Raw genomic sequence first — 129,902 nt, forward strand, 5'->3', positions numbered from 1 at the left:
CCATACAGTATCAACAATCTTGTAGCACCATTGTTATAATCTACTGAATCCTATAACACGGTGTAAAGGACGTCTTAAACAAGTAGTGTATGTATGAACCATAGCGGTGACTAGGGTTCTGAGATATTTCTTAGTTTGGAAGATAATGTGAGCTCAACTTGTCAGCTAGTTTCTGTAATGTCAAAAAATATTCATACAGCTTGTGTATAATAGCTTGTGGCAAAATGCAGACATCAATATTTTGTTTATGACCTGTTCTAAGACCTCATCGAGCTGTGGTTACAAGTCTGAAACTCTCACGTTACAACATACACACGGTGTTGGCGTCATAATTGGGAGCCATGAGTTTTTCAAATAATTTGTGTATTCTAACTTGCTGCTTGGAATGCAATTAACCATTGCCATTAAAATGTGTATGAAATGTTTTTTTCAATGCAAGTGTTACATTATGATAATTACCGGCAATAGTGGGATGGGTGTCAAAGGCTGTCCGTTGTCTGATGATAAGTATTGTCCAGCATACATCATGGAGACGCAATTGTCTTCGGTGTCCCGTGACGGGAGGGGTCGGGGAGATATGGCCCGGGGGCCCAGGGGATGTAACAGTTGTTCATCAGGGGAAATAATATCATATCAGTCAATCGCCCAGGGCTAGTTGCAGTACTGCTTGGACTAAAAGCTTTGGTCATAAATTAATAAAATAGCTCCACTGAAAAAGAGCGATGCAATTACAAAAGTATTGATGACGATGTTTAAGTCGATAATTGTAGGAGTTTATATAATTGGTATAGTTGAATCGGCCGGATCTGTGTTGGGAAGGGGGGGGGGGGGGGGGGGGGGGTGTATGGGGGGGGGGGGGGGGGGGGGTTAATACGCTGGTTGTGTGAGATCCGTCTCAACGACCATCATCAAGGCGCTTACATGGAAACAGTACGCAATATAGACTATTTCACCGCAAGTTTTAATATAGCCACAACAGTTTGGTCGCTGATGTTTACATAGTATTATGTACGCCCGACATACATACGTTTATGTAATTTAGTGAGTATGATATTACGCAACTTTTAGCAATATCCCAGCAATATCAGACCCGAGGACACACATTGTACCCATGTTGGGATTCGAACCCGGGTGCGACGAGCGAACGCTTTAGCCACTGGTCTATCCCACCTCCTCAGCATATGTAACAATTTCTGCACTATTGTACAGCATACAAGAGACACCATTACTATTCTGTCACCTGTTTAAGATGATTAATCTTAGGAAGTGATAAACGATTTTGTTCACATCAGTTAGAAAAAAATTGTCTTTGTGTATGGAAGTCGAAAGTGGTGGATGTCATTATAGATCATTTGAATGTGCACATCCTCATGATGTAACTGGTGTACTGTGATGCATGATTACATCGTCCCATGGCCTTCAGATGTGTCAACTAATGATCTTACTAACATATGCACGACTGCTAATTCACTTCCAGTGTATTTTACATGCGTTAGACCCCTTTAAAGAGGCACAGAAGCTGGTATATAGGGCAGTGAAACGGCAATGGTAGAAACACTTTTGTTGTGATAGGTTAGAGCCCCCGAATGGCTGATGGAGGAAGTTAGATGTGTTAAAGCGCCCCAAGAATGTCTCCGACCTTATCCCATGATCCCTAGCAAAGGTGCAGTCAGTGCCCTCCCACTAAAGATAGTCTTTAATAATGACTGCCAGTTACCGCGGAGTGATGCTAGAGAGAAGGACGGGATGAGGCAACAACACGGATCCCCCTCCCCTACACCCCACGTGCACATCTGCGCACACCCAGTTGACACATGCACATGCGATGTATGGTGCAGGCCCGTGCACACAACTCCACTGCTGTCAGAGCTATCAAAATACCGGAGTGTTCTTATGACTGGAATTAATGCTCGATCTGTTCTCAAGTCCCGTCCTGCCCCTCTGATGTCAGTTTAAAGCCGATGAGGGTCGAGGAACAGCAATGTCATTGGACATAAAGAAGGTGTAAATCATATACCCATGGTCGCCGTTCACGGGGATACTGCTTTCGATTGACGGTGTAAAGATGTTCTCAGCTAATGCAGCTGCTAGCATCATTTTCATATTGTAAATTTAATTTCAAACGTTAATTGGCATCGCAAAGTAACATAACTTCTGAATCGATGGTGTTACCACAGAAGTAATTATGATATTGGTGAAATATTAGTGGCTATTTGCCAAAATATTTAATTGATTGATGGCATGTGAAAATACTCCGAAATGCTTAGGGTTGAAATTCGACACAGGATATTATCTAATGAAGAATGTTATTTAAGACAATATTTTCGGATCATCAATCACCACGGTAGACAACTACACCCGCATATAGTGGCAACCTGGTAACATCTGGGATCTGGGATGCTATATTTAGAACTGAATTTTATTAAGCTGCAACAGCTAGAGTTGTAATTTTGCATGAAACTGCCAGTTGACAACCGGCATGAGGCTGTGCACAGCTGCCTGACCCTTCCGGACATGTTTGCCTACCTTCGCACTGCGCATGCCAATTTGGATGTCACTTGCCTGCAGTCCCGCTGTGCAACAGAAACCGCGAGATTTGTACTTCATAACATGGCTTCCGCGAGGTCGTACGAGATTTCAAGCCGACCAAAACTCTCAATGATGTTTGTGGTACGCAGATTTGTAGCGGCCTAAGTAGTTTATTAGCTGACAGTCGGGGCAGGGCCGTGCATGGTTGTCATGTGTTCGGAGCTTCCGGAGACGTGTACTGAACGAGAGGGTCGAACTTCCCATGGAAATAAAAGATTACTGTTCTGTTGGTGCTTGCTTATTTGGTGCAAGCTTAGGCTGACAACCTCAGTAATTTTGACAGTTCTTCCTTGTAAATGGTATGCAATCAGACAAGAATTTTGCATGGATTGTAACTCTAAATGTGGTTTTGTAACTCGATACCTGTGCTGGAGCACCGTACATACGCATATGCTTATTATATGGGCAATTTGCCACTCAATAAGTGTTAAAAAACCTGAGTTATTACGACGGATCGTAAACAGTTGTTTAAGGAAAGGGTTATCAAATAATCTTTCATTAATTTTACACGATATTAAAAGGTCATTTGGTAAGGCTAGTGTATGGCTCCCCTTTATTGGCCGTAATTCTAAACGATATCAGTTCGTACGAGGGTTATAAAGTTCACATGAAAAGCCCGTTATCCTGCGATATTGAATGCATAGCTCTTCGAGCACTGGGAAATTCCTGCAAATTATCATAGACTTGGTGCATAACCTTGCGCAGCAGGTTCAACTGATGATGTTTCACCTTAGGTAACTACCGACATCCAGTGCTTGCTATAGACTCGTGCAGGACTCGCACCACTAAACATCTAGGTATGCATAATTACATTAGCACCACCGTCAGCTACTTGAGGGTGTGAATATTTATAATTACTCGAGGGGTTTAGAGAGCACACAAGTAAATGACCTATAACTAGGGCATGAAGATTAATATTAGAAACAAAACGTATTGATGCCTTACCAAACATTTACAGTTTTGAATGGATATAAATCTTGACTATATCGTTAATTTAAATGGTTTTTTTGTTGGATTATGAACTATTATTGTTTGAAATCCACTCACTACAATGCAATCGATGCTTCATCTTCTTTGTTCTTGAGTTAAACTCTAACCACTGATATAATTGGCTCATATTGATAATGTTCTGAATTACCAGCCAATCAAACAGGTCGTAACAAAATGCTTGTGTCATTAAATGACATTTACTCCACGTGGTATTTGCCGCGCATCAGTCAGTGTCACGAACCCAGTCCATGTCATAAGTCAATTCCCTCCTTCCTATGTTAGCTAGCCTTTTCACCTCTATCTATATATAACTCGTTAGTTTACAATCGGCCGTTCAAAACACTTTCAATAGGGTTTTTCTCCGGATTGTTCAGCGACAGTGCTATGTGTCATATGAAAAGTGTCCACACAATGGCAAGGGCAATATTTTCGAACAACCCTTGACACATTTTGCTTTCATCCAGTGGCTTGTCAAAAGGATTTGAATTACTTTGAGCTGTATTATTTTCAGAAACTATGAAGATTAGTATATTGTATCAGTGACTGACATACCCGTGGGTGTATGATGCAGCAGAGATTGACGTACACGTGTCCGGACATTGTTGGTAGCTGAACACTTCAAACATTCCATACTTGTATCTACATATACTGCCTGAATAGGTGTGTACGCTCGTCCTTGTACAACAAGGACAGGCTGTGCAGATGATATTAAGAAACACGCCAACATTTACAATCACCGTACGTCACTGCCACCATTCTGTATGGATGGAAGGTTAATTAAGTTGGTCTTAAAGATGCTTGTACCATTTGAGGTTACCGAGTGTACTTGTGTGATTGTCTGAATATTCGCACTTGATTTATTCATTTAACTAGAACGAACATAGCGATCATTATAAGTAGCTTTTCTTAATTAAGACAAACCAATAATTCATAGGTCGTCGTTCGGCGCTATTTGATAAATTAAGATATAAAATGTGTTATTATAAGTAGCTTTTCTTAATTAGGATCTATTCAATAATTCATGGATCGTCGTTCGGCGGTATTTGGTGGATTAGGATACACGAAGCCGCTCTATTCTTTACTACAAATATTCTTGGTCTTCCTAATTTTATCAGTCAAGTTCACTGGGCTCCTTTTATAGAGGGTCCATTGAAAGAGGTGAATGAAATCGCCAGGTCGTGGTTCCGTCGGGTCATTCATCTGGGTAGGGGGGAGAGGGGTTAGTGGGGCAAGGCTTCCCCTAGAGCTCCTCAAAATATGTTTTATGTCTGTTGCTTCTATTACTGAGTATGTTCCCACATGTCCCCGACCTGGTAACGTACCCCAGTGGCAGCAGACACAGAAGATGCCGTCTCCTCCTCCTCACCCCCCTCCTCCGTCCTGCTTCGAGTACAGGGAGTGGTAGGAGATGAATCGGCAATTGTCGGAATCCATGATTACGCCATCGCCATTACTAATACTTAGTCATTCAATGTGGGGACACCACGCCGGGTAGAAGAAATAGGGGCCAAGTATCATATATACATGAACATATAATGTTCTTCAAACATATTGACATGCAATTATTAAGAATAGAAAAAGAATCGACGTGTCATTTTTACCCGAGGTTTTTTTTTACTATTTCCTGCTCAGATTTAGTTGAAAGACTTGTAGTCAGTGCACGACGAACCACCTCCCTGTGAAGTTGAGAAACCTTTACATTTCTACCCAAATGCTGTGTTCATCCAAGCGCCTCTACAGCCTTCGCCTACGTACTTTTCCCATATGCTTTTGAAAACTCCGTTTTATTCATTTGCAAAAGCTGAGGCTTTCCCCATTACCACTTGGCTATGGGATGTGTAGGGACGAGCGGACGGGTGCTACCCCGTGTGTACCGTCGGGCCGCCTGGCTTATATCTGGTAGATCTATCAAGTGTGGATAGGAAGGGGATAGCTTTCATTTGAGATAATTCATTGAACACGTGTGTGCAAGATCAACACCGCAACATATTAAGGCTCAGATTCAAACCGTGTTTCCCTTTTTTCAATGAAAATTTGACTGACGAGTCTATATCGTGACTATGAAAAGGACTATCCTGCTAGAGCCGATGAAACTGTTGATCGTGAGATATTCAGGCGGTAATGTCATTTTACTCTACCCATCTTGAAGCAAGTTTGCCGCGCCTGTACTCGTCAAGCGTTGCTGACGGGAGAGAGTGAAGCGCTTGTCGATATGAAAGCTTGTTCACTCTTGCGTGGCTTGTGTTAATATTTAGGTCATCGGTCTTAGATGCGAATCGTCCGACATATTGGCAGGCGAAGAGCTGATTCGCTCCGTCAGTCCGCCGGCCAGAGAGCATCAGGCAGCATGAGAGACCGCGCCAGAACACAGACGGATCTCGCCGAGACTGGACGTGCCCTGTCCACTTCTGGTCACCGTTAGGTACTGTACAGTCTTGGGATGGTGTTTAATTAACTTACCCGACAGAGCCTGCGCGTTTCGTCACCCGCTGGTATTGGATAGCATATCACGGCAGAAATAATTTGATCAAGCTGACTACGTATGGTAAGAGGCAGACGGCCGTCGATGTTGTATGCCGTGTTAGGGCCGTTGGTGTTGGTGCAGACGGAGGCGGGAGAAATAGGCTCTGTCTTGGTCAGTTCTATGTTTCAGACACAGGTGAGGCATTTTATTAACTCTCTTCATTATTATTTCAGGTGGATGCTGGCGGAGATGGGACTGAGATCGGACGAGAACGAGACATTGGTGATGTACGTCGGCAACATCGTCAAGGCATGAGGTGCAAATTGCCCGGACATACCGACTGTCCCCTAGTTACCAAGGCAACTAACTCAACAAGTCTAAATTTCTCGTAAACTGATGGGCCTTTTTTCTGTGCCGAGACTGCTAGAAGTGAGTCGAGGGTAGAACAGCGGGGGAGACGGTTTAGTCCCGAGTCCATTGTCTCCTCCCAACTGGACAACATCGGCTGTGGGCCAGGATATCTCACGACATTTGCACATATTGCTGGACGTATTTGGATTATCGCTCGCGGTGTTTTTGTCCTCATGTGAATTCTCCTGTGATGCGAAAACACACGCCTGGTAACACCCGGCATGACTGGAGTTTACCGTGCTGCCATCCCCGGGAACCTGCCCCACCCCACGGAGTCTGCTCCCACTCACGGGCACCTGCTTCATCTTTGCGAAGGAGGTCTAGTACCTGGAAACTGTGGTCAAGACGAAGGCTCTGTTTATGTCTTTGGTTATCTAGCTGTATGATTGTTGTTGAAATATCATAAAGCTAGGTTACCAAAGGCAAAAATGGTAGCCATATTCAGCAACAGATTACGGAGGAACAGGTGTGTTTATTTAAATCATTTTTTATTTCCATAGAATACTTAAAATACTATTTTTTAATTCTTTTTCTAAGTATTATGTCAATTGAAACACCTTGATCTCGTCAGAATTATTTATTTGGCTTTTACAAAATTGATTAAAATTAATTTCATGGAAATACTAAGATGTTTAGGTGATTTAAGTAATTTTTATACGGGAACTGTTGAATATAGATGTCGAGAAATTAAGTTTTAAATTTGCTTTTGTTTTATATAAAATTTCACAATTTTCTGTATTATCTATTTGATAAAAAATCAAAATGAATAAATTTCTCATTGACTATATGTACACTTTCTTTGTCTTTCTCCCGTCTCGGGAACGGATCTCACTGTGGGATATATATGTTGTAACGCAATGTATACCTATGAATCTTGTTCAAATGCAAATGAGTAAATTGCATTTTCAGTACTGTGGTATTACGTTGTATGAATTATTCATATCGAGCCAACATTTGCATGTCTAGTTTGAGAGTATTCTTTTGAAATAAATTCGAACCGTTGTTGCGATATGTATTGACATTGTATTTATTGAATACTCAACACACAACTACTTTTGTCAGATATTTTCTATGGGAGAGTTTAGTCTTGAATGCACGTACTATAAACGAACAGTTTGAACAGCTTTATCGCGGGTTCGAGACTTACTCCATCAATGTCACATTTTCAAACACATTCAATTGCTATAACAATTCAAAAATAAATTATATTTCTAAGCATGCATTTTCGACAGTCAATTTGTGTAAATATTGTTAATGTTCATCAAGTGTTTATCCTTAATTATTATTAATAATACTTCTGAATTAAGCAATTCGAATGTGTATGAAATGTAAGATAATGTAAATACATTGGCGGTTCACTCAACCAATGCATGGAAATTTTCCACAATCAGAAAATTGCAAAATGTATTCAGTGAAGATGCTTGTGCGTCTAAGTACGATCGAGTGGGGCTGTTTAGTGTTGAGGGTCTCTTCGCGTACAAAAAACGCATTCCCGCTGAGAGGAGGGCTTGCGTCCCCACCCCTTCCACAACAGTAACCCTCAACACTCTATCAAAACTTTGTCAATTTCATCTCATGCTGCTCCGGGCTGGTGGAACCGACAGAACATCTGTGATGTGTCAAGTTATTGATATGTGTCTTGAGCTATTCAGCAACGATGAAAAAAATATATAAATTCTTCAAAGAGTGACTACGGTCCCACACTTTATAACTTCCTGTTCTGCGCATCTGAACCGCGCAGGAGCGGCAACATCAAAGGGAATTTGGATCATAAGCCACATGTTATGTATGATATAGCCCGGCCGTTGGCGTTCTCTTATTGGCTGAGAGGACGTCACGTGGTCATGTCGATTGCATCAAGCCCTTTTCATCCATCATAAGTGTATCTATATATAACATTTTCGACTGGCAATTAACCTCGCCTCCTCAGTACATAGCTAGTCTACTTTGACATTCACTTAGAGAGCAGATGACTCCACTGTGAGATGGTGTATTATGCTAGCTAATTACTCGAGGGAATGTGCCACACTATTTCCCTGTATCTGTTACGCTATTTTGTATCCCTGATGATATGAGATAGTTTACATTTAGAACTTTTTGCACGCAGACAAAACGAAAAGAAACCAAAGAAATGTTTGTTAAAAAAAGTGAGCGTTTAAAGTGATGATTGGAGAAAAACGCTATTATAATGTTATCATAACTGATAAAAAGTGTAACAATAATAGATTAGTAATATGATTACTATGATGAAGTTGACTGAAAACTGATAATTTGACAGAAAGTTAAATTTTGGTTGTACCTTTCGGCAATGTAGACACTTAGGTCTGATCAATATCAATAATGTTATGCATAAGTCATTTTCCTTTATTAACATGATAGATTTGTTTAAAGTTCTCATTTGGATAATAACTCGCATTGCACACTTCTCCTGTTTGTTTAACGCATGAACGTTATTTATTTATTTGCAGCTCTTTAAGTTTGTATGGGGGTATTTTTCTAGACTATTTGTGTTGACATCAACGACATGTACGATTTGTGCAAGAACACAAAACACTTTTGAACATTCGTCTCATTACATAAGACTGTGCTGACAATACTTAACATATATACAATACGAAATACGTCAACGACACAACAAACCACTTCAAGGCAGTGTCATTGAGTGCATAAATATCCATTGATTTCCGTCTTTCATTCATCAATTTCAGCCTTAAAATACTTCATTGTTAAATTATTTCAAACCATTCACCATTAAATTTCTCCGTGTTTGAGAGACCTGCACGTGGCTCATCAGCCCGACCCCACCCCCCACCACCCCACCCCCCACCCCCACCTCACGGTTCACTCCCCCTTCTTCTATGTGATAATTCAATTTTACATCGAATTTAACATAATTGGGGCGGTTGAGGAGAAACTCATGCATTTAAATTGGGGGATATTTCTCCAGCTTTTGGGGGAGGTGGAGGACAGAGGGGTGATAGGGGCCTTCGTTGATATTTTACTGATTAAATTCGAGTCGACTTTGATGTCGTAATGGGTAGAAGTGAGTCAGTGAGAGAGCTGTTCACGGTTTCCGATCTTCGTGTGTGTCGCTGTAACGAGAGTACACACTCCGTCTTCACTCATAAAGAAACGTGTTGAAAGCGGCTGTTGCTTACAGTATTTTCCATTTGCAGAATTATCAATTGATGAAAAGGAAAATGGGTATTTAGGCGTGAATTACAGACATGAACAAACATAAACCTGGCAACAGATATAAAGCGACTCGCATAATATGATAATGTGTCTTCTCAAAGGACACTTAATGTATACACATACATTTCGTTTGGATGTAAAATGGATGACACAGTTTGAACCATCAGTACGTATTTGCATAGCTCGGTACTATATGAGGAAGGCATTGTGTGACAGCATGTTTTTTTTTAAACATATTAAAGTGAAAATTTACAATAGACTGTTTTTTTTCTTTCATGGTTACCAAAGAAAGAAGGAGACATTGATAAGAAGCCTGGAATTTGAAACATTTTCCTGGCAGCAAAATACTTGCTGATAATTAAGATAATGATGTAGAAACTAATGGAGCTAATGTGCAACAGTGAACTAACACGTGGGACACACTCACATGAAGAGGGCTCGGTGACAGCAGACACAGGTGCACTGAACAGACCAGGAACTTGCTATGCCAGAAACTCAAAATATAGATGTTAAAAATCTTACGAAGTAATAACACAGATTTATTCCATGATATGTTTGACCTCTCTGTGGCGTGTATTTGAGGTATTCATGGATCGTAGTCTTGTTGCCAATATATTCCTCCCTGGAGAATAACGGTATAAATGTCTCAATAATCCACCAACGGTAAATTAAGTATAACAGGAGTAAAGAAATATTACAACACACCTATATCGTCTTCAGCAAGGATATGCTTTTTTCACACCCGTATCCTTATAACAGGCCAATCTAATTCAGTGCAGGAAGCCACGAAAAATAAATTTACCAGATTGAGTTTCATAACATGTATTATCTATCTCCAATACGATATGTGTAATGGGCCGATGGCATCCCCACATTTCTTGAATAAATTCTTCTTCCAGTTTCTGGTCACCAGATTCAATACAGGGTTTGGTAAATCCAATGGGTTATTTCATGTTTAGCACGTACCATGCATATTTACGTATAGGTGCATAAGTAAACGTGACATTCAGTGATCCGTTCACATAATATTCACCACCATTTTGCCTTTTATGCATAATGGAATATGTTTCTGCAGATAATGGAGACTGATAATTATTTGTCGTTTACGTTTTATATTATATAAGATAATATCTCGATAACATACATTGTGAGAAAACAGTTGATTTTTCACGGTGATGAGATGGCGCAATTCATTTCCATTTCAACCTGGAGTATATAATTTAGAACATATGGAGGTAGGCAATGTAGTACACTATAGCGCGATATACACGGGTACAAGATAACACTGACAAGTAATGCGAGGCGTTTGCTTCAAACATACCTTTTCAATATAATCTGCTGCAGTAGTATGCAATGTATGTTATTTGAGGGATCGGATATTAGGGGGTCATTAACCAATATGTCCATGCTAGAAATATGTATGTGATTGGCCTAATCTAGAAAGTCAACCGAGCAATTACGATACATGTAAACCAACCTTGACATATACAACGGCATTCAAGTGACCAGTCACTGACACAACTACAGAATATGTAATACGTGTACAATGTGTTTTAGTTTTCATTATTACAACAAACACTACATTCATAGAAGCACTAACACTGAAATATTCTTGTGTCGGTAAGAAACTGGAAAATATGGTTTGACGGTACCGTATGACTTTCGCCCCCAGCTTATACGAAGGATAACGCTTCATACGCGCATCACTCATGTGATTTATGTCAGGAATATACTTGGTTTTTTTTATGTTCCTTTTTATGCTTATGCAAAGAATGTAATAAATAAGCAAATATCAATACAAATAATAAACTGAAAGCAATCTTACGTGTGTTATAATGATATACCTTGATGCTACATTGTATATAAACTGCCAGACACCATGTTTGATGGTGGCTAAAAATGAAACAAATGAGAAAAGGATATTCGATTGCAATGTATTTGATACGGGTATCATAGTGATGTTTTGGACATGAAGTGTGCACTGTTTCGGGGCGGCTTTCAGCCAAGGAATGTTTTCATAACGTATGCGATTTTTTGGTCCAATCCAATTTTCAGGTTAATACTTTCCTTTGCCAGGCAGTTTATTTTAGCTACTAAAATCACTTAATCTTAGCTTTTGTGTGTGGTATTGAAAAAATATTTTTGGAAAAAATATATGTTATATGGATGTCAAACTGTTCTCACAGTGAAAGATGTTCGCACGCTTCATATATAATATTTCATAAGATGTGTATTATGTAAAAATTAGAAGCTGACTTTGGACAGTGTCAATATAATCTTGACAATCGAAAGATGTACTTTTTTGGTTGGTCGTACACAATATCGGCTGTATATGAGATCTAATATTGGGAAAAACGTACAGTTGTCCAAAACTGTATCCCCTTCAAAGCCCGGTGTACATGAATGTGGCAAACACAACTACTTGAATTGTACACCATCCTTAATTACATTTTGAACATAGAATCGGTGACGTATCAAAATATTCACGCCTGTTTTGTGTGTGTAGGAACATGATTCAGGCCACCATGTCTAAGAGCATTTCACCGATAACATACATCACTAAAACGAAAGCCAAACATACTTCATGAAAAACATTTTGTATCTATGTAAATATGCTGATATAGAAGCAGTTCCGTATTTAAATCACCAAGTGTTAAATAACACCTGAAAAAAATAAATATAAATATTCTGTATTAGCTGTGCTTATATTGATTTGATATACTTCTTGCATGGATTAATGGCGTTGGAGATAATGTAATATTACGTTATGGTCCAAATAAGCAATTTAGCATATATATGTGTAAAAACATTAATTTCAGCGTTTATATCCACCTCTTTTGGGTACAGTGTAGCGGAGTATACAATCTATAACACATATTTTCGTAGAATTGTTTATATTTGTTCCAATCATTATTGTTTTCACAACATTGTATTAAAAGAAATTATTTATTCTTGGTACATACACTCTTAAAATAGGTACAGTTATTTGAAAATATGTTGAGCTTATGGCATTCGAATTCAAATATACGTGCACATTGCACCCCGGCACAGGGTAATTATTACATCATACTACCGTCGTTACGAGCAATACCCTTAACAAATGGAACAATGAATTGCCATGTTCATTAGTGGTCGACAGTTATTGAAATCGTCCATCCGTAAAATTAATGCTAAAATGATCATTCATTGTGAATTTTGAAAACTAATGTTTTTCAAGGCTGTCGTCGTTTTTATTGATTAGCTCATTGTGAATAAAGCATAAGAGACTGCGCATGCGCGACGGACTGAGGGAGGCGCAATATGATTAAATGATCAATAAATCAGTTTCTATGGCAACTGGTTGTTACTGAAGGCATTAAGTCGTAGCTAGTTTGTGGACAGGTTTTAGGACTGTCAATCTACGGCCATTTAGATGGAATTGGAATTGTTTAAGGATGCTACTTCGAATAAAGTAACAGTAAATAGATACTACACTTATTCAGAACACAGAGAGGACACTTTTAATATCAATTTGTTATGGTTTCGACATAGGTAAAGTTACGTGTTTGAAGTGTTAATCGTATTGTGCATATAATGCAAAAACTCTCACAGTCTGATATCTCATACATATATAAAAATTATATTTAAAAAAATTCAATAAATAAAAGCGACAAAACTGCGTCCACATTACCGTCAATTTATGTGTATTGAAAATATGTTTTTTCAGTCAGATAGTTTGTGTCTTTTACTTTATTATTATTTATTATTTAGTAATGATGAGTAAAGCAGTTATAACAAGTAAGATATAGTGTTAAATATTTATAACATGTACCTGACATGCTACAGAGTAAAGTAATTATAGCATGTACATGTATCTGGCACGATATAGAGTCAAACATTTATAACATGTAGCTGACATGCTATAGAGTAAATCATTTATAACATGTAGCATCATGATATAATGTAAAACTAGTTTTAACATGGAGCATAGTGATTTATAGTAAAACAGTTATAACATTTAATTAACTCACATGAAATAGCATAAAATAGTTATACCATAGAGCTGACATGGTATAGAGTATAACTAGGTATGAGATGTAGCTGACATGATAAAATATTTTTTTTATAACATGTAACTTGGATGGTATAATGTAAAAATAGTCATGAGATGTAGTTCTCATGAATGTTATGATTTTCATATTATCCTACTACATGTCATTTTTAATCATCTGATGCTTCAAGAATGAAAAAAGACTCATGAAAAATAAAGGTTGGTGATATTATAATAAAACAGAACGGCTGCTAAATATTACCAGTTGATATACTGCTATTTTCAACCCTTTTGAAATTTGCGTCTGTTGGCCAAAACACATGGACGTTCTCGGGGCTTAACATGGATGTTTAAGAGGTATGGTTGGTCTGCTTATAGTAGCATCATACCGAGGACGAGCTGTTAGTCTGCAAACCCCTCAATAAAGAACACGTACCGCTGCCGTGTATGGAGTAAGCAGCAGTGATGTATAACGTTAGTGGAGCGGAACAAGGAAATGCAAATGGTGCCAGGAGTTTATAAGCTGAACGATCTGTTCAATTGTAGCTATCATGTGATTAGGTGAGACAATGTCTGTGTAGCGGAAGCCTCGCATATCTGTGGCGACACTTGATGGCCTCAGTTGGAGACAATGGTTGATTCGCAGCCGATAGAGGATTATTCCATTTGCTTTGTGATTTAGAGGAAGGACAAGGCAACGAAGAACATATTTATACTAATTAAAAGTTCAATATACACTTAAACGAATGTGAAGTTATAACATTATGATAAGTAATGCTTTCAACAATGTTCAATTTCGGGTTTTGAGAAACGCCAAATATGTTATGATATCCAAACAATCCACAGGCACCTAAATTCGTGTTTAAAAAGCGTTTTCAACATACAGCGTATCTAATTGAGATCCAGGGCTTGGGAACATGTCGTCCTTGTATTTAATGTGTTAGTCATGCATACATATAAGTTATACAGTGTTCCACCTGAGCAGACGCACCCACTGTTGAAACGAGAAGCTTTACATTTTTTTATTTTTTAAATTTCAATACCTGCTACATAAAAAAGTTTTGAAATATAAATGCTTAAGTAAACAATATTATTCGTTTTTAAATGTTATTGCTTATCATGTCAAACTATAAAATATGAGCACAAACTATATGATATATATTTACATGTCTTACACTACTTCAGCTTTAGCAATCCTTTTATTATTTCAATGCTGATAATGAAATGTACATCGAATAATATTCATATTGACAACATCTGTAAATTTCAATAATGTTCCACACTACCTGTCCCACCCGCACACGTGGTAAAGACATCCAGACACTTTCATTTTCATCAATGTATTAACGAATATGTATTATTCCGTCACGGCATAATTTATATTAATATTAATAACAATGTGGACCTTTTCTTTTATATACATGGCTAGCTTTTAACAAACCTCAATGAAAAGCGAAAACAAAAGAAAAAAACAAAACGAAATACGCTGCATTCAAACACAACATTCAGACTGATATACATGCCCTGTTTCACTTGTTTATATTGTAAATAAAAATGAAAATGAAAACGTTGTGTAAAATGTATATTATATAATATAGAATAAATCGTATGCCTGTTGATGTATTTGTAAGTTGGTTGGCTGTTGAATTATGAACAGGGATGATGAAATGGTGTACAGTTAATACAGTAAATTGGACCTTGTGACAATTTACTAAAACTGATCTTGCAAATAGATATTTATATTTTTCAACTGCGTTACATATATAATAAAATCTATGGAATACCTTAAATTAATATCCCACTAAAACGTTTAAAATTACAACATGGGCCGTTTATACGTCACCATGGTTACACAAACATTGTTTCAAACATGTTATTTTCTATGATTAAGTTGATTGACGTTAAACTTTGATTTGATAGTGAGTCATAAACATATGCCAATGATCTAGTTGGAAATCCTTATGCTTATGGAAAGGGTTTTGTCGCTTTTGTTTTCCTGGTTCCTGAAATGAAACACTGAAAAAGCTCCAGAGTGTTTCTGTGCAAAGACTACCCTTTCAGACACCTGATTAGATACTTGTAGTTTTAAACCATATCCGGGATTTGTTTTAATGAATTGGGTTCGTTTTCAGGCATAGATATAAAGATATAATGTTTGTAATGCAATTAATCTGGTGTCAAACAAGAACAGTTGAGTGGCTTGATGGAGTCTAGTTGCGACTGAATATGAATCAACAACATGTCAAATTGTATTAAAGATTTGTAAATAAAAGCGACAAAACCCTTTCCACGTTCATAAGAAATCTTTGCTTAAAGCAGAGACGATTGTACGATTCATACTGTTTCATGAGCATGTGTTTATGAATCACCATCATATAGTGATGAAACCAGGCGTTCGCGAAAGCGTGAGTGTATCCTGCCCCTACCCATATAAGCTTAATTTTAGTTTAAGCATCTTATATATTTTGCATTTCATTTATTCATTATCTCCTCTATATTATTATGCATGTCGAAATACATAAATTCATCGATACCCAAATGCCTTTGTTACATATAGTTCATTAACACTCACATATCTTTGTTATATATAATTCATTAACACTGACATATCTTTGTTATATATAATTCATTAACACTCACATATCTTTGTTATATATAATTCATTAACACTCACATATCTTTGTTATATATAATTCATTAACACTCACATATCTTTGTTATATATAATTCATTAACACTCACATATCTTTGTTATATATAATTCATTAACACTCACATATCTTTGTTACATATAATTCACTTACACTCTCCTATCTTTGTTACATGTAATTCATTTTGACTATCATATCTTTGTTCCATATAATTCATCTAAACAATTTATAATTCATGGTACATGCATCGTTGCAAGGAACATGATAAGCATTCTGGCATGTTTTATATGGTTTGAGAAACAATGTTTTTTAGTTTATCATATAATTTCAAATAAATGATGACAGGGAGACCCAAACCGAAATACGTTGGTATAAGCAGGGACAAGATACAATATTGAACAATTCTCTTTTGAAATACAATTGTCATGTCAAAGTTGTCTGAGAGTTAACATGATTCTTATTCTTTCTTTATGAAATTCAAAACGCCAAACGCCAGAGAATAATCCGTCTAGATTATTAGTCTCGCAAAATAGTGATGAAAAATATATGAATGAATCCTTGAAAATTATCGACGACACCGGGTATATGTAAGGTGTCTTGCTGCAAACTCCAAGCCTCTACCGAAAAAGCTTTATTTTAGTTCCAGTTGTCAATTAATATAGTAATGTGTCTGCATATTCAGTAGGTGTATCATGCTTACCCTTTTCGCGAAAACCCGGGGTCATCACAGAAATTTAGTAATCAATTGATATAATGTTTATCATTATTTTGCCTTTTGTACTATATGGAAACTGTTTCAGCGAAATAATCGAGACTGATTATTTTCTGGCTTGGCGTTTTGAATTTTATAAAGAAAGAAAAAGAATCATGTAAACGTTTTATATCTACTGTGTGTTGGTCATGTGTTATCTATAGTGTATAGTGCCATATACTATGTCTGTCTACCAAATTCATGAAGTGTCGATACATATTAATATTACGTATGAGCCAGAATTGAATCAGTGACTTTCTTCACGTGAAAAACATGCATTAGCTCTGATTATTACACTGTATATGTTATGACTATTTTATTGATTTGTAAATATATTCCATATATATTTATTGACTTTGGTCATAAGAATTATTTTACCTGTAATGAATATGTTTTATTCATTTGAAGTTTGATGAAGTTGATATTGAAAATATTGTTTTTGTACATCGACTGACCACGTGAATTTTTATGTTTTCACATATGGGGATTTATTTCACTGCTAGCAATGGTAAAATTATATTAGGCAAGCATAGTCATCCCCCAAATAGCTCAACGTACAGAACCGACTTCATGCCTGTGAACTTGACCGCTTTGGATGACTTCAAAGCAAGCTGTTGTGATTATATTGTATGTATAATCATGCCCATGGGTGTGCTCCTGTGATTGATGGTGGAGGATAGATGAGGCATAACAATACCATTCTAATCTAAACCTCGCCCATGGATTGTTACTGTAGAAATAAAATAGATAAACCTTACCACAATGGTATAGTTCAATCGTGTTTCATAAACATCACGCATTATGAACTATTTCATACGTTGAAGTAAGTTGAAGCATAACTAAATATTACATATGTACTATAATAAAGTTTTATTTTTTTAAACATTAAATTTAAACTTTGGGATTTTGAGTCTCGAAGTTTAAAGAAAGTTTAAAGTATTGTAATTCATATATATTTCAAAACTACATATTATGACCGATATTAATATTTTTAAAACATTTTCTGTGTGATTTAAATCATTTATGATGAATAATTATTATCCCATCCATCATGTAGTAACAATGGCAGAATAGTGCTTTACCCTAGAGACTATTTATAATAAGCCAACGGGATTGTTAGCCATTTCAACCGTTTACGGTCTTCATAAATTTGAAACCCAATCCAACCGATGGATATATACTGTCTGAGTACCCAGCCCACTACTCTGTATATTCAGCCAACTGTGACTTTCAGTATCTACATTAAAATGTGCGATCAATGTTATAGTTATTGTTCCTCTCCTATCTACATTACTGAAGCATATTGGGTTTTTTGTAGTTTGCCTGGATGGTCTCTCTGATGAATACTCTGCCCTGCCTTAATGGATGTAGCAATGATGTTGTACTTAATGTTGTCGTCAATGAAGAAGTCCACGCACCTGCTGCAGTCTCTGGTCACATGACGCGGTTGAGCATGGTGCAACTCTGTGGCAAGAGGCAAAGCATCCAGACACGATGCATGATGTACAATTTTAAATTAAATAACTGTTAAAATTAGATCAGTGTTATTTTAAATTGTACAAATACGTTGAATTTTAAACTGATCATGATCGCTAAAATCGACCTACTGTTCAGATATCACTATATCCAGTGTTGGATACAATTGCTTTTCAGAATGAAATATGAGGTCAATGTTGGGTGGGAAGGCGTTTTAACAGATCTGTGTGGATTAAACTCCATCCTCACCTCTCAGGTCAGTGCACTCTATGTAACCTTGACGGCTATCTATGTATGTTAGATATATATACCTGAGATAAGTTGCCATGGTTACATTCACTGGCAGGATTAAAGAACAGGTGAATGCACCGACATTAACAAACCTTCATATTCAACAAATGAAAGGCTATCACTCAAGCACAAAATGCTATGCTTCAAGCTATCATGAAGACTAACGAACAGAAAGCTATACCCTTCCACCACATGTTTCTGTACTCCATTAAGTATGGCTCTTTGGCTAAACCACTGATGCACCAGTTTACCCATGTCGCCGTCATAAATAAAACATGTATCGCAGCGTGTTCTTGATGCCACCAAGTTTAGCTGTCAATGTTCCGGAATCTACACGCCGAAGTCACATAGCCCAGTCAACTACACAAATGGTAACGAGAAAACAATTAACACATGAAATTTTACCAGTCAACAGAAAGACGATATGTAGATGTAAAATAAAAAAGAAATGAAGCGATATTTGTACAGTGATCGTCACTTTATTGATGCTCGACCATCCATTATACACCGATACACTTCCGTTTACATAATTTGGATGCACATGTCAATTGAGCTGGCGTTTTGCCAACTCAGCACCTTGCAGCACACACGTGACACCGAGCGGAATCGGTGTGCTCCACTGAAGCTATATGTGACATTGTGTACTGCCATTACTACATCAACACAGGAAGGGGGATGGTTGGTTAAGGGGTCCGTGTATTGAAAGCCCGTGCATGGCTTTGTGGTGATCAGAATTAGCACAATGAAGAATGTGTACATACTTGTAGAATGTCGAATAGGGAATTATTGGAAGAATCTGCAGGAGAAGGGGAATCATACTTCAAAGTATTGTGAGATCTGTGTCGTATTTTGACATCACATATTCCGTATTACTTGTATCTATTTCTCATTTTATAATTGAAAGTGCAACTACGTGTAGAGCCAGTGGTAAATGTATCCGTGGTGTGATAGGATGATTGGGTCTTCGTCATTCGTGGCAAGGTGGAACTCGTCCAGTTTATCAACTGACGTATGGCTCAACTGACACGTAGTATTGTTATGTTTTTAAAATTTTATTATAATTCACAACGCATTTATCAGCACACTTGGATTTCGACACTACTCAGCCCAATTTCACTGTATGAAGGACCCTGCTCTGCTTCATGTCTCTGAAGAGGGCACTACTCTGTCACATTCCACTACAGAGGGCACTACTCTGTCATGTTCCACTATAGAGGGCACTACTCTGTCACATTCCACTACAGAGGGCACTACTCTGTCACATTCAACTACAGAAGGCACTACTCTGTCACATTCCACTACAGAGGGCACTACTCTGTCACATTACACTACAGAGGGCACTACTCTGTCACATTCCACCATAGAGGGCACTACTCTGTCACATTCCACAATAGAGGGCACTACTCTGTCACATACCACCATAGAGGGCACTACTCTGTCCCATTCCACTATAGAGGGCACTACTCTGTCACATTCCACTACAGAGGGCACTACTCTGTCACATTCCACTACAGAGGGCACTACTCTGTCACATTCCACTACAGAGGGCACTACTCTGTCACATTCCACTACAGAGGGCACTACTCTGTCACATTCCACTACAGAGGGCACTACCCTGTCACATTCCACTACAGAGGGCACTACCTGTCACATTTCACTGTATGCAGGGCACTACTCTGTCACATTCCACAATAGAGGGCACTGCTCTGCCTCATCTCACTATATAGGGGCTCTGCCCTGCCTTATCTCACTATACAGGGGCTCCACCCTGCCTTATCTCACTATACAGGGGCACTAACCTGCCTCATCTCACTATACAGGGGCTCTACCCTGTCTCATCTTGCTATACAGGGGCACTACCCTGCCTCATCTCACTATACAGGGGCTCTACCCTGCCTTATCCTGCTATACAGGGGCTCTACCCTGCCTCATCTCATTATACAGGGGCTCTACCCCACCTCATCTCACTATACAGGGTCACTACCCAACCTCATCTCACTATACAGGGGCACTACCCTGCCTCATCTCACTATACAGGGGCTCTACCCTGCCTTATCCTGCTATACAGGGGCTCTACCCTGCCTCATCTCATTATACAGGGGCTCTACCCTGCCTCGTCTGACTATACAGGGGCTCTACCCTGCCTCATCTGACTATATAGGGGCTCTACCCTGCCTCATCTGACTATACTGGGGCTCTTCTCCACCTCATCTCACTATACAGGGGCTCTACCCTGCCTCATCTGACTATATAGGGGCTCTACCCTGCCTCATCTCACTATACAGGGGCTCTACCCCACCTCATCTCACTATACAGGGTCACTACCCAACCTCATCTCACTATACAGGGGCTCTACCCCACCTCATCTCACTATACAGGGGCTCTACCCCACCTCATCTCACTATACAGGGTCACTACCCCACCTCATCTGACTATACTGGGGCTCTTCTCCACCTCATCTCACTATACAGGGGCTCTACCCTGCCTCATCTCACTATACAGGGGCACTACCCCACCTCATCTCACTATACAGTGGCACTACCCTGCCTCATCTCACTATACAGGGGCACTACCCCACCTCATCTCACTATACAGGGGCACTACTCTGCCTCATCTCACTATACAGGGGCTCTACCCTGCCTCATCTTGCTATACAGGGGCTCTACCCTGCCTCATCTTGCTATACAGGGGCTCTACCCTGCCTCATCTAACTATACAGGGGCTATACCCTGCCTCATCTGACTATACAGGGGCTCTTCCCCACCTCATCTGACTATACAGGGGCACTACCCCACCTCATCTCACTATACAGTGGCACTACTCCACCTCATCTCACTATACAGGGGCACTACCCTGCCTCATCTATCTATACAGGGGCTCTACCCTGCCTCATCTTGCTATACAGGGGCTCTACCCTGCCTCATCTTGCCATACAGGGGCTCTACCCTGCCCCATCTCACTATACAGGGGCTCTACCCCACCTCATCTCACTATACAGAGGCTCTACCCTGCCTCATTTTGCTATACAGGGGCTCTACCCTGCCTCATCTGACTATACTGGGGCTCTACCCTGCCTCATCTCACTATACAGGGGCTCTACCTTGCCTCATCTCACTATACAGGGGCACTACCCTGCCTCATCTCACTATACAGTGGCACTACCCTGCCTCATCTCACTATACAGGGGCACTACCCCACCTCATCTCACTATACAGGGGCACTACTCTGCCTCATCTCACTATACAGGGGCTCTATCCTGCCTCATCTCACTATACAGGTGCTCTACCCTGCCCCATCTCACTATACAGGGGCTCTACACTGCCTCATTTTGCTATACAGGGGCTCTACACTGCCCCATCTCACTATACAGGGGCTCTACGCCACCTCATCTGACTATACAGGGGCTCTACCCTGCCTCATTTTGCTATACAGGGGCTCTACCCTGCCTCATCTCACTATACAGGGGCTCTACCCTGCCTCATCTCACTATACAGAGGCTCTACCCTGCCTCATCTCACTATACATGGGCACTACTCTGCCTCATGTCACTGTACAGGGGTTCTACCCCACCTCATCTCACTATACATGGGCACTACTCTGCCTCATCTATCTATACAGTGGCACTACCCTGCCTCATCTCACTATACAGGGGCTCTACCCTGCGTCATGCCACTATACAGGGGCACTACTCTGCCTGATGTCACTGTACAGGGGCTGTACTATGCCTCATCTCACTATACAAGGGCTCTACCCTGCCTCATCCATCTTTACAGGGGCACTGCCCTGCCTCATCCAACTATACAGGGGAACCTTCCCCTCCCCATCTGACTATAAGGGGGACCTGCAGTCTTCGTCCGTGAGCGAGACCGGCATGGGTGAGTGCTGCGAGTGCTGGCTGATACGGTGACTGTTGTGAAATTCGAACCTACAGTTAGGGGCGTCTAGTCCGTACGTTAGATTATACAGCAATTTGTGCTCATTCGAGATTATCATTGACACTGTGACACTGAGTGCAGTGACGAAGGCCAGGGTGAATACGTGTGATGTACAGGGAAAGTATCTCTGATTGCTCTCGGGGTATACTGCACACGGGGAATCTCTCAAGCGGACACAGCTATAGGATAAAGATGGTCCTGGTTCACTCGAGTATACAGGCACAGTCGTAATTTCGATTCGACCAGCTACGACGAGTGTGGAGGAAATAACGTACACGTGAATTCATTCTAAATTGTTTCCCAAAAGATGCTAATTCTAGATTTAAATATTTAGTGCCGTCGAATCAGTCACAAACTAGGTGGGCATGTACATGTGGTGGGGCGCTGTGCCGACCTAATTTGTGTCAAATAGTGGTACATGATGCATGCCCAGAGCAAAGGAAACAGTGACATGTATAAGGACATGATACATGCCCAGGGCAAAGAAAACATGTTGATATATGTATGTGCATGATGCATACCAAGAGCAAAGGAAACATAATGACATGTCTTAGTGCATGATCCATACCTAGTGACAAGAAAACATTATGACATGTCTTAGCGCACGATCCATACCTAGTGACAAGGAAACATTATGACATGTCTAAGTGCACGATCCATACCTAGTGACAAGAAAACATTATGACATGTCTTAGCGCACGATCCATACCTAGTGACAAGGAAACATTATGACATGTCTTAGTGCATGATCCATACCTAGTGACAAGAAAACATTATGACATGTCTTAGCGCACGATCCATACCTAGTGACAAGGGAACATAATGACATGTCTTAGTGCATGATCCATACCTAGTGACAAGAAAACATTATGACATGTCTTAGCGCACGATCCATACCTAGTGACAAGGAAACATTATGACATGTCTAAGTGCACGATCCATACCTAGTGACAAGGAAACATTATGACATGTCTCAGTGCATGATCCATACCTAGTGACAAGGAAACATAATGACATGTCTAAGTGCACGATCCATACCTAGTGACAAGAAAAAAATAAAATGACATGTCTAAGTGCACGATCCATACCTAGTGACAAGGAAACATAGTCGCATATGTAAGTCCATACCTAGTGCCATGGTAACATAATGACATGTTTAAGTTCATGAAGCATATCAGAGCAAAGTGCATGTGTAACATAATGACACATGTAAGTGTAATTACCTAGAACAGCGGATACATTGTGCCAGACGTAAACGCCAGCTATAACCTGTTTCGTTATTTCGTTTGTTTGGAGCAGCGCACTTAACTGCATAGAACATACATGTATATATATAGCAGTTGTCACATACGACCACATGTAAATGCATGATACGTGTAGTGAAATCCCATTAATCTGGATCCCGTTTCGGACGATCTAGTAATTCGATAATCCGGACATTCGTTAATCCGGACAATTTCACTGGGAGTTTTACCGTTCGAATTAACAAGGTTACACTGTATTTAGAACAGTTGGGATACAGTGTCTCGTGTTAAATGGAGGGTGACTTTGGTTGAAAGCCGCTTTGAGCAGTTTCAGATATAACACGGTGTGTTAGCTGCAGTCGGGTGGAAATCCCAAAGTGATGCGTCTCTTGGACGTTCACCACTTTGGTGGAGCCCATGGGCATGGTTCTGTGAAACCTAGAAAAACATAATCGGGGCGATCCGAGATTTGAACTCACGATCATAAGATTCTTCTCAGTGAATTGCGGCGCCTTGGAATACTTGGCCTTCCAGGAGCCCACTTGTAAAAGAAGTGCATGGTACATAGTAATAACAGTTACGTATTTAGAACGACACACACACCTACATCTCATGTACTTTTAACAGTTGATACAAAGTGAGGTTCATGAATGTTGATTTTCGCCGCAGTTCACAATTTTAAAGTTGCATCACGGCGGCTTGTAAATACTCGAATCTCACAATGCAATACAGGTAGATACATATCATAAGGTTTATACCAAGAGCATTAGGTACACGGAGACACATACCATACTTGGTCAATACCAAGGGTAATAGGTACTCGGAGACACATACCATGCATGGTTCATCCCAAAGCATTTGGTACACGTTGGCACATGCCATGCTTAGTTCATACCAAGAGCATTAGGTACACGGAGACACATTCCATGTATGCTTTATACCTAGGTATGAGTGGACAAATACCATGCATGGTTCATACCAAGAGTATTAGGTACGGGTGGACACACACCATGCATGGTTGATACCAAGAGCATTACATACACGGAGACACATTCCATGCATAGTTCATACCTAGGTACGGGTGGACAAATACCATGCATGGTTGATACCAAGAGCATTACATACACGGAGACACATTCCATGCATAGTTCATACCTAGGTACGGGTGGACAAATACCATGCATGGTTCATACCAAGAGCATTACATACACGGAGACACATTCCATGCATAGTTCATACCTAGGTACGGGTGGACACACACCATGCATGGTTGATACCAAGAGCATTACATACACGGAGACACATTCCATGCAAAGTTCATACCTAAGTACGGGTGGACACACACCATGCATGGTTGATACCAAGAGCATTACATATACGGAGACACATTCCATGCATAGTTCATACCTAGGTACGGGTGGACACACACCATGCATGGTTCATACCAAGAGTATTAGGTACGGGTGGACACACACCATGCATGGTTGATACCAAGAGCATTACATACACGGAGACACATTCCATGCATAGTTCATACCTAGGTACGGGTGGACAAATACCATGCATGGTTCATACCAAGAGCATTAGGTACGGGTGGAGAAATACCATGCATGGTTCATACCAAGAGCATTAGGTACTTGAGAAATATACCACGCATAGTTCATACCTACGACATTAGGTACACGTTGACACACACCTTCATGGTCCATACAAAGAGCATTAGGTACTTGAGACACACATCATGCATGGTTCATACCAAGAGCATTAGATACAGGTGGACACATTCCAAGTATAGTTCATACCAAGAACATTAGGTACAGGTGGACACACACCTTGCATGGTTCATACCAAGAACATTAGGTAGACGTTGACACATGCCATGCATGGTTCATACGGATAACCCACAATGAAACCAATGCATATGGTTGTCACATTCGTGATTAGGTAATTAAATACGTTCAACCAGATTTTATAACAACGCATCAAATACCCTCAAAGTCTCCTCAATCATCTGCCAGACCTTGGCTAAGGTGTGAGTCAAACAATCTGTCCTCTCAAGCAATGGACAGGACAAAAACGCGAAAAAAGACAGTTGTACATTTTTTCTCTTTCCAAGCAAAGAGCATTTTAAATATAGAGTATGATGGTATATGTGAAGTATTTGTCTTCGGGCCACGTGACTTGAGAGAGCGTCTACCCCTGCCCGGGGCTCTCAGTATGGGGTGCAGTGGGGTGGAAGGGACATGGGCCCCTAGGGGCTCAGGTGCGGCTTATTGTAAAGGAGCGTCCTCGCCCGAAGACGTCACATTACCTTGATGGCTGCAATAAAGCACTTCAAAGGCGTCATCACAGTTAACACAGCTATCACATACGTATTGAACTGTTTATGAAGGCAAAGAAAACCACGAAATATGTGCATTGTCATTATCAAGGGAAATAAATACAAATTGGTTTACGAAATAATATTTTCGTCATCTACAATATATTAGTCCATCTATAATATGTAGTCTAAAGTCCATAACATGAGAATCAGGCTGTGATGTTGCATGTCAAGTAACACAGCAAAGCTTTTCACACAGCTACCTGTTTTACAACAATATGAAACAGCGTGAACTGGTGTTCAGGGTGTGACGCAACGGCTAACAGAATAAGCGATAACCCAGCTGGGCATTTATACCATAAATGACTATCAAACACGGCCGTACGTGTTGACGAATGGCTGCTCTGACCTACAGACATTCCACTGCCGGGTAGTAAGGGAAGAAAAGCAATAATTACCAGGAATATTTAATCCGATAATACTTAAGTTTTGTAAACTGCATATAATTAATTATATGTAGAGAAATGCGCACAAGTTTTAGAATCGGACATATATGGTCCTGGATAAGGGCGGTGTCTGTCCAGAAGGGCCAACATAAGCATGCCGACGGTTTGTCGGGATGAACAAAACACGTGTACCCATGTCCATACATATATGTATTGTGTCCATACACATTGGTATTTACAGCCACATAAATCATTCAGACAGGTAGAATTGTACAAGTGTTGTGAGACATACATTGCACGTAAAAGTACTTCAGAGACCTGGCGACGTCCCAGACCAGTCAATTGCCGCAGCGTCGGCATGTTTGATGCTTGTTACAACTCACCACCCCCTCACAGAGCCCTGACCCCCGGAGTGGCGCTGTGCGTCGCTGAGGGTGTGAATACTGCTACGTTAGCCTAGTTTATGACGATATTTATGCATAGTGGTTCATGCATGCGGAAACTACAGCACGAAGTATCAATGGGCGGGTGACAAAACCACACTTAAGTCTATTGCTCTACTGCTTTATCCATTTCTCTGCTCAGGGTTGTGAAAATGTGTCTTTGAAAAGAGATTTGTTAATTTGTCATTCAAACCTTTCAGTAGTGATTTTATTACCATTTTCACCCTTTACGTGTTGCAGTGTTCACACAGAAGACCATCCTTTACTTACACTACAGAGGCTGACGCCGTGATATAACTGGAATATTGTTGAAAGCGGCATTAAACACAACTCAATCACTCACAGAGGATGTAGGTAGTCCAAAGTGCTAGCTCCAACTCACGTCGAAAATCTGGACTCGATTCCCCACATGGGTAGAGTTTGTTTAGCCGTTCCTGATGCTTCTCCGACATTGGAAATATGCTAAAACAACTGACACTTACATGTTTAGACACAAAAACGCAAGTTTTATTTTAACAGATATTATGCTTTACACAAATGTGACAAAAAGTCAAACAGACCCAGGTGACGTTGTTATCAGAATGTAGAATGCAGTCTTGTTAAGACCATTAGCCAGCCTATGTTACATTTCTATTCACTATTCAGACAAATGTATTGTTCAGAGCATGTTGTTCAGTAATGTATCATCATATGATCTACATATCTTAACTGATGGGGTGGTGGGGTAGCCCAGCGGTTATAGCGCTCGTTCGTCAGGCAGAAGACCCGGTTCGATTCTCCACATTGGTACAATGTATGAAGCCCATTGCTGGTGTCCCCCGCCGTGACATTACTAGAATAATGCTAAAAGCGGCGTAAACCCATGCTCGCTCACTCACTAACTGATGGGGTGGTGGGGTAGCCCAGCGGTTATAGCGCTGGTTCGTCAGGAAGAAGACCCGGTTCGATTCCCCACATGGGTACAATGTATGAAGCCCATCGCTGGTGTCCCCCCGTGATATTCCTAGAATATTGCTAAAGCGGCGTAAAACCATGCTCACTCACTTACTAACTGATGGGGTGGTGGGATAGCCAACGGATTATATTGCTAGTTCGTCACGCTGAAGCCATTCTAGGTGTCCCGCCTCCATGGACTCTATTGCTAAAAGCGGCGTAAAACTCTACTCACTTACTCCTAGGTAATGAAGAAGAACAACTGCAACATGACGGGCAATGCAAAATATCAATGACTTCAATTAAAAGTTATTCTAAATGGCATGCGTGTCATACCTTAAGAACAAATACACGATACATAATTTTTTGTGTATTAAAGGGTAGACGGGGTAGCCTTGTGGTTAACGTGTTTGTTCGTTGTGGTGACCGTGGTTCGATTCCCAACATCCAATGAAGCCCACTCATTGTGTCCCTAGGCATGACGTAGCAGGAATATTGTAGCGTTCTCAAACAATACTCACACACTGTAAAAGAAGCGTAGGAAATCAAGCTTAAGCGTTTTTGCAGCCTTTAGTTATTTCTTTTCAGGTTACCCCATTAAACGTCAGAAGACACGACCCTGAATGCTCTAAATGAAACGATAATGTGAAAATCGCAGTGAGGTGTCACTTGCTTCTCCAGCCGAAGGAGTCAACAGTGGGATGTTTCATTTACCGACGATAAGCCGCTGAATATTTTGCTTAATCTACAGAAATGTTTTGTTTGTCAAGGTTTGGAGTTTGTTTTGTTATCTACAAACATCAACCTGCGCAGCACGGTCATACTAATGTTTGTTTGGATGGGTGTGCAATTCAGGTTCGTTGAAAAGAGATTCTTAACCCTGTTTAAAGTTTTGAATACCTGTCAAGGCAGAATTATTATTCATTATGTTTACTTAAACCTTCCAAGCACATTCAAAATGAAAAGAGTATCAAATGAGATTTTCAAATCTGAGCATGTGCACTTCAGTAAAAGCCATATACCTAAGTCATGTTTCAACCGATGTATGTTTGACATGAAAATACAGGAGAAATATTTTATACATGTATTTAAATACGTATGCAATAACTGGCTTGGTCCCATTCAGCCCGCCATAAAGCAGAGTTTCACCGCTCTATGTGTGAAAAGATCCTTCCAGTGCGCTAATGCATTGAGACGAAATACTTCAACATAATGGCTATGACAACGACGGCACTTAACATATAATTGATATACTAAAATGAATGCACTAACTTGATAGAGTTGCGTTTAGTGGAGGCTGTCTGTTTCTCCTCCACCTTAAAAAACATATTATATCAACGTATACACACAACACGTGCATGCATGTTTCCCCTTTATCTTAAAACACATATTATATCAACGTATGCATATATCACGTGCATGCATGTTTGTTCTTCACCTTAAAACACATATTGTATTCAACGTATACATACAACACGTGCATGTATGTTTATTCTTCACATTAAAACACAAATTATATTAACGTATACATACAAGACGTGCATGCATGTTACTCCTTTACCTTAAAACAAAAATTATATCAACGTATACATACGACACGTGCATGCATGTTTATTCTTCACCTTAAAACACATATCATATCAATGTATACATACAACACGTGCATGCATGTTTCTCCTTTACCTTAAAATACAAATCATATCAACGTATACATACAACACGTGCAAACATGGTTATTCTTCACCTTAAAACACATATCATATCAACGTATACATACAACACGTGCGTGCATGTTTCTCCTTTACCTCAAAACACAAATCATATCAACGTATACATACAACACGTGCAAGTATGTTTCCCCTTTATCTTAAAACACATATTATATCAACGTATGCATATATCACGTGCATGCATGTTTGTTCTTCACATTACAAGACATATTGTATTCAACGTATACATACAACACGTGCATGTATGTTTATTCTTCACATTAAAACACAAATTATATTAACGTATACATACAACACGTGCATGCATGTTACTCCTTTACCTTAAAACAAAAATTATATCATCGTATACATACAACACGTGCAAACATGGTTATTCTTCACCTTAAAACACATATTATATCAACGTATACATACAACACGTGCATGTATGTTTCTCCTTTACCTTAAAACACATATTATATCAACGTATACATGCAACACGTGGATGCATGTTTATTCTTCACCTTAAAACACATATCATATCAACGTATACATACAACACGTGCATGCATGTTTTATTCTCTACCTTAAAACACATATCATATCAACGTATACATACAACACGTGCATGTATGTTTATTCTTCACCTTATAACACATATGATATCAACGTATACATACAACACGTGCATGCATGTTTATTCTTCACCTTATAACACATATCATATCAACGTATACATACAACACGTGCATGCATGTTTCTCCTTTACCTTATAACACATATTATATCAACGTATACATACAACACGTGCATGCATGTTTATTCTCTACCTTAAAACACATATTATATCAACGTATACATACAACACGTGCATGTATGTTTATTCTTCACCTTATAACACATATCATATCAACGTATACATACAACACGTGCATGCATGTTTATTCTTCACCTTATAACACATATCATATCAACGTATACATACAACACGTGCATGCATGTTTATTCTTCACCTTATAACACATATCATATCAACGTATACATACAAGATATGCATGCATGTATCTCCTTTACCTTAAAACACATATTATATCAACGTATACATACAACACGTGCATGCATATTTTCTCCATTTTAAAACACATGTTATAAACAACCTATATATTTAACATTCTCCTTCACCTTTAAACACACTAAATACAACGTATACATTCAATACATGTATACATTTTACACGTGTATGCTACTTTAAACATATATTCAACACGTGGAAAGGTAGGGCGTACATGTAAGGTCAATATTCGCCATGTAACATCTCATAAAACCTATATCAACTAATTTTGGAAGTAAGATGCCCATGGGCCCAGGTGCTAAGGGACCCATACCGTTCACGACACAGGGACCATGGCCTCTCGTCAAACTGGTCGGTGGTATCCCGACTGATTGAATATAAAGGCTGCCTGTAAACGTGCCATCATTAAACGTCTTCTATTTTCTACTTTATCCGGGCAACATTTATTTCAGCAATTTGGCAGTTATAAAACCACCGACTGGAACATGGCCTCCTGTAAAAGAGGAGTTTGTTCGGCAGGGAAGAAACCAAACTGGACTTAATAGATGACCTTGTCTCACTCCAGTGCACTGCTGTACTTCTCTCGTCGTCGTTTGAAATGGAAGGATAATTGTTAATAATTTTCTGTATTCAAACCTTACTGTCATCTGGGTGCATTGTCAAACCCATATACTACCCTTTAAAATCAGGTTTTTCAGACGATTCATGCAGTTTGGGTATACATGTTTAAAATGCAGCCAAATCAGTGATTTATGAGACATGTATTATGTTCATTTACACGAACTATATATATCTATCTTGATATTAATGTGTATTTGTTTGCCCGATAAGTAATTTCCCGACATTCGACTTTTGACGGAAGTTATTGAGTCAGTTTGAAGTAATTCTGTTGTTTCTTGAGCATTTATCGACATATTAGTTGGTTTGATCTATCCACCAAAATGTGTTTGTATAATTTATGTATTTATAATTTTGTTTTACATGAAAAAGCAACGTTGTGCGGGTGTGACAAGAGCCACATATACTGTCGTTATGCTATATGCGATAAGATACGATACAATGCATATAACTGCATCTGTTTAGTGTAGTTCGTAGTTTAGTATGCTGCTAACTAATAATGTTACCACGTTTCTATAACCGCATGCAGTGAATAGCGAAACAAATATGAAAGACTTGGGGTTCTAAGCTATTATTGTAATATCGTATACAGTGTTGACTAGGATGTACTGAATGATCGAACTATTGATACAGAAGAAATGTCCATGATCTGATTAAAAACATCGATGACAAGCAAAAATACTTGGGTATTCATTAAGACAACTTGCGTTAATTATTTTATGTCAGTCAATGATCAGGGGCATCTCATTTACCTCTCAGTTGCATCAGCTGATTCTTGATCATGACAGACCATCTTATGAATAATAAAAGGAAATATAGGAAATTCTTGGAGCTGTACTATTCCTGAAAACGAGATGGCTTTTGTTATATTTGTTCGCGCGACGTGTATGTACGCGAGTATGGCTTCATTGTGAATTGTATGTACATGTCCTAGTATGCCTTCAGTGTGACGTGTATGTACATGCGTGAGTATGCCTTCAGTGTGACGTGTATGTACATGTCCCAGTATGCCTTCAGTGTGACGTGTATGTACATGTCCCAGTATGCCTTCAGTGTGACGTGTATGTACATGTCCCAGTATGCCTTCAGTGTGACGTGTATGTACATGCGTGAGTATGCCTTCAGTGTGACGTGTATGTACATGTCCCAGTATGCCTTCATTGTGACGTGTATGTACATGTCCCAGTATGCCATCAGTGTGACGTGTATGTACATGCGCGAGTATGGCTTCAGTGTGACGTGTATGTACATGTCCCAGTATGCCTTCAGTGTGACGTGTATGTACATGTCCCAGTATGCCTTCATTGTGACGTGTATGTACATGTCCCAGTATGCCTTCAGTGTGACGTGTATGTACATGTCCCAGTATGCCTTCAGTGTGACGTGTATGTACATGTCCCAGTATGCCTTCAGTGTGACGTGTATGTACATGTCCCAGTATGCCTTCATTGTGACGTGTATGTACATGTCCCAGTATGCCTTCATTGTGACGTGTATGTACATGTCCCAGTATGCCTTCATTGTGACGTGTATGTACATGTCCCAGTATGCCATCAGTGTGACGTGTATGTACATGCGCGAGTATGGCTTCAGTGTGACGTGTATGTACATGTCCCAGCATACCTTCATTGTGACGTGTATGTACATGTGCTAGTATGCCTTCAGTGTGACGTCTTAGTACAAGCAAGTGATCAACAACTGGGTAGGACATGGTTATACAGTTTTGTGAATAACATGATATTACCTATACACAGAGATTAACAAGACGAACAAACAGAGAAGTCTTCCTCTGTTAATATGGTAAATAAACCGTCCAAAGGCACCCCAAGTCACCCAAATACTCAGCTTCATCCAGTCGTTTGAAGAATGAACACGACGAAAACTGTGCATCAGCTTTGTATCCAATGTCATGTGATTAAATGTCAGCTATAAAACTATCAAAAGACACCTATAATCAAATAATCTTGCATACAAATTATCTAGGAGGTTTTTTCAACGCAAACAAAAAAATTGCTGTTGTATTTTATTGTGGCTATTACAGTTGCTTGAGAGAGGTAATGTCGTTCTGTTATATTTGTAAAGGAACGTTTTGGTATGATCAAAGCAGTATGTTCGCACTGTTGAATTAAACTGTCACCGACCTGCGCGAGTAACAAGTGACCATTATTTACAGCTCTCGTTAAGTGTATGCACAAACAAAAGTACCAAGGGACAATTCACTGCTGGCAAATTAATGACTGACCAACCAAAGATGGCCGAATCCACGTAAATTGCTTTTACCTTGCAAATTAAGGCTGCGTCAGCACACCTGGATTAATTATTTATCGATAGAGTTAATAACACACAGGTGGGAATCTTTGTATACTTGTCATTGTCTTCAACGTCTGTCAGTATTGCTTGTACGAGTCGATGGACAAGACAAATACGCACAAGTTTGTCACGACAAATATTTCTCTGTCCTTTGAATGCTGCGCTGTGATTGTTTGTAGTAAAGAAACAAATGAGCACTGCCAGCAAAATTTACTGAGAAATTTATTAATAATTTAACCCAAATGAAATTGATTTTCTTTGAAAAGCAATTCTTGGTATATTAGAGCTATAATACATGAACCTGAAATCTTACTATGTTGCCCTTGTTTGTAGAGCCGTCACAAGTTATTTATGTTCACTTGTAAGCAAATAAAATGTAACTTTACTTGTAAGCAGCAAAAGTAATTCAAAGTTAGAATTTCGTTTCTACTAAATCAGTAAATTGCTATGCTGCGCTGGATTGTCTGGTCCACTTTCACTGGACTGTAAGGTTAGGACTCCCTTGTCGCAGAAGCATTGCAAACCAGCAAACAAACATTTACTTCTTTATGCACATTTATGCACCTTGTGTCATTACAGAATTTCAGTGATCCATTCATATAATTGTCACCTCATTTTGCCTTTTACGCCCAATGGAAAACGTTTCGGCACATAATCGAGACTTATTATTATCTGGCGTTGATGTGTTATATTTATTACTATTCACTAAAGGATTTGAACAAAACAGTATTTATAGCTCTGATGTCAGTCAGCAAATATATTTCTTTTTCGCATGGATAGAGTCTACGCGGCTGCAAACTATCATATCTCAGTAATGAAAGTAGATTAGTACGAGTTGTGAAACCGCCCCATGCATTCTTTCCTAGCTTCCTTCCGACATTACAACACCTCGGGCTCTGCAACAATCACTCGGGGACCATTAACCGACGACTACCTTCAACTGACGCCCGCCTTGGGTTTATCTGCCTTGAAGGTGTTTGGGATTGATCCACACTAAGATTACCTGACCAGTGGCCACTTAACAGGCAACCCGTGTTCACCTGGGACTGACCGGGACGTAGGGTCAAGCCAGGTGCGCCCATTCACCTGGAACTTGTCATCAATTATCAAGTTGACCATTGAATGAGTCCGCTCATGGAAGGAAGGACACTCGGCGATTTGAACACAAGGTTAATGAAAAGTAATGGTTTTATTGTGGAGAAAATCTGGATTATGAACTCATTAGTTTGTAATCTATTTTTGTTATCTTTTATCAAAGAATGCTAATGGATTAACAATCAAGAATATGCATTTAATTCGGTATACATGTATTAATAAAACGCACTTATCTTCAACAGGAGGGCGGATTGTTCACAACATGTTAAAGATTTCAGAGATCTGTAGAAACTTGTATTGTATGTGATTAGGAGAGCCAGCGCGTATGTACGGGCTGGTTATTACGGAAAGAAAGGCGGCTTGAAGAGTGTGTCTGGAAATCCCTGATTTAATTTGTTCCCTTTGAAACTATAAATTTGCTAATTGGAAAGAACCCCTGTACCTGTGACTGCCTGTGACTGAGAAAACGTATTTGACCTTCGACAAAGTACATTGTCAAAGAAGGCCATTGTAAGTTCATGAATATATGTAGGAATGAGCGTGCAACAAACGATGGTTTTATTGTCAGCCTAACATTGAGGACTCTCGTTCACTTGAAGGTAAAGTAAATCGTTATTACGTGGCTTGTCATCTCGTGGAAATTATTGCTAGATATACCAAGATCTTTATTTCAACGGCTATAGAATAACGGATACAGTGTGATGAATTCCTAACTTCAATCCATTCTACCTAACACTCTATTGAACCGTACCTATGATTCGAATATTGACAATCGTGCAATTTGTTATTTTAGCTAAAAGGCTGTACTTGTTCTTCAGGGTACTCGACAGTACAACATTGCTGGCACAAGTTGATTGACAGTTAAACTAGTAACGCTTGAATTCCTTTGCAAGGGAAATGGTGTAGATTGTTCTGGGAGACTCCATCCACCTGGCCGCTACAGATTACTCTGGAACTCGCATCATCAGCAGTATTCGTGTAACGAACAACATCCACTTCCAGGAACCATTTCTAAGACACGTCTCCAGTTCCAGCAGCCTTACCGATGGTGGTTGCACGTGGACGTCTTTGACCGTCACGCGCAGATGCACGCCGAACCCGCTCAACGTTGCCAATGGTTACGCGTGTTGTTACCCAAGATAATTTAAGCACCGCATGCTATGTAAGCGACTGACCCTAGTACGATTTATTTTATTAATGGATACCGGTAGAAACGCAAGCCAATCAATAGATTTGGGCGTTCTACTCTCACGCCAGCCGATGTGGGTCTTGGTAGCAATGGGAGGCCGAGATGGTGCTTGCCAAATATAACCACCAGTCACATTCTAGCAGTATATGTGTTGAATTGGAACCAAACCCGTATTTTTTTCATCGTTATACGCTTCACCTTAATACTCTGATTTAATCCAGCTTTCCTTTAAAACATCTCCTGAATAAATAAAATGTAGTATGTATTATAGATGAGTCATCGTGTTTTCGGATGTGTCGGGTTTGTTAGTGAGTGCATGTTGTTTAATGGCCCAGTCAGTGGTATTCCAGACATGACAAGAGTGTATTTCAGACACACGAGTAGTTGATAGAGAGAGCAACGACCGAAGGCATTCGTGTTACGATGCCACACATTGTAACAACCAAATCCTGATTCGTGTCTGCCCCACCTACATCTATCCTATTCTTCGCGATTTCTCGGGTGATTTGTGATTAACCAATGACATATATGCACAATAGTGTTTGTATGTCTGTTTATAGTTTAACGCCGCACTCAGCAATAATTAAGCTATATAAAACGGTCTGGACCAGACAATTCAGTGATTAACATCATGAACATCGATCTACACAATTGGCATACGATGACATGCATCAACCAAGTCAGCGAGCCTGACCACCCGATCCGGTTAGTCGCCTCTTACGACAAGCATGGGTTGCTGAAGACCAATTCTAACCACGATCTTAACGGGGTATTTCTGAATTTTTTCCGAATGCCTAAATGCTAAATAACCGATCGGCTTTATGTAATTTAAAAGAAAAATAGTTGTTTCATAACTCTTAAAGTAGAAGCCGTCGTTAGATGGTACTAAATTCACATTCTGTGTGGTATATTACGCGGTATATATTTAACGAGTTGACTTTTAGCCTGTGATACACGGCTTCTTCGCTTCCTATGGGTGAGAGGCTGACTTAAACATGACGTTAAAGGACACTCGATACACAACAGTTCGAGCTGCGCAGTGAACACAAAGCCAACCAGCAGCCAACCTTGTCATGATACTCTAATTCCTTAGCATTCGCGCTGTATGTCCATTTGACCATATTCAGCTGTTGTTCCGTGATATATTATTTCCAATAAAGTCTACTTTCCCATTTGATAATATTCACGTGTCACGATCCCCGTGGGTGTTAAGGGCGATAAGTTTGCATGAGTTGGCATCCCTTGTGTATTATTGCTATATGAAATGAATGTCCTTGAAATTGGAACTCGAGACTTTGGTGAGGCTGTGCGTGCGACACAATTTAATCCCAAACATAATATGAATATTTTGCAGTTACCTTTCAGCGATGCTATGGTTGCCCTTATCGTTCAGAAAAAAATCAAATCTGGTTGCGGTATTTCGTGACCTTGTTTGGTGTAGATGGGCTTATTTTACAGTCGTTGTCCAAGATACCTTTCGCTTTTGGGACAAACTGAACATGAACGTATATTACAGAAGAGAATACCTGTGATATTGACCTTTGAACGAATACGCAAGATATAGATTTATGTGTGTGGGCCATGTGAGTTTATATTCCAAGCTGTTTGTATGTAACACAGGCCAGCAGCAATGCTTCATTACCTCAATGCCCTTCACGTCCTTAATGCCCTTCAAGACCACAAAACTTACACGTGTTTGCCAAAGCCGGACCTTCAGCTTACAAATACCAGATGCATTTTGAATGTAAATAATTTCAAAAGTGATACTCTAAATCGTATTTGTATGCAATAAATAAATGCAATACATGTAACCTGCATTGTGTTTCAATATCCTTTCAAACTTCATCGTCATATCAAAATTAAGGTGCATTTTTATCTGTCAAATACGACGTATGTTCTTAAAATGCTTTTCTATTAAATTATGAACAGGGTAGCTATGAAAGTTCTATAATGATTCCGTCCACGAAACTGACTTGCTCCAAAGTGGACCTAATTACCGACTATGAATGGAACACATTTTGGTACAGTCATGATTCTGGTAGGTGAAACTTTACTAGGTTATATAGGTCCGTGGTTAATGAAAAGCTGTAAATTGGTCGTCAAGGGTGCTATTTCAAGATGAACCTAAGAGTTTGAATATTCATGCTTTGTTGTTGTGAGAAACTTTGAACAAAACAAACATCCATACTCTAGTGATTCCTACACAGGGGATGTGAAATGCTGCTCTTGTCATTGCATTAATTTGCTGGAAGTTCAAGTCAGTGAGAACCAATCGATAAAGTGCACTGTGTAACCCTCTTCGGATCATCTCTCCCGTAGACAGATAGTTTGGTCACGCCTCGCTAGTACAGCCAATCCAATTCCCGTTTTCAGATCTGCTGTCATTAACGACCAATCAACTTAGAGCTAGTTTACCCATCCACTCCTCTTGTGTTGTTCCACAGCATGTGTCTGGAACCATCAGGGACATTTCGTGGTGCTATCAAATATAGATAAAAACTTTCTCAAGCAGCAAAACCGTTTGGTTCGTGTTTTGGTAAATCTCCATGGAAACGAGGCGGTGATTTTGGTGCAGGATTATCGACTGTCAATTAAAGTTGTCAATTATGTTTGTGATTTGTCCTTGCTGTCCCGGAGATAATGGGTGCACGGTCCAAACAGTCTCAGTAGGCGAGATGAGTTAACCACAAACATGGTGGAATACGAGTCCAAGACAGCCAATAATACAACCATAACACATCCATTTGAAAATAAAATTACAACTTATCTTTTACTGTTTTCCGAAAAAGTAAAAATGTTAAATAAATATATTTTAGCCATTTCTGAATAGATCTCTCCCGCTTGTTGCGGAGTCTTGAGTGATACCCCAATAGGGTTAACAGACCCCTCCGAAGCATGCATTGTATTCTTAACATGAAAATTAGTGTTCGGGAATGTATGATTATACAAATGAAATCTACAAATAGTGTTAATAGCAATTCTGCTGACGCAGGGGGATATTAAGGTTACACGCTCTGTTGCCGAAGACAATGTTGAGAGGAGCAGGTAGGTTCATGGAGTCTGTGTGAAAATCTTGACTTCCCAAGTGTTTGGCAATCAGAGTACAGTAGAGTTTATTTACGTTACTTCTCCCCTGTTACTTCTCACGTCTAAGTTTAGTAATGTTATAGTTAATATGCATTCGTTGTGTTAATATTAAAATCAAAATAGATAAATAAAGTGGACAATGTAATGTGTGTGGTTATTCTATAAAAGAACGGGACGGTCGGGTGGCCTAGTGGTTAAAGCGTTTGTTCGTCACGCCGATGACCAGGGTCCGATTCTCGACATGGGTACAATGTGTGAAGCCCATTTCAGGTGTACCCCGCTGTGATATTGCTGGAATATTGCTAAAAGCTGCGTAACACCTCACTCACTCACTCGTGGAACGTGGTGAAAATCACAGACTGTATCGCAAACATTTAATATAACTATCACGTGGAATTACGAACACTCAGTATCGCGAACACCTGGTATCACGAACACCTGGTCTCGCGAACATTTATCATGAACACCTTGTATCCCGACCACCAGGAATCGAAAAACTTAACATCGCGGACACCTGGTATAACGAATACCTGTTTAGCGAACACCTGTTATCAGGAACACATGTAACCGCGAACATTTAGCACCATCAAAACCTAGTGTTATGGTATCCAAAACACCTGATGTCGTCGCAATACTTTGTTTATTCGTAATTTTCCTTTTCTATGATTGGACATCAGTTAATTTTACACGTGACCCTCCCGTGGCTTAAACGTGTCTATTTTTAAACATGCCAAATGTTCTGCGATGTTCTCTTATGGTTGAGAATAAATTCGATCGTGAATCGATGCAGTTGAACATGCTTTAAAGTCTCAAAGTAACAGTAAATATATCATTAAAACGGAAAATCTTCATTGATACAAGGAAATAAACTTTTTTCATATTTCCCAAGCCAAATAAAGACGTGTTGGTTTATTGAAGGTCGTATGACATAATGGGTCCATCAAGTCTCAGTGGGAGAGGGGAGTTAACCACAAACACGGTGAAAAAAATCCAAGATAGCCAACAATACCATATCACACCCAATTGATAACCTATTATAACTAATTAGTTGTTGCTTTGCAATAACGTAAATTTAATGTTAAAAATTAAATATTCACATGCCGCCGTGATAAAGTTGGAATATTGCTGACTGCGGGGTCAATTACTTTCTCCACGATACAAACAACATGCCCTAAACACTACTGGTGCATGTTTACATCAATATTAGTTCACACATTTATGAAAATCAAAACACATGGTCATAACGATGTTGCTTGTGCACTGTGGCTACGTCCAAGACAGCTGGTGTATTCACAGCGATTTGGAATATTTTTGTGCATTGTTGTTTTGATTTATTTAATAAAGCAAACAATTATCTTTAATGTGATAGATATATTTATATTTCAGGAATAGATTCATTACAATAATGTTTTCGTATAATAGATATAACATGTTTGATTGTTTGTTGTTTTGGGCCGCAACATTCCAGCTATATGACGGCGATCTGTGAATAATCCAGTCTGGACCAGACAATCCAGTGATTGACATCATGCGCATCATATACGTAAATGGAATACGATGACATGCATCAACACCAAGTCAGCTAGTCTGACCACCCGATCCCGTTAGTCGCTTCTTACGACAAGCATAGTCGCCTTTTACGGCAAGCATGGGTTGCTGAAGACCTATTCTCTACCAGGATCTTCACGAGTCGATATAACATGTTTGAAATAAAGTTATTTTATATTTGCACGAACGAGAACGTATAATGGTTGAAGATGGGGAGGGGCCTAAGGTGCTAAAGGATTAATGTCGGCTAGAAAATATTTTCTGGATCTTGTGTGCTGTTCATTGATGCCATATATTAAATAAAACATGAAATGAATTATCCGTGTGGCGATCATAAAATATATTATCGCGCGAGTGCCCCTCATTACACTAAGAAACAGAGATACTAAAGTATTTTAACAGAAAAGTTAAAATATTTACAAACGTCCACACTAGAGAATATCCAGTCTCGAGTGTCCGGCGAAACAGTGAGTGAGTGAGTTTAATTTTTCGCGACTTTAAGCAATATTCCGGCAATATCACGGCGGGGGACACCAGAATGGGCTTTATTTATTGTACCAGTGTCCGGAATTGAACCCGGGTCTTCGGCGTTAGGAGTGAGTGAGTGAGTGAGTGAGTATGGTTTTACGCCGCTTTTAGCAATATTCCAGCAACATCACGGCGGGGGACACCAGAAATGGGCTTCACACATTGTACAAGTGTCCGGAATTGAACCCGGGTCTTCGGCGTTAGGAGCGAATGCTTTAAGCACTAGGCTACCCGACCGCCCCCCGGCGAAACAGATTCCACTGGGGGTAAAACGCAAAACAGCATTAAAAATAATATGAGTTAATCATCTGAAATAGGTGTGTCTGCTATGGATAAAAGCAGAGTACTCGGGAGACACATCTCTAAAACAGCAACTTTACACGCATAAAGTAGACTTGCTACATCTCTGTCGTTTCGTACAAAAGCGTTGATTCTGTATCATTGATCCGCGTTGAACAATCAACAAAAGAACAATTATTTTTTAGTTTTGAAAATATCTTATTATTTCCAATGAAGAATGGCCCTGGTAGGTGTTATAACGAGGGGTGGGGTGTGTGTGTGTGTGTGTGTGGGGGGGGGGGGGGGGGGGGGGGTACTCCCACGTCAGCCCTTCCATTGCAGCAGTGATGGAAGGTCCAATGAACGGCGATACAACGAGGGGAATCTTCCCTATTAGGTGAGTGAGTGAGTTGGGTTTAACGCTGCTTTTAACATTATTCCAGTTATATCATGGCGTGACGGCTTAATGTAGGAGGAAAGCCCGAAGTGATGCAGGTGTCAGATGTTTACCACTTCGGTGAAACCCACGAGCACGGGTATGGTGCTGACAAAGCTAGAAACATAATTGGGGCGAACCGTGATTCGAACCCACAATCATAGGTTTCTGGCGTGCCCTTGCCCCATATCAGACCTTCCACTGTAGAAGTGAGAGACGTGTATCCAGGGTAGGCGGTATAACGCAGCTAGATGTGCCCCAACTTCAAACTTACCGCTGTCGAAGGGATCGACATGTGTCCCGGGTAGGCGGTATAGCGAAGGGACTTGTCACCATCACTTTAGGCTTACCAATGGAGAAATCATAGGCAGGTGTCCAGGTTAGGCGTTATAACGAAGAAACATGTGCCCCCACTTTAGACTTATCACTGCCACCGGCATGGACATGTGTCCGGGGTAGGCGTTATAACGAAGAAACATGTGCCCCACTTTAGACTTATCACTGCCACAGACATGGACATGTGTCCGGGGTAGGCGGTATAACGAAGAAACATATGCCCTACTTAAGACTTACCACTGAAACAGACATGGACATGTGTCCGGGGTAGGCGGTATAACGAAGAAACATGCGCCCCACTTTAGATTTACCACTGAAACAGGAATTGACAGGTGTCCAGGTTACACGGTACAACGAAAGGACATGTGCCCCACTTCAGAATTACCATTTCAGCAGATCTGAACAGGTGTCCGGGAAGGCGGTATAAGGAGATATTACAAGCCAATACACAATTAAGCCATCATCAGACCATGGATCTATCTGATAAGAGCTTACAAGAAGACGGGGCCTTAATTACAGCTTGCATGCGGGATCAATGAGCCAACGAACCCTGCAACCTGAATTATCCAAGCGCTAATGCCACAAGGGCAGACAACTCAGCTTATCAGCGCGCAGCCTGTTTCAGTTATAATAAAAACAATGCTTTCTTTGTCACACGGTGGTGCACGGCCAGTAAATTGCACTATGACAAACAATACCACCACTTTAATATGACAACTGTATGCAATATTTATTTGGATATGTTGACATCACTCATGCATATATTTTTCGTGGTAACATGTTGCTGGGTAAATTATATCTATGTATTTGAATATATGTATATTTCGTATCTGTGTTTCTGAAACATACATAATTATATATTGTTTGCACCACATTTTGAAACATGAAACAAAGACACAAAGGGTCAGTCAAGTGCAAATTACTTTTTAAATATTCAAGATCAACACTGAGATTGATATTACGAAAACTGTGGAAGGCGTTGTGTTCATCATGAGTCTTGACATGCTTCACAAGAGGATCATCAGACAAATAAATGTGTGCAAAAGTGCACAAAACGATTCTATCATAAAGAGCCCCAACGTTAATCAACCCACGCCCTCCAATTATGATTGGTAAATATAAACGATTGAGGGAAGAGCGAGGGTGGTGGGATCTATTGTCTGGCATGATTCTTCGTGTGAGGGTGTCAGTACCCTGAATTTCTTGTTTCGTCCAATCAACAACACCAAAAGAATATGAAAGGATGGGCACAGCGTAAGTATTTGTGGCTTTGGTTATATTACGAGCGTTCAGCTCTAAACTCCCGATTTTCTTAAGTCTACATTGGTACTCTGCCCGAAGTTTTTCCTTGATATGGGCATTCTGGAGTTTGTCACTAATCTGCATCCCTAGGTACGTATAGGCCTGACCTTCCTCGAGATGGTCAAAAAATCGTCCTCCAAGTAAACTGACTTATCCTCCCTCTTCTACCTTGCCACGTTTCAAATGAAGAATGTTGCATTTGTCGAGTCCAAAGGACATGCCGATATCATTAGAAAAGGACTCGACAAGCAGAATCTCGTTTTTGAGTGTAGATCCTCCATTGGCAATAAGTTCAAGGTCATCCATGTAAAGAAGGCGAGTAAGGGGTGTTGGGGATCTGTACTTAGGAGATTCCGGGTGATATTTTTGCTGAGCAAAAAGCTTAAAGGATTGAGTGACAAACAGAAAAGCAAAGGGCTAAAAGAATCGCCCTGAACTATTCATATTCTGATAGAAATGGGTTCCGAAGTCACCACCTGCCCCTACGAATACATCTCAAGTTGAGTTGACCAGCAATTCATTGAAGACTTGAGTAAAGCAAGTAGTCGCTCGGTGAGGTCAATACATTCCAATGACCTCAAAATCCATTCGTGAGGTACAGAATCATAAGCTTTTCTGTAGTCTATCCAACACAATGAGAGGTTACGGTGGTACGTTTTAGACTCTTCAAGGATCAATTTCTGAACTAGTAGTTGATCCTTACAACCCCAACATCCCTTTCTGGCTCCTTTCTGCTCCATGTAAATAATGTCATTGGATGCGCAGTATGATGTCACAATATCTGTAAGACATCCTGTACATATTTTGTATTGTGTATTCAGACAAGTAATAGGGCGGACGTTTTGGGAATGAGTCAAATCACCTTTCTTTGGGAGGGGTATTGTTCGACCCTTGCACAACCAAGGCGGAACATCCCCTGTATCCACAAGAGAATTAAAACAGTGAAGTAATGGTGTTTGGACACAAGAAAACAGTTTTCAAAACCGATTTCGAATACCATCAGGTCCTGGCGCCGTATTAGATTTGGACTTTTTAATGACATTTTTCAGGCAATCAGGTGTAATGAAACACAACTATGGTGATTTTATTTTTTCGGGTACACAATCATTATATTCCTCTACCCATGATTCCTCGAGGTTACAGTTGCCGGGTATAGACCACAACTAGTTCCAAAACCTTTCACTGGAACCCATGGTGGGTCTTTTCTTATCACTGCCATTGGATGTACTTTGTTGCCTGTAAAATTGTTTTTCATTAGATTTAAACAATTTGTTTTGTCTGATGAAATTATTTTTCTTGTCCCACTTTCTTTTTCTTTCTGTCCAAACCTTTAAGTTTGCTTTCAGGGAATCAAGAATTTGATTAAGAATCTTCTCTTTTGTTGTCTTATATTTTGTTGTTAAAGTTTTCCAAATTGGGTTTGCCGTTTTGACATTGATTGCCCCGAGGAACGTAATTTTATGCAAAGTTCTATCCAGGATATGTGATTATTATTATCAATTACAGATTAAAATAAAAACTGCAGCAAAGAGAGTTTGGGTGATCCTGGTTAGGCTGGTTAGGCTCATCATCAGCTCAGGGCCTTTGCCCCCTCTACATGCAGCCCAGACAGCGAATGGGACTTCTCCCAGGAAGGGCTGCATAGTCAAACCCACCGAGAACTTTTCAGAGAATGTGAAGACTCCACAACAGTGCAGCCTTCTGCATTACCCAGATTGTTAGAAGGCGCTGTATTCCTGGTATCAAACCCGGGTACTCTCCCAATGTCAGTCAACAGATTTGGAAGTACCAAACCTAAGGCACCGAGAACTATGGGCAACTTGGTACTTGGGATGCAAACGTGACATTTTGAAAGCGAGGTCTGCATATTTGCCATGTTTTTCCTGAATCTTGTCAATCTCATCAGTGAAGGGACAGATAATTCAATGATATAAATGATTTCGTAGGATTTATCAAAAAGGACAAGATCAGGTTTGTTGGCCTGGATACGACAAAGGCTGTATACAGGCTTATTCCAAAGAATTTTGTGTTTATCATTTATCAAGCAAAGGACTCTGCATGATTGCTGATCTCAACACACTGCACATAAACTCAGTGGTCGTTCAGATAGCCTGTCCTTTAAAAACTTAGTCGATTTGATATGGCACAGTACAGAACCATCAACAAAATCAACACCGACAGTGAGATTGTGTCCCACATCCTTGGCTCGTTTTGCCTTGTTTTCATCATGAGTCTTGACATGCTTCACAAGAGGATCATCAGACCCACATTTTTTCGGAGAATGTAAAGACTATTATTATTAATATAATAACAATATAACCATATTTCGACTCTTATATATAACACACTAAACACATTATTTAACAGTAATGGTATATTGACTCAACCTAGACGTATAAGCAACACGAATTAATGTTCCCTTTTCGACCATGAAGATACAATATATTACGCAACTTCCCCCACTACAATCCACCCAAAACAACCCCCAAACAAAACAAAAACAAACAAACAAACAAAACAAACAACAACAACAACAACCAAACAACCAAAGAAAAACAAAAACATTTAACTATCTGCTCTTTGGAAGTTTAGGAAAAATGTAAAATAATTTCATGACAGGTTTAAGTGAAATTGTACTAAATTCCTTCTTTAACGTTTTCGACAGGGGCTAGCATTAGGGATTCCTTGATTGGAGTAAAATATAAAATGTCTCTTAGATTACCGTGTTGTTATACCCTAGTAGTTCAAGCTGCATTCAGAAAAGCAGTATCCAGGACCAAACATCAAAGTCTCCAGCGCGTGTCTATATAAATCAGTCGACAGATGGCAAAATGACGTTTAGAGCTTTGATAGACTGTATCACAAAATAATAGAAGCAGCTGGGTGACTATCTCAACAAGCACGCATAGAGACAAAATAATAGTGTGTAATTCATGTCCTAGGAGCCAGCTAGTTCCCAGCATTCCCACCCATGCCACCAGTCCGGACGGCACTGCTATGACACAGTCAGCCATAGCAGTGCCTGATCTCTGTACAAAGAACACGTTGTTTGAATGCACGACTGCCATGACATATAATCAGCCAGCTCTCATCTCCATGGTTCGCTAATCGCCTTTGACCTATATATCAATAATAGTCATCGGTCACCGAGTGTATTCATGTCAGAGCTAAAAAAAACTTGAAAGGAAATCTGCGTCCAGTTTAAATAATTTGATAAGAGAATAGGGCAAGGACAATATATAAAGAAGCCGGACATGCTTTAAGACTATTGGATACTATAGAATTATTATTCAAATTTGAAATGAAGTTTCCTCAGAGAAGACGACAGGAGTCCAAATTAAGTTAATTTTGATATCAGATTATGTACAGACTTTTTGCTGTGAGTGAAGGCCAGTGTCAACAATCATAAAGTCCTCTCCTTTTTAAACTTTATATGCAGTGTGTAGTGACTCATTCAGTCGTCATCATCAAACTTTTATGTTATGTACATATGTAGGTTGTTTCAAATTTTTTTTGATTCAATACTTTGTCTTGACTTTATATCAAACATGCGCTAACCTTTCTGAAAAACTTAAGACCTCACCAGCTTAGCAATTCAATGTGATCAATGAGAACAAATCACATATGCATCCCCCAGCCTGCTCTGGACATGACCATATTGAACCAAAGATGCCTCTCATATCTTATCGCTTGTGTTGAAATAATACGGTTTATGTCTATATATAAGACATCTACGCGATAAATCGCAAAGAACAATGATGAAAGAAGCGTGGTTATTTCACGATAAACCATTGTTCTATCATGAAGTCATTTCTGGAGATTTAAACATGCGCTCGCAACTTGATGACGTGGTTTATTCGACGACGTTATTTTTGTGAGGGAAGTGTCTAGTGAGTTGTCCGCAATAGATGTAGCTGGGCAACGTAGACAAACCCAACGGCCGAACGATCGCACCCAAGAGTGGGAGAGATATGACAATCGGCATTAGCAACAAAAGGACGGATAATCGACGTGAAAGTTGAAAATATTGCACCCCTCATATCGTCTTTCGGGTGGGCCTAGTCGCCATTAGTGGAATGCACAAACTGAAAAAGAGGACTCAGAATTGGACTAAACCTACTTTGTCCCAGACAGCTGTCATCGGAGGTGAGTCTGCTCTACAGGAAAAGTTTGTAGTTGTTCCTACTGACAAGGCCTCAGATGACATAACCATTTTGATCAAAGAACTTTTTAAGTTATACCGCATATACTGATGGAAACGAATAAGGGATCCATGAAAAGTATAGAGCAATAAGCTCTGCTGTCAGTACATTTGAAATAGCGCGTATACAAAATAAACACATGTCAGGATCAAATGTTGATATGCCTGTGTGCATTGTTTCCGCGTATTTGGTAGACAAGGCTGGGAAACCATGATAGCATGATCATTTTACTGTCTCTAAAACTAAGTGTTCCCAAATTCATTTCCATCAGTATGTAAGGCCAGTATGTCAACTGGGGACGAAATTTGCAAAACCATGTATCAGCAATATCATCTTTTGGTTGAATGTTCATTCTTTGTTTGTACTGCCGACAGGATTCCAAAGCTCAATAAATATCCATACAAAGAGTGACACAATGATTAACAATAATCTATTTGAAATTTGGGCACATAATTCTTGACTTCTCTGTGTTAACATCTATGTGTAATTTGGGTATAGGGCATTTAGGCACCAACTGTTCTCCCTTCCTTGCTGTTCTGCTGTTATGAAGCGGAATTTCTCCTCGGACTGGCAAGCGATGATTTGATATCATTTAATAATTGTCAAACAGCCCATTCCCTTCCACTGTTTACCCACCCTATCTAGAAATATCAGAGATCAATGAAACCACCTGATCTGTATCATATTTAGATCTAAGATTTCTAAGATTCCGGAGATTCAGAGTGACAATAAAGTATCGGCAACAGTGTATGGCAAGAGGAACGACTGCCGAGCAATATGCCTGCATCTCCAGCCTTTGGTGACTTCATTCCCAAACCTTTGAGATACAATCGAGTAATCTCTCTACGACGATTTCAAAGAGCGTCATACGACTCTTGTTCAAAAGTTGTTTGATCAGGGTTACAACATCGGAGCCTTACTGATGTTTTATAGTTTCGAAATGTGATGCATTAGTTTCAAGAATGATGTCTGATACAATTCTCTATTTTGACTTTTGTTCCTGTTTTTTTTCAGGTTCACAATTGACTAGCCTTTGCATTGTTTGTGACCTGTACAACCAGTGCCACCAGTGGGACCTGATACGATCACCGTTACGCGAACCCCTTGAACAATCCCTGAACGATAGTGATCCATAAACTCTTCCTTATTTGAATATGCTTTTAGCAACGATTTCTTAGGAATATGGAAATGTTTTCCTATCGCTTATAGTTGTTGTTTAACGCTGCACTCAGCAATATTCCGGCCATATGCCTGTGGCATGTAAATGCGCAAGTCTGGATGATACAAACCAGTGATTGATATTATGAGTACAATTAGATTTATTGTGAATGGTTCTGTGGTTGTTTGTGATGGAGGTATTCTCTACTTGGATAAATACATTCCTTACTTAGGTAGGGTATTCTAAACTTTGGCTGAGATAGTTCCTACTTGTATTAAGGCATTCCCCACTTACATTGATACATTCCCTGCTTCGGTGGAGGTATTACTAACGTTAATGGAAATTGTCGCCAGTTGGATGGGTGTATTCCTTACTTTGATTGATACATGTCTTACTTAGATTATATAAGTTTCAGAATCGATACAAAAGAGCTTAAGGTCCAGTGAAGCAAGCATAAAATGTAAGATAATACCGATAAACAATGCAATCGGTTGTGAAGAAATCACTGCACAACATCCCGTGTCCAGCGTCAGTGTATGGGAGTGAGGCGGTGCGTTGTCTTAAAATAACAACAGAGGCTGGGGATGTGATTAATTTTCCCTGCCTGTGTTAATAATTGATTATGATGATTCAGGTGAAATGCGACCTTAATGAGACACAGGCAACCTAAGCAAGAACCGACTAAAACAGTATCGGTTCTCTTGTACTCCAATGTTGTGTGGTGAAATGTAATATTGTAGGCGGCCATGGCAGAGAGTCATTTCATCGCGCCATCGGAATCTGTCAACTGTATTCTGCCATAGTTTCTGTCTACTGTATTCTGCCATAGTTTCTGTCTACTGTATTCTGCCATAGTTTCTGTCTACTGTATTGTTCCATCTAAATCTGTCAACTGTATTCTGCCATAGTTTCTGTCTACTGTATTCTGCCATAGTTTCTGTCTACTGTATTGTTCCATCTAGATCTGTCAACTGTATTCTGCCATAGTTTCTGTCTACTGTATTCTGCCATAGTTTCTGTCTACTGTATTCTGCCATAGTTTCTGTCTACTGTAGTGTACCATCTAGATCTGTCAACTGTATTCTGCCATAGTTTCTGTCTACTGTATTGTTCCATCTAAATCTGTCAACTGTATTCTGCCATAGTTTCTGTCTACTGTATTCTGCCATAGTTTCTGTCTACTGTATTCTGCCATAGTTTCTGTCTACTGTATTCTGCCATAGTTTCTGTCTACTGTATTCTACCATAGTTTCTGTCTACTGTATTCTGCCATAGTTTCTGTCTACTGTATTCTGCCATAGTTTCTGTCTACTGTATTCTGCCATAGTTTCTGTCTACTGTAGTGTACCATCTAGATCTGTCAACTGTATTCTGCCATAGTTTCTGTCTACTGTATTGTTCCATCTAAATCTGTCAACTGTATTCTGCCATAGTTTCTGTCTACTGTATTCTGCCATAGTTTCTGTCTACTGTAGTGTACCATCTAGATCTGTCAACTGTATTCTGCCATAGTTTCTGTCTACTGTATTGTTCCATCTAAATCTGTCAACTGTATTCTGCCATAGTTTCTGTCTACTGTATTGTTCCATCTAAATCTGTCAACTGTATTCTGCCATAGTTTCTGTCTACTGTATTGTTCCATCTAAATCTGTCAACTGTATTCTGCCATAGTTTCTGTCTACTGTATTGTTCCATCTAAATCTGTCAGCTGTATTCTGCCATAGTTTCTGTCTACTGTATTGTTCCATCTAAATCTGTCAACTGTATTCTGCCATAGTTTCTGTCTACTGTATTGTTCCATCTAAATCTGTCAACTGTATTCTGCCATAGTTTCTGTCTACTGTATTGTTCCATCTAAATCTGTCAACTGTATTCTGCCATAGTTTCTGTCTACTGTATTGTTCCATCTAAATCTGTCAACTGTATTCTGCCATAGTTTCTGTCTACTGTATTGTTCCATCTAAATCTGTCAACTGTATTCTGCCATAGTTTCTGTCTACTGTATTGTACCATCTAAATCTGTCAACTGTATTCTGCCATAGTTTCTGTCTACTGTATTGTTCCATCTAAATCTGTCAACTGTATTCTGCCATAGTTTCTGTCTACTGTATTGTTCCATCTAAATCTGTCAACTGTACTCTGCCATAGTTTCTGTCTACTGTATTGTTCCATCTAAATCTGTCAACTGTATTCTGCCATAGTTTCTGTCTACTGTATTGTTCCATCTAAATCTGTCAGCTGTATTCTGCCATAGTTTCTGTCTACTGTATTGTTCCATCTAAATCTGTCAACTGTATTCTGCCATAGTTTCTGTCTACTGTATTGTTCCATCTAAATCTGTCAACTGTATTCTGCCATAGTTTCTGTCTACTGTATTGTACCATCTAAATCTGTCAACTGTATTCTGCCATAGTTTCTGTCTACTGTATTGTACCATCTAAATCTGTCAACTGTATTCTGCCATAGTTTCTGTCTACTGTATTGTACCATCTAAATCTGTCAACTGTATTCTGCCATAGTTTCTGTCTACTGTATTGTACCATCTAAATCTGTCAACTGTATTCTGCCATAGTTTCTGTCTACTGTATTGTACCATCTAAATCTGTCAACTGTATTCTGCCATAGTTTCTGTCTACTGTATTCTATCGTGTGTTTCTGTCTACTGTATTGTTCCATCTAAATCTGTCAACTGTACTCTGCCATAGTTTCTGACTACTGTATTGTACCATCTAAATCTGTCAACTGTATTCTGCCATAGTTTCTGTCTACTGTATTCTATCGTGTGTTTCTGTCTACTGTATTGTTCCATCTAAATCTGTCAACTGTATTCTGCCATAGTTTCTGTCTACTGTATTGTTCCATCTAAATCTGTCAACTGTATTCTGCCATAGTTTCTGTCTACTGTATTGTTCCATCTAAATCTGTCAACTGTATTCTGCCATAGTTTCTGTCTACTGTATTGTTCCATCTAAATCTGTCAACTGTATTCTGCCATAGTTTCTGTCTACTGTATTGTTCCATCTAAATCTGTCAACTGTATTCTGCCATAGTTTCTGTCTACTGTATTGTTCCATCTAAATCTGTCAACTGTATTCTGCCATAGTTTCTGTCTACTGTAGTGTACCATCTAAATCTGTCAACTGTATTCTGCCATAGTTTCTGTCTACTGTATTGTTCCATCTAAATCTGTCAACTGTATTCTGCCATAGTTTCTGTCTACTGTATTGTTCCATCTAAATCTGTCAACTGTATTCTGCCATAGTTTCTGTCTACTGTATTGTTCCATCTAAATCTGTCAACTGTATTCTGCCATAGTTTCTGTCTACTGTAGTGTACCATCTAAATCTGTCAACTGTATTCTGCCATAGTTTCTGTCTACTGTATTGTTCCATCTAAATCTGTCAACTGTATTCTGCCATAGTTTCTGTCTACTGTATTGTTCCATCTAAATCTGTCAGCTGTATTCTGCCATAGTTTCTGTCTACTGTATTGTACCATCTAAATCTGTCAACTGTATTCTGCCATAGTTTCTGTCTACTGTATTGTTCCATCTAAATCTGTCAACTGTATTCTGCCATAGTTTCTGTCTACTGTATTGTACCATCTAAATCTGTCAACTGTATTCTGCCATAGTTTCTGTCAACTGTATTCAATCATATGATTCTGTCAACTGTATTCTGCCATAGTTTCTGTCAACTGTATTCAATCATATGATTCTGTCAACTGTATTCTGCCATAGTTTCTGTCTACTGTAGTGTACCATCTAAATCTGTCAACTGTATTCTGTCATGTGTTTCTGACTACTGTATTGTACCATCGGAATCTGTCAACTGTATTCTGCCATAGTTTCTGTCTACTGTATTGTTCCATCTAAATCTGTCAACTGTATTCTGCCATAGTTTCTGTCTACTGTATTGTACCATCTAAATCTGTCAACTGTATTCTGCCATAGTTTCTGTCTACTGTAGTGTACCATCTAAATCTGTCAACTGTATTCTGCCATAGTTTCTGTCTACTGTAGTGTACCATCGGAATCTGTCAACTGTATTCTGCCATAGTTTCTGTCTACTGTATTGTTCCATCTAAATCTGTCAACTGTATTCTGCCATAGTTTCTGTCTACTGTATTGTTCCATCTAAATCTGTCAACTGTATTCTGCCATAGTTTCTGTCTACTGTATTGTTCCATCTAAATCTGTCAACTGTATTTTGCCATAGTTTCTGTCTACTGTATTGTTCCATCTAAATCTGTCAACTGTATTCTGCCATAGTTTCTGTCTACTGTATTGTTCCATCTAAATCTGTCAACTGTATTCTGCCATAGTTTCTGTCTACTGTATTGTTCCATCTAAATCTGTCAACTGTATTCTGCCATAGTTTCTGTCTACTGTATTGTACCATCTAAATCTGTCAACTGTATTCTGCCATAGTTTCTGTCTACTGTATTGTTCCATCTAAATCTGTCAACTGTATTCTGCCATAGTTTCTGTCTACTGTATTGTTCCATCTAAATCTGTCAACTGTATTTTGCCATAGTTTCTGTCTACTGTATTGTTTCATCTAAATATGTAAACTGTATTCTATCGTGTGTTTCTGTCTACTGTATTGTACCATCTAAATCTGTCAACTGTATTCTATCGTGTGTTTCCGTTTACTGTATTGTACCATCTAAATCTGTCAACTGTATTCTATCGTGTGTTTCTGTCTACTGTATTGTACCATCAGATTCTGTCAACATTTATTCTACCATCTGATTCTGTCAACTGTACTCTATGATCTGATCCTGTCAACTGCATTTTACCATCTGATCCTGTCAACTGTATTTTACCATCTGATCCTGTCAGCTGTATTCTACCATCTGATCCTGTCAGCTGTATTCTACCATCTGATCCTGTCAGCTGTATTCTACCATCTGATCCTGTCAGCTGTATTCTACCATCTAATCCTGTCAACTGTATTTTACCATCTGATCCTGTCAGCTGTATTCTACCATCTGATCCTGTCAACTGTATTCTACCATCTGATCCTGCCAGCTGTATTCTACCATCAGATCCTGTCAGCTGTATTCTACCATCTGATCCTGTCAGTTGTATTCTACCATCTGATCCTGTCAGTTGTATTCTACCATCTGATTCTGTCAACTGTACTCTATGATCTGATCCTGTCAACTGCATTTTACCATCTGATCCTGTCAACTGTATTTTACCATCTGATCCTGTCAGCTGTATTCTACCATCTGATCCTGTCAGCTGTATTCTACCATCTGATCCTGTCAGCTGTATTCTACCATCTGATCCTGTCAGCTGTATTCTACCATCTAATCCTGTCAACTGTATTTTACCATCTGATCCTGTCAACTGTATTTTACCATCTGATCCTGTCAGCTGTATTCTACCATCTGATCCTGTCAACTGTATTCTACCATCTGATCCTGCCAGCTGTATTCTACCATCAGATCCTGTCAGCTGTATTCTACCATCTGATCCTGTCAGTTGTATTCTACCATCATATCCTGTCAGCTGCATTCTACCATCTGATCCTGTCAGCTGAATTCTACCATCTGATCCTGCCAGCTGTATTCTACCATCTGATCCTGTCAATTGTATTCTACCATCTGATCCTGTCAGCTGTATTCTACCATCTGATCCTGTCAGCTGTATTCTACCATCTGATCCTGCCAGCTGTATTCTTCCATCTGATCCTGTCAGCTGCATTCTACCATCTGATCCTGCCAGCTGTATTCTACCATCTGATCCTGTCAGCTGTATTCTACCATCTGATCCTGTCAGTTGTATTCTACCATCTGATCCTGTCAGCTGTATTCTACCATCTGATCCTGTCAGCTGCATTCTACCATCTGATCCTGTCAGCTGTATTCTACCATCTGATCCTGCCAGCTGTATTCTACCATCTGATCCTGTCAGCTGTATTCTACCATCTGATCCTGTCAGCTGTATTCTACCATCTGATCCTGTCAGCTGTATTCTTCCATCTGATCCTGCCAGCTGTATTCTACCATCTGATCCTGTCAGCTGTATTCTACCATCTGATCCTGTCAATTGTATTCTACCATCTGATCCTGTCAGCTGTATTCTACCATCTGATCCTGTCTATCCGCGTCTGCGTCAATGAGTAATATTAGCTGGGTACTTCATCGACGTCGTCTTACACACCTGCCCAGACAGTTTCTTCCGGGCTTAAGCAGGTGCCCCTCACACAGACACTTCACATCACTTCGTCGTCGACGTCTCACAGCATCGGGGAGAGAAATGCAAGCTGTCTACAAGACAATATGTCACAGTGCGAGTAACAGATACAACAGGCAGATAAACAGTCAACAGTGTTGCAGATTCAACACTCATTGGAACAGGCGACGAGCACCTTGACTGATAAACCAGGAATGCGAGATGTTGAACAAAAGAAATGCGATAAATATGTAGGACTGCTGCTTTCGACGGGCAGCGTCGCGATATCTTCATGGATTACAATTCAGCCACGTGACCTCCGTCAATCATGGCAAATGCAATAAGGGCGAAATACATCTGGTATTGGTTTCCACAGTTGCCCCTGGCTCTGTGTGCCTTCAGGTGTGTTCCAGCAGCGTGACGGATTGCTAGGGTGGATGTACAGATGTACAAATGACACGGCGAGTTGTACATATGATACACAGAGCTGTACACATGGAATGTCGACTTGTACATACATGACATCTTCACAAAGCACACGATACAATTTCAAGCACAGCATAAACCTCTACAAGCACGAACGTCAAGCATACGATACAACAACGCCATACACATGATACAATATCTTATCTTCATGCAGATGACACAATACGCCAAGATTAGGACATGAATATTCATACAAAAGCAGATGCCACCTTAATGGAAATGCAAGCCATGTTCCAAATACGTTTTAAAATGGAGACAGCGCTGTTCACTGTGAATGTATTAACTGATACACTTTTATTTTTATCAAATTGATACAATGGTATAATGCCTTAAGATTTACCCGTTGCTTTTGGCCACTCAGTTCCTCAATGTCTTTATGCTCAAGTGCGCAGGTGTACCTAGTATGCTTGGCCTCAGCGACTCCTGGCCCCAATTCCTCGAAACAAACTGAAGTCTTTACTCAAATCTCAAACTGAGTTTAAGATTTTGACTCAGCTTAGTTTCTAACACAGTCTCTCAAAGAAAAAGAGTCAGTTGTAGGCTCAGTTTATGTTCAAAATCGAACTCAGTTTATTTCAAGAAATGCATTTTGCTGAGTTTCTCAATCAGTTTTTTAATTGAAGTTTGTTTCGAGAAATCGGAGTCTGATAATTGTTCTATGATTTCAATCATTATGTGTGAATGCGTGTGTCCAACGGATCTGCAACTATTGGTTTAGGTGTCCCAGGTTCGAGTATGTGTAGGTCGCAGTGATATATAGCTGAAATATTGCTGACTGGCGTTAATGGACATTATCGATTCGTGTTGATATATTTGATATGAAACGACACGCGGGTGAGATTCTCTAATTGCCATCTCACAACTACATACCTTGATGGGGCGGTCGGGTAGCCTAGTGGTTAAAGCGTTCACTCGTCACACCGAAGACCCCGGTTCGATTCCCTACAAAGGTTCTAAGTGTGAAGCCCATTTCTGGTGTCCCCCGTCGTGATAATGCTGGAATATTGCTAACAGCGGCGTAAAACCATACTCACTCACTCACTCACTCACTCACATACCTTAATTCATTAACACCCCCATACATAATGCCTCGTTACTTGTTATACGATATATTTTATTGAGGGTTAAAAAAGCATGCCAATCAGGTTATAACTTGATGACGTTATACAAATTAATCATCTGTTTCTACAACTAAACGCCCCGTTATATGGACGTTACTTGAACTGCGCAAAATGTCCTAATAATATAATGGATTCGGCAGCCTAATGTCGTGACATGTTATTGCATTAGGACATCATAACATCATATGCACGTGCCAACCGTGTTTCCTGGCGTTGCTACTCGATATGAAGAAGGATCGCTCATGCATGCACAGTAACTCTATAATTACACAAGGTTCTTTGCCAATCATGGAGCACAAGTGCCTCTCATTCAGCTTTTCTGGTGCTTAATTTCTGCTTTCAAATCTGATTGTGCTGAAACCTTTGTCATTTCTGTTTTGGATCAGAGAAAATGATTCCATTTGAAACTATATAATGTGACGTGAGTTTCATTGTTTCCGAAACGTCATACACCGAATGTAATACAGTTGTGTTTTAAAATATCTTCCATACACAAATGGCTACAATTTTATTCTGTCAACTCAAGTTACAAACGAGGGCAGCCGGGTGGATGTATCTGACACGTGAAAGCTACCTGTGAGAGGGCGGGACACAGCGTACCTCCTTGCATGCTCCCTAGCTTGAGTCATCTTGTTCCTGACAGTTAGAAGAAGTCAATTACCGACGTCTCCACACACACACAACTCCTACTTTATGACTGGCGATCACTGTTCGCGTCGCTACTGTGATCAGCCAAACGAGACCATGGCTTCAAAGCTGGGGTCAAGTCAGGGTACAGCGTAAGCCAATATATCAAGATCGAGGCATGAATACACTGCACATTTAATAGTTTTGATGGGTATTACGAAAATAACTTTCACACTTTCCTTGTATGGGTGTGTGTTTGTCTTGTGAGAGGAGCACTCAAGTAGACGGAGAGTGTCAGAGCAAAAATATATTGGCTTTATATGTGTATTTTATCAAGGTTTTTTTTCCCAAATTACGAATCAACGAGTGAAACGGGTACTTTTATACTACGTCTGTACAATCCCATCTGACAAGAATGGATATACTAGTTCAGTACACGCATATGGAAAACGCCGTATGTCGATGACCGTCGTAACAGAAGACCTTTGGATGGTTCCCTAGATAAACCCTAGATCGCCATCTGATTGGTCAGTGATGTAGATTTAGAAACCTATCATTCTGTGCAATTAAATTTCGAATTCCCTTAAACTGTTTTAAATTGTTTAATTGGATACAATTGAAACAGTACTGCACCGTGATGTGTACATCGCGGGAGCATCCTCTCCCCCCGGGCAACAGCGAGTATGCATGCAGACGACCATGAGAGCATTGCCCACGGAGTATATGAAGCATAGGTTGTTGAACATACTCTACTGAACAGGATCAAAGATTGAATTGATTGAAGTCATCTATCCATCGTCATTAGCCCGGTATAATTCAGTACACGAGGAATAAAACCATGAATTAGAGCCTCTCGGCCTACTTGGCTATGTTGTTATGCTCCTGTTTAGTGTATGTTTATTGTCATCAATAATTACACCTTCCATTCAGCCCTGGCATTTCATAATCATATACTACACCAATTAATATATAAACTGCATCCGGAGGGCATAACATTTAAATTCAATGAATATAGTCATGGTTTTGTAATATGAGTATGTTTCACGTCATGGGACTCAAATGCATTCGTCGCAAACTGATACATATAAACTTGAACAAACGAGCGGCTTGAGTCACCGGGTGTGAACTCGGCAGAGAACCATGCGACGGGTAACGGATGGCTGGATTTCTATTGGGTGGAGGTTGTCGATGGAGCTCCCTGCCAGGCTGAATCACGAGGGCTGAACACATGGGAGAGGTGGGGACAGCTCCGTCTCATTCACCCGACCGTGCGAGACATCTCTATCGACATCGCTAATGTATCTTGACAGCTGCCATCATCCTCTCAAGTGCACGCAGTTCTACCCCGAGTCTGTCTTTATTACACAAAAGGGACATGTAGGTAATTGCAGCTTCCACTGCGTGGATAAAGGCGGTTCTTTGTAGCAATTTGTAGAAATATAGGTATTGCCAATGTACCATACAGGGGAATATAAACAGGTTTTCTGTGTGCATTGTATTTATATGAGATTATTGTGAATTTAAAATATTTTTACACAACTTCCTTTTGAACAACAGGATAATCTGAACTTTAACGTTGTTGATGTACATATTGCGGCAGAGGCGAAATTAAATGTAGTTATTGTTTATCCAAAGGGGAGTTGTACATATCCCTCCTTTTAAAGGGTGAATTTACATCCGAGGTATTCAGGAAAATAATATTTCTTCAAAAAGTTATGAAGTGACAGTTATGCAGCTAATTTATTTTGTTGTTATAAGATGATCTTATGCACAAAATACACATGGCCACATCAATTTCGTTTCCACAATAGGTCACATTAGGTCATATGTCCCTTAATACTGAACAGTAAGTATCAAGGTTTACTCCGTAATTAGATTGGGATATACAGGTTTTCTCTCTCCACCACAGTGGGGATATACAGTTTTTTTCTCACCACCACAGTGGGGATATGCAAGCTTTCTCTCTCCACCACAGTGAGGATATTCAGGTTTTCTCTCTCCACCAAAGTGGGGATATACAGGTTTTCTCTCTCCATCACAGTGGGGGTATACAGGTTTTCTCTCTCCACCACAGTGGGGATATTCAGGTTTTCTCTCTCCACCACAGTGGGGATATACAGGTTTTCTCTCTCCACCACAGTGGAGATATTCAGGTTTTCTCTCTCCACCACAGTGGGGGTATACAGTTTTTCTCTCTCCACCACAATGGGGGTATACAGGTTTTCTCTCTCCACCACAATGGGGATATTCAGGTTTTCTCTCTCCACCACAGTGGGGATATTCAGGTTTTCTCTCTCCACCACAGTGGGGGTATACAGGTTTTCTCTCTCCACCACAGTGGGGATATTCAGGTTTTCTCTCTCCACCACAGTGGGGGTATACAGGTTTTCTCTCTCCACCACAATGGGGGTATACAGGTTTTCTCTCTCCACCACAGTGGGGATATTCAGGTTTTCTCTCTCCACCACAGTGGGGATATTCAGGTTTTCTCTCTCCACCACAGTGGGGATATACAGGTTTTCTCTCTCCACCACAGTGGAGATATACAGGTTTTCTCTCTCCACCACAGTGGGGGTATACAGGTTTTCTCTCTCCACCACAATGGGGGTATACAGGTTTTCTCTCTCCACCACAGTGGGGATATTCAGGTTTTCTCTCTCCACCACAGTGGGGATATTCAGGTTTTCTCTCTCCACCACAGTGGGGGTATACAGGTTTTCTCTCTCCACCACAGTGGGGATATTCAGGTTTTCTCTCTCCACCACAGTGGGGGTATACAGGTTTTCTCTCTCCACCACAATGGGGGTATACAGGTTTTCTCTCTCCACCACAGTGGGGATATTCAGGTTTTCTCTCTCCACCACAGTGGGGATATACAGGTTTTCTCTCTCCACCACAGTGGGGATATTCAGGTTTTCTCTCTCCACCACAGTGGGGATATTCAGGTTTTCTCTCTCCACCACAGTGGGGATATACAGGTTTTCTTTCTCCACCAAAGTGGGGGTATACAGGTTTTCTCTCTCCACCACAGTGGGGATATTCAGGTTTTCTCTCTCCACCACAGTGGGGTTATACAGGTTTTCTCTCTCCACCACAATGGGGGTATACAGGTTTTCTCTCTCCACCACAATGGGGTTATACAGGTTTTCTCTCTCCACCACAGTGGGGATATACAGGTTTTCTCTCTCCACCACAGTGGGGGTATACAGGTTTTCTCTCTCCACCACAATGGGGTTATACAGGTTTTCTCTCTCCACCACAGTGGGGGTATACAGGTTTTCTCTCTCCACCACAATGGGGGTATACAGGTTTTCTCTCTCCACCACAGTGGGGATATTCAGGTTTTCTCTCTCCACCACAGTGGGGATATTCAGGTTTTCTCTCTCCACCACAGTGGGGATATACAGGTTTTCTCTCTCCACCACAGTGGGGGTATACAGGTTTTCTCTCTCCACCACAGTGGTAGTATACAGGTTTTCTCTCTCCACCACAGTGGGGGTATACAAGTTTTCTCTCTCCACCACAATGGGGTTATACAGGTTTTCTCTCTCCACCACAGTGGGGATATACAGGTTTTCTCTCTCTACCACAATGGGGGTATACAGGTTTTCTCTCTCCACCACAATGGGGGTATACAGGTTTTCTCTCTCCATCACAGTGGGGGTATACAGGTTTTCTCTCTCCACCACAATGGGGTTATACAGGTTTTTTCTCTCCACCACAGTATGGGTATACAGGTTTTCTCTCTCCACCACAGTGGAGATATACAGGTTTTCTCTCTCCACCACAGTGGGGGTATACAGGTTCTCTCTCTCCACCAAAGTGGGGGTATACAGGTTTTCTCTCTCCACCACAGTGGGGGTATACATTTGGTCTATTCACTACAGTGGTGATATACAGATTTTCACCCCAACGCCCAACCAAACGTATTTACAACTGAAGAATAGAAGCGCGGATAGACTACAGACTTGTGGTGGAGGGATAGGCCCTACACCTTACTGTACCTTACTCACATTAATAAGTAAATATTTTCGTAAGATCTCTTTTTACAATCACGAACGCAAACACAATATTGTAATCGTTGACATCGTGACTAGTACCATCCACGGTTTCTTTGGTGACTGAACCACCGGAGCCGAGTACGCACCGATCATTTGCTAAGTACACAAGAGTTACCTCCCTTGAAATGAAACTTTCCGAAGCCTTAACGGAAATGGTTCCTCTCAAGTTTCCAATAACCTAACCTGAACTAGTCAAATACTCTTTGAAGCATGTTGAAATATATATTCCCATTTAAAACTTTGAAATGCGAGTTGATTGTTTTCGAAAGAGATAAAAATTGCACGTGTCTTTAAAGATGACATTTATTCAGTTCCAGTTTTTAATGTAAGAGAATCGATTATAAAATGCCTCAGACAACATGCACTCATCAAAAAAAGAAACGAACAGGTAGTATGTAGTTCATTGAACCTTACACAATTTATATACACAAAATTCGGTTTATAAATTGGATATATTTCTTCAGAAAATGTTGGTGGCCTGATATCAGACAAACGCTGCGTAAAAACGCAGCCATTGTCGATTTGCAATGTCTTAAATGGCATTGTTTTCGCACTTGTTCAAAACTGTCATGGAGGAAAACAGTAAAGCAAAATACACGTGCAAGTTATAGCATTCGTAACTCGTGGTAGTGGCTATAGAAAGGCAAGCATAAATTGCCACATTTTTCAAGTTCGAAAATGCGGAGGCTCAGCGCTGCCGATCGAAACATCGCCATAGGGAGTATCCAAAGAGGGGGACCCGTGAAAATCCAGGGATTGAATAGGTCTTAAGCAACCAATGCTTTCCGGGAAAAGGCGACTATGCTTGTCGTATGAGGCGACTAACGGGATCGGGTGGTCAGGCTCGCTGACTTGGTTGATGCACGTCATCGATCCCAATATTGCGTGGATCAATGCTCATGATATTAATCACTGGATTGTCTGGTCCAGACTCGATTATTTACAGGCCATGATATAGCTGGAATATTGGTGAGTGCGGCGTTAAACAACAAACCAACCAACCAACCAACCAAAGAGGAGAATTGCAGTCTTCTGTTGCACGCCACTTCAACGTCCACCACAGCACCATTTGCCGCCTTTGGAACCGATACACACAGTTCAATTCCACTGTAGACCGTCCGAGAACCGGCCGACCAAGAGTTACCACCCTTGCACAAGATCCGCTACATTCGACTGTTCCACCTACGTCATCGCAATGCCACAGCTACGGAGACTGCATGACGCATCCCTGGTTTGAGGAAGATATCGGACCAGAACGTCAGAAACCAATTTTCGAGGCTTGAATTTGACCGACGTGTACGTCAACGTCAGAACACGCCGCAGACACTCCCATAACTGACCAACTCCTTACAAGCAGAATGGCGCAGAATTCCGCAGAACAGAATTCGTACACTTATCCAGTCAGTGCCGTGATTGCTGCCCGGGTCAGTTACTGAGTTCAGCGCAAACTTGTGGCCTTAGGTGACATGAAAACGTACAATGCCTTTGTACAAAGACAAATGTGACTATTGAGCTTCAAAATTTCATATTTGTATCTATGATATTAAATTAAATATATCGACTTTATTGGGTACAATGAATTTACAAAATCTACCTGTGCTACATGTTATATAGCTGGAATGTGTTTGCCTTTTTATAGCTGGAATATGTTTGGCGTCGGTTACATGCTATATAGCTAGAATATGACGAGCTATAGCTGGAATATGTTTGGCGTGTTACATGTTATATAGCTGGAATCTGTTTGGCGTGTTATAGCTGGAATATGTTTGGCGTCGGTTACAAGTTATATAGCTGGAATTTGTTTGGCGTCGGCTACATGTTATATAGCTGGAATGTGTTTGCCTTTATATAGCTGGAATATGTTGGGCATGTTATAGCTGGAATATGATTGGCGTCGGTTACATGTTATATAGTTGGAATATGTTCGGCGTCGGTTTCATGTTATATAGCTGGAATATGATGAGCTATAGCTGGAATATGTTTGGCGTGTTACATGTTATATAGCTGGAATCTGTTTGGCGTGTTATAGCTGGAATATGTTTGGCGTCGGTTACAAGTTATATAGCTGGAATATGTTTGGCGTCGGTTACAAGTTATATAGCTGGAATATGTTTGGCATCGGTTACAAGTTACATAGCTGGAATATGTTTGGCGTCGGCTACGTTATATAGCTGTAATGTGTTTGCCTTTTTACAGCTGGAATATGTTGGGCATGTTATAGCTGGAATATGTTTGGCATTGGTTACATATAATATAGTTGAAATATGTTTGGCATGTTATAGCTGAAATATGTTTAGTTGTGTTACATGTTATATAGCTGGAATATTATTGGCATGTCAAAGCTGGAATATGTTTAGTTGTGTTACATGTTATATAGCTGGAATATTATTGGCATGTCATAGCTGGAATATGTTTAGTTGTGTTGCATGTTATATAGCTGGAATATGTTTAGTTGTGTTACATGTTATATAGCTGGAATATTATTGGCATGTTATAGCTGGAATATGTTGAGTTGTGTTACATGTTATATAGCTGGAATATTATTGGCATGTTATAGCTGGAATATGTTTAGTTGTGTTACATGTTATATAGCTGGAATATTATTGGCATGTCAAAGCTGGAATATGTTTAGTTGTGTTACATGTTATATAGCTGGAATATTATTGGCATGTCATAGCTGGAATATGTTTAGTTGTGTTACATGTTATATAGCTGGAATATGTTTAGTTGTGTTACATGTTAAATAGCTGGAATATTATTGGCATGTCATAGCTGGAATATGTTGAGTTGTGTTACATGTTATATAGCTGGAATATTATTGGCATGTTATAGCTGGAATATGTTTAGTTGTGTTACATGTTATATAGCTGGAATATTATTGGCATGTTATAGCTGGAATATGTTTAGTTGTGTTACATGCTATATAGCTGGAATATGTTTGGCGTTGTTTACATGCTATATAGCTGGACTATGTTTGGCGTGTTGTAGTTGGTATATGTTTGGCGTTGGTTACATGTTATATAGCTGGAATATGTTGAGTCGTGTTACATGCTATATAACTGGAATATGCTCGGCCTGTTGTAGCTCGCCAGCTGTTGACTTTAAACTGGAGGGAGAAGGAGCGAACCAGGTCTGTGGCATGATCATCTAACGCTTACACCATCATGTTACCTAAGTGAGTAAACTTAATGTAGATTTATGAAGTTTTCAAGACAGTATTGTTGCGTGAAATTCAGGGACCAAAGTGATACTTAGAACAGTTCCAAGCATTCTGTCTTTTCTCTTTGCTGTTTCATTTCTTTGATATGGTGTGTGTGTGCGTACGTGCGTGCGCACTAGTCCAGACTAATGCCGATGTTAGAGTGATATAGTTATAGAGATACCATGCCGCAGTTTAACACGAATACCCAGCTCAGACACAGAATACCGACTCCGAGCTGACCCCATAATTCCGAGCGCCAGGCAGGGTAACAACAAGTACCATCTATTAACGTCTTTTGGTATGTCGAGGCTGTGAATCAAACCCCGGACCTTCCGCTCTCCAGGCCTTTTTGGGGGTACTAGACCACAGAGATGGTCCTTCCTTGTGAGAGTCCGCGGCGCATTGTTGGTTGGTCCTACATAGCTGATCAACCAGTAAACATGACAGTGTATGTCAATAACGCCTGTAGACAAACAGGACAGACAATCGTTTATCCATTGTTCCTATAGCAGACCCGGTTCCAGAGAGAGTGGACACAAGCCAAATTGAATGAATGCTGTTCACGGCTGCAGTCGACAATTTTCCAGCTACATCCTATCTGTCTGTAAACAATTGAGTCTGCGCTGCATTCTGCAAAGTTACCATAACTCCTACACTTTAACATAGAAACCAGACCCTGAGCCAGAAAAAAACCCACACCATTTGGTACCATGACACACAACCAACCAAGTCATTGAGTCTGACAAATCTATTCCTTTAAATCAGATGTCAAGCTTTTCGTTTTGTTTTGTTCAAAGCTGCAGTGAGCAACATTTCATACATGACAGACTATTATGAGGACAGACCGGACAACTATAGTGACTGATATTATGAGCAACTTCCCACTGTCGGGGGTACAAACAAACCATGCCCACTGCCACTTCAGTAAGTCTAAATTGAACAGGAAATTAAAAATATGAAGAATTGAAATATATAAGAGGACAATAGTTGCACATGTGGTCAATGCAAATGTATAGTTTCATGAAAAAATATTCATTAGTTTAAGAGTAACAGCTCAGAAATGAAGCCTACCGTCATATTTGTTTCCATGGAAATGTAACAATATAATCATAAGAAAATTTTCAAAATAGCCAAAGGCACCAGTTAGGTTGAAGAGCAATGCATATGCCAAGTTTTGTAGAAATATTTGCACGGTTTTCAAGTTATGGCTCGGAAATGAACCCAACCCAATTTGAGACTTAGTCAGAATTGTTTCCTCGAAAACACAAAAAAATAAAATAAAAACAAAAAGTACCAGTTTAGCTGATGAGCAACGCAAATGCAAAGTTTCACTGAAAAACAAAATGATCAGTTTTCAACTTAACACCGACAAGGTCAACAAGAACCAAGCCAAAACAATATGTCTCCCCTGACATTAGGGGGAGACATAATGACGATTCCACTTGATGAACAAAGCTGGATGTAATGAAGTGATGGTCTTTCATCAGATCAGATATCGATGGTCTCCAGTCAGACGCCCATATATCTAACTGGATAAAAAACACAACACAAGAAAACTGAACACATGGACACACATATATTTTCAACTGTAGGACATTTTCCTATATACACTTATCACACTTTAATCTCATTATTGGCATACAATCTAATAAATACTGATGACATTGCAGCTCTACCCCAACCACCAACGCAACTAATCTCTCCTCTTATCCCCTCCCATCAAGACCACACCACTCTTATCCCCTCCCATCAAGACCAACTCCCCACTCCTCTTAGCCCCACCCCACCCTCCAAAACCAACTCCCTTCTAATCTCAGCCAAACCAACAAATCCGACTCCCCTCTCATCTTGGCCCTGCCCACCAAACCCAACTTTCCTCTTATCTGCTCCAAACAAGACCAACTCCCCACTCCTCTTAGCTCCGCCAATCAAACCCTGTTCCCTACTCCTCTTTACCCCTCCATCACATCAATCCAACTCATCTCTGATCCCCGCCCCATTCACCACCAACTCCTCTCGGTCCCTCCCACCAACTCCTCTCGGTCCCTCCCACCAACTCCTCTCGGTCCCTCCCACCAACACCTCTCGGTCCCTCCCTGCAACTGCCCCTCCATCCAGCCTATGCTTCTTCCAGTTCCACAAGAACTCCATTACAGTCTTTTGGGTGTAGGAAGACCACAGGCTTTCCATGAGCTCCAATCTTAGCATCTTCTGTCAAACAGCGAATATTTCTTGACTTCAAGTCTTTCATTGCTTCCTTAATATTGTCAACCTGAAAATATCAACATAAACAGTACATGGTGAAAATGTGCCTGTATTACCTGTACAAAAATACACACTGAAGACTTACTTTTGGCTTTAATACAGCAGAAGACCCAGGTTCGATTCCCGACATGGGTACAATGTGTGAAGCCCATTTCTGGTGTCCCCGACCATGATATTGCTGGAATATTGCTAAAAGCTGCATAAAACCATACTCACTCACTCACTCACTCACTCACTTGAATACATCTTGTTAGAATTTTCATATGAAAGGTAGTTTGTTTTAACCAGAATGTCACAGTGACCGATTTGGGACAACCCTTGTCTCAATGACATGACGTGAGTACACATGTCTAGAATCACTTAATTACCATTACTCCAGCCATCCTGAACGAGCTGTGCAACTATGTAACTTCTCCTTAGTACTGTAGTTCATATGAATGACTTAATCCATGTCAAATGACCTTGGATATATACTGTAAATCGTGAAATTAATATGTCTCCAAAAGAATGTGAGCACTAGCCCTTAGCCAAAAATGCAACTCAATATGAATGTGACACCCCCTCTCAAGCATCAGTGGATTTATATCTAAAGAAAATGTCCTCTGTCAGGTTTACAGGAGAATCCTCACCTTAATCCAACCTTACATTAATCCAATCACACACCAAATAGTACCGCTTATTAGCACTGAGTAGAGTACTTCAGCTAAAACAATACGTGCGTGCTGGCTCGTGTCGGCCTTTGACGCAGTCACAAAGAACAAACACACTGTGTTGGGTGGCATCTGTCTGGACTTGCAGGTGTGATCAGTGATGACATAAGTGAGTAGAATTCTTTTTCTTGACCCCATCAGTGACAATTCACAGGTTGTAATTAGTGTTTGAATGACATTGTTTATATACTTGTAACAAGTGCTGATCAATAAACAGTGGTGTGAAATACATAATTGTTTGTTTTCAGTGTATGTCTAAGTTGATATTTCTGCTACCCAAAATGTCTCTTTGTTGATATAAATGCGATGTTTAATGATGTGAGCAATGACCACTCGCATTTTTCGCATTTAATTCATGCTCGCGTTAATTTCAAGATTTCACTTTCGATCCTGTGATACTGAGTCCTTCACACAAGCAGTAGTGGAACAAATGAAAAAGGGAGATCAACTTAGCGGACAGGCAGATTTTGACAAAAACATGGATAGCTTTTGGCCACGAATCATTTTGGTCATAAAGGGAGCAGAGAATGAAAAACGCTGATCTTATAATAACAATGTAGCACCATGAGCATTCACTTGAGTGGAATGACACAATAAAGAGACTTATTATAACAATACTTGGTGCATGTAGACATAAATGTGATGTTGCATTTTTCAATAATAGATTGCACTGGTGCATGTTTTATATAGCTAAATCAAGCCGTGATTTTCGACTCCACCTATTGTTATTTGATTTTTTCGCTGCATGAAGCAATATTTCAACTTTAGGACAGGGGCGGTCAGGTAACCTAGTGCTTAAAGCATTCGCTCATCCCGCCGAAGACCTGGGTTCGATTCCCGACGTGTACATTGTGTGAAGCCTATTTCTGGTGTCCCCCGCCGTGATATTGCTAGAATATTGCTAAAAGTGGAGTAAAACCATACTCACTCACTCAACTTTAGGACAGTGGATTGTAAATAATCAAATTTGGTTAAGCCAATGATGTAATGAGCAATGTCCCACACTGTTGGGATACAATGACACTCAATCAAACAAATCACCAAGCCTGACCACCCCATATATGTTGTGGCCTCACACAACAAGTATAGGTTGCTGGGGACCATCTTCTAACCCAGGGTCCCCACCTATTGCCAACTAGGACTGACAGGAACTGATCCCCACCTATTGCCAACAAGGACTGACAAGAGCTGATCCCCACCTATTGCTAACAAGGACTGACAAGAACTGATCCCCACCTATTGCCAACAAGGACTGACAGGAGCTGATCCCCACCTATTGCCAACAAGGACTGACAAGAGCTGATCCCCACCTATTGCCAACAAGGACTGACAGGAGCTGATCCCCACCTATTGCCAACAAGGACTGACAGGAGCTGATCCCCACCTATTGCCAACAAGGGCTGATCCCCACCTATTGCCAACAAGGACTGACAGGAGCTGATCCCCACCTATTGCCAACAAGGACTGACAAGAGCTGATCCCCACCTATTGCCAACAAGGACTGACAGGAGCTGATCCCCACCTATTGCCAGCAAGTACTGACAAGAGCTGTCATGGAATTCATCCACTGTAGATGCGTGACAGAATGGCTCCCATGTTTTCCCTGTCACATTAATTGGACATGATCCTGCAGGTGCACACATCAGCACAATGTGAAGGTATTGATCAAGATATATAGTCTGGATCAGTCACGATGCAGATACATTTATGGCTATGAGTTCTATGGAAATAGCATATATTGATCTATGTATGCAAATAATGTAGATGGAAAGAAATATGGTGGCTGTGTTTGCTCACCAGAATATGCAAGAGCATATCATAGCAGATTATGACTTGTATTATGACAGAGTATTAAGCTGTATAGAATGATCATTTGAAAACAATTGGTGGCCATCTTGGATTTCGTGTAGCTATCATTTTAACAATTTGGTCCAAGTTGCCCAAACATGAAAATATTTTTGCTTTAGGGCTGAGATGAGTCAAAATTTACTACCCAGGTACCCAACCCCTATTACTCTACCCTCCCCAGCTATCCGCTGTAGGTCTCAAGACATTGGTACAAAATGTCTGATTGGGAATAGTTTGATCATAGCCTTGGCAAAATGTATTTAGATATAAAACAATCTGGTCATGCATTCAATGAAGTTGTTGTGTCTTTTATCAAACATATCAGCTCTTGTCAGTCCTTGTTGGCAATAGGTGGGGATCAGAAGGAATACATTCATAGTCAGAAATAAATGCGAACATTAGTGACTTGTATTGGTGCCATGGAGTTCTCAACAATTGTTGTCATTAAACAATATATCACATGACAAACTACAGGTCTGGGTAGTCCTGTGGGTACCCGCATCCTACTCGGTACCCACCCGACCTGAGTACCCAAGATACCCGTCCCAGCACTACTTTGCTTGTATCATTTCATCAATGTCATAATGTTAAGTTCATCACTAGGTGCTGTCTGTCACTTTAAGGTGAAATCAGGTACAGAGAGGCTGCTGTTGTAATGTGGGAGGACCCTGTTATTATATCTGTCACTTTAATGTGAAATCAGGTACAGAGAGGCTGCTGTTGTAATGTGGGAGGACCCTGTTATTATATCTGTCACTTTAAGGTGAAATCAGGTACAGAGAGGCTGCTGTTGTAATGTGGGAGGACCCTGTTATTATATCTGTCACTTTAAGGTGAAATCAGGTACAGAGAGGCTGCTGTTGTAATGTAGGTGGACCCTGTTATTATATCTGTCACTTTAAGGTGAAATCAGGTACAGAGAGGCTGCTGTTGTAATGTAGGCAGACCCTGTTATTATATCCGTCACTTTAAGGTGAAATCAGGTACAGAGAGGCTGCTGTTGTAATGTAGGTGGACCCTGTTATTATATCTGTCACTTTAAGGTGAAATCAGGTACAGAGAGGCTGCTGTTGTAATGTAGGCAGACCCTGTTATTATATCTGTCACTTTAATGTGAAATCAGGTACAGAGAGGCTGCTGTTGTAATGTGGGAGGACCCTGTTATTATATCCGTCACTTTAAGGTGAAATCAGGTACAGAGAGGCTGCTGTTGTAATGTAGGCAGACCCTGTTATTATATCTGTCACTTTAATGTGAAATCAGGTACAGAGAGGCTGCTGTTGTAATGTGGGAGGACCCTGTTATTATATCTGTCACTTTAAGGTGAAATCAGGTACAGAGAGGCTACTGTTGTAATGTAGGCGGACCCTGTTATTATATCCGTCACTTTAAGGTGAAATCAGGTACAGAGAGGCTGCTGTTGTAATGTGGGAGGACCCTGTTATCATATCTGTCACTTTAAGGTGAAATCAGGTACAGAGAGGCTGCTGTTGTAATGTAGGAGGACCCTGTTATTATATCTGTCACTTTAAGGTGAAATCAGGTACAGAGAGGCTGCTGTTGTAATGTAGGAGGACCCTGTTATTATATCTGGCACTTTAATGTGAAATCAGGTACAGAGAGGCTGCTGTTGTAATGTGGGAGGACCCTGTTATTATATCTGTCACTTTAAGGTGAAATCAGGTACAGAGAGGCTGCTGTTGTAATGTGGGAGGACCCTGTTATTATATCTGTCACTTTAAGGTGAAATCAGGTACAGAGAGGCTGCTGTTGTAATGTAGGCGGACCCTGTTATTATATCTGTCACTTTAAGGTGAAATCAGGTACAGAGAGGCTGCTGTTGTAATGTGGGAGGACCCTGTTATTATATCTGTCACTTTAAGGTGAAATCAGGTACAGAGAGGCTGCTGTTGTAATGTGGGAGGACCCTGTTATTATATCTGTCACTTTAAGGTGAAATCAGGTACAGAGAGGCTGCTGTTGTAATGTGGGAGGACCCTGTTATTATATCTGTCACTTTAAGGTGAAATCAGGTACAGAGAGGCTGCTGTTGTAATGTGGGAGGACCCTGTTATTATATCTGTCACTTTAAGGTGAAATCAGGTACAGAGAGGCTGCTGTTGTAATGTAGGCGGACCCTGTTATTATATCTGTCACTTTAAGGTGAAATCAGGTACAGAGAGGCTGCTGTTGTAATGTGGGAGGACCCTGTTATTATATCTGTCACTTTAAGGTGTAATCAGGTACAGAGAGGCTGCTGTTGTAGTGCAGGAGGACCCTGTTATTATATCTGTCACTTTAAGGTGAAATCAGGTACAGAGAGGCTGCTGTTGTAATGTAGGCGGACCCTGTTATTATATCTGTCACTTTAAGGTGAAATCAGGTACAGAGAGGCTGCTGTTGTAGTGCAGGAGGACCCTGTTATTATATCTGTCACTTTAAGGTGAAATCAGGTACAGAGAGGCTGCTGTTGTAATGTGGGAGGACCCTGTTATTATATCCGTCACTTTAAGGTGAAATCAGGTACAGAGAGGCTGCTGTTGTAATGTAGGTGGACCCTGTTATTATATCTGTCACTTTAATGTGAAATCAGGTACAGAGAGGCTGCTGTTGTAATGTAGGTGGACCCTGTTATTATATCTGTCACTTTAATGTGAAATCAGGTACAGAGAGGCTGCTGTTGTAATGTGGGAGGACCCTGTTATTATATCTGTCACTTTAAGGTGTAATCAGGTACAGAGAGGCTGCTGTTGTAGTGCAGGAGGACCCTGTTATTATATCTGTCACTTTAAGGTGTAATCAGGTACAGAGAGGCTGCTGTTGTAGTGCAGGAGGACCCTGTTATTATATCTGTCACTTTAAGGTGAAATCAGGTACAGAGAGGCTGCTGTTGTAATGTAGGCGGACCCTGTTATTATATCTGTCACTTTAAGGTGAAATCAGGTACAGAGAGGCTGCTGTTGTAATGTGGGAGGACCCTGTTATTATATCTGTCACTTTAAGGTGAAATCAGGTACAGAGAGGCTGCTGTTGTAATGTAGGTGGACCCTGTTATTATATCTGTCACTTTAAGGTGAAATCAGGTACAGAGAGTCTACTGTTGTAATGTAGGCGGACCCTGTTATTATATCTGTCACTTTAAGGTGAAATCAGGTACAGAGAGGCTGCTGTTGTAATGTGGGAGGACCCTGTTATTATATCTGTCACTTTAAGGTGAAATCAGGTACAGAGAGGCTGCTGTTGTAATGTAGGCGGACCCTGTTATTATATCCGTCACTTTAAGGTGAAATCAGGTACAGAGAGGCTGCTGTTGTAATGTAGGTGGACCCTGTTATTATATCTGTCACTTTAAGGTGAAATCAGGTACAGAGAGGCTGCTGTTGTAATGTAGGTGGACCCTGTTATTATATCCGTCACTTTAAGGTGAAATCAGGTACAGAGAGGCTGCTGTTGTAATGTAGGCAGACCCTGTTATTATATCCGTCACTTTAAGGTGAAATCAGGTACAGAGAGGCTGCTGTTGTAATGTAGGCGGACCCTGTTATTATATCTGTCACTTTAAGGTGAAATCAGGTACAGAGAGGCTGCTGTTGTAATGTAGGTGGACCCTGTTATTATATCTGTCACTTTAAGGTGAAATCAGGTACAGAGAGGCTGCTGTTGTAATGTAGGCGGACCCTGTTATTATATCTGTCACTTTAAGGTGAAATCAGGTACAGAGAGGCTGCTGTTGTAATGTAGGCGGACCCTGTTATTATATCTGTCACTTTAAGGTGAAATCAGGTACAGAGAGGCTGCTGTTGTAGTGCAGGAGGACCCTGTTATTATATCTGTCACTTTAATGTGAAATCAGGTACAGAGAGGCTGCTGTTGTAATGTAGGAGGACCCTGTTATTATATCTGTCACTTTAAGGTGAAATCAGGTACAGAGAGGCTGCTGTTGTAATGTGGGAGGACCCTGTTATTATATCTGTCACTTTAAGGTGAAATCAGGTACAGAGAGGCTGCTGTTGTAATGTAGGTGGACCCTGTTATTATATCTGTCACTTTAAGGTGAAATCAGGTACAGAGAGGCTACTGTTGTAATGTAGGCGGACCCTGTTATTATATCTGTCACTTTAAGGTGAAATCAGGTACAGAGAGGCTGCTGTTGTAATGTAGGTGGACCCTGTTATTATATCTGTCACTTTAAGGTGAAATCAGGTACAGAGAGGCTGCTGTTGTAATGTGGGAGGACCCTGTTATTATATCTGTCACTTTAAGGTGAAATCAGGTACAGAGAGGCTGCTGTTGTAGTGCAGGAGGACCCTGTTATTATATCTGTCACTTTAAGGTGAAATCAGGTACAGAGAGGCTGCTGTTGTAATGTAGGCAGACCCTGTTATTATATCTGTCACTTTAAGGTGAAATCAGGTACAGAGAGGCTGCTGTTGTAATGTGGGAGGACCCTGTTATTATATCTGTCACTTTAATGTGAAATCAGGTACAGAGAGGCTGCTGTTGTAATGTAGGTGGACCCTGTTATTATATCTGTCACTTTAAGGTGAAATCAGGTACAGAGAGGCTGCTGTTGTAATGTGGGAGGACCCTGTTATTATATCTGTCACTTTAAGGTGAAATCAGGTACAGAGAGGCTGCTGTTGTAATGTGGGAGGACCCTGTTATTATATCTGTCACTTTAAGGTGAAATCAGGTACAGAGAGGCTGCTGTTGTAATGTGGGAGGACCCTGTTATTATATCTGTCACTTTAAGGTGAAATCAGGTACAGAGAGGCTGCTGTTGTAATGTAGGTGGACCCTGTTATTATATCTGTCACTTTAAGGTGAAATCAGGTACAGAGAGGCTGCTGTTGTAATGTAGGAGGACCCTGTTATTATATCCGTCACTTTAAGGTGAAATCAGGTACAGAGAGGCTGCTGTTGTAATGTAGGCGGACCCTGTTATTATATCTGTCACTTTAAGGTGAAATCAGGTACAGAGAGGCTACTGTTGTAATGTAGGCGGACCCTGTTATTATATCTGTCACTTTAAGGTGAAATCAGGTACAGAGAGGCTGCTGTTGTAATGTAGGCGGACCCTGTTATTATATCTGTCACTTTAAGGTGAAATCAGGTACAGAGAGGCTACTGTTGTAATGTAGGCGGACCCTGTTATTATATCCGTCACTTTAAGGTGAAATCAGGTACAGAGAGGCTGCTGTTGTAATGTAGGCAGACCCTGTTATTATATCTGTCACTTTAAGGTGTAATCAGGTACAGAGAGGCTGCTGTTGTAATGTGGGAGGACCCTGTTATTATATCCGTCACTTTAAGGTGAAATCAGGTACAGAGAGTCTACTGTTGTAATGTAGGCGGACCCTGTTATTATATCCGTCACTTTAAGGTGAAATCAGGTACAGAGAGGCTGCTGTTGTAATGTAGGCGGACCCTGTTATTATATCTGTCACTTTAAGGTGAAATCAGGTACAGAGAGGCTACTGTTGTAATGTAGGCGGACCCTGTTATTATATCTGTCACTTTAAGGTGAAATCAGGTACAGAGAGGCTGCTGTTGTAATGTAGGCGGACCCTGTTATTATATCTGTCACTTTAAGGTGAAATCAGGTACAGAGAGGCTACTGTTGTAATGTAGGCGGACCCTGTTATTATATCCGTCACTTTAAGGTGAAATCAGGTACAGAGAGGCTGCTGTTGTAATGTAGGCAGACCCTGTTATTATATCTGTCACTTTAAGGTGTAATCAGGTACAGAGAGGCTGCTGTTGTAATGTGGGAGGACCCTGTTATTATATCCGTCACTTTAAGGTGAAATCAGGTACAGAGAGTCTACTGTTGTAATGTAGGCGGACCCTGTTATTATATCCGTCACTTTAAGGTGAAATCAGGTACAGAGAGGCTGCTGTTGTAATGTAGGCAGACCCTGTTATTATATCTGTCACTTTAAGGTGTAATCAGGTACAGAGAGGCTGCTGTTGTAATGTGGGAGGACCCTGTTATTATATCCGTCACTTTAAGGTGAAATCAGGTACAGAGAGGCTGCTGTTGTAATGTAGGCGGACCCTGTTATTATATCCGTCACTTTAAGGTGAAATCAGGTACAGAGAGTCTACTGTTGTAATGTAGGCGGACCCTGTTATTATATCCGTCACTTTAAGGTGAAATCAGGTACAGAGAGGCTGCTGTTGTAATGTAGGCAGACCCTGTTATTATATCTGTCACTTTAAGGTGTAATCAGGTACAGAGAGGCTGCTGTTGTAATGTGGGAGGACCCTGTTATTATATCCGTCACTTTAAGGTGAAATCAGGTACAGAGAGTCTACTGTTGTAATGTAGGCGGACCCTGTTATTATATCCGTCACTTTAAGGTGAAATCAGGTACAGAGAGTCTACTGTTGTAATGTAGGCGGACCCTGTTATTATATCCGTCACTTTAAGGTGAAATCAGGTACAGAGAGGCTGCTGTTGTAATGTAGGCAGACCCTGTTATTATATCTGTCACTTTAAGGTGTAATCAGGTACAGAGAGGCTGCTGTTGTAATGTGGGAGGACCCTGTTATTATATCCGTCACTTTAAGGTGAAATCAGGTACAGAGAGGCTGCTGTTGTAATGTAGGCAGACCCTGTTATTATATCTGTCACTTTAAGGTGTAATCAGGTACAGAGAGGCTGCTGTTGTAATGTAGGAGGACCCTGTTATTATATCTGTCACTTTAATGTGAAATCAGGTACAGAGAGGCTGCTGTTGTAATGTAGGCGGACCCTGTTATTATATCCGTCACTTTAAGGTGAAATCAGGTACAGAGAGGCTGCTGTTGTAATGCAGGTGGACCCTGTTATTATATCTGTTACCTCTATACAGATATGATGCATCCCTCCACTCTTGTTCTTGTCCAGGAAGTTCTGTATCGGGCTCTTGTTTCCCAGTGGGTTCAGCAACTGGCAACATGACATACAAGTGCAAGCTTAGCAGTATTAATACCAGACTACTACAGGTACAGAAGCTCACATTCCACGAATGACAATGTGATAAAGTGTTTTGTCTCCAATCAGGGAGCAAGAACTAAAACACAAGGAAATATCTTAATATGTTGTTCTAGATATTTCTCAACAATTTCTACACTGTGGTGAATGTGTTTCAGTTAGCTGAATATATTTAAGACTGAATGAATGAGCCGACATGTAGGTTTAGACATGTCAATACACCTAACTTAGCAAACATATACCCTACTTTGGGCTCATTGTCATAGGATACCTTTGTTCAACATGTCCTTGATACAGAGCGGACACATAAAGCAGCCTGACACAGCTGGCACCATACATGCTTGGTAACCTACTGCAACCTGGAATATCGAAGGAGTCAGTGGTGATATACGTCACTTAATCTGTTATCATTAATAATCTATACAATATGGTCAGTTTTGGACAAACCCTGCGCCATGCAAGGCAAGATGACCTACCTCTATCTTTGTATCCCCAAGTTCCACAAACACGGTGTAGACTCCATGATCGGGCTGTGGCTGTGGCAGAAACAGGTTGTCACAAGATAGATATTCCTGATATTTACTGTACATCAACTTCCTTTAATCATAATAACTGAAAGATTCACTGTCGATTTCTTCTTCTATATTGAAAGGCAAATGAATGTCGGCATGTACAATATTTGGCACATGTTCCCGAGGCAGGGGAGGTAACTGACTGTAAAAGTCCAGTTTCCAACCTTGCCGAACAAGATTTCTGGACAGATTTCCGTTGACTGCAGGATTTGCAAAGTGTGTACCCTCTACTGGGTGTCGACATATATTTTTCAAATTGTTTTATGTTTTTTATGAAGGTGCCCAAATGATTAAGGTGAGACCCGTTTTATCATCTTGATTATGAAACAGATCATCTTGACTGGGCACCGCCATTTTGTTTGAGGGAAATGAGAGGTGGAATCTGATTCCAGCGAGGTTAAGCAAGGGAGGAAGCTGGACTTTTGTTGTCAGTTAACACCCTTGCCTCGGGAAGATTTACCTGGCATAAACATAACGATAAGTCAAAAAGATGTTAAATATACAGGGAAGGGTGGAAATGTATTTTGGTGACACACTGTGCAGTTCAAACAAAACATAAAATTACATGTGCAAAATGTTCCTTAGCTGACGTGGGCTCTCCCATATTTCATAACCAGAAAACATTTGAGTTGCTGCTTCTTTCGTATTGGCTTCTCCATTGCCAACCGAGAAACAATGACTTGTTTGACCACTGATGAAAGGGGAAGGGCAACAGGAATATTCATAACAGGATTGTCAGCTCATGCTGTTGCCAGGCAACCTAACTGTGACCACAAGACATTAAATGGTTGTCAGCAAGAAACTGATCTTATCAGTTATTCCAGATACCATCTCTGCTCAAAACCATTAAAACACCATCTCTCATCACCAGCAGGCATCACACACACCCAGGCATCACGGACAGCCAAGCATCACAGGAAGCCAGGCATCACAGACAGACAGGCATCACAGGCAACCAGGCATCACAGACAGCCAGGCATCACAGACAGCCAGGCATCACGGACAGCCAGGCATCACAGACAGCCAAGCATCACAGACAGCCAGGCATCACGGACAGCCAGGCATCACGGACAGCCAGGCATCACAGACATCACAGACAGCCAAGCATCACAGACAGCCAGGCATCACAGACAGCCAGGCATCACAGACAGCCAGGCATCACAGACAGCCAGGCATCACGGACAGCCAGGCATCACAGACAGCCAGGCATCACAGACAGCCAGGCATCACAGACAGCCAGGCATCACAGACAGCCAGGCATCACGGACAACCAGGCATCACAGACAGCCAGGCATCACAGACAGCCAGGCATCACAGACAGCTAGGCATCACAGACAGCCAGGCATCAACGGACAGCCAGGCATCACAGACAGCCAAGCATCACAGACAGCCAGGCATCACGGACAGCCAGGCATCACGGACAGCCAGGCATCACGGACAGCCAGGCATCACAGACATCACAGACAGCCAAGCATCACAGACAGCCAGACATCACAGACAGCCAGGCATCACAGACATCACAGACAGCCAGGCATCACAGACATCACAGACATCTGTTGCATCACAGACAGCAAGGCATCACAGACAGCAAGGCATCACAGACAGCCAGGCATCACAGACAGCCAGGCATCACAGACAGCAAGGCATCACAGACAGCCAGGCATCACAGACAGCAAGGCATCACAGACAGCAAGGCATCACAGACATCACAGACATCCCGGCATCACAGACAGCATGGCATCACAGACATCACTGATAGCCAGGCATCACAGACAGCCAGGCCTCTCTCAGGACTGGGATCAGTGTGAGAGAGGATTGTGTGCCACTGCTTACTGGCTGCAGGGCTAACTGTCACCCTGAGCAGACTGGCGTGTTTTCTTTTCACCTTCATTTCTTGGACTTGTCATTAGTATTGTTCCTGACCATACTCAACAAATGAAATGTATTCACAAGCAAGAAATGGATTTACTGTGCACTAAACAATGTAAAAGTCATCACTATCACAATAAGGTGACCATTCTTGTTCTCTTGCATTGTGAATATAGTAATAAGAACAATGACTCACATGGTATGCATGAATCACATGGTACAGAGCTCCAGATAACATTTTTAGCAAATGAGTTTCTACTCGAAGGTTTCTTTTTTAATTGGGTTATTACATGTTTCATTGGGTAACCAAAACTTTTTCATTCAACTAATCATCACTCTGTTGGGTTAATCCCCAAATGAGCTAACATTATATAATAATGCTTTTGATGTATATAAGGGTTCTTACTAAAGGCTTGACTCCGAAAAGTAAATTAGCTCGTAATTGTGTTTCGGAAATTAGCTCTGTTGTACGCATGCTGACAAGTTAATTGAAAGTAATTGGGTTTTGAACATTTGGGGGTGGTGGTGGTGGTGGTATTTTACTTAGATACACAGCTTATCTGTAGTTCTGTGGTATGCATGAGTCACATGGTATGCATTTAGTCACATGGTATGCACGAGTCACATGGTATGCATGAGTTACATGGTATGCACAAGAACTCACATGGTATGCATGAGTCACATCGTATGCATGAGTCACATGGTATGCATTTAGTCACACAGTATGCACAAGGACTCACATGGTATGCATGAGTCACATGGTATGCATGAGTCACATGGTATGCATGAGTCACATGGTATGCATGAGTCACATGGTATGCACAAGGACTCACATGGTATGCATGAGTCACATGGTATGCATTTAGTCACATGGTATGCACTTAGTCACATAGTATGCACAAGGACTCACATGGTATGCATGAGTCACATGGTATGCATGAGTCACATGGTATGCATTTAGTCACATGGTATGCACAAGGACTCACATGGTATGCACGAGTCACATGGTATGCACGAGTCACATGGTATGCATGAATCATGTGGTATGCATTTAGTCTCATGGTATGCACGAGTCACATGGTATACATGAGTTACATGGTATGCACGAGTCACATGGTATACATGAGTCACATGGTATGCATGAGCCACATGGTATACACGAGTCACATGGTATGCACGAGTCACATGGTATACATGAGTCACATGGTATGCACGAGTCACATGGTATACATGAGTCACATGGTATGCATGAGTTACATGGTATGCGTGTGTCACATGGTATGCATTCATTCACATGGTATGCATTAAGTCACATGGTATGCACAAGTCATGAATCAGACATGCATGAGTCACATGGTATGCATGAATCACGTGGTATGCATTTAGTCACACGGTATGCATTAAGTCACATGGTATGCATGAATCACATGATATGCATTAAGTCACATGGTATGCATGAATCACGTGGTATGCATTAAGTCACATGGTATGCACGCGTCACATGGTATGCATCAATCACGTGGTATGCATTTAGTCACATGGTATGCACGAGTCACATGGTATGCATGAGTCACATGGTATGCATGAGTCACACGGTATGCACGAGTCACATGGTATGCATGAGTCACATGGTATGCATTTATTCATATGGTATGCATTAAGTCACATGGTATGCACAAGTCACATGGTTTGCATTTAGTCACATGGTATGCACGAGTCACATGGAATTCATTTAGTCACACGGTATTCACGGGGACTCACATGGTATGTATGAGTCACATGGTATACATTTAGTCACATGGTATGCACGAGGACTCATATGGTATGCATAATTATGTGTCGAATCTCTAAAACTAGTTGAATTGTAGCATGCACTTAATGCTTACTTGACATTTCTATTTTCATGTGAAACAATCAAGGTTCAGAATGACCATTTCTAATTTTTTCATTCAGTCATTGTGTTTTGTTTGAAACAAGGGACTGAAAGATAAATAATTAACACATAGAAAATGTATATACTAGTATATACTCACCGCCAAAAGAAACGCAAATGATAGAAACATAGGGAGAAGTATGTACGTGAGGAAGAGATGTTTTCATCGTGTACCACTAAATGACAAATCTAACAATCAGTAAAGTGTTACCACAGAGTGTCCTTATCCGTATCACGATATGCTGCATGTGATTTCCAAACTTTACACAAATGATGCATCTAGAGCATCGGTTCATACAACACACCTGTATGTTCGCTTGTGCATCAAACCAATCAAACATCAAGCATTGTCAAGAATCCCTTTTCGAACTAATATTGTGAATGATAGAACATGCTAGAACATTAACAAACAGCAATCATAGACTGTTCAATATAAGGGACTGGGCCCCGTTCCATGATCGTAGCGCGAAGACTGCCATGGGACTGTTTTAAAGAATGGGAGTTACAATCGTCTTGATGCTATGATCGCTTTGTGGAACAGGGCCTTGGTCATTTATTATAGGAGAGGGGGTCAGGGATGAAAAAATTGAATGTGGGGAGCCAATCTCATCGACTGGGCCCCTACCCTGTAATAATTGACCAGTCTCTAATTTGTATCCAGTTGTAAGCGATTTACTATTAAGGACTCATTTCCCGCCTCAAGAGTTTGCATAAACTCTTGTTACGCTTACAAATATTCAAACGAGGTTCTCCCAGTTTGGGTGGCACTCTGAGTGATAGAGTAAAGCTTAAATCCTAAATTCTGAAAAGTATGGGACAATATCTTCCCAAACAGTTGTTACGTTCTACAAACCAGATGTGCCTGGGCCTTGTGCTTACAGACAACTCTGATTTTACTCCTCGCAATATTACTCCTCCACTGCTGCCCGAGCCATTGTGCAGTCAGCTGACTAAGCTGAGTGAACCTGAATGCTGATTTTGTATGGAAACCACCAAACCCAGGGGCCAAAATATTGCAGCAGAAACATTCGTACTGTCATGTACCTGCTTGTCACTGACTCTTGCTCCCAGCACATCTCGGTACAGGCTGGTGGCTTTCTCCAGATCAGGGACAGCTATGGCGATGTGGTTCACCTTGCCCACTTTCCAGGCCTGCAATTGTACACACCATCACATCACAGGGTTCTATGGCTAACTCTGCAATAGGGATTTATAAAGATTATTCTAAGGTTTGATTTTGATTTTGATACTTCATTTAAAAGAAATGACTGTCACTTTGTAAATTTTTCCAAAATATCTGGAAAATGTGACAAGTGCGTCCATCCCTAGTTGTCTCCCTTGGACCAATGGGTGTTAATAATCATTTTCACTAAACACAGTTCTTATGCAAGTAATAGAGCTATTCCTGTGTATTCATAACAGAAGATACATTGTTGGTGCAAAATATTACTAGTACTACTAGTTCTAGGGCAGAAATAACATATTAGGGCTGGGACGAGTCCAAATTTACTACCCGGGTACCCACCCTCTTATTTCCCGACACTACCCAGGTACCCTCTGTAGGTCTCAATGAATTTAGAAGCATGTATAAAACGATCTGGTGATGCATACTCTGAAGTTGACTTAAGTTTTAGGTCTTTATTCAAACATAAAAGTCAGAAGGAATTTCTGCATAGTCATAAAGAAATGCCAACATTAGTGACTTGTAGTGTAACCATAGAGTTCTAGATAATTTTTGTCAATATAAATATATCACATGACTAACCAGAGCTCCGGGTAGTCCTGTAGGCACCCAGGTCCTTCTCAGTACCCATCCAACCTGAGTGACCCGTCCCAGCCCTATAACATATTGCACATAAACGTTGTTTAGACCACAGACCATATAGATGGCCTAGGCCTATGTGCATATGCCTTTATATGGTATTTAGCAAGTTCGTTTTCTTCGGCATCAGAGAAAAACCTGCTGTTATCATAGGCAGGTGTAAGGCGTATTGAATGGAGGCCTTCAGTCTTAGCCATTTTGACGTTCCTTTGTAGTGTTGCCTTAGATATGTCAAACTGTTTCACAGATACTTTGGCCACATAAAACCATCGAGACAGCATCTTTCATTGTTTCATAAAGTTCTAGATAATTTTAGTCTTTACACAATATTTCACATCAACCCCATGGGCGGATACAGCTTTTTTGAAAAGGGGGGGGGGGGGGGGGGGGGTGCACAATTAAGATCTATTTATTGTCTTTGGTGGTAATAGATACAGAAAAAAAGATTTCTTTCGAAATAAAAAAGGGGGGTGGGCACCCCCCCCGTATCCGCCCATGAACCCTATCTCTTGTAGAAACTTGTCTTATCATAACTACCTAATCAATCAGTGTACATCAACCTTATCTGTTATATAAACATCTATCTATTGTTTTATGTATATATATGATGCTCATACCTAGTTTGTACATCATTTGCTTGATAACGGTGTTAGAATCTACACCGAAACGTCGCCCAATTGTAATAAAGAAGTTGCTCATCGATAACAATTTTGTCTTAGTTACCATTCCAACTTCCAAATGCCACTCAAAGAAGTAATATATTACGTGACTAACCACAGGTCCGGGTAGTCCTGTGGATACCCAGGTCCTTCTCAGTACCCAGCCAACCCAAGTTACCCCTCCCAGCCCTATAACATATTGCACCTAAACGTTGTTGAGACCACAGATCATGTACAGAGCCTGGCCTATGTGTATATGGTCTCTGTTCCGACACATGGCTGCATATCACACGTCTAGATAAAATTGTGTTGCCACACATTACTGTTCCATGTGAAGTACCTGTGAAGATGGGGACGACTTCAGTGTCCTGATGCAAGATCGTGCCTGAAACATAATGGAAACAAAACATAAACAATTACTGCTCCCCGACATTGTAATTGTTCGATGTTTCGTAAAATATTCATCTGTTGTCTTTGGATGGAAAGTGTGATTAACGAATCAACTATCTACTAATGGGACAGGTCAATACAACAATTAACCTATCAGGAACACTTACCACCGATCTGGACACAAGTGACAGGACTCTGGCTGCTGCATGCGACATCGTTACAACTGGGTGCTTACTGGAATATTGTTCTTGTATTTGGAATGGCGAACGTCCTACCGACTCGATGAGTTACGTCCCTTGGAGGGGCTAGTCATTTCGAGTTAAAGATTTTACGAAACTTTTAGCAATAATTGAGCACTATCGGGGAGGGCATGTATTAATTGTGTTTTTGTATTTGTACTTCTGTTGACATGTATGTCCGCTTGTATATCTTTTGAAAGTTACTTATGTTAGCTGAATTACAGATTTATGTTACGTATTTGTTCTTACCCGTACTTATATTACCTGTACTTTTATTACCCGTACTTTTGTTACCCATGTTTCTGTTACCTGTATTTTTGTTACCCGTGCTTTTGTTACCCATGTTTCTATTACCTGTACTTCTGTTACCCATGTCTCTATTACCTGTACTTCTGTTACCTGTATTTCTGTTACCCGTACTTCTGATACCCATGTTTCTGTTACCTGTACTTCTGTTACCCGTACTTCTGTTACCAATGTGTCTGTTACCCGTACTTCTGTTACCCATGTTTCTGTTACCTGTACTTCTGTTACCCGTACTTCTGTTACCCATGTTTCTGTTACCCGTACTTCTGTTACCCATGTTTCTGTTACCTGTACTTCTGTTACCCGTACTTTTGTTACCCATGTTTCTGTTACCTGCACTTCTGTTACACATGTTTCTGTTACCTGTACTTCTGATACCCATGTTTCTGTTACCTGTACTTCTGTTACCCGTACTTCTGTTACCCATGTTTCTGTTACCTGTACTTCTGATACCCATGTTTCTGTTACCTGTACTTCTGTTACCCGTACTTTTGTTACCCATGTTTCTGTTACCCGTACTTCTGTTACCCATGTTTCTGTTACCTGTACTTCTGTTACCCGTACTTTTGTTACCCATGTTTCTGTTACCTGTATTTTTGTTACCCGTGCTTTTGTTACCCATGTTTCTATTACCTGTACTTCTGTTATCCATGTCTCTATTACCTGTACTTCTGTTACCTGTATTTCTGTTACCCGTACTTCTGATACCCATGTTTCTGTTACCTGTACTTCTGTTACCCGTGCTTCTGTTACCCATGTTTCTGTTACCCGTACTTCTGTTACCCATGTTTCTGTTACCTGTACTTCTGTTACCCGTACTTCTGTTACCCATGTTTCTGTTACCCGTACTTCTGTTACCCGTACTTTTGTTACCCATGTTTCTGTTACCTGTACTTCTGTTACACATGTTTCTGTTACCTGTACTTCTGATACCCATGTTTCTGTTACCTGTACTTCTGTTACCCGTACTTCTGTTACCCATGTTTCTGTTACCTGTACTTCTGATACCCATGTTTCTGTTACCTGTACTTCTGTTACCCGTACTTTTGTTACCCATGTTTCTTTTACCCGTACTTCTGTTACCCATGTTTCTGTTACCTGTACTTCTGTTACCCGTACTTTTGTTACCCATGTTTCTGTTACCCGTACTTCTGTTACCCATGTTTCTGTTACCCGTACTTTTGTTACCCATGTTTCTGTAACCTGTATTTTTGTTACCCATGCTTCTGTTACCTGTACTTCTGTTACCCATGTTTATGTTACCTGTACTTCTGTTACCCATGTTTCTGTTACCTGTACTTCTGTTACCCATGTTTCTGTTACCTGTACTTCTGTTACCTGTACTTTTGTTACCTGTATTTCTGTTACCTGTACTTCTGTTACCCATGTTTCTGTTCCCTGTAATTTTGTTACCCATGTTTCTGTTACCTGTACTTCTGTTACCCATGTTTCTGTTACCTGTACTTCTGTTACCCATGTTTCTGTTACCTGTACTTCTGTTACCCATGTTTATGGTACCTGTACTTCCGTTACCTGTACTTTTGTTACCTGTATTCCTGTTACCCGTACTTCTGTTACACATGTTTCTGTTACCTGTAATTTTGTTACCCGTACTTATGTTACCCATGTTTCTGTTACCTGTAATTTTGTTACCCGTACTTCTGTTACACATGTTTCTGTTACCTGTATTTTTGCTACCCGTATTTCCGTCACTCGAGTACTTCTATTGCCCGTTTTTCTCTGGCTTCATTGCGATTGGCTGTCGAATCTATGATTACGTTGATCTTATCCTTAATAGAATGAGCAGGTCCTTGTCTCTGTATGGGACATTAAATACACAATCAATGCCCCAGTGTAATTAATGCTTGCAATATATGCATCTACGACCTCTGCATACAGCTCTATGTAGACACGGGCTTGTTGTGGGTCTGCCTGCCGTGTCTCCACATACTGTCAGCTGTGTAGCAGTGGGTCGGCCTGCCGTGTCTCCACATACTGTCGGCTGTGTAGCAGTGGGTCGACCTGCCGTGTCTCCACATACTGTCGGCTGTGTAGCAGTGGGTCGGCCTGCCGTGTCTCCACATACTGTCGGCTGTGTAGCAGTGGGTCGGCCTGCCGTGTCTCCACATACTGTCGGCTGTGTAGCAGTGGGTCGACCTGCCGTGTCTCCACATACTGTCGGCTGTGTAGCAGTGGGTCGGCCTGCCGTGTCTCCACATACTGTCGGCTGTGTAGCAGTAGGTCGGCCTGCCGTGTCTCCACATACTGTCGGCTGTGTAGCAGTGGGTCGACCTGCCGTGTCTCCACATACTGTCGGCTGTGTAGCAGTGGGTCGGCCTGCCGTGTCTCCACATACTGTCGGCTGTGTAGCAGTGGGTCGACCTGCCGTGTCTCCACATACTGTCGGCTGTGTAGCAGTGGGTCGACCTGCCGTGTCTCCACATACTGTTGGCTGTGTAGCAGTGGGTCGACCTGCCGTGTCTCCACATACTGTCGGCTGTGTAGCAGTGGGTCGACCTGCCGTGTCTCCACATACTGTCGGCTGTGTAGCAGTGGGTCGGCTTGCTGTGTCTTCACACACCGTCGGCTGTGTAGCAGTGGGTCGGCCTGCCGTGTCACCACATACTGTCGGCTGTGTAGCAGTGGGTCGGCCTGTCGTGTCACCACACACCGTCGGCTGTGTAGCAGTGGGTCGGCCTGCCGTGTCTCCACATACTGTCGGCTGTGTAGCACTGGGTCGGCCTGCCGTGTCTCCACATACCGTCGGCTGTGTAGCACTGGGTCGGCCTGCCGTGTCTCCACACACCGTCGGCTGTGTAGCACTGGGTCGACCTGCCGTGTCTCCACACACCGTCGGCTGTGTAGCACTGGGTCGGCCTGCCGTGTCTCCACATACCGTCGGCTGTGTAGCACTGGGTCGGCCTGCCGTGTCTCCACACACTGCCGGCTGTGTAGCAGTGGGTTGGCCTGCCGTGTCTCCACACACCGTCGGCTGTGTAGCAGTGGGTTGGCCTGCCGTGTCTCCACACACCGTCGGCTGTGTAGCAGTGGGTTGGCCTGCCGTGTCTCCACACTGCCGGCTGTGTAGCAGTGGGTTGGCCTGCCGTGTCTCCACATACTGTCGGCTGTGTAGCAGTGGGTTGGCCTGCCGTGTCTCCACACACTGTCGGCTGTGTAGCAGTGGGTCGACCTGCCGTGTCTCCACATACTGTCGGCTGTGTAGCAGTGGGTCGACCTGCCGTGTCTCCACATACTGTCGGCTGTGTAGCAGTGGGTCAGTCTGCCGTGTCTCCACACACTGTCGGCTGTGTAGCAGTGGGTCGGTCTGCCGTGTCACCACACACCGTCGTTGTAGGTGTATCGATCGTGTTTACGCCATGTCGAATACAACACATGTACTTTGTGCGGAGGTAATACTATAAAAGGCCCTTAACTTGTTTATTTAGTATACAATACAATGTACGGTGAATGTGTGAATTGCAATACCATCTTGTTTGCAGTCAGAACTGCATCGTCACATTGACACCAAACGGCTGTGCAGAGGTGTTTACCTTACGCGGACCAGAAACCTACAATATTCGAATCCTAGTTTCGCCATCATTTTCTTTTTAGGTTTGTAAGCATCATCCCCGTGCACGTGGTTTTTTCCAAAGTGCTAATCGTCTAAGACCTGCATCACTTCGGGCGTTTGTCCCAAATGAAGCTGACATGAAGTTATATATAGACAACCATTTCCACAACCATATGAAATCGCTACTAAAAGCAAAGCCTATTGCTCGAATCCATAGATTCGATAAGCATTTATTCGTGAATCACTAACAAATAGACAAAATAATACAGGTCTTCGCGTGGAGGTGGGCGTATCCTGCCCCACCGCTGGCACCCGTCACAAACACACATAAAGGCACGGCAATCGTTCACCCGAAAAACAACATCACGGGAACACACGGTACAAGTCAAAATGGTGAATCGCATCCGGCATAGGGATTTGTGTGATTTGTCACTGAATCGAATAGGAGTTCACGATGCAGCCATACATATCCTGTGAGATCTGACAAACAATCACTCAAAACACAATCGAGGAGTTTGCGATGCAGCCAGACATACCCTGTGAGATCTTACAAACAATCACTCAAAACACAGGCGAGGAGTTTGCGATGCAGCCAAACATACCCTGTGAGATCTGACAAACAATCACTCAAAACACAGGCGAGGAGTTTGCGATGCAGCCAGACATAGCCTGTGAGATCTGACAAACAATCACTCAAAACACAGGCGAGGAGTTTGCGATGCAGCCAGACATACCCTGTGAGATCTTACAAACAATCACTCAAAACACAGGCGAGGAGTTTGCGATGCAGCCAGACATACCCTGTGAGATCTTACAAACAATCACTCAAAACACAGGCGAGGAGTTTGCGATGCAGCCAGACATACCCTGTGAGATCTTACAAACAATCACTCAAAACACAGGCGAGGAGTTTGCGATGCAGCCAGACATACCCTGTGAGATCTAACAAACAATCACTCAAAACACAGGCTAGGAGTTCACGATGCAGCCAGACACACCCTGTGAGATCTGACATATAAGCACTCAAAACACAGACTAGGATTCCACGATACAGCCAGACACAGGCGTGTAGTTCAGGATGTAGCCAGACATACCCTGTGAGATCTTACAAACAATCACTCAAAACACAGGCGAGGAGTTCAGGATGTAGCCAGACATACCCTGTGAGATCTTACAAACAATCACTCAAAACACAGGCGAGTAGTTCAGGATGCTGCCAGACATAGCCTGTGAGATCTGACAAACAATCACTCAAAACACAGGCGAGTAGTTCAGGATGCAGCCAGACATAGCCTGTGAGATCTGACAAACAATCGCTCAAAACACAGGCGAGTAGTTCAGGATGCAGCCAGACATAGCCTGTGAGATCTGACATTTATGCACTCAAAATACAGGGCATCAATACGCGTCATGAACGATGATGATAAAGTGTCAATCGAATACCAATGTCATCAGAAGAACATGGCTACAGTAATATCCTTTTAGTGGGTAATTAAGACAGAACCGTGAGCGACGCACAATAGCTATTTCACCGTATTGATATCTGACAGGGATCTATGACAGAATCAAAACAACTTTTGTTAGCATCTTGGCCAGGAGTTGAGATTTATTGAATGTGAAGCATTAAAGAACAGTTAGACAGTTGAATGAGCGACGTCGTACGTAATCTATTACTGTTAATGTGCGTCCACTCTAACCACCGACAGAAATAGGGTAAATGTCATGTCAATACAGGATTTCCATTGGGATAGCAATAGCAATAGCAACTCTAGGTATGATCGCCCTGGCCGCTTTCACCCGGGTTAGCAATGATCTTCAGCAACATATGCTTGTCGTGAGAGGGGTGCTTGCTGATTTGGTTGATGCATGTCATCGTATCCGAATTGTATAGATCGATGCTCATGATGTCAACAACCACCGTATTGAATGTCTGGTCTAGATTCGATTATTTTCAGACCGCCGTCATATAGTTGGAATATTGCTGAAACAAACATATTTCCGTCACTTATACACACACTACATTTAGAATAATTTAATATAAGTCGTTAAATATAGACACCAGATAAAAGCGACAACCCCCCTTTCCATATTCATAAGAAATCTCTGCCCCAAACAGAGTCGATTGTATATGATTCCGACTATATCATGAGCAGGTGTTTATGAATCACTATTGAATAGGGATGACACAAGGTGTTCGCGAAAAGGTTAGCGCATCCTGTCCCAACGGTGGCAACCGTCACAGGCACTTGCAAAGGCAAGTCAATTGTTCACCTGAAAAGCTGGGGTCGTTGGAACATTGCTCGACAAAAAAAGGAAAGTTGAAGTCATCCCTCTTGTAGTGTAGAGGTGTTATTTGTCACTCTGAATCTTTGTGTACAGATCTAAATATGAAACAGATCACCTGCTCTGGTCTGCAAGACGCACCGCACATTCCACACATCAGTCTTGTGTGTCGATCTGACACTGAGGTCTGACATATGTTCAGTTCTGTAAGACGCACCTCACATTCCACACATCAGTCTTGTGTAGATCTAACACCGCAGTGTGACATATGTTCTGGTCTCCAAGACGCACCTCGCATTCCACACATCAGTCTTATGTAGATCTAACACCGCAGTGTGACATATGTTCTGTTTTGCAAGACGCACCTCGCATTCCACACATCAGTCTTATGTAGATCTGACACCGGAGTCTGACATATGTTCTGTTTTGCAAGACGCACCTCGCATTCCACACATCAGTCTTATGTAGATCTGACACCGGAGTCTGACATATGTTCTGTTTTGCAAGACGCACCTCACATTCAACATATCAGTCTTGTGTGTCGATCTGACACCGGAGTCTGACATATGTTCTGTTCTGCAAGACGCACCTCACATTCTACACATCAGTCTTGTTTGTCGATCTGACACCGGAGTCTGACACATGTTCTGGTTTGCAGGCGGTTTCACTGGTCTCTTGTATTTCTGTTTCAGGTGGGTAAATCAGTGGAAGGAATCGTCTATTTGACCGTTATTGTGGAATTTTATTGATATATCTTCAGATTTAGTTAAACTCCTTGGTCGAATTCTCTTGTTTAGATTTTGCCAATCCGAGTAGAAGAAGAAACAAAAGGGGTTTGGACACAATGGGCGCTCATGGGGATGCCGACGTCTTGCCTAGATGTTTTATCTCCAAAGTTTGCATATATGTTATCGTTTTCCAGCATTTCACACAGTGTTTTCTCAGATAACATTTTCTTTCACTTTTGAAAATTGCCCTGACCCTCTGAAGATACAGATATATAACTACATTCACCAAGTTTAGCCTCATGGATCAAGGAATGAATTTTTTCTCAAGTTTCTTGTGTGGGTTAGAAGTGTACAAAATGGTGACAAATCAAATGTTTTGACATAACTGAACTTAGTTTATATCTGAGATTGCAAATCCTTTGATGTTTTGAGAATCCATACGATACAAATTCCACTAATCTCAAACACTCTCTGTGAGTATGAAGAAAGCCCTTCCTTGGTTGCATTGAAGATATAATCTTTAAGACATGAGTTTAGTACTGGAATGTCTTCAGGTTTTCAGGTCAAAAGTTTATAGTAATGATGCCTGGCAGATTTCGTCATCAGTTAACATATTGGCTAAATGTCATTTACCAAGCGACTAAACATAAGGACTCATTTAATGAGTTGACTTTAACATAATATACAGTCAAATAGATGTTCAGAAGGAAAGTAGATAGTTTGGATAGACAACCATCACATTAACTACCATCTCTCATACGTCACAACATATCACATGACATACTCATTCTTTTCTATAACAGGTCAGTTCTTTATAACAAAATATATTAGTGTTTCTTCTTTCTTAGTTCCACTGTGAAGATACGGATTTAGAATTGGTCTTTAACAAACCATATGCATGCTTGTGAAGATCCAGGTTAGAATTGGTTTTCAGTATCCCATGCTTGTTTTCCCCTCCGTGAAGATCCAGGTTAGAATTGGTCTTCAGCATCCCATGCTTGTTTTCCCCTGCGTGAAGATCCAGGTTAGAATTGGTCTTCAGCAACCCATGCTTGTTTCCCCCTCCGTGAAGATCCAGGTTAGAATTGGTCTTCAGCAACCCATGCTTGTTTCCCCCTCCGTGAAGATCCAGGTTAGACTTGGTCTTCAGCAACCAAGGCTTGTTTCCCCCTCCGTGAAGATCCAGATTAGAATTGGTCTTCAGCATCCCATGCTTGTTTCCCCCTCCGTGAAGATCCAGATTAGAATTGGTCTTCAGCAACCCATGCTTGTTTCCCCCTCCGTGAAGATCCAGGTTAGAATTGGTCTTCAGCTACCAATGCTTGTTTCCCCGTGAAGATCCAGGTTAGAATTCATTGATTGGTCCAGCAAATATACCACCAAATCCCTGTCTCAAAGATTAACCATACTCCTTGATACAATTAAGGAAGAGTTTTCTTTTTATCCACAGAGAGCATTTGCGACAAATGAAATTAATACTATGTGAACTCTCAAACACTTTTTACAATCTCAGAAAAGAACCAGGCAACTGAGTGTGTAACCTTCCAAGAAAGTTGTCATGTCTCTGAAGCCAATGACGTCATTGTTTGAAGAACACAGCTGAAGAGGTGAGGTGAAAGGGGATTTCACGTCACTTCCAAGATTATTGCACTTATATAGCGACTTACATGCACGTGTGTGTGTGGATGCTTGTATGTGAGTGAGTGAGTTTGGTTTTACCCCGCTTTTAGCAATATTCCAGCAATACCACGGCGGTGTTTGAATTTGGTGTGATGCCGATTTTATGGTGCTAGCACACAGAGACCATGCTACCAGTTTAACACACAGGCACAGTATACTGACTCCAAACCGACGAGTCCAGGTTAACAACAAGTACGTCTTTAACGTCTTTAACTGTGACGCGACCGGGGATCGAACCCCGGACCTTCCGCTCTCTGGGTGGACGCTCTACCACTAGACACACTGCTGAAGAACAATGGCCAAGTGTCGCCGGAAGTTGCTCATTACTTCTGGGATTAGGAAAACATTAATTGTCGCTTTGCGATCACGCTTGACGATTTTTGTTTTGCAATTTCACCTCCCGGCACGCAACATCAAAGAGGCGGGTATCATGTTATCACAGTGTTAATTTAATCCTGGTATGACACAATGTAGCTATATTCATAAAATGTTTATTGTATGTCGATGCTTATGTTTTTATTCTATATTATTAATTATATTCAAAATTTATTCAATATTGTTTACATTGACGCGGCGAAATCCTATGTGAACAGTTCGGCAGATACTTATTGGATAACAAGTTATTAGCTTCAGAGATGTTTCAGTATTTATTGTGAGATCCAACGTGATGTACATGAATAATCAGACAATAATCTTATACATAAATCACATTTTTATGGTGACATTAGCAATTCATATGGTAGGATTTGTATGCATAGTAACAATTATAATAGTTCATTCTTTCAACATAACATTAAATAATAATTAATCATGAACAAGTCATACCCTTACTTTAAGCATATGTCAATTATACCTCAAAGGTCGTCATATAAATCATATAAAATTTTTATTTATATTAGTTCCCTATGAGCATATAAATGATGTGCAATACATCAATGCACAACTAATCCTGACAATACATCTAATTCACTTACATATTCAACAATGACAGATATTACGCATGACAATATTCATGCAAGTACACTATTACATACTATTTGCCACTTCCTACACATAAATGGTAAATTTCAATCATGATATTATTTGACATAATAAATAATGTTTGTACAAGTGAGCTCGATCTGAAATCACGGACCTGTTTTTATGGTGTAAAAAGTACTAATTTACTAATAGGAATTTGATTGGACAGGCCGAAATGAGTTGCGTTAATTACATCGTCTGAATGTCTATACAATGGTGATTAAGTAGTAACAATAGGTAACAGGTAAAGAAAACAATAGATTACAATAGAGTAAACACTTCCGATAGCATTGGTTGATTTTAATTAGCTTTGCCAGGTGTTTGATTGGAATATGCAATAAACAAGAAGTTGTTATCCATAAAGTTGTGCCTTATTTTAGCTTGGCTAGGTGAGCTATCGTCAGCTTGGCCTTGACATGATGGGTACTTAAAGCAACATTTCAGTGTTGTAAATGTATAGAATGAATTACATGATATATAGTGCAAATATATACACAATATAAACATACAAATTAATCTAAAAATGTGAAGTATTTAATCATAAATAATGCACTGTCAAAGCACCAAAGGCAGATCGCCGATTTTTACTGCGCATTATGCTCGAAACACCGTATGCAGTAGATAATAAAGATTCGTTTTGCCTCAGTAGAATTTGGGTAGACGAGGTAAATCTGGTCATCTGATTCAGATAAAATTGTATGCTTATATTCGTGCTTATCACTTTATCTTATCTATCAATTCGGTTGTAGCAGGTACTTCTCCACGCAGCCCGCCTTAATTCGCTGAGCAGAGTTGTGCCCCTTACCTTGGCCAGGACCCGTTACACCCAAATCACTCACATAGACCCGGACGTTTTAAGATTGGATGCTGTTGTCAGACATTTATAAACAATTTTCTCCTGGAGATTGGAACAATTCGCATCTCAGGAAGTGTCCATCCATGTTTTCTCTAAACAGTCTTCACCTTTTGATAAATGGTATGATTGCAGTCACGTTTTACTCAGGAACCAACAGGAACAGTTACAATAAACCAATGTACAAGTAAATAAATAAATAGTTACAAAAATGAAGCCACGCCTTCCTAAGCGGTCTACTTTCATCACTACGGAATGTCGGGGAATTCCAGTCAGATTCGATAGAATTCCCTTTTCCCTTATCATCATGAGGTAATCAGTGTCATGTTAGTGTTATTTGTGATAATGTCCTGTGCATCAAGTCCTACCCCGCCCACCGCCTCAGCTCTCCACATCAGTGAGCGATTCTGGTTTCAAGCTTCGCACATTATTTTGATCAGTGGCAACAGAAAGGATAGTTCTGTGCATAGCCACAATCGCAATGCAACAACTTCACAGAAACATAAAACTGTGCGAGGCCTTACCGGCCATTGTCACTCGACATCCCTGCCCCACACAACCACTCAGGGTGCCACCCCTTCCTCTGAACCCCGAATACCAGCAAATGTTTCACTCTGAGACTCATTTGCTCATTCCTGAATCCCGAATATTACTTAACACAAATCTTAAAAGCTTTGAAAAAAGGACCTGATTTAAAGTTAAATTACAAATATATCGAAATAATAACTTCTATAAGGGATGTTTTACGTGTAAGATTACGTTTGTTTAAGTGTTGAATCTGCGTACCAAAAACGACTATATTTGCTGAGTCAGGAATATCTCCTAAATAGATTCCCGGGTACCAAATAAGGTCGCCGGTCCCAGCACTGCATGATGTCACAGACCACCAACCCCATCCCCACCCCCTGGCCCTAGGCAGTTCGACAGATTGGCTTTTTGATTCATACCTAATTGAACCGAAAAAAGACATTCCTTAAATATCTCCCGTGGAAGGGGAGTTATTGTTGTTTGTGCCGGTGGACGAATATCAAAGATGCATTCAATATGCTCTTGCATAAATGCTAGCTACCACCAACAAAGCATAGCGATGTTTTATGTGACTTCTGTGTTTGCATGGCACGAGTTCCGTCAACCGGCCTACCAGATCAATGCTTCATTGGCCAGGGCACCAGCTGCAGCTGCATTAAAACATACAGAACCTATAACTGAAATCCATTGCGTCCTTAACGCTTTATCTATTTTCTGCACTGAAAGTTTACAGCATCTGTGTAAAACATTGATTCCGATCACCATCGAACTGTGGTGTGGTAATAAATAGAATGTTCACGAGCAGCATTTCCATGATGTAGTGCCGGGATATCTATCAAGGGGCGATACAGAAGTTCATGCCAGATAGAAATGTGTAGAAAGAAAGCAGATGTTTTTAAAGGTTTGGCTGTTTTGTAGTAGGGACGGATGGAGGCTAGTTGGATTTACAATAATCATAATTATTATAACATATTCCATTTTGCGTTTGTAATGATGAAGAAAGAAACTAGACAGCAATGATACAGGTACATGCTCTGTCATCGTAAAAAACAGCATCTATGAGGACAACGTGATGGGGTTATTTTGTCAGTTTGCAGTCACAATATGGTTGACATCAAATTCGCCCTGCATGGTAGGAATTGACATGATCACAGTCAATGTCGAGCGTTTTCCTTCTTTGGGAAGACACGACATATTTCGGAGTTTGTTAGACGTTTATCTTCTTCCATGAATACCTACATTAAGTTACGGCTGTTTGCAAGAGGTCCTGTTCTAATCTGACGACCAAGTTGGCCGCAGATGTGTTCAACACGTCAGGAGAGGGAGCTGGCCAAGACAAAACGTTCATATTAGTAACGTACAGGGAGTGACGGGTGTGGCTTGGGTATTCCTGATGAAACAAGATACGTGATCTCTTGAAGGAAGGGAAGAACTATTGGGCGCAATACCTGTTCGATGTTACGTTGTACTGTGAGATTAGTGCTCAACAACAAGTTCCGTCCTTCTGTGACCACAGATTCAGGCCAAATCATTACGCTACCACCTCCAAATGGTAAATTCTTACCACGATACACACGTACTCAGTCATCTGATTTGAAGAGGTGATTCCCTTCGGTTCCTGTTCTTCCATCGTTGTAGTGTGCGCTTCCACCTGCGGCTTTGACGTAGATGTTAACGTAGATGTTGACGTATGAACGCGATACCTTGGAAAGGTCTACAATGGGACTTTGCCATTTTTTCGGGTTGGACATTAGTGGTTTACGCAGTTGTTATCAATATCTCAACACATGACGATGGAAAGGCGAGAAAATTGGCATCAAACCCTGTGTGTGGATTCGAACCCAGACCTTTCACTTGTCAAGCGATCACAAGAACACCCCATAGTGCCTTGTCGAGTTTAGCCAGGAAATATATAGTGTGCAGTATTGGTACTACCAGTGTAATATATACTAAAATAAATACCGCAATAGTCACCTACTATTTACAAATATAACATTGTTAATAATCAATATTGTCCCTAATAAGATTTTATTGATGTACCACTGTTTAACATAAATCCCGTTTTGTGTTAATGAACGCGTCACAAACATCGATTGAGATAATGGTATTGCGATGTTTTTTCTTTAGGTACAAGTCTATAGATGAGACCCCGTCGAAATACATAAAACTAGCAGGTGCCCTATAAATGACAGCGTGAGAAAATCTATAAATTGATCTTTATTACTGCAACAACACAATAGAAGAAAATACAAACATGACAAAACGAATTAACGGCCTTCTATCATGTTAAGTTTGCAACTTCAAAGACGCGTTGAGAGTTGAAGACCTCATATTTACAGATCAACTGTAGGCGATAAGATTCGCCCGTGTTTGTCGTTACGAAGCTATCAACGGTATGGACTGACGAATCCAGTCGCCCAGAGTTCGGTCAGCGCTCTGCATATACGTACACTCGACTGCATGTTTTTATATACACAGGCTTAATGTTGGCGAGCATGTAGTGTCCACACTGAGACCGACTTTTGAAACTTTTGATATTATTGTTTGAACGTTATTAATCGTAACGATTTTAAATTAACAGTCCATTTTTAGAGTTCGTAGCATGTGAGCAACGATTCTAAGATGTTGGCTATAGTTGTATTGGTTTGGGTTTTGGCACCATGCGAGGGGATAGAGAATGCCTGGTTTTCTGTGTACGGGGAGCCTGATTATGCTCGTCCTGTGTCCCAGGGCACCGACTGGGGTGAGAAGACGAGGTTGGGGTGCTCTCGCATGTGCGGTCAAAACACCGGGTGTTCGGCGTTTCAGTTCAAGATGACGAACGCCCGACTCGGAAGTTGTGTGGTGTTCGGAACTCTGACACTCAGGAAGAACATGGTGTCGAGTCCGGGAACTCAGTACTATGAGAAGGTATGTATATGCCAACAGATATATGTCATGTCGGTCTATAGTCGATCTGTTTGGCTTGTGGATGCAAGAAACGAACAATATAGCATCTTTGAATGTCTCTAAAATACTGCATGGAATATTATTGAGTGAAGAAGATTCAGGAATCCTTTAGATCCGATTCTAGGTCCCAGCATACTTCACATTTCGTTAAACATATTTTATTTTATATAACTATCTATGCAATATTTCGTCCACAGCGCACATAAATACTATATGACTTCAGTTGGAATGTTAAATCCACGACAGTTATAATTTAAAATGCTTTGTGCCTAGTGTAAATATGATGCTACTTTTCCGGCTGTTTAAAAAACTCTGTTATAAATTATATGTTGTCTGCCTTCTTATTTATTTCTTAATGCTGGAGTGGTGTAGCCTACATTGTGGTTAAAGCTTTCGCACGTCACGTCGAAGGCCCGGGTCCGATTCCCCATATGGATAAAATGAGTGAAGCCCTATTATTGGTGTTCCCTACCGTGACATTGCAGGAATATGGCTAAAAGCGGCGTAAAACCACATTCACTCTTTATAAATATCTTCGCTTATGTGTTTGTCTTCTTTCATTTCACTGAATAATGTACTTTTAAAAACTGTAAGGAGAAACAACTTGGTCAACTAATTAGGTTGGCAAGTTTTTATGTCTTACTAAGGAATATCCCCATGATATAATATAGGGGATGTATAAGATCCAAGCCATGCAGCAATATATGTCTCATTTCACCGAGGATTTGTTTATACGAAAATAAATGTCTGCCATTCATCAGATCCATTGGTTAATTGATATGATGATTTCTTGTGCAAGGTTTGATGTGATCTTCAAAGTAACATTTAATGAAAGTTTATAAGTTGTTTGGGTAGTGTAAGATATGTAGGCAGAACGAGGTACATTGTACGTAGATGAAGACACGGACGTATAATAGTAAATCTTGTGGTATATTAAACGTCAACGACATAGAATAACAAGCCTCGATTATCCGAGGGAACAGATTTCTTGGGCGTAAAAGGCAATATAGCGTTGGCAGTATATGAATGGATCACTGACAATCAGTTATGACACCAGGTGTTTGCGAAAAGGGTAAGTATGTCCTGCGCTATCGACAGTACCCGTCACTCACACAATTTGCAAAATTTGCTTCAAACACGTTACAAGTGTATACTTTTAAGTATCCTGGTCAAGTGTAGATGGTCCACAAGGTACCTGTAATTCGCTAAGTATTCAAATAAGCCGTAGATTTGTGTATGGGATGTTGTGGAGGAAAGCGTGAATGTAGTAAAGGAAACCATGAAATGCTGTGAATGAAATAATGAAATGTAGTAAAGGAAACCATGAAATGCCATGAAGGAAACCATGAAATGATGTGAAGGAAACCATGAAATGTAGTAAAGGAAACCATGAAATGCCATGAAGGAAATTATGAAATGCTGTGAAGGAAATCATGAAATGCTGTGAAGGAAATCATGAAATGTAGTAAAGGAAACCATAAATACCATGAAGGAAATCATGAAATGCTGTGAAGGAAATCATGAAATGCTGTGAAGGAAATCATGAAATGTTGTGAAGGAAACCATGAAATGCTGTGAAGAAAATAATGAAATGTAGTAAAGGAAACCATGACATGCCATGAAGGAAACCATGAAATGCTGTGAAGGAAATCATGAAATGTAGTAAAGGAAACCATGAAATGCCATGAAGGAAATCATGAAATGCTGTGAAGGAAATCATGAAATGCTGTGAAGAAAATAATGAAATGTAGTAAAGGAAACCATGAAATGTAGTAAAGGAAACCATGAAATGCCATGAAGGAAACCATGAAATGCTGTGAAGGAAATAATGAAATGTAGTAAAGGAAACCATGAAATGCTGTGAAGAAAATAATGAAATGTAGTAAAGGAAACCATGAAATGCCATGAAGGAAACCATGAAATGATGTGAAGGAAACCATGAAATGTAGTAAAGGAAACCACGAAATGTAGTAAAGGAAACCACGAAATGCTGTGAATGAAATCATGAAATGTAGTGAAGGAAACCATGAAATGTAGTAAAGGAAACCATGAAATGCTATGAAGGAAACCATGAAATACTGTGAAGGAAACCGTGAAATGCTGTGAAGGAAATCATGAAATGCTGTGAAGGAAATCATGAAATGCTGTGAAAGAAATCATGAAATGCTGTGAAGGAAATCATGAAATGCAGTGAAGGAAACCATGAAATGCTGTGAAGGAAATCATGGACTGCTGTGAAGGAAATAGTGGAATGTTGTAAAGGAAATCATGAAACGATATGAAGGCATTAATTGATCCAGGCAAAGTCAATGAAGACAAAAGAATTCGAGTACCATCAATTCTATTTCGAAGAAGGGAAAGTGCAACACAGTGATTAAAGAGGAATCTTGCTTGTTCTAGTCAGTTCTTGTAATCTCTTGACGAATTAATTGTTTCAAATTGTGCGTCAACGAATACACATCCGCCTCCGTAAATATGACATAGAAGGCGCTGTGTTTGGCTCGCCACGTTAATTGAGATACAAGTCATCAATGTGCTGTTTCCACAATTAATACGCCATAAGTTGCTTCCAGCAAAAACAGGGTAGTCTCGTTAAAAAACGCGTGTGCCAACATCCGTAATAGGGGAGATTTGACAAAGCTACATTCAATATAAGTGTTTAATTAACGCTAATCTATAGCAAAAAATAACAATATGTCTTTTGGATTCCTATGCACGAGTGTTTATGTAAACTAAGCACTCGTGAACACATAAGGATTGGCTGCAAATCATATGGTACTGTATGACGAATGGGCCTTTTCACTCATGTTTCTATTCCTATGCGTTTTCTGAACTCGAAGTAAACATTGCAGGCAGAGATTTATCGTGCGTAAATATCAAATGCTCGCATAATGACAATTTTATTTCTAATATATGATATTTGCCATTAATAATCTCTATTTATTGTAGGCTGTTTATGGGGCCCGGGTACGCTATATGCTGCAAGAGATTGAAAAATGGAGATATATTCAGATAATCGTGTACAGATTTATGGTTTATTGAGAACTAGGTCCATCTTTCCGAACCAACTGTTGTTTATTATCTATATAAATCAGCTGGTAACAGAATAGACAGCAATCATACTCATGGCATATTTGTGAGTGAGCGCATTTTGCTTTTTTTGCAGATGATGTTGTCTTACCTACTAATACCGTTATGAATTTACAAAGAAAATGACATTTATTAGAATTATTCTGTGATAAATGGGTCAATCTAATATTATTGTTTTAGTTATGGTAGATATTTGAAGAATTTTGACAAATGGTATTGCAAGAGGTATATAGATATGTCAGTCATTTCATAATACATGTATGAGTATTTAGGTGTCATAATCCCTTCCAGGGTTATTTCGTCCAGAGCTTTGTGAGACCAAGGCGTTACAAGTTCGAAAGGCATGTTTTCCAGTTCTTAAATTGCTTTAACTGTGATGCAAAATGAATATATTCCTCAAACTTCTTCTTCAAATATTAGCAGCAGAGCCTCTGAACTTGTTTACAGCAGACGTAGTTCAAACTTTAAGTATTGTTTTGATTAGTTTGTGTCACTGGATTTTCTGGGTCATCGATCACTGGAGTGTCTGGTTTGTTTACAGGCGCAATCGCTTAAGCAAGAGTCCTGGACCCACTTGCACAAAGCAATCTTAGCCCTAAGATGATTGTAACTCCCATACTTTAACATAGGCTTACAATGGTCTTAACGCTAAGATCACTTAGCAAGAGTCCTGGTGGGCGGCGTCAGGCAATACCTGCTTACTTTGTTTTACACATTGTGTGAATGGCGCATGCTACCTACCGGTCGGGCAGGACATGCTTACCCTTTACCTTTGGAGGTCTATTCAAACGCCGGGGAAAGATGTTATGATACCCCGTGTCTCCATAAAAGGCAAACTAAGAGGAGATCAGGAATATTATCGTTCTGGGGACGAACGTCAAACCCTTTGGTTAAATAGATATGGCAAGACAAGAACACTCGAGATGAAGCCCTAGCTCGGAAATATCCCTCACTGAAGACATCTGGGATTTTAGTACGCGAACTCATCCGAAGTCTCAATTGTGATGACATTAAGCCTCCAGAAAGTCACTACAAAGGGTTACACCCTCCCTGGACTTTAAAAACTCCCAAAGTTGACACTGCTTTAACATCAGAATTCACTAAAAAGGAAAACCCAACCCTATCGCGATCAGTAGCTATCACTAAAACTACCTGGGACAGCTGGGCCCATATATACACTGATGGATCCAAGAATCCTATCAACAACAGTGCTGGTTACGGGATCCATATCCACAGCTCCAAACCTCAAGCACATTCAGTTCGCTTGCCTGATGGTCAGTCAGTATTCACTGCTGATTTGGAGGCAATTCATCATGCACTCAAACTCATACTGGAACTTCCGGAAGTAAAGGCAGACGTCATCTCAGACTCGCTAAGTGCACTGCAGGCCATCAGCGGCAGAAACTCAAACTCCAGGCGAAACACTGTCAACAATATTCTATACGAATTTACAAAACTATCGGACCAAGGCCAACAGGTGGAGCTGCATTGGATCCCCTCTCACATAGATAGTCATGGACATGAAAAAGCAGACACACTGGCGAAGCTAGCTCTAGACAAAGCGGGGATACAGCCTATTCCCTTTAGTAAACTAGAGATAAAAAAACAAAATCAAATCCTCTATAGCCAAAATATGGCAAGCGCAATGGGACGCAAGTAAGATCGACAGATGGCTATACGAAATTCAGCCCAAGATCCAACAAAAGCCAAACTCATACTCAAATGAAAGGAAAATTAAAGTTGCCATCTGACGCACCAGACTCACAAAAAGCACTATGACAAGGTTTGTTCATCTTGCAATCAGGCTGAATCAATTGCTCACGTGTTACTAGAATGTCAAGACCATGCCCCAGCCCGTGCTAGGTTAAAACAAGAATTGATCCGCTATCTGTCATAGATCTCCTGAAGCCAAGAGATGCAAAAGCGAAGGCCAATCTAACTCTATTTCTGAGAGATAGGCAGCTACTCGAACGTATATAAACAGAGCAGCCAAGGATAAAAATGAAGTTATATCAATGTACGAAAACAGAAATCATATCAATACGAAAACAAAATGTGTCATCTGTTTTCGGAGATTCCATAATTTGCATAAAAAAGTGTTCTTTGTACTACGCCGCACCCGGCACAACGACTTAACGGTGTAGTCGAGCAAGTTCTCCCGCCGATCATTGTGCAATTTAACGGTAAAATCATACAAACACGGAACAAAGCATTGTCATACATACTGGTTGTCAGTCTATTCGAACACACCCTCCTGCGTTTGGTCAATTCATAACCAATACAAAGAAATAAAAATAATTTAACATCACCCCAGTGACAAAGAAATTATTAAGTCTGGATGTGATGACATGGGGGGCGTGAAAATCTTATAATCAATATATCACGGTCTAATGGAACGTATTGTATTCAGGATCAACGCCACCATCGAAATTGTATTGTGCAGCAGTTTAGAGTGCTGAGGAGGACACGACCAATAACGTGTCCTAACTTCAAACAAAATTTTATTGTGTTTCTGTGGTGATTCTGTAGGAAGCTACGCGAGGTTCTGATTGTCTGAAGGGTATAGTTCTCTGTGTTGTTGATAAAGGTCTTTGCTTCTAACAATCTTTATCCAGACAAAATAAAACACTCCTCACTATTCAACACCCGACTCACGACACAACAAAGCCTTGCGTAGCTCCATACGAACAGAACAATGCGAGATGAACAGTTAAAACATTCTTACATATTAGGACACAAAGGTCATTGTTCCAAGAGAAGTTGTACGTACTCTTAGCAATAAATGTTTCAAGGATTAACACTTACGATAGATAATTAAAGTTTTTCATCAAACATGAATAATTGTAAGCAAAGAGTTCAAACGTACTTACATACACTGCTGTCGCACAACGTTTGGCTTTAGTGTAACTTTTTTTGCGGTTGAACGCTATTAAAGGAAGCTATCGAGCAAAACCCAAAGGTTGGAAGACTGAAAGCAACATATGACCTAAACTCGCCACAGTGAAATTTTGTTTTCAACACACGACACCAGTGTTAAAAATACATGTTAAGACCTTTGTGTAGATGAATCAAGTGACACTAAAACTACAACGATAATATTAGAGTAGTACATTGTACTACATCCCTCCTCTGGCCTCATCAGTACCATGAACAATGATTGGATGATAAGTTGAATTAAGCAGCGTTTTGGCAAAACACTCGATCGCTACCTTTAATGCCGGTGTTTCTCCAGAACCGAGCACTTAACACTCTACCTCTATACATTAGGGATTTTCGTAGATTGGAATTATGGCCGGGAATTCAAGTGGCGTTATTTTTTAACGGAGGGTGTTATCGGGTCGTATACGGCTGCAATAGTTATGAACGGTGGTACCGTACATGAATGTATTGTCGTTCCTGCTGCAACGACACTTCCAACTACAGCGTTACCCGCATTCTCGACTATCCAGTATATTAAATCTCTATTTTGACGAATACCCTTAGACTAACAGACTAGCCTCTGAAATGAATATATCGTACAGAAAAAAACAGCTGTTCAGTTATCTTAATAAAATATAATATAAAGGGAGCCCAGTGATTCTCTTCATTTTCAGACTGCAGTTATCTAGACTTGCTAAACATTATAGACTTGCATGGGCTGTATTTGATATATATTTGTATCAGGGTCTGTAAGAAAGACATGACTCATTAGGGAGACAATTCTCTGTTCAGAGTGAAGGAGGTGGTGACAGGGAGGATATATTAACTCTGGATTATCGAGCATGCACTGACTCAGAAGGATAACCAATAGCTGTTTATTTCGTTCCAGAGGACATGTGAATTGGGCATGCCTATAGACGCCACAGTGATGCACTTCTCAGACTACCAGACAGCTATGTTCAGTGGGCCGAAGGTCAGAGTCTACAAGTTTAACATAGTGGGTACCACGATCACTTCCGTTGCTCGGGTTGGTGACTACTCCACCACTGACTTATACCAAGGCTATACAAACTCCGTGGACGCAGCATTTGAGTTCATAGGAACCAACCCTACAAAAACTATACTCCTGAAAGGTAGGTCTGACGTGTTTGTTAACATCCTGAAACATAGATGTGATTTTTAATAATTTTTTTGCTAAACTGCTGGAAAATACAATGTGAACGTGTGTTTAGATTCCGTAATCAAAACGCCTTAACGGTTTAAATGTGTTTGGAATTGTATTTAAAATTTGAAATTTTAAGTTTATAATTTAAATTAATTATATTTGAAAAAGCGATCTGACTATGATCATTTCTTTCATGACTTGTACTTTATTTCATTGGCCTATGATTGAATTTCAAGGATCTTAACTGAAGTACTGTTCAAAGAGCCATTAAACCGAATTCACTTATTAGCTAATAGTAGCGTACATGCTGGTTAATTAACAATTATTGTCGTGGCTCTGTATGTGTGTAAAAATCCAGATCACTTTTCCTGCTATGACCATGTTGCAGGGTGTGTCCGATTGTAAGTTCTTTGCAGGCTGAAATGTTTAAATTATCTATATTTCGCTGAATGGTAGGACTGTTCGGGTCCAAGATTCTGAAATTTAGATATGAATATGACTGATTGTCTTTAGAATAATTTGGTCATGATATTCATTTGTGGGAACCTCCCTTGCAGGTACAAAGGAATCTTGCTTCCAGAGAGCTACGAGCGGGGCCTTCACCTTCAGCGCATGTGCAGACACTCACTACCTCAGCACCTTCTTTGCCAGCAGTGGCTTGTCCCGCGTGGACTCGATCGCCGTAGACAGCACCACCTCCCCCGACCTGCACGTCACGGCTAGCGGCATCGTATACCATCTTCGTTATTCCAGCAGCTCGGGGAAGTTTGAGATGATACAAAACCATGACATGCTGCTGCAGACCGCAGGTAACCCATGGAGCGGAGCCTTTAAAGGTGTCACAGCCATGTTCAGACTGACTTACAGACTTTTTTACCTCTTTGAAGGTTCAAAATATGTCAAGTATGACACTGTCTCGAAACAGTTCGTTGGAAATCCATTAATCATATGTGGCGACTGAAGCAGACGCTTGGACTTTCCTGACCCACATACGTATATGTATGAACACACAATGCCACTTTAGAAAGTGGTCAAATTTAACAAATGTTAAATTTGGGATAACAATTTATCAGTAAAGTAGAGATTATTGCATTTTTGGGGGTTGAGTCCCGTCGGGGATTCGAACCTACACTGCCAGAATGTGACATCTAATCACCAGCACACAAAAGGGAGCCGTGCCACTTTACACTTGTCTGAGGGGTACACAAAGTACTTGATCTATACTACCTGTTGTCGGACTTTCATTTTTTTGTGGAAGCCTCGGTGGCTGGATGGGTTAGATAGCTGACTTTGTGTGCTGGCGATTAGTACATTAACTGAGAAAGTGTAATCCCAAATATAACATTTGTTAACTACGTACATGTACTTTTAATACAGATTACACTAATGACCAAAATGTACCTTGTACATATTTGTTTGTCACTGGAAAAAATGCAATTTTAGCAAGATTAAATGACATAATAGTAAATTGCTTTATTCGTTTTCTGACGCAAATTTTCATAATTCGGTTTCATCCTAAATCCTTTCCCGGGCAATAGAACGTATACATCCATGTTTGATGATGGCTTAAAATGAAAAATGGCTATTCGATGGTGATGTATTTGATACGGGTAACGCAGTTGTGTTTTACGCCTGAAGCTTGCAGTGTTCCGACGACAGTTTTAAGCCGAGTCAAGTTTTGATAACGTTTGTAATTGTTTGGTCAAATTCAAGTGTCAACTTTCTATTGCCCGGCAGTTTATTTACATGGAGTTGAGAAAATTAAATTTAATGCACGTGTTAAATCATCTCGGTAAGATTTAAGCAGAATCCCTATTGAGTGAGCGAGGGTGTATGGTTTTACGCCGCTTTCAGCAATATCAAGACGGGGCACACCAAAAATGTGCTTCACACACTGAAACCATGTGGAGAATCAAACCCGATTCTTCGGCATGACGCGCGAACGCTTTAACCACTAGGCTACCCAACTGCCCCTGAATCCATATTGGAACTTGATTAACTAGTGCCCGTGAACGTCACATTTACGACACAGTCATTGGGGCAGTGGTGTCTTTTATTAGATGTGACTTGATAACACATTCATGTTAACTATAGAAAGTTCAGTTACGTATTTGTATGTACAGATACACGTGGTATGGGTGACCCTGTATTCTAAGCCACCGATCAGAGTTGCGTTTCTCGCCATATTGTTGAAAGCGGCGTAAAACAATACTCAATATCACCTTTTGCAGTGCCTGATTACCAAGATAATGATTTCTAATGACAGCAATGATGAAAAAGTTTGGGAATCAGCGCGACACTATTGTCAATAGTGTGGCGCCATCTTGAACCAGGATGACACCGTCGCGAATGAGCGTGACCTCAGATATCAATGGGGATGTTCTTATCTTGAATCAAATGTTATTTTGTTGTGAAAAGTGTGACATTATACGTGATGATATGATACCATGTATAGAGAGTATGATAACTTTGACAGGAAAGGCTTGTCTTTCATAAACTGCCTATTTTAATTTCTACTAAAGAAAAATTAATTTGCTTTGTTAAAGTCACGTTTTTGCTTGAAGTGCGATTTGTTAAAAGGGAAGTATCAAAAGTACATGATGTGCTTTTAAGTAATGTTGTAACTTTCAAGTCGATTACCCTTAAGTGTTGCGGGGGCGGTCGGGTAGCCTAGTGGTTAAAGCGTTCGCTCGTCACGCCGAAGACCAGGGTTCGATTCCCGACATGGGTACAATGTGTGAAGCCTATTTCTGGTGTTCCCCGCCACGATATTGCTGGAATATTGCTAAAAGCGGTGTAGAACCATACTCACTCACTTAGGTGTTGCGGTCAGAAGTTTGTGTTTTTTTTAAATTATTGATAGTGTTAAGAATTAATAGCGTTAAACAACATACACATACATGTAAGTACTTCTTCGGGATGGGCAACAACTAATGTGATGAGGAATCTGTTTACTAAAAGCTGTCTTAAGTAAGTCATTATATGGGGCACGCTCATCCTGGCCCTGTCGTACCTTAGGTAGTTGTATCATGAAAACCCTACAAGCTGCAGTTGTGTTTCATTCAACCTAATTCGCAGTATACTTATACCATTGTAGCCATTTTATCGCTTTGCCACAATTTACGAACACCAAATAGGAAACAATTAGACTCAAACAGGTAATGATGTGTTCTAAGTCACATGTCAAGTTTTGTTTGACCACATTTGTACAATCTTCCCAAAGCAAGAGAATTAACTGACTATAAAAGTCCAGTTTCCATCCCTGCCGAACTAGGCTGGTATTATGGAGTTACATTATGAGCTGGACTAACGAGTTTATGCATAGTCAAATCAAAATGGCGCAGCAAATAGAAATCCAGTTCGTAAACTGTCGTGTAGATTTCAGTCGATTGCAGGATTGGCAAAATCGTTGTCAACAGATATTTTCCCAATCTTTTCATGTTTTTTTATCAAGGTGGTCACGTGATTTGAATCACTTTTATCACAATATAGATCTTGATTATCGATCAGACGAGTGGTGGAATCTGATTGTCCATAGGAGAGGCTTAGAAGGGACACAACTCGTTATAACCACTGGTGGCGCTACGATCGAGCCCGAGAATTCGAGCCTAGTTCGGCAAGGGTGGAAACTGGACTTTTAAAGTCAGTTTACTCCCTTGCCTCGGGAAGATGCATTTGTACAAAATAACACGCATAACGATACAGGCAGTGAACAACATTCACCATTTACCCCCAGTTTATTATGCGTATTATGCTTAGTTCACAAAACGGCTCCGTTGAATTTATTGGCACTTTGACCATATATTAATAGTCACTCCCCTTGTTTCGAACTACGGATTACCCAACATATGGGCAATGGTCCCTAGAACTTTCGATAAATGAGGGGGTATGGTCATGTCGCTACATTTCTTTTGCGGATTTCTCAAAGCAACCGACTATTCCAGTTAGGGCATAAGGACTTTATTCCAGACATAAGGACTTAATTCCAGAACTGTTTTGTTGACAGCCGAACGGTCTAGCGGGAGAACGTCATCATAATATAAACGACAGGAAAAATGCAATCGTTTCGCACTGCTTATCAGTGCATATATATAGAAGTGCCCTTTATCAGACCAATCAATACCAACTTATATAATTTCTTTAGATTGTATCACAGTGCGTTATCGTGTAAACCAGAAGTCGATCAACATAAAGAAGCACTTAAATGTTAGACGGAAAAAGGAAATAGCACAAAATAAATCTTTTCTCATGCGGCTTAATAGGGAATACAACGTACCGGGACTGCATGTTTTAGACTCTCGTTTTTTAGCCCATGGGCTTAAAATCGGGAAAAAAAGTTAACGCTTGAAAAATTGATCTCCCTTACCGGATGTTCTTCAACCTATGGTGCTGCACCAATATTGCACTTTAAGCGCTGTTAGTGGTTTCCATGTTCACAAGACACATTGGGCCCCTAACGTTGGTGATATTCTAGATGCTCAATGTGACATTTTAAATGCATATGTCAGACACGCATAACAGCTATAATGGTTTGTTGTTACCTTTTGTCATTTTAATTTTAACGTCATGTCTTATGTTAAATAAAGAGTTTCATTCTCATTCCTTTTCTATTTATTGTTTTGTTAAAGTTGGGATATTCATTTTCCCTATCATGTTTTTGTCTTTCTGCGTTTTAAGCCCTGGACTTAAATTTAGATAAAATGATACTCAATTACAAAACGCAAATTCTGATACAGCCCCTGTAATAGCTTCATTATGAGTGGTAACATTATCATGACGTCAATCAACGTGGTTTTGAGAATATACCTTAAGTGCACACAGTAGCAGTCTAACCCTGTAACGAACAAACTGGGCTACCTCTCCGTCTTGGCTAGAGTTAGAAGCAAAAATCATCAAACACCGGCACGGGTATAAGTAGTTGGATCATTTTATTTCAATTTATCAGCATTTGGAATTACGTACATGCACATGTGAAATCCAAAACAGTGTAATGCTTTCAAATTTCTCAACATGTTCATGAAGTGGGATTCTGAACATTGTGTAATAAATGTTTTCTGGGCTTGGCTGACGGGGAGGTGATGTCGACTACTAACTATATTCAAACATTCAAAAGAGATCAGAATATGGTTTTCGTCTATTGATGAGTGGGACCGATTTCGCCAGCGAAATATGGGGCCGTTTTGACCAACATCCAGATACCTTATGACGTAAAGTACAAAGACAAATAGCCGAGACACTGCCACATGTTTCCTATTGCTGTATCATGACAATACGTACTCTTCCGGTAGGGGTGAATAAGAAATATTATCATATGATGGATAAAGATTATATACAGATATTGTTCATATTTATTGAATTATATTGATATATCCAATATATTATAGGTTCGGCCAGACTTCTTTTTGGAGCAGTTACGGACTTTGGGTCAAAACTTCAAGGTCAAAAAACATTTTTTATAAAAACTCCAACTTGAAAGGTTTGTTTTCTTTTCTCAAAATGTTAAGTATATAGAAATAAAGTTGGGGTAGAATTGTTTTTTTTAGAGTTAACCCTCTTCCTTTATAGACAAGGATCTGTGGCGATTTAATTCGTTTGTGGTTTGAAGATGTTAAGATACACTACCAGTAGGTGTCAATTACAGCAATTTAAATAATCTATTTATATTGATAACGGCAGCTTGGGGGGTCTATTCACATTTTACTTATTTATGGTCGGCTGAATATTACCCACACTGCTTTCATATTTTGCCATCACTCATTTGTTTGGAGTCGATTGATTCGTATTCCATAATATTATATGAAGGTCTGGCCTTTTGTGTTTAGTATAGGTTCATTGCGAAGGGTACAAGTAATTACCATATACAAGTATACATGATCGCAGGAATCACCTTGCATGACACAACCTCCTACAGACACAGTTGAGTCAGCGGAGAATTTCACATTTCTAGTGATTGACAAGCGCACAATTGAAACAGTGCTCTGAATAAGTATATTACAACAGACACGTGTCGACATGTCACTGGCTTATTTCTAGTGTGTTGACTGTGGTTGCACTTCCAGTTCTGTATGAGATGACGTGCAGGTCTTAGAGATGTCGGTCTCTTTGATAAGCCCATCTGATTGAAAGCAGGCGACGCAATCTGTGCGTGTGAAAGTAAACAACAGATGTGACCAGTAGTGTCTGAATGTAAACAACAGATGTGACCAGTAGTGTCTGAATGTAAACAACAGATGTGACCAGTAGTGTCTGAATGTAAACAACAGATGTGACCAGTAGTGTCTGAATGTAAACAACAGATGTGACCAGTAGTGTCTGAATGTAAACAACAGATGTGACCAGTAGTGTCTGAATGTAAACAACAGATGTGACCAGTAGTGTTTGAATGTTTACAACAGATGTTACAAGTAGTCTCTGAATGTTAAGAACAGATGTTACAAGTAGTCTCTGAATGTAAACAGCAGATGTGACAAGTAGTGTCTTAATGTAAACAACAGATGTGACACGTAGTGTCTTAATGTAAACAACAGATGTGACAAATATTGTCTGAATGTTAACAGCAGATGTGACAAATAGTGTCTTAATGTAAACAACAGATGTGACAACTATTGTCTGAATGTTAACAGCAGATGTGACAAATAGTGTCTTAACGTTAACAACAGATGTGACAAATATTGTCTTAATGTAAACAACAGATGTGACAAGTAGTGTCTTAATGTAAACAACAGATGTGACAAATATTGTCTGAATGTTAACAGCAGTTGTGACAAATAGTTTCTGAATGTTAACAGCAATTGTGACAAATAGTGTCTGAATGTTAACAACAGATGTGACAAGTAGTGTCTTAATGTAAACAACAGATGTGACAAGTAGTGTCTGAATGTTAACAACAGATGTGACAAGTAGTGTCTTAATGTAAACAACAGATGTGACAAGTAGTGTCTTAATGTAAACAACAGATGTAACCGGTATTGGCTGATTGTAAAGAGGCCATAAACTCTACTTGCTTAAAGTTAAACAACATATATGACCTGTATCATCTTATTGTAAACAACAGATGTGACCCGCATGTCTGAATGTTAACAACAGATTTGTTAAGGTATTGTCCGATTGTGAAAGGCAGTGAAACCTGCGTGTCTGAACAGATATTATCAGTATTCTGTCAGTGTAAACAACAGATGCAGTGTTTGAATGTCAACAACTGATAGTGTCTGATTTCAAACAGCAGATGCATTGTCAGGATTGTAATAACAGCTACGACAAGAAGAGAGTGCTTCAGATTGTGTCTAGAGTGGCGATGTCGTGATGGGGACGTCACTTCTCTCTGTAGTGCCGTTCTCCTCCACAATGCTTATCACCTCAGGGCTGACGTTGTAGATCTCCTGGCGTTTCAGCAAAGTTCTGAAAATAGACAATACAAAAAATATACCCTCTTACATTCGTGTGGCAGTTATTCGTTGACTTCTGTTTCTATTAAATGGTTCATTTGCGCTGAATCGATTGGTTGGTGATACGAACAGTAACGCCTACAGGTGCAGTTCACTCACACTTCAGTGAGCCACTTATTATCTATTGTCCTTACTATTTGCCTTATTTCCACTGTCTTGGCTATATGTGTTCTGAAACAGGTTTTGACGTTTCAACCTTATTGTGGTAGCACATATCGATAGTGAAAATCCATGCTGTAGATTATAGAAAAACGAAAAGAGTGTATATCGGTTCTTTGTCGTTTACAACCAGGTTAGGTGCAAATTGTGATGCTTTGAGCCAACTGGAATCGTGTTATATTTGTTTGTTTGTTGTTTCACGCCGCACACAACAATATCACAGCTATATGGCAGCGGCCTGTAAATAATCGAGTCTGGACCAGACAATCCAGCGATTGACATCGTGAGCATCGATCCACGCAATTTGGATACAATGACATGCATCAACCAAGTCAGCAAGCCTGACTACGCGATCCCGTTAGTCGCCTCTTATGTTCCTAGGTTTGGTATACCCCTATATGCATCAACCAAGTCAGCGAGCCTGACCACCTGATCCCGGTAGTCGCCTTTTACGACAAGCATAGTCGCCTTTTACGGCAAGCATGGGTTGCTGAAGACCTATATGTATTCTACCCCGGGTCTTCACGGGTCGGATTGTGCTGTAGCCATTACCTTCCACATGAAGGGTCACTTTCGAAGCCTTAGGGAATCAAGGAATGATATTTTTAAACTTTTACAAAATTTGATTTTAAATACATTTAACAATGATTTGATCAAAATAAGAAACATACATGCTATAAAGTAATATATTCCCTCTGCGCAAAGGTTCAACATCATTACATGTTTATTTATACGGTCAATGCATCACCATTAATACTTGAACAAAGTTTAGTGTTTCAGTTCATCAAAGAAATGTCAGTTTTCAGCATTTTACTCCGAACGATTAAGCTGGCCATTAGGTCCCTGTTTGATCTTTGGTTATTGAGTACGTCATCGACGACTTTCGTCTACCCATTGTCCACCCCTTCTTCCCATATTTCACATGGAAAACATTAAATGCAAAACATGTTTACTGTGGAAATAATTAATTTCCTATCAATGAAGATTTCTCAGTTCTTTGTATGGGATACGTGACGTATAAGGATCCACACCCGGATGTAGAGGCTGCCCATGTTGTACTGGTGTTTGCCCCGCCACTCCATCATTGCCTGAGTAATTCAATAGAACACGTTGAACACAATCATCTGCAGTTACAGATTGATGGCCTGTAGTCCGATATCTGATTATTGATGAGAAATGAAATTAACGCCATGGTCCAGAATGCATAAACACTGGTAAACAACCTTATGATGTATTACTGATACGGATGGTAAAAACTAGATACACACAGGTGATTGATTAGCATGCATGCACATGCTGGTGAAAAAGTCGGATTCGTTCAATGGGCTCTGTTGTTAACAGATTTTTTTATGACTATGAAAAACGTTGTAGCGCTTTTATTAATTTATTTATGGTGTCCGGTGGGGAAGTTAGTCATGATATGATGGGAGAGCTAGAAATATATAAATATTCGGCTATCCCTGAGTGAAGGGGGCCCGTGGGGGAGAGAGAATGAATGTCTACAAAACCTATACATCGAGAGGATAATGAGTTTAATAACAATAAAATTGAACTTGCTGGGACTGTCAACTGCCCAGGGCCGGGATGAAGTCATCTACTTTGCGTGGCCTGATGGTTAAAACATTCGCCGTGGTGCCCTATTTGATTCTAAAATAATTCCTTTTGTGCCTGTTCAAAATTATTGCACGCGCGCGCGCGTGTGTCTGCTGGTACTATTCCGGACTAATACCGATTTTATGGTGCTTGCCTACTTAGATCATGTGACTATGCCTCAGCTTAACTTGAATACCTTTAATGCGGAGCTCAGACAGGGTAACAACAAGTACGATTTTTAACGTCTTTTGGTATGACGTAGTCGGGGAACTATCTGTAGATAAAAAGCGACACAAACAATTTCCATAATCAGAGGGGCGGTCGGGTAGCCTAGTGGTTTAAGCGTTCGCTCGTCACGCCAATGACCCGGGTTCGATTCTCGACATGGGTACAATGTGTGAAGCCCATTTCTGGTGTTCCCCGCCGTGATATTTCTGGAATATTGCTAAAAGCGTCGTAACACCATACTCACTAACTCCATAATCCTAAGAATTCATTACTTGTCCATTGTACGATTTCGCCAATATCATAAGCACGTGTCACTAAATCGTCATAAATTAGTAATGACACCAGAACAAGTAAGAGCATAAGTCTCCACGCCACACAGGAACTGTACCCCGGCCACTGGTTCAGTGTGCATTCTCAGCTCCCTGTGGAGTATACGACATGTGACTGATGTTTTACTGCTGAAACCGGCGCAACGTTTGACTCAACTTTTTTATTATCAATGTAAAAGTACAATTGAGGTTGTCATAAACCAAATACCTGGAATGGTTACATACTTGTTTTGTCAGCGGTGTATTATTGGTGTTCTCTGCTCACCCCTTATTGTAATGTTATTGTCCGATGGTTGAGGGGATACTATGTGTCGTATACACAGCGTTATCACTGAAGCAACCTCTAACATTTAGGATAAGAAGGTTGACGGAACAAAGTTCCATGTAAACAGAATGCCAGAACATTAATACATCATAACCGCTGCTCTAGAGCAGATACTATGTGCCTTTAGAACCCACAGATGTTTAACTAGGTCAGGCCAAAACATGCGACAGCCGAATTTGAAAATATATTCATGAGATAATCCTTTCAAGATTTAAGATAAAGCGAAAATATATTTGAAAATATATTTATGAAGATAAAAAATACATAATGTCTTACAATAGTACATTTTGTGACTTTACAGTGTTTCATTATACGTATCTATCTGACTGGACGCAATCCTTCTTGGCTACAGGTATAGCGCTACTTTTTGTGAACTTCAAATAAAATCTTCTTTTAAAACAAAACCTTTATTGATTTATTCTCATCTTAGTTACGATCTTTGTCCAAACCCAACAGCCAAGATATATCTGTGCAAAGTTAAAAAGACGATATGGTAGCCTAATGGTTAAGGCGTGCGTTCGTCACACCGTAGATCTGGGTTCGATTCCACCCACGTACAGAAAGTGAGAACGACATGTTGGGGATGTCTTCATTGATGACATTGATAAAATATTTGTGAAACTAGTCCTAAAGGAAATGCACCAAATTCATTAATTTTGCAAACCAAAGATTCTACCCGGACACGTATTTCACCGAAAGAAATCCACAATAACGAGTTCTCTGCATTCATTAGCGACCCTCTGTGTGTGTGATATGGCTTCATCGCTCGATGCGCTGACTTACTTACACCACGTGACCTATTGACAATAATGTAGAGGCTTAACCAAGGCTTACCACCCTCTCATAATGGATTCGTCCAATCGCAACACGTATACCTCCAGGGTGATTACTCAAGAGGTGTTTGTTTGTTTTGTTTGTTGTTTCACGCCGCACGCAGCAATATCCCAACTATATGACAGCGGGCTGTAAATAATCGAGTCTGGACCAGACAATCCAATGACTGACATCTTGAGCATCAGTAGGGGCGGTCGGGTAGCCTAGTGGTTAAAGCGTTCGCTCGTCACGCCGAAGACCAGGGTTCGATTCCCGACATGGGTACAATGTGTGAAGCCAATTTCTGGTGTCCCCCGCCGTGATATTGTTGGAATATTGCTAAAAGCGGCGTAAAACCATACTCACTCACTCACTCATGAGCATCAGTCTACGCAATTGGGATACGATGACATCCATCAACCAAGTCAGCGAGCCTGACCACCCGATCCCGTTAGTCGGATGCTGAAGACCTATTCTACCCTATTAATACCTCTCCCTACTTAGAAATCAGGTAACAAAGATAGTCAACGTGTATACATTATATTTACATAAAACATACCTTGGTGGTCAGTTATCAAGCATGTGACATTTTCCTGTGTTGGGCGGTGGGGTAGCCTAGCTGTTAAACCATTCGCTCATCACACTGAAAAACCTGTTCGATTCCCTACATGGGGATTATGTGTGAAGTTCTTTTGTGGTCCGTCCTCCATGGTGTGTTGCAACACTCAGCCCACTTGTTCATTATCTGACCTATTATCCCCCCAGTCCTGTTTGACACATCAATGATGGCAGCGTGTATACATGTAGATAAAGGCCATGTCTACCTGAACCTGCGACCGGCTTCCTTCCTAAGGAAGCCAGCATCGCCTATCCGAGCAAACTAGCTGGGATCCTGGCTTATCGGCCATCTTAATCCCATTTACATCCCCCGCCCTTAATTACAACATTAAGTACAAACACAACTCCACACAAAATGTGTCTACACTATTGATAGTATTTCAATGTATATTAATTTCATGGTCGTGACCCATCTGTCACATTGTTTGTCAAACACGCTATGGAGGAGAACTGGGAGAGTTTTATCAGGGAACGTAATTGAAGCGAATATTTACAAAAAGACTAAACCAGAACCTCAATATTTTGTTCGCGTGAATGATAAGCCTGTGTTTCATCGAAATGTCAGATTGATGTCTGTCGATAAAACAGCAATCATTGTGAGAACACTGTAAATAATTCACTTTGTTTTAAAGACGATGTAAGTTATTTAGCTGTCTTTGTTATTCATCCTTGTCAGGAACATATGGAATACGTTAAGGTATGATAACATTCCTTGTCGCAAATAAAATAGATACTTGTACAATTATTATAGAAAAACCAGATAGAGCAATTAGCAGAATCCCGTGGTCATGGGCAAACTCACTCACTCACTCACTCACGACGCACACCTGCACTCACTCACTCACTCACTCACTCACTCACTCACTCACGCCTCATAATTAATCCGTGTTAATATCCATATGGTACTGTTTGTCTAACACCCAATACATTCAGTCGCCTCGTAAGAGTAGCATTGCCTGTGGGTAAAACTATGGTCTGAGATGTAGAGGACATGTTCGTGGTGTTTTAGACGTTAGATGTGGTGGATGGGGTACTCACTTTTGCCTGTTGTGGTATGCCAGGAACACGATGATGGCTATGAGAGCCACCCCGCCCAGAACACAGCCCAGCACGATCTCCCACGTCGTGTCACTGTCGCTCTTTAGTGCAAAGTCCTTTGGATCCTTCGTAGATATTCCCAGGGGATCTGTTGTGGAAAGACTGGGAGAGTTCCGGACCCGTGTTATAGTGGGCTCTGATGATGCTGTAGAAATGGAGGGTGTAGTGGATGGGGTTGCCGTAGAGGCAGATGGCGTCACTGATGAGGTTTTAGATGATGGACGATTGCTAGAGGTAGGTTTGTTGCTGCTGACAGAAGTGGACCCGTCACCATTTGAGGTCACATTTCCGATGGAAGGTTCGCGCGTTGAGTGGGTACTTGAGGTGCCAGTCGTCAGTGGTACGTGGGAGCTTGAGGTGCCAGTCGTCGCCGGTACGTGGGTGCTTGAGGTGCCAGTCGTCACTGGTACGTGTGTGCTTGAGGTGCCAGTCGTCACCGGTACGTGGGTGCTTGAGGTGCCAGTCGTCACCGGTACGTGGGTGCTTGAGGTGCCAGTCGTCACTGGTACGTGTGTGCTTGAGGTGCCAGTCGTCACTGGTATATAGGTGCTTGAAGTGCCAGTCGTCATCGGTATATGGGTACTTAAGGTGCCAGTCGTCACCGGTATATGGGTGCTTGAGGTGCCAGTCGTCACAGGTATGTGTGTGCTTGAGGTGCCAGTCGTCACAGGTATGTAGGTGCTTGAAGTGCCAGTCGTCACTGGTACGTGTGTGCTTGAAGTGCCAGTCGTCACTGGTACATGGGTGCTTGAGGTGCCAGTCGTCACCGGTATGTGTGTGCTTGAGGTGCCAGTCGTCAATGGTACATGGGTGCTAGAGGTGCCAGTCGTCACAGGTACGTAGGTGCTTGAGGTGCCAGTCGCCACTGGTACGTGGGTGCTTGTCTTTGGGGTTGAGATGTTAGAAACCTTCTGAGGTGTGCTTGTGTCGGGTGACGGGGTGCTTGCATTGGGTGACGAGGTGCTTACGTTGGGTGACGTTGTGCTTGCGTTGAGTGATGAAGTGCTCATGACCGGTGACGAGCTTGTTGCGTCGGGTGACGAGATCCTTGTGTCGGGTGATGAAGTGCTTGTGTCGGGTGACGAGATCCTTATGTCTGGTGACGAGGTGCTACTTGTCTCCGGGTTCGTAGAGATACTAGATGATTCAACACTGACTGCAGTGGACATCGTTGCTGATGATGATCTGGTATAAGACGCCGTTGAGTGTTCTTTGAATGAAACAATAACACAAGATTCAGTGGGAGAAAATATGGTATGAGATCCAAATAATCAAAGGAAAATATCACTTTGGGGCACACCTTCATGCCGATGCCCCCAAACCCCAATATAGGTATGATATGTGGTGTAGCACAACAGGCCCCTGGAGGAGTAACATTCGATCAGATTTTTGATTACCTGTTGAGACATGACGTGTTTCTGTTGTGGTGGCGTCTGTGACGACATCCGTGGAAGTGGAACAGTCTGTTATGGGCTCCGTGGGCACTGTCGTGGCCATGGAGGTCCGGGTGGTACGGGGACACAGTGGGTTTGTTGGGTATAGCAGACAGTCTGTGAGGCAGTCTTGTCCATAGTAGGTTGTGTCACAGTTGTACCGAAACAACAACATGATTCTGACGAGAAAGAGAACTTGCTTTAATATGAATACGGTTCATAGCGGGAAAAGGGGGAAAAGCCACGTTAACATTTGTAATGAGGAAGTGAGGCGACGGAACTATAATTGAAGGGTGAAAGGGTCAAATTCGTTCTTTGGCACACAGTTCTGTCAATACATGAGAGGGTGAAGTGGGTTTAAAGCCTGGGTATAAAAAAACGCAAGCGTGTGTATAAGTACGAGCATGTGTACAAGTACGAGCATGTTTATAAGTACGAGCATTTGTACAAGTACGAGCATGTGTACAAGTACGAGCATGTGTATAAGTACGAGCATGTGTATAAGTACGAGCATGTGTATAAGTACGAGCATGTGTATAAGTACGAGTATGTGTACAAGTACGAGCATGTGTATAAGTACGAGCATGTGTACAAGTACGAGCATGTGTATAAGTACGAGCATGTGTACAAGTACGAGCATATGTATAAGTACGAGCATGTGTACAAGTACGAGTATGTGTACAAGTACAAGTACGAGCATGTGTATAAGTACGAGCATGTGTACAAGTACGAGCATGTGTATAAGTACGAGCATGTGTATAAGTACGAGTATGTGTATCAGTACGAGCATATGTATAAGTACGAGCATGTGTATAAGTACGAGCATGTGTATAAGTACGAGCATGTGTATAAGTACGAGCATGTGTATAAGTACGACCATGTGTATAAGTACGAGCATGTGTATAAGTACGAGTATGTGTATAAGTACGAGCATGTGTATAAGTACGAGCATGTGTAACAGTACGAGCATGTGTATAAGTACGAGCATGTGTATAAGTACGAGCATGTGTATACGTACGAGTATGTGTACAAGTACAAGTACGAGCATGTGTAACAGTACGAGCATGTGTATAAGTACGAGCATGTGTATCAGTACGAGCATGTGTATAAGTACGAGCATGTGTATAAGTACGAGCATGTGTATAAGTACGAGCATGTGTATAAGTACGAGTATGTGTACAAGTACGAGTATGTGTGCAAGTACAAGTACGAGCATGTGTATCAGTACGAGCATGTGTATAAGTACGAGTATGTGTACAAGTACAAGTACGAGCATGTGTATAAGTACGAGTATGTGTAAAGGTGTGTATAAGTACGAGCATGTGTATAAGCACGAGGGTGTGTAAAAGTACGAGCATGTGTATAAGTACGAGCATGTGTATAAGTACGAGCATGTTTATAAACCAAACATGATCACAACGCGAACTGCGATAAGGGGGTACTACTCTTCACAGCAAATGTCGACGATTTTGACGACTGGCAACCATATTGTGTCAGTGAATCCATGGGTTACTTGGTCTCAGCACTTACACTGAAGGCGACGCTGCCCGCAACCCTGAGATGTTCTGGTATAAGAAGTGGTCGGAAGATTCGTGTAGGGTCACGTTGTAGTGCATCTCATCCACGGCCTGTAGCGTCATGTTGCTGCTGACGACATCCATGTCCTGGTCAAACACCTGCACCACGATCTGAACCACGCCCTGTAAATAATGCGTACTGAGTCATACACATGCACCACGACCTTAACCACGCCCTGTAAATAATGCGTACTGAGTCATACACCTGCTCCACGACCTTAACCACGCCTTGTAAATAATATATACTGATTCAAACACCTGCACCACGATCTGAACCACGCCCTGTAAATAATGTGTATTGAGTCAACTACCCGCTACATAGTCTGGACTACGCCCTGTCAAACACCTGAACCACTATCTTAACCACGTCTTGTAAATAATGCATACTGACAGAAAATCTGAACCACGATCTTAACCATGCCCTGTAAATAATACGCAATACGTCAAACACCTGCACCCCGATCTGAACCATGCCATGTAAATAATACGTAATGAGTCAAACACCTGCCACACAATCTTAACCACGCCCTGTAATACATACGTACTAAATCAAAGATCTGCAGCACGATCTGAACTACGCCTTCATATATCAACGAATCCAACAAAAAAATCTAAGATTATTCCAAAAGCGCAATTAAAGTGACACTAAGGGCACAGTTTTGATATGGACACAAGCCATAAAAAATGTAACGTCATCAAACATGTGACAAAAAATGCCGATATTATCTCAATGCGTGGCAACTGTATAATCGAACCATGGAATCACAGATGTCCCACTTCCGACAAACATTTATCCACGATTATACATTGCTTCATATCTCAGTGTAATATGGTAAATACCCTGGACTCTTTCCTTACCGTGCCTGCTTTTGGAACCAAATTAGAAACACACGAGGCTATAAATAGTCGTCCAATCAAATTACACCCATGAGCGAGAGAAACCCTATGCAAAGTTAGTGATAAGCGATGCAGATGGTGACGTCACTCCCAAACCGAAACGAGCGGGTCCAGGGTATTTATCCTAACCGGATGGAGATATAATACCCTGGATTAAAGACGGGGGCCAACATCTGACAAACACAATACACGTACTGGCCACTTCTTGAAGTCAAAGGAGATCGGGTTGATGGCGTGTTTATATTCATCGGAGAACATGAAGGAGTTGGTGTCGTTGATGGGGCGCCTGGATGGCCGCTTGTTGGTGATGTTACCTCTGCAGAAACACAGCGTTAACAGATTAGAGGCTACTTTCCCTGACACAATAATACAGGTTTCATGCTAATGAGGTTGTTGTTGAATGTAAACCGCCGAGGAAAAGATAGTATACACATGAAAATTGGATTTAATAAAAAAATTAACGTTATCAAAACGTTACTAGGCTGACATGTTGTGTGATCATGTGTGATGCATGTACTATCGCCTGTGATACTTGTATCAAATACATCACCGTCGAATGAACATTTATTGTTTGTTTCATTTTTAATGATTCCACAAATTACATGAACACCTGTTTAGAAAGGGTCGTATAGACAAACACACATTGAAGTGGCCGTAGTAACACGTTGGTTCATCTTAAACTAATTGTATTTTACCCATTGTATTGTATTTTCAGATTGCATTTAACGGTCAAAATGTGAGCGTTTTCCTTTCCAAAGATATACAGTGCGTCGCCCATGCTCAGAAAATACCTGTCTTTCCTGAACATACAGGTCAGAGACAAGTACCATAAGCTCAGCATATCGAGACATGGACGCTTTATGATGCATAGACCTAGATACGAGATACGATACATGCCATGACGCACATCATGGCTACTATATTGGATGTTCAGTTGTCGAGGGTTTTCCCAGACACGTATAACCTGATTCAGATATATGGGCACTCTCTGTAACGGGAACCCACAGAAACATTGCACTCAGCCAAGACACTTACTTGAAGCAATGTTTACCAGGATTTTTTCCAAGACGTTTACCTGAACGATTGATCACATGTACGCTTACTGTTATGTTTACCTGGACGTTTTCCCGGACTCGTCACTGGACGTTTACCTGGAAGTTTTTTTCTGGACGTTTACCTGGATGCTTACCTGGAAGTTTTCCTAGACGTTTACCTGGAAGTTTTACTAGACGTTTACCTGGACGTGTACCTGGAAGTTTTTCTGGACGTTTACCTGAAACGTACCTGGACGTTTATCTGGAAGTTTTCCTGGACGTTTACCTGTCCGAGTCTGACACGTGAACACTTACCTGTCCAGTCCATACACGGACACTTGGAAGATAAGGTCGCATGTTTCCATGCAATGTCCAGCACTGTCTCTCTCTCCGTCACAACATTCTCCGTCATACCCCAGATTTCCGTTGTTCTTGTAACCCAGGAAACCAACGAAGAACTTGCCGTTGGAAGATGTCGGTGGTACCTGAGATAAATGATATTCTACATATCGAATACATTCACGTAAAAGTATCGTGCAGAAAGAATGAGGACACAGTTGGTATTCAAACATGTATAAGTAATTTCAGAAACGGCAGTAATTCAGTCAATCATTGCACAAGATTGAGTGGACCATCGGCCGCAATGCAGTAATATGGTTCAATGTAAGATCCGTTATTTGTATGATATCCGGTCAAGGTTAAATCAGACTGATATATTCTTGAAACCCAAATGCATGTTTTAAAAAAAAGCAAATGTATCATGTAGAACCACTAGAAAATCAACTGTGTAAGTCTTGCTCATTTCAGGCCTCGAGACACAGCAAGAATTCCGAGATGAAAAGGTTCGCGTCCTATACCTTGTGTATTCCACACATGGCCAAAATCCGTTTTACAAATCAGCTTCTGTAATTCTGACAAACAGTTAAGTAAATATTATGAAGTTCAGTGCAGTCAACGGTGTTTACCAATTCTCCGTTTAATAAGTTATTGGGGAATAAGGTTATAAACAATGTTCTTCCACTTTCAAAACAACCACGATTTTGATGCAGATTATCCTATTTTCACTTTCTTAATAACACCTGTGAAGATCCGGGCTAGAATAGGTCTTCAATAACCCATCCTTGCCGTAAAAGGCGACTATGCTTTCGTAAGAGGAGGCTAACGGGATCGGGTGGTCAGGCTCGCTAACTTGCTTGAAGCATGTCATCGTGTCCTTATTGTATAGATCTATGCTCACGATGTCAATCACTGGATCGTCTAGTCCGGACTCGATTATTTACAGACCGGTGTCATATAGCGGGAATACCGCTGAGTGTGGCGTTAAACAACAAACAAACAATAAAAACATAATACAAAATAAACTGTGTTCATTGAGTAAGGTCAGTCTGTGGAATCTGACTTGAGGTATTTGGTGCCTTCTCTGTTATCATCACAATCCTTTTGCTCCAGCTGTTCGTGTAACCGAGGTAACCACGGCAGTCTGAGTATGTGTCACTGCCGACCTCTCTTGACAGTGTACCCCTATACGGAGGGACGTACAACACACACAGGCATGGGACTCATTAAGTTAGTTCGTCACCCCGAAGTCTCAACACTCTATGATCAAAGGGGCAAGTCTACTACGCTTATACAATGTATTTAAGATTAGGACACATTCATTCTAAAAGAAACTGTGTACGCTAAATGTTTTTTTTAAGAAAGTAAATTGTCAAACAAAGACACTTAACGCTCTGGGGCTGAAAGCGCTCCTTGTAACTGGATGAAATCTACACCAAGTTTTTGGTCTTTGTTTATATACTACCCGAGTTACGCTAATCCTGATTGGAAAACACTCTTGTGAAGGTGGAGGTGTTGTTGGTAAAAAAAGGTATGTTTGTACAGATGCACTTTTAACCTCAGGGATATATTAGTTCATATGACCTTTTTTTGCAAATAAGTTTATGTATCTTAGCTCTTCGTGATACATGACACTGTATGTTTAAAACAATCTTACAAGAAACACGTGTTCGGCTGTGATAAAACTGATTAAATAATAATGCGGAAGCTCAAACAATTCGTTCTATTCCATATTGCTATATAAATGTCTAATTCACATATTAAATGCCACATACAGCTCACATGGTCTAATGTAGTCTGTCATACATACACTCAAACAATATATCCAATCAGATGTGTCTCATGTGTTCTCTATGGTGACAGGTTTAAAATGTTTTTATCAACTAATCCAAATTTGTCTTGAGGCTACCAAATGAAGATGCAATCCCGTTCATTATCCTGTTCCAGCTACACTGGTAAAAGTATTTTTACAAAAAGGTTTTCACTTCAACACTATTACTTTAAGAAATCTTACAGCAAAGATAAAGAAGAAATATTGAAATCCTTTCATGAATTTAGATCATCCTCTGGTAGATTTCCAAGTTTTATCTATCTGCAAACTATATTTAAACTCTAATGTATCTCAGTTTTGCTAATAGTTTTTTACTTCAAAGTTTACAACTGTATTTTATATAAAACAAGTAGCTTATCATTTACCCTTGACTGTGAGTTATAATTGATGACATAGTATGACATCTTGAGAGGTCTTACTATAATTCTTTATGAAACAAATGTTATATTTGGGATAATACTTTCTTAGTAAAGTACAGATTCTCGTCCTTTTGGGGTTGAGCGTTCAATATTATTCTTTACATGTTTACCAATCCGGCTTCACGCATTTTATGAAATAAATATGTTTAAAAAAATGTATCTAATGTTGACAACTTGGTGCCACACAATCAACTAGCCTGATAACCGTAGAGTTGCATCTGGTAGAACAATAGTTGAATTTCGTAAAACATAACCCATGTAGGGAGAAAGATATACTACATGTTATCCATATGTGCAGACAACAAAGTCTGCGTTCTGAGGGTCATGTTTGACCATCATTGCAACTAAAGAAAACTATCTGACCGATGGACTGCGGTTTTTCTTTCGATGGCATTCCGGAATATATAGGTGAAGTTCTGTGATTGAATATTAGTCCTGTGTAGTTCTAGCCTTCAACTCACCGTCGCCACACAACACAACAAAATGTACATCCATTTCTCCATGCTCAACCAGATCACCAGGGATCACACTATAGCCACTGATTAGCTCAAGAAGTGATGCTGTAGATCTGATACTCTTTCAAACAAAACGATAAATGGTGGTAGTTCAGTAGGTTCGCTCCTCGTGGTTCTTCCACTGACTGGCTCTTCTAACTTTTGGTCTGATCGTCCAGCGTGTGACCCCGGAGACTGCGAGAGTGTGTAGCGACAGAGGATGTTGGAATAGAGATAGAAAGTGAGCGACATCGTGACCCCACCCTGCTGATACAGATAATCTCTGACCTCGGGTGGACATGTTCATGCCCGCTTCAGTTATCGCCCTTCTTCACGGGTGTGTCCAGCGTTATTGTGACGTGTCGTGGAGTGACATTGTTAATAAATCTAGCCCATTGTATCAATTAAACTGACCTTCGGTTTTCATCGTTTCTTTCTCGAGTATTTATATTGATAAATTGATAAAGTTCTCAGTGACTATTTGCTGAAAATGTGTTCTGATTTGTAAGTGAGTGAGTGAGTGAGTGAGTGAAGTTTTACTCTATGCTGAAACCCATAAGCAACGTACTCTGCCAGACCAAGAATCAAAATCGGATTGAATCTGGTATTTGAACTCATGATAATCAGGTCTTGGTACAAATATTTCAAGGTGTTTTCTCATGAACCTACAGAACAAAACCGTTATTCGGATGTTGCAATGTATGTCAAGGTAATAAGTGTTTGATATGGCAAATAGAATTCCATCTTCGATATAAGTTGTAGGCTTATAGCTGGTGTAGAGGAAAAGTCCTTCGTGGGTTTGACTAGGCAGTGCTTCTTGAGAGAAGTCCCATTCGCTGTCTGGGCTGCGTGTAGAGGGGGCAAGGGTCCTGAACTGATGATGAACCTAACCAGGCTGACTGCCAGGATCACCCCTATCCTCTTTGTTGCATTTTTTTATTTTAATCTGTACATCATCATCATCATCATCATCATCATCATCATCATCATCATCGTTATCATCATCGTCGTCGTCGTCGTCGTCATCAGCATCAGCATCAGCATCAGCATCAGCATCTGCATCATCACAAAATTAATAAGATAACAAAGGTGGAAAATAACAAAGGGTAGAAACTAACAAGGGAAGCCAACAGTTGATTGGCGCTGATTTTGTTGTCCTTACATGTACATATATATGCTCTCTGCCTCATGGCATTCATTCACCTGATGAAGGAGTAAGCATACACTCCGAAACGTTGTGTTCCTCATAATAGAGAAGCTGACATCCATATATTCTCTTCCTTAAAAGTCACGAATTAAAACCCAACAAGGTTAAATGTGATTTACACATAAAACGAACCATACTTAAAATGTAGCAGGGCGATCACAAGCATAAGTGTCCGTATTACACAATAGGTCACACCCTGGCGTTAACAGTTACGACTTGAGTTTACACATTAACGCTAATGGTAGGCAGTTTTAGTTGAACCATGACTTGAATATGTGCGTCTTGGTTCTGAAAATAGGCAAGTGTTGGTGCAGTTTTCAGAAGACATGTTAGAGTATTCCATTTGGTGGCAGCATATATTCTGAATGATAGATAACCAAAGGTTTTCAGCTTTCATTTGGGGACTTCGAGCAGGTTTTCATGGCCGGAGTTGAGATTTCTTGAGGGACAATAAGACTTTATAAGTTCGTTCAGATAGCATGGGCCTGTTCCTTGAATGCGCTGGAAGCACGACACAAGACAAGTCATCCAAAGCTGCTTATACCAAACAATGTAGATATTGTAAGCAAGTGTAAATGTGTAAATAGCACATGCTAATTGTCCATCTAATAACACCAATAATCAATAGGATACATATGTATATGAACTTCTTCTGACATATATGTAATGTAATGTGTGTCCTAACTTTTGGATGTAGTAAAATAACAGTGTCGCCTGAACATCTTTACATTGGTAAGATAAAATTACCTGTTCAAAAGGCAATTGTCTATGTGGGAGTGTACATAAGTACTGTTAAAACTTGTAGTAAGAACGAGGTTAGTATGTGAAAAACTGAGAAAATTGATAAATGTAAACCATGATTCTGGCCTGTACTTTGGTGGACTTAATCCTATAGCCGCCTTGCGCGAGTGATATTACCTTGTGGCTTATATGGATGTAATGCTTAGGTTCAATGCCAATAGAATCAAAGGAATGTATTTGTGGAACAGTTGCGAATGTTATAGTGAAACACATTTTCATGTCATGTAAAAAGAATTTAGAAGAAAGAAATACCATATTTGGTAAAATCATTGATTTGCTTGATGTTAAAATATTTGTGAGAATCTGGACAGACGATGATACCTTTCTGACTTTTCTGCTTGGCGGTTTACCTAAGCAGCTTGAAGATGAATTAGACTACAATGTATGGGCAGAGGGCATGATAAATATTGGTGGTTTGTAAATAGCACATGCAAATTGTCCATCTAATAATACCAATAATCAATAGGATACATATGTATATGAACTTCTTCTGACATATATGTAATGTAATGTGTGTATGTGCACACTCATACTATAGATGTTGTCTATTCGTTGTATACCTCTCATGAAATGGAGGAAATAAAGAAGATCTATCTATCTATCTATCTATCTATCTATCTATCTATCTATCTATCTATCTATCTATCTATCTATCTATCTATCTATCTATCAAGACTTTGAAGTCCACTCGTGCACTTACTGGCGTTGAAGGTATTTTAGTGCTGGCGTTATGCTGGTCATGGTAATCAATACTCCAACATTTCTTTTGTTTTCGTAATGTCAATAAATATTTCATCAATCATGCCAGAAAACGCGATGTCTTCAAATATACCACGGATATTGATTGGGGTACTGGAGAACATATGTACTTTGTCCAATACTAAACCAGTTAGACCTCAAACATGTTTCGTTAAATAGGAGTTACAAGAAGGTTTTTTTGTAAATAATGAATATCAAGCGTCTAGTGACTGTTCCCTTCGCAGAGTTGCGCTCAGACAGGTACGAACGAACGCGCGCACGCATTCACTCACTCACTCACGCACGCAGGCACTAGGTGTCACATACGATACACATGACCAGGGACACGTCCGTATCAGACGTCATCCATGACGTCACATACATTTCAATTCATTTTCGTACAGGTGTTCTCTAAGTACTTTCGTCTCCTTTTTACATGTTCGTTTATCAAGCATTATTCTGTGGTAAGGGTTTGGGAGCACATATGGATTGTTGACCCATATTATTATCGATAGCGTATGAGCGTAAAATGTTTTATATAGATCGATATGATGTCTACTGGTCTGAGGACGCGGAAATGAGTCTCCTGTTACACAAGTGGATATACATTGATCGATTACATCTCATCGTGTTCTACAATCAATTACGATTATCACATACTGAAGGTTACATGAAATATAGACCAAAGATTGCTTTAAAAATAAAATTATGAAACGATACACAATTCTAAACTAAAAAATAAATAACTGACAGCATGTAGTTTGCGGTTTTGTCTGAATATGACTAAATATTTCGGTCATTGTATTAATTGACTGAAAAATCGGTCCATTTATGTCACAGATTGGCTGTGACTATGATACCGAATTGCTGAATTTCATCAATGATAAACTACCGACATGAAACTGCAATATAAGTAACTTCCTTTCCTGTCTAGAATTTTCACCCACGATGTGACAAGGAACACCTCTTCCGAGATCAACTAAGTGAGTTAGTGAGTGAGTGAGTATGGTTTTACGCCGCTTTTAAGAAAAGTCGAGCAATGTCAAGGCGGGAGACAGCAGAAATGGGCTTCACACATTCTATTCATGTCGGGAATCGAACCTGGGCCTTCGGCGTGACGAACGAACGCTTTTACCACTAGGCTAAGGGAACTTACAGGTTGGGGAAGGAGAATTGTTCCATCTCTTTACTATGGGACAAGTCGTACCTACTTACAGAGAACGTAAAGTTGATCATTAACAACGTGGGGTGAAGGACTACCGTGTGTATCGAAAGGGTATGAGGTGAAGGTCAAACATGTATATCTACAGGGGCTCGGGAAGGAGGTCATACAACAGAGGCACGAGGCAAAGGTCAAACATGTATCTACAGGAGACGATGTGAAGGTCAAACATAATAATTATATGTCTGCCAAAGATGCATATATGCA

At 40.7% G+C, this 129,902-nt stretch overlaps 5 protein-coding genes across 5 annotated transcripts; 1 reads left to right on the forward strand and 4 right to left on the reverse strand.

Annotated features, from left to right (window-relative positions):
* Nucleotides 1-53,759: 53,759 nt before the first annotated feature.
* LOC139458079 (collagen alpha chain-like) lies at nt 53,760-57,459 on the reverse strand. Its single transcript, XM_071239389.1, has 2 exons — nt 57,405-57,459; nt 53,760-55,090 (listed from the first exon to the last, which is right to left on the reverse strand). Exons 1-2 carry the CDS (start codon nt 57,457-57,459, stop codon nt 53,760-53,762), a joined length of 1,386 nt encoding a protein of 461 aa, XP_071095490.1.
* A 9,354-nt stretch (nt 57,460-66,813) lies between these two features.
* LOC139469810 (methylmalonyl-CoA epimerase, mitochondrial-like) lies at nt 66,814-84,045 on the reverse strand. The gene is made up of 6 exons (XM_071252111.1): nt 83,935-84,045; nt 83,718-83,762; nt 81,941-82,048; nt 76,999-77,058; nt 76,391-76,477; nt 66,814-66,992 (listed from the first exon to the last, which is right to left on the reverse strand). The coding sequence occupies exons 1-6, from the start codon at nt 83,980-83,982 to the stop codon at nt 66,840-66,842; spliced, it is 501 nt and encodes a 166-aa protein (XP_071108212.1). The 5' UTR covers nt 83,983-84,045; the 3' UTR covers nt 66,814-66,839.
* Nucleotides 84,046-84,232: 187 nt separating this feature from the next.
* LOC139458090 (uncharacterized PPE family protein PPE21-like) lies at nt 84,233-85,894 on the reverse strand. The gene is made up of 3 exons (XM_071239399.1): nt 85,636-85,894; nt 85,261-85,410; nt 84,233-84,900 (listed from the first exon to the last, which is right to left on the reverse strand). The coding sequence occupies exons 1-3, from the start codon at nt 85,892-85,894 to the stop codon at nt 84,233-84,235; spliced, it is 1,077 nt and encodes a 358-aa protein (XP_071095500.1).
* An 11,703-nt stretch (nt 85,895-97,597) lies between these two features.
* Nucleotides 97,598-106,109, forward strand: LOC139469819 (uncharacterized). Its single transcript, XM_071252122.1, has 3 exons — nt 97,598-97,885; nt 104,823-105,066; nt 105,656-106,109. The coding sequence occupies exons 1-3, from the start codon at nt 97,598-97,600 to the stop codon at nt 106,057-106,059; spliced, it is 936 nt and encodes a 311-aa protein (XP_071108223.1). The 3' UTR covers nt 106,060-106,109.
* A 6,272-nt stretch (nt 106,110-112,381) lies between these two features.
* On the reverse strand, nt 112,382-120,800 carry LOC139469827 (uncharacterized). Its single transcript, XM_071252134.1, has 4 exons — nt 120,670-120,800; nt 119,104-119,318; nt 117,647-118,916; nt 112,382-112,496 (listed from the first exon to the last, which is right to left on the reverse strand). The coding sequence occupies exons 1-4, from the start codon at nt 120,798-120,800 to the stop codon at nt 112,382-112,384; spliced, it is 1,731 nt and encodes a 576-aa protein (XP_071108235.1).
* Nucleotides 120,801-129,902: the final 9,102 nt, after the last annotated feature.

This window comes from Haliotis cracherodii, unplaced genomic scaffold, assembly GCF_022045235.1.
Source record: "Haliotis cracherodii isolate W230 unplaced genomic scaffold, xgHalCrac1.p SCAF_1, whole genome shotgun sequence".
NCBI classification, from domain to species: domain Eukaryota; kingdom Metazoa; phylum Mollusca; class Gastropoda; order Lepetellida; family Haliotidae; genus Haliotis; species Haliotis cracherodii.

Coding starts and splice junctions, on each gene's coding strand:
- LOC139458079 (XM_071239389.1), bottom strand. CDS start 57,459: ATGACTCAAGCTAGGGAGCATGCAAGGAGGTACGCTGTGTCCCGCCCT. Junction 55,091..57,404: donor TGTGTCCCGCCCTCTCACAG/GTAGCTTTCACG, acceptor TACAATTGACAG/GATCAGATGGTAGAATACAG.
- LOC139469810 (XM_071252111.1), bottom strand. CDS start 83,982: ATGTCGCATGCAGCAGCCAGAGTCCTGTCACTTGTGTCCAGATCGGTG. Junction 76,478..76,998: donor TTGGGGATACAAAGATAGAG/GTAGGTCATCTT, acceptor TCATGTTGCCAG/TTGCTGAACCCACTGGGAAA. Junction 66,993..76,390: donor TGCATCATATCTGTATAGAG/GTAACAGATATA, acceptor TGATATTTTCAG/GTTGACAATATTAAGGAAGC.
- LOC139458090 (XM_071239399.1), bottom strand. CDS start 85,894: ATGTGTAACAGAAGTACGGGTAACAGGAATACAGGTAACAAAAGTACA. Junction 85,411..85,635: donor TACAGGTAACAGAAGTACAG/GTAACAGAAACA, acceptor ACAGAAGTACAG/GTAACAGAAACATGGGTAAC. Junction 84,901..85,260: donor TACGGGTAACAGAAGTACAG/GTAACAGAAACA, acceptor ACAAAAATACAG/GTAACAGAAACATGGGTAAC.
- LOC139469819 (XM_071252122.1), top strand. CDS start 97,598: ATGTTGGCTATAGTTGTATTGGTTTGGGTTTTGGCACCATGCGAGGGG. Junction 97,886..104,822: donor GAACTCAGTACTATGAGAAG/GTATGTATATGC, acceptor ATTTCGTTCCAG/AGGACATGTGAATTGGGCAT. Junction 105,067..105,655: donor AAAAACTATACTCCTGAAAG/GTAGGTCTGACG, acceptor CCTCCCTTGCAG/GTACAAAGGAATCTTGCTTC.
- LOC139469827 (XM_071252134.1), bottom strand. CDS start 120,800: ATGGATGTCGTCAGCAGCAACATGACGCTACAGGCCGTGGATGAGATG. Junction 119,319..120,669: donor CGGGCAGCGTCGCCTTCAGT/GTAAGTGCTGAG, acceptor CTTTCTCGTCAG/AATCATGTTGTTGTTTCGGT. Junction 112,497..117,646: donor GCATACCACAACAGGCAAAA/GTGAGTACCCCA, acceptor GTCTATTTTCAG/AACTTTGCTGAAACGCCAGG.